At 46.0% G+C, this 138,307-nt stretch overlaps 13 protein-coding genes and 1 long non-coding RNA gene across 20 annotated transcripts in view; 8 read left to right on the top strand and 6 right to left on the bottom strand.

The window, feature by feature from the left end:
* Window positions 1-4,909, bottom strand: part of LOC135237094 (uncharacterized) — a 39,904-nt gene extending 34,995 nt beyond the window's left edge. The window contains exon 1 of the long non-coding RNA XR_010324752.1: window positions 4,701-4,909. This is a non-coding gene — a long non-coding RNA (uncharacterized LOC135237094). The remainder of the gene's footprint in view (window positions 1-4,700) is intronic.
* LOC135237088 (von Willebrand factor A domain-containing protein 1-like) lies at window positions 4,055-20,040 on the top strand. Of its 2 annotated transcripts, none has more exons than XM_064303818.1 (6): window positions 4,055-4,256; window positions 13,563-14,120; window positions 16,072-16,395; window positions 17,179-17,454; window positions 17,657-17,929; window positions 19,218-20,040. In XM_064303818.1, the coding sequence occupies exons 2-6, from the start codon at window positions 13,640-13,642 to the stop codon at window positions 19,256-19,258; spliced, it is 1,395 nt and encodes a 464-aa protein (XP_064159888.1). In that variant the 5' UTR covers window positions 4,055-4,256; window positions 13,563-13,639; the 3' UTR covers window positions 19,259-20,040. The 2 variants fall into 2 exon arrangements, with proteins under 2 accessions (XP_064159888.1, XP_064159887.1); XM_064303817.1 differs by having other exon boundaries at window positions 4,056-4,709.
* A 780-nt stretch (window positions 20,041-20,820) lies between these two features.
* On the top strand, window positions 20,821-25,965 carry LOC135237090 (cyclin-L2-like). Of its 2 annotated transcripts, XM_064303820.1 has the most exons (10): window positions 20,821-21,143; window positions 21,354-21,428; window positions 21,606-21,715; window positions 21,828-21,948; window positions 23,149-23,213; window positions 23,875-23,974; window positions 24,147-24,405; window positions 24,573-24,663; window positions 24,802-24,843; window positions 25,325-25,965. In XM_064303820.1, the coding sequence occupies exons 1-10, from the start codon at window positions 20,823-20,825 to the stop codon at window positions 25,515-25,517; spliced, it is 1,377 nt and encodes a 458-aa protein (XP_064159890.1). In that variant the 5' UTR covers window positions 20,821-20,822; the 3' UTR covers window positions 25,518-25,965. The 2 variants fall into 2 exon arrangements, with proteins under 2 accessions (XP_064159890.1, XP_064159889.1); XM_064303819.1 differs by lacking the exons at window positions 24,802-24,843; window positions 25,325-25,965 and having other exon boundaries at window positions 20,823-21,143; window positions 24,573-24,741.
* Window positions 25,628-30,742, top strand: LOC135237092 (olfactory receptor class A-like protein 4). Of its 2 annotated transcripts, XM_064303826.1 has the most exons (6): window positions 25,629-25,645; window positions 26,412-26,491; window positions 26,650-27,389; window positions 28,048-28,311; window positions 28,549-28,803; window positions 29,134-30,742. In XM_064303826.1, the coding sequence occupies exons 3-6, from the start codon at window positions 27,123-27,125 to the stop codon at window positions 29,344-29,346; spliced, it is 999 nt and encodes a 332-aa protein (XP_064159896.1). In that variant the 5' UTR covers window positions 25,629-25,645; window positions 26,412-26,491; window positions 26,650-27,122; the 3' UTR covers window positions 29,347-30,742. The 2 variants fall into 2 exon arrangements, with proteins under 2 accessions (XP_064159897.1, XP_064159896.1); XM_064303827.1 differs by lacking the exon at window positions 26,412-26,491 and having other exon boundaries at window positions 25,628-25,645.
* Window positions 30,570-38,141, bottom strand: LOC135237091 (olfactory receptor class A-like protein 4). 4 transcript variants are annotated; one of them, XM_064303825.1, is made up of 8 exons: window positions 34,783-34,946; window positions 33,595-33,910; window positions 33,344-33,492; window positions 32,978-33,090; window positions 32,524-32,646; window positions 32,172-32,310; window positions 31,942-32,085; window positions 30,570-31,280 (listed from the first exon to the last, which is right to left on the bottom strand). In XM_064303825.1, the coding sequence occupies exons 2-8, from the start codon at window positions 33,798-33,800 to the stop codon at window positions 31,114-31,116; spliced, it is 1,041 nt and encodes a 346-aa protein (XP_064159895.1). In that variant the 5' UTR covers window positions 33,801-33,910; window positions 34,783-34,946; the 3' UTR covers window positions 30,570-31,113. The 4 variants fall into 4 exon arrangements, with proteins under 4 accessions (XP_064159895.1, XP_064159894.1, XP_064159891.1 ...); XM_064303824.1 differs by having other exon boundaries at window positions 30,570-31,284; window positions 31,904-32,085; window positions 34,783-34,945; XM_064303821.1 differs by lacking the exons at window positions 30,570-31,280; window positions 31,942-32,085; window positions 32,172-32,310; ... (1 more) ...; window positions 32,978-33,090; window positions 33,344-33,492 and adding an exon at window positions 37,755-38,141 and having other exon boundaries at window positions 33,645-33,910; window positions 34,783-36,187.
* A 2,079-nt stretch (window positions 38,142-40,220) lies between these two features.
* On the top strand, window positions 40,221-43,040 carry fndc10 (fibronectin type III domain containing 10). Its single transcript, XM_064305846.1, has 2 exons — window positions 40,221-40,636; window positions 40,879-43,040. Exon 2 carries the CDS (start codon window positions 41,134-41,136, stop codon window positions 42,277-42,279), a length of 1,146 nt encoding a protein of 381 aa, XP_064161916.1. The 5' UTR covers window positions 40,221-40,636; window positions 40,879-41,133; the 3' UTR covers window positions 42,280-43,040.
* A 2,491-nt stretch (window positions 43,041-45,531) lies between these two features.
* ssu72 (SSU72 homolog, RNA polymerase II CTD phosphatase) lies at window positions 45,532-56,175 on the top strand. The gene is made up of 5 exons (XM_064306782.1): window positions 45,532-45,824; window positions 46,906-47,049; window positions 52,800-52,939; window positions 53,459-53,577; window positions 54,692-56,175. The coding sequence occupies exons 1-5, from the start codon at window positions 45,745-45,747 to the stop codon at window positions 54,791-54,793; spliced, it is 585 nt and encodes a 194-aa protein (XP_064162852.1). The 5' UTR covers window positions 45,532-45,744; the 3' UTR covers window positions 54,794-56,175.
* Window positions 56,176-59,016: 2,841 nt separating this feature from the next.
* On the top strand, window positions 59,017-74,975 carry tmem240b (transmembrane protein 240b). Its single transcript, XM_064304823.1, has 4 exons — window positions 59,017-60,438; window positions 60,828-60,934; window positions 66,170-66,378; window positions 72,519-74,975. The coding sequence occupies exons 1-4, from the start codon at window positions 60,382-60,384 to the stop codon at window positions 72,671-72,673; spliced, it is 528 nt and encodes a 175-aa protein (XP_064160893.1). The 5' UTR covers window positions 59,017-60,381; the 3' UTR covers window positions 72,674-74,975.
* A 1,425-nt stretch (window positions 74,976-76,400) lies between these two features.
* atad3 (ATPase family AAA domain containing 3) lies at window positions 76,401-87,109 on the bottom strand. Its single transcript, XM_064304822.1, has 16 exons — window positions 86,759-87,109; window positions 86,152-86,228; window positions 85,468-85,569; window positions 85,295-85,354; window positions 85,044-85,113; window positions 84,073-84,238; window positions 83,693-83,762; window positions 83,386-83,541; window positions 83,118-83,174; window positions 82,723-82,848; window positions 82,048-82,172; window positions 81,688-81,739; window positions 81,251-81,321; window positions 79,720-79,887; window positions 78,662-78,770; window positions 76,401-77,949 (listed from the first exon to the last, which is right to left on the bottom strand). Exons 1-16 carry the CDS (start codon window positions 86,949-86,951, stop codon window positions 77,404-77,406), a joined length of 2,148 nt encoding a protein of 715 aa, XP_064160892.1. The 5' UTR covers window positions 86,952-87,109; the 3' UTR covers window positions 76,401-77,403.
* Window positions 87,110-88,020: 911 nt separating this feature from the next.
* Window positions 88,021-89,854, bottom strand: mrpl20 (mitochondrial ribosomal protein L20). Its single transcript, XM_064304641.1, has 4 exons — window positions 89,711-89,854; window positions 89,325-89,435; window positions 89,089-89,166; window positions 88,021-88,660 (listed from the first exon to the last, which is right to left on the bottom strand). Exons 1-4 carry the CDS (start codon window positions 89,795-89,797, stop codon window positions 88,487-88,489), a joined length of 450 nt encoding a protein of 149 aa, XP_064160711.1. The 5' UTR covers window positions 89,798-89,854; the 3' UTR covers window positions 88,021-88,486.
* A 77-nt stretch (window positions 89,855-89,931) lies between these two features.
* sdhb (succinate dehydrogenase complex, subunit B, iron sulfur (Ip)) lies at window positions 89,932-94,921 on the top strand. Its single transcript, XM_064304639.1, has 8 exons — window positions 89,932-90,065; window positions 91,068-91,201; window positions 92,868-92,953; window positions 93,169-93,305; window positions 93,432-93,548; window positions 93,808-93,910; window positions 94,100-94,221; window positions 94,444-94,921. Exons 1-8 carry the CDS (start codon window positions 89,955-89,957, stop codon window positions 94,522-94,524), a joined length of 891 nt encoding a protein of 296 aa, XP_064160709.1. The 5' UTR covers window positions 89,932-89,954; the 3' UTR covers window positions 94,525-94,921.
* Window positions 94,922-95,577: 656 nt separating this feature from the next.
* On the bottom strand, window positions 95,578-99,106 carry LOC135237482 (aquaporin-4-like). The gene is made up of 5 exons (XM_064304638.1): window positions 98,881-99,106; window positions 97,528-97,945; window positions 97,097-97,261; window positions 96,882-96,962; window positions 95,578-96,326 (listed from the first exon to the last, which is right to left on the bottom strand). Exons 1-5 carry the CDS (start codon window positions 98,886-98,888, stop codon window positions 96,018-96,020), a joined length of 981 nt encoding a protein of 326 aa, XP_064160708.1. The 5' UTR covers window positions 98,889-99,106; the 3' UTR covers window positions 95,578-96,017.
* Window positions 99,107-99,913: 807 nt separating this feature from the next.
* Window positions 99,914-107,574, top strand: mfap2 (microfibril associated protein 2). Its single transcript, XM_064304640.1, has 9 exons — window positions 99,914-100,063; window positions 102,761-102,833; window positions 103,249-103,311; window positions 104,321-104,344; window positions 104,625-104,696; window positions 105,470-105,511; window positions 105,705-105,792; window positions 105,932-106,005; window positions 106,417-107,574. The coding sequence occupies exons 2-9, from the start codon at window positions 102,797-102,799 to the stop codon at window positions 106,518-106,520; spliced, it is 504 nt and encodes a 167-aa protein (XP_064160710.1). The 5' UTR covers window positions 99,914-100,063; window positions 102,761-102,796; the 3' UTR covers window positions 106,521-107,574.
* Window positions 107,575-108,082: 508 nt separating this feature from the next.
* On the bottom strand, window positions 108,083-137,248 carry LOC135237923 (rootletin-like). The gene is given in 38 exon segments (XM_064305482.1): window positions 108,083-109,647; window positions 109,876-110,049; window positions 111,834-111,875; window positions 113,336-113,467; window positions 113,927-114,127; window positions 114,621-114,770; window positions 115,057-115,281; window positions 115,379-115,594; window positions 118,490-118,653; window positions 118,865-118,985; window positions 121,110-121,285; window positions 121,841-122,270; window positions 122,863-123,030; window positions 123,281-123,440; window positions 123,899-124,137; window positions 124,566-124,709; window positions 124,907-125,055; window positions 125,497-125,653; window positions 126,018-126,187; window positions 126,524-126,651; window positions 126,830-127,023; window positions 127,407-127,637; window positions 127,758-127,904; window positions 128,241-128,385; window positions 128,510-128,689; window positions 129,177-129,343; window positions 130,007-130,240; window positions 130,350-130,436; window positions 130,649-130,739; window positions 131,041-131,268; window positions 131,615-131,721; window positions 131,855-132,020; window positions 132,207-132,304; window positions 132,650-132,733; window positions 133,743-133,934; window positions 135,450-135,595; window positions 135,894-136,020; window positions 136,881-137,248. Coding segments are annotated over 38 exon segments (6,111 nt in total). The 5' UTR covers window positions 136,935-137,248; the 3' UTR covers window positions 108,083-109,560.
* Window positions 137,249-138,307: the final 1,059 nt, after the last annotated feature.

The following is a 138,307-nucleotide window of genomic DNA, read 5'->3' as shown; positions in this document are numbered from 1 at the left end:
AGAAAAGAGAATGGAACTGCCAAAGCTCCAGAGATGACATAAGTGTTTCAATGGCTTCAACAACAGCCCTTTCTCTCCTTCTGCTCCACTGTTGCCCCCTCTGGTACCAAACTGCAATTAAAGGATAGAGGGGAAAAGAGCAGAGAGAAATACAGCATTTCCAATTCTCAACACAATCAGGACATTTAATACATATTTGACCATTTCTAATTAGACATTTGATGTAAGTGTGTAATATATGATGCAAAACACGAATATAGGTATATTCATACGTGTAGTCTACTAAAAAACATACACTGCATGTACAGTTTTTCTTATCCAGTTTATGTGAACAGCAGCCTAAAACCCATTGTAATCCACACGCAGTAAAGTTTATCCACCAAGTTATTTTAAACATTCCTGGATTACATTTTCCCGAGAGGTTTCCATTGGAAGTGCTCAAAAGCATGCGATGACCTCACATGCCAACGCATATATGTGTAAAGATCACAAGCCTAACAAAAGGTGCACTCACCGTCTATGCGCAATACAGCAGGCACAGTACCACACGAAGCACACGCTGTTTGCACGACACAACACAATCATATGCAAACTGAATGTACATTCATGGACATATTCCATCACGAAGACTGACACATTAGAGATTAGCTGCCTTGGTATGCTCACACAGACACATACATAGAAACCAAGTGGGAATTTCCAATGGACTTCCATGATGTTATGTAATCTCAGTATGGGGGGGTGGGGGGTGGCGGTGGGGGGGTTGGCTGGAGGCTGGGCAGGGACACGTCCTGACAGGTATGGCGAGACAGGAAAAGGGGGCAGAAGCTGCCAGTCACAGCCACAGAAAAGCAAGAGTTGTTCGGTGCCCTTTCAATAACAGCTGCGTGAAAGGCTTTGATAACCACAAGGACGGAGCACACCTGTCCTGCCTCTAAAGCTTGAGTTTGAGGCATGAGGAGGAAAACAATATCAATAGCACTGATCTCTTTTTAACTCAGATAAGTAACATTGCCATCTCTGTGACACTGACCATATCTAGCCCTATAATCACATCCATAACATTCAGTGTTAGTCATTGGTGGTGGCAGTATAATGGGTAAGGAACTGGTCTTGTAACCTAAAGGTCACAGGTTCGATTCCTGGTTAGGACACTGCCGCTGTTCCCTTGAGCAACGTACTTAACCTGCATTTGCTTCAGTATATATCCAGCTGTATAAATGGATGTAATATGTAAAAAGTTGTGTAAGTCGCTCTGGATAAGAGTGTCTGCTAAATGTCTGTAATGGCTATGCTGTGAATAACTAAACAACAAAATGCACACAAAATGGCGGTTGATAACGTTCAAATAACATGCACCTTCTGCAGCAGCAAAGACTTCACTCAAGGGGTTTCTCCTATGTAGCAGGATGAAAGCACCAACTCAACAGGCAACAAGCGTATTGATTTAAAGGACACGCCCAGTTTTATTCAGTGAGTCACGTTAATTGTCGTGCAACACCAGCGTGAATCACAGTGGGTCACTGTGAAGTAAAGGAATCATTCCAAAACAGCAGCGTCAAATTTAATATCAATCAGACCCAGTAATAATTTACTAATTGATAAAACTCCTTCCATTTTAGTAAATATGGATTTTTCCAAATGACTGCTGAATTTTTTAAATGGCAGCATTCAGCCTATGTTGTATGGCTTAATAAGCAGAATACTAAACAGCGAGAAGGAGACAGACATGCTTCGGTTAAAGCATAAAGAAGCACATCCAAAATGCATTTTTTTTCCCCCATTAATATTCCCACCGCTTGGTGAAGGCGGTCATGAAGTTAGAGAGCCCAGAGCTACAGCCATAAAGCTCATAAAATCTCAGGGCGGTGGCGAACGGCTCAATGCTATGAGCATTCAGCACTGCCGCAGTCAGGGAGTCCTGTTGCATTAACTCAGACGCAGCCAGAAAAACCCCTGCTTTGCAGCGGACAAAGGCAGTCTACTCAAATTCAATTCAGTCAAGTCCCATTGTCGGCTGTTTTCTCTGCAGTGTGAATGTAGTTGACCTATTAACCTCTGTGTAGCATGTACCGTTTATCCATGGAAATTCACTGAGAAATGTGGTTAATCATACTACAAAAATAAAAATAAAAAGATGTATAGGGCTGGGTTGCCAGACAAGGATCAAGCCTAATTAAGACTAGTCCAAGACTGAGTTTTCATTTCCAGTGGATATCGCCATTGGGGAAATGTATTAGTCCAAGACTAGGGGTAATCCTTGTCTGGGAAAGCGGTCCATACGAGCTGGTCTTTGCTGAGTATCGCCATCGCCAAACATACACAGCAAGTACTCGTGATTACTGAGCAATGCCACATTCTCCACTCATTCACTGGGAGAGAGAGTGCGGATGCACGAGCTTATCCACACATGGATATTGGTACCTTGCATGGCAGCCTTTCACCGTTGGCGTGTGAGTGTGTGTGTGTGTGTGAATGGGTGAATGAGAGGCATCAATTGTAAAGCGCTTTGGATAAAAGCGCTATATAAATGCAGTCCATTTACCATGGGCAACAGGGCAACAGGGCAACAGGGGCAACAGGGGCAACGGGGGCAGCAAAATCTTTAATTTAATTACTCCATAGCCCACCCCCATGCGGGTTTTGCAAACTCTCGAACAACACGGTCACACTTTCTGACGTCTGGTGCTGCGGTAAAGTTAATCTACATAACGTCCCAGATGGCAGTCGAGCGCTGGCCCACACTTACCACTTCCATCGGTCCACATACCGCCATGGAACGATGGCGATTAATTATGAACCCAGCAAGGAATCTGGCCGCCAGAATGCAGCCACAGCCTTGACAGATGTGATACGTATTTTGGGGCCACGCATGGCCCATAATCCAAATGCCAAGATAACCCTTAAATGTGGCTGGTTGCAGCTGGGCCCCCTTTTGGCCCAAAATCGAAATGCCACACAAACCTTACGTGCTGCTGGTTGGACTCTGGCCACTTTTGGCCCACAATACACTTGCCATTGCCACAACTGACCCTTAAGTGCCTAAACGCAACCGCATCTGGCCTGAAATCGCCTGCTATGTGAAGTGGAATTATGGCATTTGAAGATGAATATGTTGTCAACACGCATGGTTTTATTTTGCAGGCCGAAGCTAAGATAAACCGACGGTAAGATATGTCTGAACTAGGAAAAGTAAATCAGTCAGTCGGTCAGTCTGTCTCTCAACTTGAAACTTGATATTCATAGCTGTGCTAGGCCAGGGAAACTCAAATATCTTTCCATCAGATCCCTGGCACTACTGCACTCTGACAGAAGGCAAAACTATACCATTATTTGTTGTTAAGATAAAAATGAAAACAAATTAAGGCAGCTCCTTTCTTGGAGTTGCAAAGATTGCAGTTTTTTTCCTCCATCGTTCTGTGAAGACAGCAGATAATGAGGAGCAGATGAGGACAGAAGTGGAACCTTTGACCTCTCACATAGTAAACCGGATTCAGGCACGCACAGTAAACAATGCACTCGCTGACCGACACAGTAGCAATATGGTCATCCTACTGTGCACTGTTTCCTTGGACTGCCTTTTGATGTGTCCATATAGGCTACTGTACAGTTATAAAGGCACTTATTAGGACCAGAGCCAAACATTTTGTTTTGCGAAAGGCCCTCGAAGCCATGAATACAGAAAAAATGAGGCAATTAGAGAATTATTGAAGAGAATAGCGAGTTCTGTCAGTCTCTATCCATCTCACAACGAACCGGAGACTTATTCAGGCATGGCGACATTCGCTCACACCTGTATCGTAAATAGCGCCATAAATAACCATACGATTGTCGTTAGGGCAATTGAGAAGATATAATGTGTATAAAATGATATGGTTTATAACTCGAATAGGCAAGATCGTACGTTTGGAAAGTGTATGAGAAGCCTATTATGGGGGGGGGAATGCACACACGCACACACAAATAATAGGAAATGCATCGGGCGCAGATCCAGAAATTCTGACGCCTCAACTACTGAGACATTTGGAAGAAGCGTGGAGAAGGGGGGTGAGAGAAGGAAAGGGAGGGAACGGCCTAAGGAGGAGAGGGGGGGAATCGGTAGCACAGGAGACGGGGAAAGCACAGAAGCTCCGTTGTTAGCTTTGTTCCGCATCGAAGAGGCTATTCCGATTCTGAACAAAACGAAGAGACTCCAAAGACACTGACACAGTGCACGAAGCAGAGGAGAGAGGAGTTCGCGAGTCGTCCAGTAGAGGGTACAGGTGTTTTTGAACTTCTTCGCGTAAAAGGGGGATCAATAACCATATAGCAGAACAAAGTGAAAAAGAAAAAAACTAATTTCCAGCGAGTCGGATCAAAAAAGCAAACCTGGAGTGTAAACGTACCTGTGTGCCGGCTATTTCGCCAGGTGATTTAAAAGAAAAACAAAACTCTAAATCTTCCTGTTGGTGCAGACTGCCGTGAAGACGCGGATCCCTAGGGAATGTGGGGGGAGCGTACTGTGCCGGAGAGAAGATACGGACAATGAAATGGACACCGACTAGCACTATTTAGCCTACACCGTACATTGATCACTTTTTACAACTTAAACAACAATTTCAGAAGTACATCACTAATGCTTTTAATGGAGGGGTGGATTACACTCATCGTTGTTTTAGGCGGTGTGATATTGAGGCCGACCAGCACTCAAAACGCCATACCTGAAACAGGTGAGTTCCGAGGGGATGCGGGGACCAGAGTTCAGGGATAAACGAGTGAAGATAATCTGGAGATTTGTATCAATTTCCTGTTTATGTCTAAGTTCCGGGGTGTTAGGTCGAGTCTGTCCCGACTTACCGAGTTAATCATTAACTAAGCTTTTTGTACGTTCGTAATACATAATTGCACACAGTATTTAAACAATTATGTTGTCCCTGGTTTTACGACAAAAATAATTTTCGACTAAAAATAAATGTGTGTGTGTATATATATATATACAATATAATAATAATCATAATAATAATAATAATAATAATGACAGGTACAACAATAATAACAACAACAGTAATAATAATAATAATAATTATTATTATTATTATTATTACTATTATTAGTGTTTTAACCTTACTTCTGTTGTCACGCGAAGGGTACGCTGTTTTATTTTTTTTAGATCAAATGGCAATTACAGCCTGTACAGTTTTTGCCACAGGTAGCCTATTCATTCTTTACAAAGCGAAAATGGAGAAATCTCGTAAATGAAGGAAACCACAAGCCCTTTCTCCGGCGGCCTTTGTCAATAAAAAGCGACCTGTGAGTAATACGACGACCTGTGAGTAATACGGCGAATTTCTCAAGTAAAGAGCTCTGTGTTGTTGTGCGTGCGTGCGCGTGTTGGGATGGGAAGGGACATCATAAAAGAATATCGGAGGAGAGATGACTAAACTGAACCCGTCGTGGCCTGGAATGACTCAGTGGCCTTCTCTGATTTGAGGCTGACCTCACCCGCAGAGATTGTAACATTACTGTACACTGTTGAGAAATTGTCCTGTAGAAGGGATGGTACAGAATGGTAACTGAATGGCTGCTGAGTTGGTAGTAGGCCACTATTTAGTTTTATTGTATTTTCAGTGTCAGGGCAAAGCTGTCCATTAGTACCAAATAAATTACTGGTATAATTTTTTAAAAAACATTATATTACAGATATTAGTTCTCACTGTATTTGACGTACACAGCAGACCACTGTGATTTGGACTAGAATCTGTTCCTGCTGAAGTGAATGTACACCTATTATATTATTTAACTGACACAAAAAGCATTAAATAGTCTCCCGTTTACAGGTTTGTGTGTGTGTGTGTGTGTGTGTGTGCGTGTACTTTGTGTGTTATGAGAAGCAAACACATCACTGAATAACTTTAGCAGGTTATTCAGTGATGTGTTCGTGTAACAGTTGGCTGAAACACGGACTATAGGCAGAGGAATTGACTTTACTTGTAGAGCAAATAACACCGCTTATATATTGGAGAGAAGACATGGATGTACACATGATTTTCCACTCTTCATATATGGAGCCAAAAGCAGATCTCTGAACCCTGCAAGCAGAAAAGGGTAATCTCATGGTACAGATGCACAAAGGAGTACGGAGTGATACACTAACAGTTTATGATCGTAAAAATGAAATTCAGTATGATTTTAATGTCCTCCAGCTTCCTGCTTCTTCATGGTTTTCCCACTTTGTAGTATAATATACAGCACTGTAAAAATATAAACTGTGAGAAACTACAGTAGCCCAGGGTATTGCATTGTGTACTTCTATTTCTAACAGTGTGCTGTGGAGCTATTCCACAAAGAGTACTCCTCCGTCTTGTATTTTGCTAATCTGATCTTATAGTATGTGATAGGGGTCTGTTTTCTATGGGTGACATCTGATCCCAAAGAACAAAGTCTAATTATGACCAATTCACAGACGGTCGCTTGATCAGATATGCAAAATTGGCCAGCAATTCCATACTGTTCATTCATTCATTGCTGTCCAAATGTTTTTTTCAGTAAAACTGGTCTCAAACCATTTTCCGGTTCGTATGGCACTGTTCGATCCTTTAAATAAGCCCAAGTCGTTTTCAGCCAGTACAGTTCCAAAGAAAACAACCCATAAATCATTGCCATTGGTTTTTCAGGTTGACTAAACTTGAATTAAATATTAACTGCACATTTTTGATCCATGGTGGCCCCAGAACTTAGAAGATGCCTGAATCTCTCCCTATGGATTTAAGCCAGAAACCTTTATCTGATTTTATAAAACACAGAAGGCAAAAAAAAAACAAAAAAAATCTCTCAGCCGAAGTAGATGTCTGTTGAAAATTCTTGCAAGACGCTGCCTGTTGCTGTGGAACAATTGCTCCACGGATTTGATGAAACCTTCACAAGGACTTTTCAGTGGCAGAGTACCAGCAGTCCTCATGTACAGGGCCTAAAACGGACAACAGTGTAGGAGGCTACAGCATAGCAAAGCACAGCGCCTTGCGCACCTTATCTCTTGGTAGCACATTATCACCATTTGCTGCACCTGAAAACCACTCATACGTTTATACTGTATATTCGCTGGATAGATTCAGGTTACATGTCTTGTAACATCAAATCAAAGGTGCCAAATTGTGAACCCACATGTTTAGTGGGACATCAAGCACAGGCCTACCTGCTCTGTGTTGGGGGTGATCTTGCTGAAGCTGGGCAAGGCCGCAGCGATATGTCCCTGAGTCCAGCACTCTGCAGGCAGTACCCAAGAGTTCTGGATTGGGGAAGTAGGGCTGTCAAAAACCACCACATCTTTTGTTGTTACCCTTTAATACAAGCTATGTTCCTGGATATTGGTTTCTTGAATAGCATGCTTGCTTTCCTGTGCATCCCCGGTACTGGCGGTTTCAAGACAACAGTGTTTTTTTTTGTTTTGTTTGGTTTTTGTGGTGAGGTCCCGAAGCCCATCTGGGCAGATTTGACACACCTGTCATGTGCGTGTGTGCTCTAGAATATGTTTGTGGTTCACTATTGTGTGTTGCATACCCGTGTCTACCAGAGCATTTGTGTGCACGCATGCATGAGAGTGTGTATGTGTGTTTGTTTGTGTTCATACTGATCAGTATGTACTTTGTGGTCATACTGATCAGTATGTACTTTGTCTTCATACTGATCAGTATGTACTTTGTCTTCGTGCTCATAGGCAGCTTCCAGTTTCTCCTCTCTCGCCTGTTTGTCCCACCCTCCCTCTGATTTTAAGTCCCACACGTACTGTAAAGGAGGCTGCCATGAGCAACACTAACTGCCAAACCCCACCCCCACCCCTGCCCTTCACTCTGCCTGGCCTTTTGCCCCACCCTCCCTCTGATTTTATGTCCCACAAGTACTGTACAGGAGGCTGCAATGAGCAACACTAACTGCCAACCCCCCCCACCCCCCCTGCCCTCCACCCTTATTGGCCTTTGCGAGTTGAGCTCCACCCAGCCTCTGGGCTCTATGGGCTCTCATGTTTTCCAAAGGGAGTTTTCATGTCCCACCCTGGCCTCCCGCCATCCAGTAGTCCATGTTTTTGATCTCTGGGAGAGCTGCGCATTTTCCATGCAGTTGTGTGACTAATGCAGCTTCAGACAGGCTTGGCTGACAGAGGGGAAGTACGGAGGCAGGGCAGAAAATGGGCAGGGGGACAGATACTGTAGCTTGCCACGGGGATGTAGGGACTTGCACCTGCGGTGAAGGCTGCAGACTTCCTCTGTAATTTGGGGCGTGGGAATGGTGATGATGATGATGGTGATTGTGTGTCCGTACATACACGTGGTTGTGCGAGCGTGCACGTGTGAGAGCGCGTGCATGCGTGTGCCTGTACTTGTGTTGTGTCTGACTTTGCTGTTGTTTTATCATAATCAAAGATTGTTCTGGTGAAGACACTTCCTTGGCCGTCTCTCCTATTGCAAATTCGCTTTTTTTTACGGAAACCAAACCTCTAAAAACCTCTCAGGCCTCAATAACAGAGCCATCAGGTGTAAAAAGCGCTCACTGTAACACACAACCCCGAGCAGCTTCCTAATTTAATTTTTCACTCTTGCTCCCATCTGGTTGCAGAAACAGGTCCTGACTCTGCAGAAGGACACACTTTGGCAGAAGCTTTGCTCCCCTCTGCCGTAGGGGCTCTCAACAAGCTTCCTAGCTGAACACTATGTACTGTATGCCTAGATGCATTCATGCAATTGTGTTTGTCCATAAGTCACAGGTGTGGGAATGGAGGAATATCGCTTTATGTCCATGCACTTATATCCCTATGTGTTGTACAAACTGTGTAGACAAATTTCCTCTGGGAGCACAATAAATATAACCTGTCTATCTAAGTTACATTAAGTGAGATATGAAAATAAGCTTGTCAGTGCCTATTTCACTCTTATACTGGATATACAAGGAAGTTATACTTAATTTATTTATTTATTTTCCAGAGTGACTCATATTCCAGTGCTTTCAAGTAAGCTGCCCCTGGTTAGCCAGTGATGTTGCTATGGGTGAAGCATGCAGGTTTTCTTTTTTTAGTTATTTACAAAAGTGTACCCTGTCTTAATAAGTCATTAGTAAGAAAACACGTTTGAGCATTATCATTTTAAAGGTTTACAAAATGCATCGGATATCTATATGTTTGCAGCTTGGATACGATCTCAGAGATGAATTTTTGCTTCTGTGTATTTATGACTAATATGCAATTTTTTTTACCTGCAGCAGGAATTTGTGTGTGTTTGACCTGGAATTGGTTAAAAAAAGGAATTTGTCCCTTCTCTCTTCTAAAGCATTTATGCTCTAGTTCTTAAAATGTTATCTTTAGAGTTGTCTTGTTGGCATTATATCCTGGAATCTGTCTAAGACTGATAGCAGTAGCCCCCCCTCCGCACCTCATGCACAAAGGGTAAGGGTATGTTACATACCAGAACCTGTGGAAAGATTGAGACGATTGTGAGCCTGTTGATACACATGTACATGCATGCATAAAGGAATTTTGCATATCGCTACACGGGCCCATTCACCCACAGCCTAGCCCCACCCCCTCTCCTCCCCTCACATACACACGTACACACAAACACACAAACACATACCATGTGCGCAGTCTACATCCACTTGGACCAAATGTCTGTTTCCCTCACTTTCACCTACAAAGCACTCAAAGATGTGCCCACACACGCACATGAACACCCACAGAGCACCCCTGCCCCCCCCCCGCAAACACATACACACACACATGCATTATCTACCCCCTTGGCCACCCTTCCAAGCACCCCCCCCCCCCATAAACACACACACACACACACACACACTTCTCTGTGGAATGCAGTGAGGGAGAATGCAGCGACTGTACATTCCTCTCCATCTCTCAGACAAAACTACCCGCACACACCTCCCCCTGACTCTCTTCTTGTTTCCCCTCCTTGATCTGTCTCTCTGTCTCTCTTTTTCTATCGCTCTCTCTCTCTCTCTCTCTCTCTTAGTCAGTTGGCAGCAGCCACTGGCCCACACTGCCCCTTCTGTGATCCCCCCTCCCTCTCTCTGTCTGTTTATCTTCACTCCCAGGTCCAATTAAAGAGCTCCTCTGTGAAAGGAGGGTTTTTCACTGCATCTGTGATTCCACTGCCAGCTCGTACTGCATCACTGCAGCTCCCGGGGGCTCTGAGGGCTAGCTGTCCCTCCTCCTCTGGGCCTCTTTCCCCTCTGTCGCTGTTCCGTGTTACTTTTATTGTACTCTTTCTTTCTTTCTCTTTCTCTTTCTCTTTCTCCTGCCCACTCTCATTCTCTTTTCCACTCACTATTTCACTTCACTCGCTGACAGATTTCCTGCATTGTCCATAAAAGTTTAATGGGATGGTGGTGTTCCAAGGAGACAGCAGTGAAGTGGAGGTGTGTGTGTGTGTGCGTGATTCGTGTTTTATTATGGGAAGCATATTTGTGTGTGTGTGTGTATGTGTATGTGCATGCTTGCGCATGTGTGCTTGCTTGCATGTGTGTGCATGCTTGCGTGTGTGTGTGTGTGTGTGTGTGTGTGTGCATGCATGTGTGTATGTGTGTGTGTGTGTGTGTGTGTGTGCGTTGGCCATTTGTCTGTTCATGCCCCTGCCTAGTCATTAGTTCTTGTTCTATCATGAGTAGCAGTGTGGCTTTGGCCATATTACTACGCTGTTCTGTTGTCACAGCGTGTGAATGTGAACAAGTCTGTGAACGTGATGTGCGGCTTTCTCTTAGTAAAATGATCATCCTCTGAGATTTATTTCAGGTACCCACCGTCTAATTTAATAGGTTTTGCTATGTTAAGAATGCAGACATTTTAGGCGTATGTATCAATATTATCGGAGTTCTTGGTTTCGTTGCTTCAGTGGTGGAGTTTCAAATTTTCATAAAGCGAGATTAACCTTCTGGCATAGATGAGTGAAATGAATCAAAAGTGTCCTTTGTTCAGTTGTAAGCTAACCCTTTCATGCTAAGCCCTGAAAATTGTCAGGATAGTATTACCGTATTTACAAGGGTGTTCGTCTCTACATTAAGTTATCTGAAGGTCTAAGTGCTGTACTGGTGGTAATTATAACCTTCATACCAACTTGTGTGGTAAAAGAATCCAGTGTTTCTATAATGCTAATGCCTGTTGCCAAAATGACATGGTTGAGTAGGCTATGAACCATAGCTTTCACATTTGTGAGCTGTATGCTCATTTCTCCTTTCCTACTGTACATTCTGTGACCCCAAAATCAACTAAGACATCAAAAGAGCTTCAAAGGCAATAAATGGTGTCAGTCATTATTGTGTCTGAAAACTCAGAATACCTCTTTTGAGCTCAAAAACTGAATGAAATACCAATTTTGGTGTGTGGAACCAATGATGTAACTAACCAATAGAAACTCACCTGGCTCTAAACTATGAATCCAATTATACATTACTGTGGAGAGCTGACCTGTTTTGAACTGCATAATTTAATGTAATTTAACATTTTTCATTTGAATGTATTGAGGTCTGTCTTTGTTGCCCCATGCATGCAGTTTTGATAGGATTAAAACTAACCCTTGAAATAAACTTCTGTTTCAAACATAGTTTTTTTGTTGGCTTATTGTCCAGCGTGTGCCATTCAGAATTCGTTGATAAGAATTTTTTGTATCAGCAATATTAGTGAAGCAGTTACTATTACACTACATATGTGATAATACCATATGTATATGCCCTCACGTTCATATATATATATATATATATATATATAATGTGTGCTCGTACTTACACATTTCAAATAACTTGGTTCATTTATTCATCACTTCTCTGTGCGTCTTATTAAGTAAACTATGATTTATAACATTAATTTCTTAGAAATGGTTGTTCTCCGATCGTGCTGAGAATCAGACCTCAGTATTTATGTGGTGTTGGCACGCCTGACAAAAAATTTGATGCCAATATTCTAAGAAAGGGTTCAGATATTATGCCCAGAGGAACAGGAAAACTCATTGATATTCTGAATAGAACTGAATGCTGACTAATGCACTACTTTTATGCTACTATGCAGCGAAAGGTGTGCAGTGAAGTAATGGGGGGGGGGGGGGGAGCAGAAGGGTGGGGGAAACCCCTCATTCCTTCATTACTTCCTTCATGAATCTGAAAATCATGGTACATTTTGCCATACATTCTGCTCTGATAACGACATTTCATTGGTGTTTCAAAACTGCAAACCCCACTGAGATTCAGTCAGCTGAGAAGGTGTTTTGAAATGCTTTGAACGTAGGGTGCCAAGACCCTCAGATTAGTGGTAGCTTAATGCCCACCATTTTGTTTTTTTGTTTTTTGAATGGTGTTCGCCTCAGTTTGCCTTTCAGTCTCAGTTTGTTTACTCATCGATCTGTTTATTCTCCGAGGTCAGCTTCTGTCACTCCCTCTGCAGCTTCTGTCCTTTCGGTTCTTTTTGAAATAAATTTGGCGTGCAAAGCTGGGCTGAGCGTGTCCAATTCCCACCCTAATTTGGAATGGACAACTGTGCGACCGCAGCCGCTCTGGATAAGAGCGTCTGCTAAATGCCTGTAATGTAATGCATTCTTTGTCCGAACCCGGGAGAGTGAAGACATCCGCGATTCTCCTGTGAAATATGTGGTGTTGCCAGTCCGCAGACCACAGCTAAGGTTGCTCAGAGTGGAGTCGGAGGAAGACCTTTCATATGCAGCTTTAACATGCAGTTCGCACACATGCCCATTGATGTCAGATAGCGCCCAGTCGACGCTAGGCAGCGATGGAACGCGGACTCCTAACCAAATGAGCCCAATCCTACCCTGGGTGACACATCGCCAATTGCTATGTCAGCTACTGTCCACACAGTCAGCACTGGCTTGGTTCGAGACCTTGGGGCTCGTCCATGCACCACAGCACAGTCCCTTAACCGAACACCCAGCAGCCTGCCTCTCCTCCTTTTACCTCTGACCTCCCTCTCAATGATTCAAACAGGCTTCATTAGCATCAGTGTTGCGAAAGTATCCAAAGACGAACTCCCCCCATGCTAATTTCCACCTTTGCCCTTGCTACCCTGAAAAATATGGAGTTCATTTTGTTAATCCTTTTTTTAATTAGGAAACCTCGGTCAAATTCCCCTTAGTCTACTTTTACTAGACCCAAAGAGATTACATACTTAAGTCTTTCCTCATAACTTTACATTTCATGGAAATTTAGTTGCCCTACTTTGAAATTTTTCCACAGCTTCAAAATCTTGTTGTGTGGTGCCCAGAACTGCACGCAATATTCTAGGTGTGATCTGACAAAGGCTTTGTATAACATCTGTCTATCTTTAATATCTATCTTTATCATTCTGGCTGATTTTGATTTTTGATTGTCATTGTTGAGCATTCGTTCATTTGAATCGGAATGCGTTTTATAATTTTACAGTTATCACTATACTTGATAGTTATAGTTGCTGGTGGGAAAGATTTATCCTCTCTGTACTTCTCTTTTTCTCTTTTCAATGGGGAAATTTGTCAATAAAGTAAAACTTTACAAGGTGTCTTGTAAAGCTAATATTAAAACAGTAATTCTCCCCTTCTCGCCCACAGTGCTGAACTGCTGTGAGGGGGATATTCTGTTCCTCCTGGATTCATCGGGCAGCGTCTCGTCCTACGAGCACTACCACATGATTCAGTTTCTGTCACAACTGCTGCAGCCCTTTTCTCTGGGGCCCGACCAGGTGAGGGTGGCGCTGCTGCAGGTGGGGACTGAGCCGCACCTGGAGTTCGGGTTTGAGGCCCACAGCACCCACCACAGCCTGCAGGGGGCGCTCTCGAGGATTGTGCCGCTCCAGGGCGACACCAACACGGAGGCAGCCCTGAGACTGGCCCGGGAAAAGGTGCTGGTGCCGGGTGGGGTGGGTGGGGCCAGGGCGGGGATCCCCAGGGTGCTGGTTTGGTTGACTGACGGAGTACAGCCTGGTGCTGTGGAGGGGCCCATGGTCCAGCTGAAACAGGAGGGCGTGGCCATTTTAGCAGTCTCCACGGGATACGGGGACTATCAGGTGCTTCAGAAGGTGGTAACCGAGCCTGCCAAGGCTCACCTGTACTTTGTGGACATTGACCATGTGAGCATCATCACCAAGGACCTGCGGGACGCCATCATCGGTGAGTGTGTTAGGGGTGGGAAGCAGAGGAAAGCCTGGAGTGGAGAGGAGAGGAGAGGGGTACACCTGGTGTGAAGACAGTTTTAGCATGTGGTTATGGGCAGAGCAAAAGAAACAGTGATGTGATGGGAGAGTGACTTGGCCATAAGTAGCCTACGTGGTTACTAGTTCCATTGTGATGCTCATCTGATGCATGTGACTCCCCATGCCCACTCACAGATATGGATGGAACATGTGGTATGCTTCTATGGATGCTTCCATGCTTCACTTAGGTGTTCATTTAGATGTCCGATTTGAAAATTTCTTGCGTGCTTCTTCTCCTATCACCAACACCCTCCTGACGAATAACAGGATTCACAAGGCGCCCTGTTACAGAACTGGCATGTCCGTTGGAGCATATGGTTGATCTCTCTTGGGAAATGTGATATCAGTCTAAATGCATACCAGATATTGGAATTGGATATACAAAACATTATAAATTGTGTGTGAACAGACGACAGGATAAATAAAAATGGCCGCACATTATGTATTATCATATAAGTTGAGTTTGTTTTGACATGCTAAACTTGCCATACTGACATATCTTTTCTGAGAGATACACCCCTATGAAGAAAGTCTAATTATCTTGTTAGTCTAACTATCAGAGTGTAACTTTCAGTGATATGATCCTGACTGGTGTACAACTGTATACAAATTATCCATTTTCAAGTAATTCATACAAGTAAACAGAAATCAGATATGGAGACATCCAGTAGGTCAGCTTTATCTGAGTTTTAACAACCACTTATATCAATGGTCACAATGTATGTGGATACTGAATGGGAATGGTCGGGTATTCAGTTTTTATTTCTTTTTCTACTTTAATTTAGCGTGCAGGGAAACATAAATATTGATGTAAGCAACCAATTTAACAATGAGTTTGGGGTGTCTGCATTGCTTTTTATGCGAATGGCTATTGGCTACAGAATGAGTCAATGTTACATCTAGAGACAGTGTTTAGGGCATGGTAAGAATATTTATTCAATACTTTGTCTTAGAAATTGTACTTGTGTACAGCAACAGACAAGAGCAGCAATTGTCTACTGTGAACATGGCCTTGTGGGATAGCAAGAGCCTGCAGATCCAGAGGCCATTGCCTCTAAGGGTGGAAAATTATGGATGAATGGCGAAATGCTTGCAAAAGTTACTAAGGTATGAAATCTAAATATTTGGCAGCCATAATGGGTGTGGCATTTGACCTATAGCAATGAAAAGTCTTTCTCAAAACATCTTGGCACTGTGAGCAGAACAAACCCCAAAATTGGACCCGATAAAGCAGTGAAATTAGTGCAGAAGTTATGTTGTGCAACCGTACGAGGTGCTTTAACAAGCAGTTTGCACGCACACATAAAATCAGTTATATCATAATTACAGTTGTGCTAAATGTGAAATGAGCACGATAAAATGTTAAGTTTCTGGCTTGACATGAAAAATACATTTTATCACTGTGGTGGGTGTAGAAACAGAAGGAATATAACAGGCATAGATGGAAAATAATCCAAAAGTGTAAAATCCAGACACAAGTTACGCAGAAATGTAATTAAGAAAATAACCCTTTCAAAACACAGCATGAGAACTAGCTTCCTTCCTTCCATGCACTGGCTCTTATTAATACACGTGCGCAAGTTGCACAGTTGAGCGACAGACCCCTTGCTTTTTTTTCCCTAATTGCCGCAGCATCATCTCGTGACTGCGGTTTCTATTTTGAGGGATTTCACAGTTTGAGCTGTTCAGTCTCCCGCATACGGCTGTCTGTTAGCCGTTTTTTTTTTTACCCTCCCCATCCCTTGCCCTCACTGGCAGAACATGGCCGCCCGTCTTTGTCCTCTTTGTTTTTTGTTTTCCAATTTCATTCAACGTCTCTCTCCCTCCCTCCCTCCCTCCCTCTCCCCCCGTGGCGATCCCTACGCCAGAGCTGATCCGGGCGGAGCGGCTGCAGGTTCGAGACGTGACCTCCAGCAGCGCGGTGCTGCAGTGGCGTCCCGTCTTGAGCGGGGGCACGGGCTACTACAACATCGTGTTCGGGCCGCTGGGGACGGAGGGGGGCGGAGAGGGGGGTCCCGGCACCAGCACCAGCACCGGCAGCGGCCCGTTCCGCCGGGTGAGCCGCCCGGGCGACTCCACCTGGGCCGAGCTGACGGACCTCCGGGAGGACACCTGGTACCGCGCCACGCTGGAGCCCCAGTCCAACCTGGACTTTCTGAAGCCCCTGTCCGTCAACTTCACCACTCTGCCTGGTGAGAATGATGGAGACACGGGGGGGGCGGGGCGGGGGGGGGGGGGGGGGGGGAGAACAAAACGGATAGATGGGTGGACAGATCAATAGAATTTGGCAGTCCGTGTCAAAAAACATTAATAAATTGAGTCAAGCGCTAACAGCAAAGATTGACGTTGACGTTGACATAACGACACAACAAGCGTAGCAGAACATTGAGTTGAGATATTGAACTGAGGCTAAAGCGAAAATCACAGTGGGAGGTGAGAGTTATTAAGCTTCTGTGTGGCAGGGGGCACAGAGCTTTTATTAAGCGAGTTCTCCTGCACATGGGGGTCCTGTGTCTGTGACCTGAGGGTGGCCTGCAGCGGGGGGTTCTGGGTCATGTGCAGTTTGTATGTGCTTTACCTGTTATGGCTGTGGAGATGAGATTGGATAGGTTGGGAGTAGGAAAACCAATGATTTCAGTTGCTGTGTGTGTGACAGTGAAGAGTTTATTCCTGTTGGAGACTGTTAGCATATTGAAAAGATATATATAAAGGAAGCATCCTGAAGAAGGGGGCCTGGCTAAGCAAATAAATAAAGCTGTTTACTGGAACCGTGGGATCAAAGGCAGCTATAAAATCCCCCGGGCTGTGAGTCTCCAGGACCTGGAACAGCCACGACAGGAATATTTTGTTTGGCTGTTTTTATTTTGGCCAGATGTCCATTTTGTCAACTATAATCACTTCTCTCTCATCCTGTAGCTTCATGCCGTCTCGTTTGTCAGCGTCCCTTTTTTTCCCCCGTCTTTCCTCTTCTCCAGAGGTACTGAGTCCCACCACGGTCACGGTCACGGAGTCGAACACGAGCAGCTTGAAAGTGAGCTGGGGACCCCTGCAGCCGAACTCGGTGCTGAGGTACGAGGTCGAGTATGGCGCCCTCCCGAGGGGGGAGGTCCGCGTTGTCATCGCGGGCCCAGACCAGAGCTCGGCCATCCTCACCCAGCTGCAGCCCAACACTGAGTACCTGGTCACGGTCAGTGCACTGCACTCCACTGGCAGGCAGAGGGCGATGTCTGTCAGAGTGTGCACTCAAGAGGGTGAGCATCAGGGTCTGAAGCTCCCAGACAGGTGTTGCTGATCCTGAATTGATCCTAGATTAGAGAGTACCCAGAGCCCTGAAATCTCTCTCTCTCTCCCCCTCACTCTCTCTCTCTCTCTCTCTCCCCCCCTCACTCTCTCTTTTTCTCTCTCTCTCTCTCTCTCTCTAACCACCCCCCCCCTTTTTCTTCCCTCACCCAGAGCTTCCCGCCTTACAAGATCTGGAGCTGACGACAGTGGGAAGTGACTCAGTCCAAGTCAGTTGGAGAGGTAGTGTGGAGGGGGTACAGGGGTACTGGGTGACTTGGGAAGGGGGCAGTGGCTTCTCTGGCCAAACCTCCTCTCTCTACCTGCCTCCAAACTCCCTCTCCACACTGCTAACCCACCTGCCCCCCGCCACTCGCATCTGTGTCTCACCTGTGTACAGGACAGCCCGTGGAGAGGGACTGTGCTGCACTGCACAGAGTTACTCAGGTGAGGCACTCACACCCGGGCTCAGGTAATACACACACACACACAACTATTTTTACTGTTATGTTGCCACTGTTTTCTGTGTGTTACCGATTTGTTGTTTTGTCTGTTTTATACTTAATTATTGTGGGTCTTTGACATTTCTTTTATATAAAATATCTTATTTTAGCTCTGTTAGCCTTCAAAAAGGCACTAGATAAGGATTATTCATTTATGTTGCCTGATTGGATAAGTCTACATGTAAATACATCATCATACAGTGGAGGAATGCTATATTGGTAGGTATATTCTGGATTAAATCTGAAGGAAAGTTTATTTACACATAATTTACGTGAGTAGAAATAACTGAGATTATTGGTAAAATATTTCAATCTCATCTAACACCTTTTATTATGCTGTGTGTCTGACCATACTGTACTGCATGAGTGAATATAATTGCTGTTGTGAGCAACTTATAAACTGAACATGGCCATGAAGCAGTTTTGCAGTTTTTGGATCTATTTTAAGTTTCACCAGCAGTGGGGAACAGCACACAGAAATAATGGCAATAATATTAATTAATGAAGCTATGAAATAAGAAACACAATTGAGGTATTGAAGTGTGGCCAGAGTATGAATGTCTGTCCAATCCACTAAACAAACAGCTACAACTGCAAAAAAACATATGCACAATAAGCATAAGAAAATATCTGGGCAGTATGAATGAAGCAGTGACATTTGTGGATCTTGGAGTTATGGTAAGCACATAACACGGGGGAATATTAGTATGTAGTGCATGGCACTATATAGCTCTGGAATCTTTGAGTCCTAAGGTGATGTAATATTATACTATCTTACAATTAGCCCCAGTTGATTATAAGGTGGTATAATCAGTTGGGGCTGATCATTTGATGCATCTCCCCATTCTACAGTCCACTTGTGGCATGTGCCAGGTTTATTCTCAGCACACAAGCTTATGATTTTCAAAAATGATAACAGATAACAGATACGCTAGCCTTTACATGGCGTACATTTCATGGTTTTTACACCTTTATATGGCTGCGTAACTATATAAGCGATGTTCTTTCCTGAGGGTACGGCAGAAATTCCCATATCATTGCTCCTGAACCTGGAGCCTACTGGTTACAAACTCGGTCTGGACACTACGGCTGCACACCGCTGCCGCTGCTCGAGTGGCCAGTGAAATTAACCACACTCGTGCCACTGTGTTTACAGACCAGCCTTGTAACCGGTTAATTTTAACAGGTACGTCTCCCTCTCTCTCTCTGCTCTCTCTGTTCATCCGTGTTAGAAGCAGGAACCTGGGGCCACGGGCCATACAGTTCTGCCTGAGCACACAGGAGCCAGACTACAGTGACGCAGTGATCGAGTAACCGGACGTGCCAAAGGGGAGGAGAGGAGACTGAGAAGCCGAAACCTTTGAGAGATCAACCTCATTATTGAAAACAGGCTCTAAAATCACCTTCAGACACGTGCACACACAGACACACACACCCACCATTGCGAGCAAGGAAAGGGGTCAGGAAAATGTATTTCTCAGTTCTTAAAGACGTCAAGGGAAGAAATCATTCACAAGGCACTTAAACTTCCTTTTTTGTCTGACGTGGGGGATAATGCAGGTGACAGAGACTCTGGTTTGAATACTGTACTGTTGCTCCTGGAGGGCAACATCCTGGTGATAGGGGAACCGGTTTTCTCACAGACAACATTGAACCTATCAATAGGTGTCTCATTTCTCATACATTTTGTGACGTATGTTGCACATCAATGTTTTTAACGCTACAGTCTGAAGACAGGCTCTGTTGAAGAGTAATGACCAAAATTGAGAATGACCTTGTGTCTGCTGCCATCCTGTGGTCTCAAGTTCATACAGCAGTTCCATACAGCAGTTTTCTACACATACTTTTCAGAAGTTATTAAACCAGCCAAAAAATCTGGATTAAATTCACTAATATGTAGGTATGGATATGAGTATTAATAGATATATTTATAACAGAACACTAACTATTTGTTTTTTAATCTCCTTTCGGATATAATATTTTGTTTTAGATTTTTATGTTGTTTATTTGTTATTTGGGTGTTTGTAAAGGCAATAAAGAGTTGTGTGAACAATTTGCTGTTGCGAAATGGGAATTATTTCTAAAACTGTATTCTATCGAAACGTCAGCTCTTCTCTTATAAAACCACGGATCTTTATTCTTTTATATTTTTATTCTTCAACTTTTGGTACTACAAAAACATTTATTAGTCGAAGAGATGTTACGCGTTTGATACGGCCCAGAATGTCGATCACGCCCAATGCTACAGGTGGCGCCATATTCACAAACTGGTCAACTGACCCAGTGGGTTTGTGTTGTAGGCACAGTCAACGCAAAGAGAGATCCAGGTAATTTAATGAGGGAATATATTTCTTGCCTAAAGTGTACTTGTCGTGCCATCTGGGTTGACAAAAAAATACGCCTAAAGACAGCAGTCAGTAGCCTACGCTACGATGCTAGGAGTCAATTGTTTCAAAACGGAAGCTTAATTGTCGAAACAAGTCAGTAAAATACATAAGTTCAGACTTAAGTTGGTGATGCCGACAATAAAGCCGTTTCGTTTGCATGGCGCAAAATAAATATTAATAATAATAAATGTAAACTTCTGAGGTCTCACGACAACAGGACTATAAAAAGACTTGACCAAATTCGGCAGACACGTTATTTTTGCGGATTTAAACGAACAAAGAACTATACGGGAAGCACTTCTCAAGTGCAGTTATATCATCTTGAATGTGATCTTTAACTGGTTAAAAACGGGGCGTCTATGTGACGTAAAGCTTTGTCAGGATTGGCTTGGAATGATCTTTTCATAAAACAGCCAATCACAATCGGGTACTTTAAATGGTAACTATCCAATGGAAAAGTGGCACACAGGAAGTAATCGCAGTTACGACGTCTATCCGTTTCCTGGCTGCATGCTGCCGACAGCAGAAGTTATTATTATTATGGCTCCCGGAGAATTAAGGATCCCTACCGAAGCGGAGGATGGTATTCTGATTGGGGATAAGCGTTACTCTGGTGTGGCTTTAACACTGGATAACTGTCTTCTGTCCCCGGAGCGGCTGGAACGAAGTCCCTCGGCAGAGCAGGGACTTCCGCTAGATACGGAGGAGCAGCTCAGGACTCAGGGCTGCGAGTTGATACAGGCCGCGGGGATACTGTTGAGAATGCCGCAGGTCAGTGGACCCATAAAAAAAACTGTTTAGGATGAAGCGACGCACGTGTTAAGAAACATTTAGTATGAGCAATGCTTGTAGAGAAATGGAATGTGCGCAGGAGCAGTTGTGATAGAGTAGCGTGCGCTGTCAAAGAAAGGAAATTGTGGAATAATAGGGAAAGGGAAATCAGTCGCTACATTGTACACCAATTTCTTTATCTCTTTCCAGGTTGCCATGGCAACTGGGCAGATTCTGTTCCAGAGGTTCTTTTATTGCAAGTCCTTCATCAGACATTGTGTGGAGGTGAGGGAACAGATATGTACACACACACACACACACACACACAATGACAGCATTTCAGTCATTGTAGTTTGACTGTATGCCTCTAAAGCTGCTTCAAACCAGCTGTCCTTGTGAATCCTAAACCTCACCCCCCGTCTCTCCACCTGCCCTCACCCTTTGCCTCTTTACCGTTTTAAGACCGTGGCCATGGCCTGCGTCCATCTGGCCTCCAAGATTGAGGAGGAGCCGCGGAGGATCCGGGACGTCCTCAACGTCTTCCACCGCCTGAAACACAACAAGGGGAGCAGGTGAGCTGAGCTGTCCCGCGGGACTGTGTAACCGCTCGACGGTCGACCCTTCCTCCCGTAGCACAGGTTACCGAGCACTGACTCCGCCCTCTCTGCTGTCTATGTCTGCCAGGACGGTCGCGCCCCTCCCGCTGGATGCTAACTACATCAGAATGAAGAGTCAGGTGATCAGCGCCGAGAGAAGGGTCCTGAAGGAGCTGGGCTTCTGTGTGCACGTCAAACACCCGCACAAGGTGAACTCTGCTAACATACCTGAACTCCGCTAACGTACCTGAACTCCACTAACATACCTGAACTCCGCTAACATACCTGAACTCCACTAACATACCTGAACTCCACTAACATACCTGATCTCCACTAACATACCAGATCTCCACTAACATACCTGAACTCCGCTAACATACCTGAATTCCACTAACATACCTGAACTCCACTAACATACCTGAATTCCGCTAACGTACCTGAACTCTGCTAACGTACCTGCCCTTGCCCTTCCTCTGCTTCCTTTTCCTGTCTGTCTTTATAGCTGTGTCTGTAGGGCCCACAATACTTTGCTCTACTTGATATGTCAGTTTGATAATGCCAGTGTAGGGTTATCATGTGCCGGCTAGTCTTACAGTTCAAGATTCCCGGAGAGGAGTGAATGTGTCCTTATGCTAAATGTCAGCATGACAGGGGGGATTAAACTGGTTCATATGACGTTTCATTCTACATAATACACACAATGTTCTTTCACAGTTAGGTGAAATGATCAGAGCCTCAATGTCCAGAGTTCAGCACCGTGTTTAGTTTGCTGATTTTATTTTTAGTTTGCTGATATTGGTGCTTGTCAAAAGGTCCTTGCAACCTACTGTACAAGAGCAATAAAGGAATGTACTACACTTATGAAATGTTTCCAGTGTGAAACATTTGGTTGGCTGGCTTGAATTTTGTTGGTCAATATGAGAGCTATAATTTCATCATCCTGTTAGCTAGCAGAGTTATTATCATTAACAGGTAATACAAAATGTGATGTTGGTTTTATAAAAATTACATGACTTATACTGTATGGAATAACATTTTATCATTTTAAAATGAATGATAAATACTGGTTTAAAATAGTTTGTAATTCTCACACTGCTTCCATGGTGTCACTACAGTAGTGTGACATCATCTCCATACTCCAACAGCCCCTCTGTTAGTTGCTTGGAGACCCCATAAGAAATTAAGCCTTTAGCACATGACTGTTCTAATCAAGGATTCTGACTACGATGCTTTGTGTGGTGTGTAGTTTGACTGTATTTCGGTTCCATCGGTCGCAGTAGCCTGGGAGAGAGAGCATGTAGGGGAAAATGTACAAGTGTTTATGCCAGAGAGGAGCTGCTTCAGCGGTGCTTTCGGCTTTGCTCTTCCCTCCTGCGGCCTCGTTGAGTGACCGTGCCTGCCATTTTCAGATCATTGTGATGTACCTGCAAGTGCTGGAGTGTGAGAAGAACGCTAAGCTGGTGCAGATGGCATGGTGAGATTTTTCTATCGCTCCATTCCTTCGTGTCGCACGTCATTCAGGAAACTTCCGTCTCCCCTTCTCAATAAATAAATCAAATAAAAAATAATATATAAAATATAGGTGGAGTACAGCTTACCAACCGTGTAATGACCTCGTAATGAAAGCAGAAGTGATTGCTGGTGACAGTCGACCTGCCCAATATCAGTGCTCCCCCCCCCCCCACACATTAGTGGTGTGGTGTTATTGGTGTGTTCATCATCTCTAAAAGGAGAATGTACAAGCTTAACATAACTCACTCTGCCTAGAAATGCAGAGCTTCGCTCAGTCCCATAGCTGGCCTAAGGGAAGCTTTGCACTTGTAAGCAGTGACAACATTACACTGCGCTACACTTGCCCATAAACATGCTACCACCCTGGTGGGATTTTAGACGACTGATCAAAATACTTTCTTCACGGTAACTGTAATTAGCATTTTAAATTTATGCAGGTGCGTGGGAAGTCTATTGTTATACCCTTGCTATGCTGCTGAGAGAATTTTATTTATTACTGTCATGTAATTTATTAATTCTGTATAATTATCGTTTTTATGTGCCCCTCTGTAAAACGGATTGCCTGGGTATAAAATAACGTAATGTACTCGCTACTGTATTCTCCCCCCCCCCCCCCTTCCCAGGAATTACATGAATGACAGCCTCCGAACTGATGTGTTCCTGAGGTTCAGCGCAGAGACCGTGGCCTGTGCCTGCATCTACCTGTCTGCCCGCTCCCTCCAGGTAACCCTCCACCTGTGAGACACGCACAGCGGTACTTTCAGGACTCTACACACGCCACACCTGCACACCGCGGTGCCGACGGCGCAGGGCCAGACTGTCAGGGGAGGGATTAGATGCACACGTGGGCCCTCTGTGAAACCCCTCTCTCTGCTTGGGGGCCCCCCCCCCGCAGATCCCGCTGCCTGATCAGCCCCCCTGGTTCTGGCTGTTCGGGGCCACCGAGGAGGAGCTGAGGGAGGTGTGCCACCGCATCCTCAGGCTCTACACCCTGCCCCAGGTGCCCCTGCCCAAACTGCAGCAGCTGGTGGCCGAGTGCCGGCACGTCCTGGACGCCGCCCGCGTGAAGCCCGGACTGGGAGGGGCGCTTCTGTCCATCAACGGCACCCCCACGCTGGACGGCCCCACTAGCTTCTCCCCCACGTCTAAGCCTGGTGAGGATCACCCGAAACCCCCCCCCCCCCCCTAACTCCCCTCGGGTGGCACAATCTCGATGGTCTGCACTGTGCTGACGTTGCAGTCCATCTGGGGCTCCTGATGCTGTTTACATTCATCTGTCCCTCTGTGCCCCCCGCCCCCCCCCCCCCCATTTTTCTCGCAGCGTCTCCGGCAGCCGCCCAGGTGACCCGCACGTCCCCCCTGTCTCAGGTGGCCCTGAAAAAAGCCTGCAGGAAGCTGAGCAACGGGGACGGGTAATACGCCGCCCCCCCAGCGCCAGGGGCCTGTGTTTGGCAGAAGATCTCTTTGAGCAGCACTGCCTCCAGGCTTCATTTTACCAAGTCAAGCCGTTTTAAATCAGTGCCCGTTTCCTTCGTGTCCCCCCAGGCCAGCGGCCGCAGTGACGAGGAAGAGCTGACCGATGCCCGCACACAGCCCGAGCAGGGTGATGGTTACAGTCGCAGTTGAGTGCTGCGGGGTTGTGGGGAGGTTAACGGGCGCGGGGTGGGGGCGAGGGGAGGGTTAACAGGAGCTGAGTGGCTGCGGGGGGAGTCTGGGCGGGAGGGTTAAAGGGCGCAGTGGGGGGAGGGGGGGGTGGGTGCGTGGGCGTGCGGGTGGGCGTGTCTGTCTGACTGATTGACTGCTAGCTGCCGAGTGGCTTGTTTTCCGCTAAAGCACCGTGTCTAGGCGTGCATCTGCCCGCTGATGAACAGTGAATGACCGCAGCGTGCTCTTCCCCTCTCTCTCTTTCCCTCTCTCTCTTTCTGTCTCTCTCTTTCCATCCTCCCCCCTCTCTCTATCTCTCTCTCTGTCTCTCTGTCTCTCTCTTCCCCTCTTTCCCTCTCTCTCTCTCTCTCTCTCTCTCTCTCTCTCTCTTCCTTTCCCTCTCTCTCTCTCTCTCTCTCTCTCTCTCAGGCGCAGTCGCAGCGTCTCCTCTCCCGCTCGCTCCCTCTCTCCCACCCATCGCAGGAAGCAGCCTCCCGTGGGCCGGGAGAGAGAGCGGGAAAAAGAGAGGGAAAGGGAACGACGGCGGGAGAGGGAGCGAGACAGAGAGCGAGAGCGGGACAGAGGGAGGAAAGAGAAATATGCAGCACATAGGAGATTTTAATGATGATGGTGATGGTGATGATGATGACGACGACGATGATGATGATGACGACAACGACAGCGACAAGGACAAAGGAGGAAGCAATCCGAAACTACAGCTGGAAAATATTATGGACCAAACTCCTTCAAGTGAGCCATATCTTGTAGTCCGTTTTATATTGTCATGTTGTCTCAGCTGTTGTGACAGGATAGACTATCACTGGTTACTGGCACAACTGTGAACTGAATAAATATTTTCATTTTTTATGAAATATGTACAATACTGGTCTCCTGGCTACTGGTCGTGAAAGCCACGGATGCCTACTTAAGAAGAGTTTGTTTGGGAGACGGGCCATGGTAGAGCTTTGAACCTTGTTTTTCTTTTTGTATTTTTTTTCTTTTCTTTTTTTTCATTTGGAAAGAAATGTGGGAGTCGGTTTTTTAAAATAAAGAGGATAATTTTTCAATGAGCTGCTTGCTTTACCTTCCTTTTTTCATGTTTGTTTAAGAGTGTGTTATGTGAATGAGAATGAGGTTATTTGGTTATAATGGTTAAGTGCAAACGAGACTGTGAAAGCTCAAAGCTGAGATGGACTGCATCAGGATCCAGCCCCTTTCGCCTGGGTTTGCTTACCTACGGATGAGCCATATCTAGGGTTTCCCAAAACTTAAGGGGTGTCTAGGACATGGGTAGCCAACCCTGGTCCTGGTGAGCCACAGGGTCTGCTGGCTTTTGTTTTCAGCTTGAACACAACAACTACTTAGACCAAAGAAACCTCCGTGTGATGTCAGCAGTACTGCACACCAACGAGGGGCGTGGGACTCATTTGTGTCTCCTCCTCTCAAATTTAAGAGTGACCCTTCAAATGACCACTCTCTTACGTCCACTTAAAATCTGTTGTCTCTAACCCTTCAGGTGTCTTGTTGGTCCCCTGGAGTCAGAGGATGAAGAAGCAAAGAAATTTTTGTGCAGCAATTAATGGTGCTGCTAACGAGGTGTGTCCCAATTAGGGGAACTAATGAATCCTCTGTGTTCCAGTAATGTGCCTAGTCAGCTCCCAGTAGGGATGTCCTTGGTGCCGTGGCTCAACTAATCCCCTTAACCCTTTCCGTCTCTACTCTGGTGCTGTTTGTCATCCTTTTATTTGTTGTAGGTGAATATGCGGCAGCCACAGTTGATCAGGTGACTATGACGGTATTCCTTATTTTAGCCAATGGTTGGATGGAGCCAATCCAGGAGAGGCCAGATTTGTACCACGGGTGTTGTCATGGGGCTCCTCATCTGTTGTGTGTGATAAATGGGCTCATTTGTGTCTCAAGCACCAAAAAAAAAGTAGGCGTGGCCACTGTTTCTGCCATGGAAAACTGTGGCTATAAAGGGATTTTCACACTGACGGCACTGGCACTCTGTTAACGGGGTTTGGAATGAAGGGGAAGCTGGATGACTTGAGGCTATAGACAAGTGGAGCAAGGAGAAGAGGGAAACGTAAACGGAACTAGCACAAAATGTGGGAGCAATAGCTACGGAGCAAGTGACGAGAGTCACAGTCCAAGTAGGCTCAGGCGGTTGCTTAGCAGTGGGCGCCCATTTTGTTCGTTACTTCAGTGCCGGTAGATCCGAAAAACGATGGATGACGAAATGACAACTTTGGAGGAGATCGGAATGGGGCTGCGAGTGAATATTTCCCCGACGCAGACGACATTCTACGTTATGCTGGTCCTTTTCGGGATCTTGGGAAACGGCATGGTGGTCGGCGTGGTCGGAGAAAGCGTCATCCGCGACAGTGGTAGCGGGAAGGGCTCCGATATCATTCTGGTGAACATGGCACTGTCAAATCTGCTGGTGTCACTGATGAGGAACTCGCTCCTGGTGCTGTCTGACTTAGGATTGGAGGTATGACGGTGAGCTACAGGGGCTGGCAGTTCTGGGTAGATTTGGACCTTCCACTTGCAAAGAGCTACATTGAGCTGTGCCATTGAAGAGTAGACTTTTTGGAATGTTCTTTCAAAATTCTAAGCCAGTGTTCTAGAACTCCATTGCTTTCAATTACCAGTAGTGATTGTTCCATCGGTATTAGAATTTTCTGTTAAGCACATTCTAATCACATATTTGTGATCACCTGATTTTGGTTAGTAGACATGGACTGTAGCTCCTCAGTTCCACAGGAACATTACTTCAAAAAACATTTAGATACTGTCATGCACTAGGCCCTGGCAGTGAAAAGTGACTTAGAAAGGTAATACCCCATTATTCTGTGCTTTTTTTCATAATGTTTGTACATTGTAATAAGTGTCATTTACTTGACAATGGTATTGTTAAATAAATTACATAATATCTTCAGCACAGGAACAATTTCCTACCCAGTACTGCAAACTCTGTTCAACTCCCTCTTCCTCTTGTCCTCCATGAATGTGGTACTGCTGTAAGTTTGTGGCATCCCCTCCTCTTCCTCACAAGCCACTGCCATGAGCCCCAGCAACCCCTTTTACTCTCTCATGCTACAGTGATACAACCCTCCGCTCATCTCCCCCCCCTCTCTCTCTCTCTCCAGTTATACTCATCCAAAGAATGGTGCCAGTTATTGATGTGCACCTGGGTATGGCTTCGGTCCGTCAACGTGTGGTCGACTTTTTTCCTCAGCGCTTTCCACCTGCAGACGCTGCGGCGCGTCGCCCCTTCCGGAGGACATTCGTACGGCCCCCGGGGGCCATCCAAGCCCCTATTGCTGGGTTTGGGTTCTATCTGGGCCATCAACCTCCTGTACTCAATCCCTGCTTTTATGTACTCCACTAGTGGTGACAGGAATAGCACTGAGGTGAGTGTTCATAAAAGGTTTGTGCGCCGCTAAGTGCAGAAGACAGAAGTGTCGTTCACCCGTTTCCACATTAGTCCTCTGTGGACATATATTGGTCCTCACTGCATGAGATTGGGGAATATGTTTGCCAAAACTATAACTTTAAATCTTCTTGATTTAAAAAGAAAAAAAAAAAAAAAAAAAGCTGTTTCTTTATTCTCGTTCTTGATCATTCTCGCCCCAATCTGTCCACATGAGACGTTGATGTTGATCAGCAGTACGACGCGCCCCCTGCTGGGCTGTGTGTGGAACTTCCCCTCACCGTACGGTGGCTTGGCTTACGCCACCATTTCCATGGTGATCCACGAGACCTTGCCCATCATCCTCATGTCCATCACTAACCTGGGCTCCCTGTACACGCTCTACGCTCATGGACGGAAGCGCGGCGCCACCCACGTGACACAGAACGCCCCCGTGATTCGCAGGGTCCCAGCCGAGAGGCGAGCTGCCAAGGTGAGCTAAAAAGGGAGAGCGCCAGGTCACATGATCTCTTCTCCAAACCAATTAGATCTTTGTGACTTCAAGGGACCAGTGTCTCAGACTTTAATATTGAAGTTCAGATGTTCTTTACATGAATGACTATACGTGTATAAATTATTCAAAAGACAAAACAAATAAAATAAAAGTAATTATAATTCATTGAAGTGCTATTGGGATTGCAGAATTTGTGTTTGGCAATCTGCACCATATTGGGGAGCCAGTGACACAATATTTCTTGGTAATTTTTCATAAATATTTAGTTTTACTGTTGAGTATCTTCAATGCATCTCTCCTATTATACAGGTGATTCTGGCTCTAATCATGTTGTTCATTGTATCCTGGGGGACCAGCATCATCTCCGTTAACTACTTCAATTATAACCGTGGATCCTCCGCAGAGTTTCTCCTGGTCGTGGCACGCTTCGCCAACACGGCCTTCATTGCCCTGTCTCCCATGGTGCTGGCGATTGGCCACCGTCGCCTCAGGGCTTTCATCAGGTCTGTCATAGTTCACTGACAGTTGGGCTGTATGACCACAGAGTGGGATAAAAAAATAAAAAAAAAGATCGTTCTGATGACACCCGGTGAGGATCCAATAAAAGCACCGCCAATACTCCCAACTCGAACTGGAGTTTCTGAAAGGGCCAAACTCTCCAAAACGAAATGCATTTACGGTATGATTTCAATACTTGATTTTCTTTTGAACTTTTGGAAGTGCCGAAGTATTTGGAGCGTTTTCAAATGTCCTATATTGTAATGCAGGAGGTATAGGTAAGGGTAGAAGCATGACTGAAAAATCACCCTGGAAAATCAAGCCAAAACATCAACCTTCAGAAATTCTCTTCACAGAAAATATAATATATATATATAATTTAATTTAAAGCATATAAAGAAATATTTAAAAATATCTTGTTCTTTTGCCCTTTTCCCCTCTTCATCAGTTTGATATTCATCACTAAAAAGTCCAGTAACTCTTGACTAAAAAAAACTAATTCCAAAAGGTCAATATGGCTGGCAGCCACTCCTGAACTGGGTTAGCCACATTTGCTAATCCAAGCACGCTGGGAGAAGGGGTGGAATTTACATGCTAGATATCAGAATAGAATAATGGTTTTTAATGGCGTGGTTGTCTTCAAAGCAGCTGATTGAATCTAGTTTATGCAGTTTAAATAAAAGGGCCCTTTGGACAGATCGTAGGGATGTCCTCAGGATGCTGATGTGTCAGTGTGAGGCTAAGACAGACCTTCGGTAACATACCTGTGTGTGTGTGTGTGTGGCTACATACAAGTGATTACCTGCTTTTAATGTCCAAGGACGTACAACCAACCGTGGAGGGCAAAGGAAACAGATCACAACTGGCTGTAATGGATAAGTTTAAATATTATATAGTCTTTTTTGCCAGTGAGTTCAGTTTACATATTTAGCTTGCTTCGGCCTATCTATGTAATCATAAGTTCATTAATTTTGACTTGAATGTAGACATATTCATAAACATCTTATAGTTTTTTTCTGAAGAATAAATGGTTAAATACTTCCACTGACCACTCCAAGTGTGTCTGAAATGCTGAACTTCTCTTAACCAAAGATAGCACAACCTCATTTAAAATACCCTGATCAACAGGCAGATATGAAGCAGCAGAACAGACTATTACTTAAAACTGTAGATATTTCATACAGCCCTGGAATTGGGTAGCTATTTGGCAAATAATAATGTAATACAAAACACAGAAAACAAAAATATTTCACAGCTATAATAATTTATTACTTGGGGAATATCATTAATATCTCATTTAAAAAATATACCTTTTGTCTTTCTGTGCAAATGAAAATTGTCCTGCAGTTTCTGTCCCAAAGCAACATGCAGATTGTTCACCTTCAAAGAGGGAATAACCTCTGAATATTCTTCGCAAAAATCATAGAGAACAGCAGAACACCGCTTTCATTAAATGAAGCTAAAAGCGTCTTCTCCTGGTACTTTATACATTAATGTGCATCCTGTTTTCATACCACATACTTTCCAACAATGAAATCTCAAGGCCAAAGCCCCAGACATTTCAGAGCAAGTGTGTCTGCCTGTGTATGTCTGTCAAACAGCTTGGTGGAAATATTTCACCCTCTTAAACTGAACAGCCGAGGAATCCTGCACATGCATCGCGGAACGTACTCTGTGAATCCCCCGGTCCTGCCCGCACAGGTTTGCAGAAACTCCGTTAGCAGCACAGGCGAGTCCTAACCCAGCCATTTGGCGGCTAGCACTCTGGAATGGCGCATGCTCAGGGCCGCTCTAGATGCTGAGCTTGTTGAAGGCCGGTACCAAATTAACCGGTTCCGACTGGTTCTGGTTCTGGTCCTGTGGAGCCCTGCTCGGCTGGGCCTTCAGTCTTTGCCTTTCCTCTTGCCTCTTCTTCTTCTCCTTCTCCAGCCACAGCGGCTCCTTCCTCTCTTTACCTGCTACCTGGGACAGGAGGAAGACAGTCAATACAAAAATAAAACACTGAAATAAGTGAATCAGTATATGTAAATGTATTAAATTATACAGATTTTACAACTTCTCGTATTTGTGTGTGTGCGTGTATATACATATGTAAGGTGTAATTAACTGTAAGCCTCTAAAAATGAGTGATATTACAACATCAAATTTTTGTCTGACGTCTTTTTATACATTTTCCCTGCCAAGTAGGATGTGAGACTCTTAGATCTCAGCTTAGGTATAAACACAGCTATCAAAATCACCTTATGTTTATATATTAAATGCTTGTTGCTCAATAACAATTAGTTTGTGTCTCATTATTTTTTCCCAGTTTATTTTAATTGATGGTGTTTGACACATAGCAGCCATAAAGTTTTTTTAAATTTTTTTAGTTTAAACCAGTGGCAGCTTGTTTCCTGGAGGGCTGGTGCATATGCAGGGTTTTGCTTCCAGCAATTACCCTGGCTCAATTATCTAATTAGCTACACAGATATACCAGCACTGGTTCACTCCTAGGTTAGACCACAGTAAAAATTGTATTGCAGGCATACAAGAACAGTCCTCAACAGTCCGTAATACGAGCATATCTGAAGTCCATATGTACTTTAGTTCCGTGTGTGGTGCAGTAGTCCGCAGGCTTGCCGTCACTGTAGTCTGTTGATGTGACGGGGCCAAAGATGCGCGTGCCCGTTCCTGACTTCGCCCACAGGGCGGCGCAGGACACAGTCGGCGCCTCAGTTCCCTCCCCCTCCACCGCCCCGAGCTGCCGACTGGTCTCCGCTTGACCTGCAGGAAGCAGCACAGAATTAATAAACGACGCTCTACGACAGTCACGCACACACAGATCCAGGGATGTGGTCAAGGTGCCTGACCAGATGGACTCTGGGACACAAGCCGGTGCAGGATCAAATCCTCGTCATCGGAACGGGTGGGCGGGGAAGCGTTCTGCCTGTACCTCTGCCTGTCTCCTGGCTGCCGGGACGCACACTGACCCCTTGTGTGGCTCAGGTTCTGGGAGATTTTAAATGAAGGGAAAGAAAACAGCGCGACAAACAGTCAGGGCCGTTTGCAGCCAACCACAACTAATATACAAAATCAGTTCAGAAGGTGAGAGAAGAGTTTGTGATAAACCTGGACTTTACGAGTTGGAATAAAAATACTGCAACGTAAAAGTTCTCAAAATGGGGAGAAAAAAAATCAGAAGAGCTCTGAAGACCTCCAAACCTCAATGCGCAGAAGGGCGGGGCTCTCAGAGTTGTCACCAATTGGCCGCACGCTGTCGTAATGGTCACCATAGCGATAGGCAATATGAAGCTCTGGAGCCACAGGTTTATCTGAGCCATTTATCTGAAAGCAGGAGATTGGCAAAAACAAAAGCACATTTGGACCATTCAATGCACATAGCTGGCTTTGATTTCAACCTTACTGTTCTGACTGTAGAGATTATGTACCAGCAAGCCATTCTGGATAGGATTCTGCTAAATTAATATAATGTAAACAAGAGAAAGAATACAGTGTAAACACATAAACTGATCAATGGTATGTTTTCATTGTCGTGATAAAATCTCCTGTCAAGGCAAATATGAAATGCGGAAATGAAAAAAACAACTGACACGGCACGCAAACTGTGACAAATGACGGGAATTGAGAAGAATGGGAAATGCCCGGGCGCAGTCACCTCCCACATGGGCGTGTTGAGCTGGTGGATGATGATGCGCAGCTGGTGTCTGCGAGCGAACGCCACGATCGCATCGTTTCCTGCGAAGGTGCCCGGCTGAGACAGGTTCGACACTGCAGAGAGGGAAACAGGCAGAATGAAAGAAGAAACCTTGAATTCGTTTTTTTTTGCAGCCCCAACCCCATCCCCGTAACTCTCCCTTCTCCTTTCCCCTCTACCTTTCACGCTACCCTCAAAACAGGCCCTTTATTTGAGCTTAAATGGATCCATTTAGTAAATTCTAGAAATGAGAACATCTATACTCTCCTTCCTCTCTCTTATTTTCATCCCTCTCTTTCACCCCCAACCTCCACCCCTCTCCCTTACAGTACTCTGTGAAGGGAATATCATCCTCTACAAAGGGCTCAAAGTCCAGCCGGTGAGCTTGCATGTACTGTACAGTCTCCTGACGCAGCTGCAGGTGTCCCCTGGAGTGGCCTTCCAGTTGATCCCCCAGGGCTCGGAACAGGCAGTTCCTGAGGGTGGACAAAAAGGGGAGAGAGGAGTGTACAATAATAAAGCGTGACACAAGCGCGGGGGGCAGAGCAGAACACTGACACTCTTACTTAACCTCTCACCCGTCTCCGGGCACCTCCCTCAGTTTGAGTCCCAGGGCTTGCAGCTGATTGGTGAGGCTTATGGATTCATCGCCCGTTTCGTCGCCCTGAGGGCGATTCTTCCAGTCGTTAGCCAAAGCACTGCGAGCGGTCTGCTCGTCCCGCTTGCCCTCCACATCGCTCTTCTTCTGCGCCAGCTTTCCCGGCTGCTTCCTGGACATGGACATGCACTGACTGGCTGATTCACTAACAGACCATTTACAAGGAACACAACCCAGTGCACTCACTGACTCACTCACTCACACACACGCTCTTATGATGACTGTAAAGAAAAGACCTGATAGTACAGTGGGTTCAGAGAGAGAAAGAAAGAAAGAGAAGGGATGGACAGTTACACAGACCACAACAGTAAGTGGTAACAGAAACAATGTCAGTCTTCAATATAAAACTATTTAATTAAAATGTGATTATTTGTGGACAAATATACAAGTTCGACTGCCTGCCTAATTAAACTTAGATACATAATGCATGTATTTACATCACACGCATAAGTTAAAAGCCAGTTTCACATTCGCAGTGGGCTCACACGAATCATAAGGATTAATTTATATATGGACGCGAATGTGCGAACCCTAACGTAATCCGAAACCCGGGGACCAGAACACCTTCCTACACCTCACAAAATGAAATAACACTTGCATCCTAGTAACAGCGGACAGAAGATATACTACGGTAGCAATATTCAGTATAATTAAGAGGCGAACAAGCAAAATTACGCTACGTAAAGAACCAGACTAGCCTAGGTGAATTCAAGTCTGCATGATCTAGTTAGAGTTAGACAATATGATAATGAGTAGCCTACCTAACCCTAGGTATAGACTAACACACTTGCCGGCTAATGAGTTGTTGTAAATAGCTAGCAATCGTAAGCTAAACGTTAGCTAGCTCTAACTAAATATATATAATTATGCTAGCTTTTAACAGCAACCGTTAGTAACTACCAACTTCCATACTTTACATGGATTACGGTTAGCTAACTACACATCGTATATTTTGTACTGTAGCTGCAGATAGCTGTTACGTTTGCTAGTTTAACGTAGAGCTAGCTAGCTACTGCAGGTCGTTTGATGTTGCTAAGGTATCAAGGTAGCTAGCAACTCTAATAATCTAACGTTGTGTAAACTTGCCAAGGTAAAGTAGACACAGTACCTTTCTCTTGGTGTCGGTGCTAATGATAGTGGTATTAAAACGGCTAATAATATTACAGAAATCCATAAATAAACTTAGCAACCGAATTCTGATAACCGAGTTTGTTTGTCCATCAGTTTCTCTCAAGTGCTGTCAAAAGCTAGAGCCCGGCACCGCTTCCGGGATACGGCAGCCTACTTCAACCAAAGTTATTTCTCTATTTTATTCAATAAAGTTCACTTATTTTTGTTACCCTTCAAGACATATGTTCACATTTTCCAATATAATGAAAACACAGAGATATTAGAGTTTAATTGATTTAGGTAGAATTTATTCGTTTTAGTTTGAAATCCATATGTAACAGTGCTCATACACACATGCATGTTATTAACTATTTTGCTGCCTTTTCCTCAACTTTTATGATTCTGTCTGCTCCCTTCCCAATCACTGTGTCTTTCTTAAGTCCATCTGTTCTTCCCCGTTTCGACGTCTTGTCATTAGCCTCCGAGACTTTCTTCTCGGAACCTGCTTCCTGAGTCTTCTTCACACGGACCACCCTGAGGATCATGGTGTAAATTTTCCTCCTCAGTTTCCCGTGGCCTAACGCCACCACCAAGGGGCTGAAACCCACAAAAAGGGAGGCAGAGAAGTGGGACACAGTCAGCAGGCCCTCCGCGTGGCGACCCCCGTTGTGATTGTAGTACGTCACCGCTGCCACCTGCAGCACCCAGCAGACCACGAACAGGGAGACGAGGGATATTATCACGTGGCCGGCTTTGCGCTCGCTGGCCACGTGCTTGTCCAGTTCCCCGTGCGTCCCACTGGCCTCGCTGTTGGACGTGACGGCACGGATGTGCTTGCCCAGTGCGTGAAGCGTGACCAGGTTGGTACCCACCATGAGCACCAGAGGAGCCACCTCGTTTAAGGCCAGGGAGGTGGAGGCGAAGGCCGCGCCCTGCTCCACAGTGGGGAACTCCCACACGCAGCCCAGCAAAGGGCGGGTGGTGCAGCTGATCACCATGAGCTCTACCGTGGCGTTGCCGTGAACGTGTGTGGTGTAGACCAGCGCCGGGAGGGAGAATACTAAGTTGGCCCCCCAGACGAACCCCAGGACCACCCAAACGCGATGCCGCTCCCGCTGCTGAGCCAGGGGGCCCATCGCAACGTGCTGCCTCCGCAGGGTGATGCAGTGGAAGGCGCTGAGAGCCAGGGTGACCCAGCAGCCCACTCCGCGCCACCACACCCACAGCAGCATGAAGACGCGGCACCAGCCCGGTGACAGGGTCACCCTCAGGCCCAGGTCCGACACAAAGATGGGCACCGTGCGGAAGAGTGAGGTCAGCAGGTTGGCGAGGCACAAATTCGCCAGGATGGCGTCAGACGGGGGCAGGCGCCGAGAAGGACTTTCCAGAGCTGACTGAAACACCTGGGGGGGGGGGGCACAATGACACAAAGGAGCACAATGACACTCAACTGCAAATGCTTTACACACAGAAGAAGGGTATGGGATGGGGTATTGGTGGGTAGTTAAGAGTTCTCTTCACAGGTAGGACATTCAGCGGAGTAAGACTCCCAGAGAGGGGGTAAGTCAACCCAAAGGGCAGTTACGGACTGAGAAAGATCTGACCATCAAATAAAGGTCAGCAAGCAGAAGGCCATAACAGAGAGTCTGCTTAAATATGCAGCATACAAAATTTTAACAGAACGCACTGTTCCACAAAAATGCCTGTAGCAATGCTTAAAGGCAAAGAAACTGTGTACCCTGTAAATGCTTGTTTTCACCTCTCTCAAGGTGTTTTCATTTCAGGTACTAAACCATGAAATTACATACAATGAGCATCCCACCTTGGAGCATTTCAAGTTATTCCCTAAAATAACCAAAGATTATTCTGGGTGTTGTTTCTTGAGTTAAATTGCCCTTAGCTGAGTGCGAAATAAGAAAACATGTATGTGGCAGATTAGATGGAGAAAACTGGCATAAAGAGATCGAAATGTTTTGGGTCTCTCTGAGTCATTACAGGAAACGTTACAATTGAACAAACAGTTCATAATTTTTCCAATTCAGTTTTGATAAACTCGTTGTTACCCCACATCTTATTGGAGTGGATGGAGAATTTGTAATAGGAAATTCAAGAACTCAGAAGGCACAAAACTTGGTTCAGGCTGTGAAACCAGACTGATATGCTGTAAAAGGAGAAAGGAGTTTTTAAATGTGTTAGGTGGTGTTAAAGACTTCAAGTGTTTTAAGAGTGTTATGTTTTAAATCATAGAAGATATTTGTCTTGGCAAAAAGTCAAATTAGAAAGGGATACATAATACATAAGGGGTACATAAGAAAGGCAGTGCAACATCACAGTAATTAAAGCAAGGGATGGCTAGAGACTTTGAGTATTGTTTATGTAGAATACCTGAGAACATGGACAACTTCTATTTATAATGGCAATTTATAAGCAGGCAGGTAGAGTGAGCCAGTAAGTATGTGCTGAGAGAAGAGAGCGGGGTCTGATCCCTACCGGTCTAACTGAAAGAGAAGAGAATGAAAACTGTGGGTATTCTTCAACTTACAAATAACAAATTGATAAGAGTTGCACTTCATTATGTACATTCTATTTATACTGTAATAATATTATGATATTATTACAGTATATTACACTACGGTATTATCATCAATATCAGTGGGTGTTCCCAAGCGCATTGTACCATCTGTATGTGTTCTGCTGTGTTCCTCCCTTGTTTTACTAGTGGTTTGTGAGTGTGTTTCATGGTTTCAGAAAGTACCAACCAGGTAAATTACATGGCACTTGTGTAGCTCCACATATACTATGAACAGCATGCATATTTATGTAGCATATAAAAATTAAATCATAAATGACATAAACAAAAGGCTATTTTTGTTTTGAGTTTTGATGATATGCACAGAAAATACACCTTGACACAGTTTGGAATTCGGCTACTAATGAAAAGCCTAAATTTTCCATATCTGTAAGTCTTACCGCATGGATGACCAGAATATTTCCCAAAATCCCAGTGAACACCAAGACCCCAAAGAGAATGGCCTCGACAGTCAGGTCTGACATCTCTCAATCCCGCCGGGGTTGCAGCGGGGCCAGGAACGGATCGCTTTTGCCCGCAGGTCATCGTGTGTGTGAACTGTCTCTCGGTCTGTGGATCCACGGCATGGCCCTTCTTGTCAGCCTCTTTATCAGCTTGTCTGCGCACTGAGGTCTCTCTCGCTGTCCTTCCTGTATTGCTCCATTTTATCATCCACCCCCCTCTTTGTGAAGGCATTGCACCCCACTGCTGATTTGCATTCTCTTTAGGTCCATTTCTCCCCGAAATTGGTTACCTGGCAACCCCTCAGCCACTTGTCCAACTATACACTATTTCCGCACTGATGACTGCACAGGGACATTTTGGCTGCCTGGTCGGGGCCACGTTATCAGCTCAGTAAACATTATCATTGCAGCTGCCCTTATTGCCATTTGATATTAATCTTCCATTGAGTTGAATGTAATGACAAAATCAAACCAATAGCCAGCTCCAACTGTCAGCGCCTGAAAAATACTACCAAAGGGTTTTAAATAGGGTAATATCAATATGAACTCAAAAATGGCTTATCACAGTAACAAGTAATTTCCAAAGTACTGTATATTTTTTAAAAATCCCATACGTCTGAATGATTTCTTTAGATGAATGTTAACACATTATTGTTATGTTTCATTATGGACCATCCGCCTCATCAAGCAGAGTGTGAATAAAGAAGAACTATCAATTTATCCTTTATAAGCACGGCCCTGTCCTATCTCCATATATAGCATAGTTGTATTTTAAGTATGAACAGTATTTTCTACACATATGCGTAGATGTATGCTAATTATGGAGGTATATGTTTGGTCAGGGCAGACTGATACTATACCTGTGATATCCCTCCCCTTTCACATCTTTTCCTCTCCTTGTCGGGAGAGTAGAGGACGCCTGTTTTCTCAAACCCTTGTCATTGCCTCTTAAACTCTGCTTCCAGCTGATCGATTCATTATGAATAAGGGAAAGGATGGATCAATGAGGTGCATCAGCAGTCCTGTTAATTAGGATTCCTGAGAGTCTTATTAAATCCTTCCATTAACTCAGCACTTTCTGATAATGACGAAGATATCTGACTAATGTCCGTGTGCTTGTTTGCTGGGTTGTTAACCCGCTGGGAACTATGGTAATCGCAATTTATCTGGGAATGATAGTAGCGTTTAGTCAATAAATAAAAGGATGAAGCCTACGACCGGCTCTGTGCCATATTGTGGGTTTGGCCTGCTTTGTTAATCTTTTTTTTAAATTAACGAAAGCTGAATGAAACATTCATGGCCATACAGTTTGCTCTTTCTTAGTTTTTATGTTTATGTTAATGTGCACTTTAATTTCAGATCTGACATGGATTACTCATCTTGTCTGTTTTGACTTCACAATTTATTTATCAATTATTTGTATTGATCTATCTATCTAGATTATCTATATGAACACATTCATATGGACAGCATCCATTATTTACAATTCACATGGATTTATTCAAAATAAAACAAGAAAAATAAGGGGTCTGAAATAAATAGAAAAAAAATTACTCCAAGCTTGGATGAGGCTTCTGATGAATTAATTCTGATAATAAATAACCAACAATACAAATGCATACACTGTAGATATGATGTATAGTAAATACAAAGTGCTGTAATCACAGTCAATCTACCAGTGGCAGACACACACACACATGTTTGGGCTACATGATATAAATCATTATTCTAATTAGCTTGCTGGGAAGCCAGTTACGGTAACTGCATATGTATACATCATGCTGTGTCATTCCCAGTCTTTCACACATAATTCACAAGCTGGACGATTCAGTCCTGTTTTTCCCCCATACGACTCAAGGAAGCAGCACAATTCAACTGGATGTTCCCAGGACCCCGTACCCTAGGAGGTAGCTTCTGTCATCTGTCATGTTATTTCTCTTTTCAAGGCTTACTACTCTACGCTATGAAAATTTAATGAAATATTGGTGAAATGGTGCTTGGCATAGATTTTGGCCTGCAATCCCTTATTAAAAAGCATTACTCAAATATAAACCCTGCCAAGAGTTGACACAACTGTTCACAGATTAGTCTGTCCAATTTTATTCCAAGAAAATAAGCACTGTCACTACCTCCTCTGTAATGAGTTCATGAAGTTTAACTCAGATATTGAGTTCTTGTTTCAAGTAGCAATTTTATCCTTAGGCCGATGTGATACTTTTTCCCAGCATGTACAATCTGTCAGACTGAGCAAATGTATTGTACATAGCCTGATACATAAACAGGACAATCAAACTGCTGTATTGCCTCTAACACTGGGCCTATAAGGCCTGCATGTTCTGACCCAAATCTACTTCTTTAGGTGTCACTATTTCGCAGTTTTCTCTAAATAGCGCATGACTCATTATGTGCCGACGAGGGAACTGACTGTCGAAATTATACGGCCGTTCTATCAATAGTTGTGCGCACAAGAGTAGAAATCTGTATTCGCCTTTGTTGGACGTGATGAATGTCTTGCAGTCCCATCACACAGAAATGGTCAATAACGGTACTTGAGGAGACTGACGTCATTGTGGCGGCACACAGTTGCAGAGATGAAGGGCAGCACCGCAGGGGAGAAGCGAGGAGACAGCGGAGGGAGAGTGGAGAGGAAAAGCGAGAGGGGAGAAGAGCGGCATGACTCATGTAATTGACTGTTGATGACTTCAAACATTGAGACACTTCATGTACAGATACAGGCACGCATTCTCCCACGACAGCCATCCGAAGCAACCAGGCAGAAAGACGAGCGCTAAAAAAACTCGCGCATCTCCGCGAGACACGTAAGCCGATAAAATGTTATTCTGATTAATTGAGCAATCGTGGAATAGTATTTGTGACGCTTGTCGTATTCGAAGTGTTTTTGTTTTTCTGTTTTGTCTTGAGGATCGTGGTCGAGAAGGGGCTTGCACCATCTGTAATGACTCGATTTGCAGCTGTTCTTGGCTGGACGTGTTGAAAAGTATGGAACCGGGTATTTACAGGATTATGTGGCATTGTTGAAATCTGGTTATTTTTTTCCCAGGTGAGAGTGCTCGGGTACTTGTAAAGGATTTTGTATGTGTCCGATATTGTCGCTGCGAGCCGTTTCGCTGCTGGGGGAGGATGTGTTTCCGGGACTTCTCAGTTATAGCGCTTAACCGTGTAAGGATGTGCTACAGCAGTCACGCTCGTGCCTCTATGTCCGTCTCCCTCCATCCGCATCCCCGGCGACTCTGACGGCGCTGCCTGAATATTTTATACGCTGCATGCGGCCAGTAGGTCGCTAGGAGGTGGCGCAATGCCAGGCCAGCTGCGCACGGCTGTACTCGCATATGCTGCACTGTTTCTGGGCTCGTGTCAGGACTGTGCAGGACTCCACGGCAGGACCCGAGGGGACCACGATGCGCAGTCTTCCTCACTATCATCACCTGGTGGAGTGGGACAGCCTGTAGGAGTGTCCCGAGGCCCCCAAAACTACCGCTCAAATCATAGTAAAGACATTAACGATGACATTAATTCTGGCCCAACTGTGCCAAACTACCAGGGAAACCTCAGCTACCCCAGAGCCACAAACAATAACAACAACACCAGCACCAGCAGCGATGGCTCTGCAACTGTGAAAAGACCAAGCTTCACTGTTAGCGGCGAGGACCAGGGTGCGGACAGTGGGGCAACTCTGGTCTGTGCCTACAGGGTTTTGGAGACCGGAGGCGGGGACAAGCTGTGCTTCCGGGCCACACAGCACAGCTTTGCGTGCCAGAGCGGGGAGTGTCAGAAGGTGAGGTCTCCAGGGGGCCAGCTGGTGGCCAACGTGCTGTCCAACGGCAGCGTGCTAATGCAGTGGGGGCACGGGAAAGGACAGAAACGTGAGCGGGCGCAGGATGGGCCAAGAGGAGGGCGGGTTTCGTGGGCCGCAGAGGAGCAGGCAGGCGTACTGAATGCGCCCGGTACAGAAGCTCCAGGAGAAACGGCGGAGTTTGGGGCAGGCAAGAAGAAGAGCCCTTTTGCTACGGGCAGAGCAGGGCCCAGAGGACGTGTCCAGCAGGGCGGGTTCGGGCTGAGCTGCTGGTGGAATGGCAGCTACACGCAGTTCGAATGCGCCGGCGTGCTTCTGGGGGCCAGCTGCAGGGATTACTTGCTGAGCGAGCTGCACGAGAACGTCCCGTACCGGATCTGTCTGCGTCCCCTTCTGCGTCAGCCCCTCCCTGGCAGCGGTGACCATGGCGACGACCCTGGGGAATGCGTGGAGTTCACCGTCTCGCCCTCGGGGATGCAGGACATTGTGATCGCCATGACGACTGTAGGAGGGGCCATCTGTGTGATGCTGGTCATCATCTGTCTGCTGGTCGCTTATATCACAGAAAATATCATGAGCCCTGCTACACAGCACGCTCACACTGCTCCACGCTCTCAGCTCTCTGCACATACACACTCCCATCTCTGAGAGAGTCATCTCACACACAAACACAGACCACTCAAAACTGTACATCTTCTGAGAAAATAAAGAGCAAAACCACACACCTCAGACATGATTTTACAGACACACACATACTCACACACACACACACCTCCGAGACTACTGTTCTGCCCAGGACTTTATTCTGTGGGTGTGCATATTTGTGTGTGTTTGTTTTTTCACTGTGTTTACATCTCAGTCAAACAGGCTGTTTCCCGATGTTAACTGTAATATGATACTGTGTCAGATATGGTAGATGGACACATTAGAACTTAGATGGAAACATAACTTAGAGTGGCAGAGAAATATATAAGTGTATAGATTTTAATAATGACTTAAAAGAATCTGTGAATATAGACTGATATAGAAGTTGTGCTGATATGTTAGCTAGCACCGTAGGTCAATCTCATAACAGACCCTGTACTTTTATGAGTTTAGTTATGATTAGCTCCCATTGGTTCTGAGAAGTATAGGTAGAGTAGGTTCTTAGGCATTTATTTACACTAGAAGTAGGTCTGGAACAATCCTATACTTTAATATTAGCACCCAAAACTAGACCGTCCAAATAATCTTAAAAGCAGATTAAGACAAGCTGAATGGAAACAGTGTAGGCAAAACCTTACTTTTCATGACAGTTATACTTGTACACTGCTGTATGTATCCTGGTTGGTTTGTAGTCTGTGCAATACTGTTCTATACTTCTGTATACTGAACACCTTTCACACCAAATAAAAGTTACAGAGAAAAAGGTTTTTTTTGTTGTGTGCTGGCACTGCAGCAATATGCTGGAATGTTTGATTTTCACTTTTGTCTCTAGATTGAACACATTTTCATTTTTAACATAACATAACGACGAGAACAGGCCATTCAGCCCAACAATGCTCACCTGACTAAATTGTACCTAGTGCACTGATTACCTACAGGCTAGATAGTATCTAACACCATATCAAGCCTGGTCTTGAAAATCCCCAGAGTTTCTGCCTCTACTACGTGACCTGGCAGGCTATTCCACACATTGACTATTCTCTGCGTAAAAAAATTCTTCCTAATGTCAGAATTTACCTTTTGCTAATTTCTATTTATGTTCCCTTGTTCTACTAACAGAACTCAACCTTAAGAATGTCTTGTAAAATGTAAAGATCACTTGCATTGAGTATAAGAGATTTAAGAGTTAGTGATGACACAATTTAAAAATACAGCACATTTTAGTCAATATTAACAACAAAAACAATTCCTACCAGGTACATTATCCAGACTAAATCCCAATTTTCTAAGTCTTACATTTGTCTTTATGTATAACAGATAGTGTATTTTTTGGGGGGTAATTTGACCACTTGTTCAATACAATAGACCTGAAACAATTGCCATAATTTTCTGTGTTAGCAATGGATGCCATATTATTAACAAATAAAAAATGCAATGAATACATTGCTGACTTAAATTAATAGTTTAGATTTGGATGTTTTTTGTGGATGTTTTTATATTCCATTTTGTTTCAGGATTCACAGCATGATCCAAGGCCTGAATTTATCTGAAGAGAACAGAAACAGCCTTATATTCCCTGTTGCTTTGAGACACAAAGCACAGGCTATGTTGTATAACTGGTAGCATTTACAGCCTACAGCCATGAACAATGATGAGACAGCTGCAGCAATCAGGAGGAAAGAGTGGGAGAACATGCACTGTGCATCTGTCCCACAATCTGAATCAGCTGTAACCAGAAAAATTCATGATACAGGGACAGAACTATGAAACATGGCTGTGTGGGGTCTGTTAAATTGTCAAAAATTGAACAGACTATGCGTTTACAATTGTGAACTATATGAAGACCGTACTTATTGTACATTGCTTTGGATAAAAGCATCTGCCAAATAAATGTAATATAATGTAATGTCATGCACAGAACCTAACAACCATTCTTAGTAAGCATGATTTTCTATTGGGATACTTTGCAGAAGAAAGATGTTTACAAGCAGAAAGTATCTAACTATGAAGGACCATACCCAGCGCTTTCCTTGCTCAAGAGTTGGACTGAGAAACCATGGAACTGAGGACACTGTTATAACTGTGGAAAAAAAAATAGCACTTAGATGTTCACACAGATTCCAGTCTTTCAATTTATTTAGTCCTCTGCCTACCTATGAAGATGGACCAGAAGTGTCCTTTGAACATATAGTGTTAAAATATTAAATACTGGTTCTGTTCACATGATAGAGTACCGCAAACATCACTCATTTTTCTCTGTTTCAGAGCCACTTACAAGTTCCAATGGCAGTGACGTAAGATCCCAGCCCTCAGCCACCCTATGTATGCTGGTTTTCATTTCAACCATTATTACAATTGCATAATTCAAGCAAGATCACATTATGTCAGAAATAGCAAGTGCTATATGTGCTATATAGCAAATGATTTCTTTATAAATTAGTTGCATTAGTTCCTTAGTGTTGATATTTTTTAAACTATATAACATTACAAATTCTGCCATTTTTGTACTTATATTCAGATGAGCAACCTAAAAAGGATTATTATGCTGTAAATATAGCTGCTCTAAAATATGTAAATCCAGTAAAATATCATGTTTGCTTGTCTTCTCTTCTATTTTGTATTGTTATATTCATGTCCTTGATTTTTTGGTCTTAACCAGAGACTCAAGACTCATTTTAGTTTCCGTAAACATATGTGGCTCTGGCTGATAAGTGTGATAAGTTGCATAAGTGTTCACTTTTTTGTATGACTGCAAAAAGTCCATCAAAGCGCAATATACAGGCTTCATAGATAAGATCTATAATAAATAAAATACTGTATACTTCAGTCATGACATAGTATAGCATTCAGAGGATATTTGGCCCGATTTGTATAAATATTGCACATAATTTTGAGTGTAATTGCTTTTAAAAATAGACGTTTCCAAATAATACTCGAGCGCTGACATACAAATGCGCCATTTGAGGAATTTAATGTACTTTGTGACGTGACGTGTATACTGTGGTAAACATGAAAAAGACATGTTTATCCTCACCAGCACCGAATTCCTGGTGAAGCCTGCTGGGCCAATCACCGAATTTTGGTGAAGCTTTGAGCCAATCACAGCCAAACACGTTGAATATATGTGTTATTTTAAAATAAATTAACCAGACAGTAGAGGAAAACAAGAGGCCTTTGCTGGGATTGGTCTTCGTTGTGCTTACATCCCTGCAAAGCCCTGCCCCTCTTTGTGAGCGACGTTTGTCCTTAAATACCTTCCGCCATTTTGAAGAACATTTCTTCTTCCTCGAAGAGGGCAGGGATAGTTCGTCGATCTCGAATTTAACATACATCAAATCATTATATTCGGAACTTTATAGGAAAAAAAGAACATAGCTGTACATTAATTTTTAGGTAGTGTCCGCTTACAACTATTTTCCCCACGCTTTTTTCCTAATTGTAGTTAGATTGTCATTCGGAAGAAACGCTATGCCGAGTCACCCGCTGCGCGTGGCGGTGGTGTGCTCGAGCAACCAGAACCGCAGTATGGAGGCGCACAATATTCTCAGGTAACGGAGCAATACTAATTAGAACAAAGCTACAGGATCGTCCTGGGAACGCCGTCAGATGTTGCGCACAGACTGGCCAGATCTGGTTTGCTAGATAACAAGCGAGATCGATAGCCAGTTAACGCTAGCTAGCTGCGTAGCTGGCTAAACAAGCAAAATGGACTGTTGACAGCTGTTACTCAATTGGATTGTTTATTTGTGCAAAAGTAGTTGCTAACGTTAGGTACTTACGTTATACATATAGCCAGTTATATCTACTAACTAAATCTGCCTGCCGTTTGTACGAACTGGGGGGCAACAAAATCATTCTTTCCGTCGTGTTTGGCCAACTACCCGGAAGCAACGCGACCATGAATCGACGATACTTGGATAATACCCGGAAACCCTCAAATACTCAAATCTACCAACATAACATAACTTACGATAGTTACACTGAACACTCTTTTTTTGTATATACAAGTGTAAGTCACTAAGGAGAGTGTTTTATCTCCCGTTTTTGGGTGATTGATAGCTGGACTAAACGAAACATGCCTAGAAATGGCGAACAGAATATATAGACGTTGTTCCTTGGTGACATTAACGTATCAACTGGAGTACCTATCCACTATCGAGAATAACGTTCTTCAGTTAACCCAGCAAAATCAAGCCAATAGCTAACAATCGATGACATAGCGCAGTCACCTGGCGCTTCATAACTCTGCGAATGGTTTAATCTCGAACTCTTAAAGATTGAGTAAATGTGAAGTTTTGTACTGTCTATGGTTGATTGTTGCTACTGCTTTTTAAAATAAGGTAAGGATATTCACAGTTCGTCATTTAAGTTGGTGTGTGATCAGTATATTAAGCTGAGGAGTTTGGTTGCTGTGACTAGTGACTTGTTTAATAACCTTACCGTCTACCAATGTTTTTTTCTGAGGATAAACAGGGCACTGGAAGCTGTACATCACTGACTTTCTCTCAATCTCTTCTTCCCCTGCTTGTTCTTTGTTCTCGCTATTGATATCTCTTCTCTTCTCTCTGTCCCCCCATCCTCCTTTCCTGTCTTTATCCCTGCATGGTCTGTCCTACCCTCTCACTACAGCAAACGTGGTTTCGAGGTGCGGTCATTCGGGACCGGGACCCACGTGAAGCTACCAGGCCCAGCACCAGACAAGCCCAATGTGTACGACTTCAAAACTACTTATGAGCAGATGTACAACGATTTAGTGCGCAAAGACAAGGAACTGTATCCCCTGCACTTCACACGCTAATCCACACACAGTCAACCTGGCCTACGGCCACGATCAGTGCCATCTTGCCTGTCTCTTTGGAGAAAAGACTTAAGGAAATGGGAGGTATTGAAGGAGGCAGGGCAAGAGGAAGAACATGAGTCAGAAATTAAGGAGGCATTTGTTATTTCCCTCTTGATTTTGGAAAAACGTGTAATTATTACATCAGTCTTCACCATGCACCGGGCAGTATGTTAACTGTTATATCCACATTCAGCATGATTGTATGCTGGGATATGGTGAATCGGGGCAATGGCCATGAAACCTTTTGATTGAAACTATTTTTTTATGATTAGTTTGACTTTTCTGTAGGTATGTTGTGAGGACAGTGTAGTGTTGAGTTTTGACCATGCCAAATCCAGAGAACTATACATGAGGTGTCAAGCACATTTCAAGTTCAAGTTTCTTTTATTACCACATGGCTAAGCTGGTGGAATTAATACCCACTTGGAGTACGACAGAGTGGAGGGTCCTAAACTACAGTATAGGCAGAACTCCTCTGTAACTCAGTTAAAGCAGTGTCATTTTATAAAAAGAAGAAAAACCATAATGTACACTGTCACACACGTGCTGTAATTAAGGGGACATGAAGTTTAGGTAAGTGCTACTACATCGGTCAGGAACCACACCAGTGCTCGCGTCTGACTAAAGTTCAATATATCTTGTATAGTTCCAGGAAAAATAAGAGCCTGGATTGTGGTTACCAAGATGAAGTTTGAAGATTTGGGTTTTTATTCTGTCTGCGAGTGGCCAATGGTGGTATTCTGAAAGGTGTAGGGAGCTCTCTTAATCTATTGGGTGGGCTGGGGGGGGTGGCGACGCTCCAGAGATATGACTGCTGGGTGACTGGAGGCTGCAGAGAGAGGTCAAGCACAAGTTTAGGGTTTCACAAGAGCATTTAAATGAAGGATAGCCGTTCCTGTTGACGCCTGGTAGGCCAGATCCAGCTATAAACGGTATGTAATGGAGAGATGAGCAGTAAATGTGAAATGTGAATAATTTAGTAGGCTGTAGACAATGTTCCTATTAAGCAGTAGATATTTGGGAGTGCAGACAAGGAGGCCAGAAAAGATACCTGTCAAGGCCGGACAAGATAAGGCTCTCAACTTGAAGCAGAATCGATGTGTGAGAAACAGGCAGGTGTTTCAGACGTAGAGAAGAATGAATGCAGCAATGGGCTGCTGACATTAGTGGAGATTATGAATTCCTGGTAACTAGAGCTGGATCTTTCAGAAGTGTGCTGGAAGTGAGGCTTGCAAAATGGAGAGGTAAGATGGAAAAAAATAAGCAAGATAAATTTTAAATGTATTTTTTTTTTTTTTTTAAACAAAATCACTGAATTTCTTTCATAACTTTAAACAACCTCACAGAACTTCTGGTGGGGAAACCCTAACGCATGTGTATCTATTTTTCATTTGGTGTTCGTTTCCAAGCGAGTAACAATAGGAGAAATGAGGCGCGTGCCTTTGCTCTGTGGCCTGGGCACTTCCCTTGTTTGCAAACACCTTCATGAAATCTCATTTTTGTGATTAATAGTGTTCACCACTGGGGGGCAGTGTTGTGTAGGTGTAGGATACCATTTAGAAATGAATTAGAAGATGGCAGATTCAAATCCCTGGTGCGATGCCAGTTCTTTTGATAAAGGTCCTCGTGTTAAATAGTGTGTGCAGTTTCAGTTTTGTAAATGGCTGGGGTGGTTTGATAATTTGCCTTAGCAAATGTAAGAGTGGCAGTATTACTCAACAAACTGCAAGTGAGCACACACGATGTGCGGACCGTGCTGCACTATGAACCTTGCACTACATTTTCTACATGTCACGGCACATTGTACGAGTGTGTGAACAAGCAGTTTCATAAATAGCAAACTGTTTTTAACAGGCCTATTTTAACTAATTGGCTAGCTCCCTGATGAGCTAAATCTTTTTGAGTTTGTTTTTAAACAGTCCCAATTTTCTCTTTGTTTTACAGGATAGAATAAAGAATTGATGGCTTAGAATCAAGTGAAAAATTAAGACATACTGCAAAATGGAACCCTCTAAGCCATATAGCAAGGTACAGGTGTGAGTTATTAATCTAAAATTGCAATATATAAAACCTATTGTCATTGGAGGATTTAAGTGAAATATAAAATAAACATTTCAATTTATCAGCATTACTAACTACAGTTTTTTTTAAATGATTTTGAACTGGCATGAGCAAGTATACCTGTGGAAGTGTGCATGTATTTTGATGGCATGTAAAGTTTTACTGCATAACAGTGCATTCAACTTGCTCTGACACTGCAGAAATGCAGAAAGGCATTCAAACTGCTTTTAGCAGTCAGATCTCCACTTTGCAGCATGGATTTTGAAGGAAATTCAATTGGTCATACAGTGGATAGTGGACCTGATCTCTTAAATCAGGTCCTCAGTTTTATAAAGGGAGGACTGGTGTGGGTGCATGTTTTTGTTCCAAGCAAGCAGTTGCACACCTGATTCTACTAATCGACTACTGGAGTCTTTGCTAAGGACCTTGTTTAGTGGAATCAGGTGTGCTGCTGCTTGGTTGAAACAAAAAGGCAGTACCCACAACCGCCCTTTCTGGATAAGGTTGTGCTCCCCTGCCTTAAACGATTGAAGGCGGTGGTACTGAGACTTTGTTTGCTTGTTTTTGTGCGTGTGCACTTTCTCAGCTGTTGGTCTGGGCAGTGAGCTGACACCCTTTGTTGCTGCATATTTCTGTTTTTTTGGCAAGTGATGCATCTGAATGTGTTCTCACTTTTTGTTACGGCATTTCAGTTATTGCTTGAAATGCACATAGCCTTAGCAGTGTTTGTCATTGTCTTAAAAAAATGCTATGTTGCTGCCCCAGAATGGCATGATTATAATGTGTTCAAAACTGCATACTGTGCCATCTACAGCAAAGGATTGATATATACACAAACAACAGGTATACTGGTTTGTGGATTGGAAAAAAAACGTTTTGCGGTTTAAAATGTAATGTTACTTTTGTAGTATATTCATGATTCTTTAATTCACTTAAAGCCAAGAGAATGAAATAGATTAGCTAAGTTATGCCTTCCTTCATCTGGGAAACATTTGTTTTTATACTTTTCCAAACATTGCTGACGCAGTCGTCATTCACTTGTTACACCCAGAGATGTTGCATCCAAAATTAAAATGGGGGAGGCAGATCTTGTTAATTTTCCAATGTTTGCATGATGGAGAGGTGACTCAGTTGGCACTTTTCTTTAGCTATTCTGGCCCTTCAGCTGTAAAGGGAGCTAAACAGACCAAATGAAATGGACATGTTCCCGAACACCCAACGGTCACAGTACACATTAGTTGTAGCTGGGATGGAACCGTGTTTAATCAGCAGCTCAGTGACATAAGTCGGTGAATAATAAAATACTCCTTTTGGAATTTGCTAAACCTCATGTTCATCTTGTTCTGTTTGAAATGTACGTTGCTTTTCCAATACCGAAGCTCGTTTTCAAGCGGCCTAAATGCAGAACAGTAAGCAGCCCCTGTACATGAATCCCAAAACGTTGTCAATCTCCTTAATTTTATCTATTTAGTCTGAACTGAAGCCACCAGTTCGCATTTACCCCCCCCCCCAATTCTGTGTGGTGTGTGAGAGTGAATGTGGAGGTGTGGGTTAAGAGTGAACACGGGGGCGGTGGCTTAGGAGAGATGGGGGGGGGGGGAGACGGTACAACACTGAAGTAGCCCCCGCACTGACAGCTTGATAAGTTAACCGTGTGCTTCGCTACCCTGAATACAGAATACAGAAAATTGTGGGTGGGCGGATTTATCCTACAGCTTCCTTGGCAAACATAAGAAAGGTGGTTAGGCAGCAGAACACATGACCTGTGCTATCTTTAAATGTGTAAAATGCTGATATGTGTAAAAAAAATCTTGGAAATCTGGGGTGTTTGTTTATGGGAGACATGTCCCGAAGTTATGGAGTCTATGGTCATGTAGGTATAGGCATTAGTGTTTCTGTTGTCAGGGTGTCAGTGCAGGAGAACATGGTGTGGGAAGTAGCAGAGAGAAAATGGGTTTTTAAGATTGCAGAGTGCCTTCGCTGAGCAGCTAAAGAAACTGCCCACGTTTGACTCCTGGAGCAATAACGATGTTACTTAATGGTCTTAATACTCAGTCTTTCACATCCCTCTTAAATCATATACGTAATTGAAGAATTGGATTTATTGGCAAGATATTGACAGTTTAGTAAATTGGTAAATATTAAAATAATTGATAGTGCTCGAATACTGCTGGTCTCAGATAAAAGTTTCGGTTGTTTGTATTTGTAAATGTGAACCCCAGCACAAACATCAGTATTAACTCTAACCACGAAACGTACAATCTAAAATGTGGATAAAAAATTAAAAAATGACTTGGCTAGCAAAATTAAAATTCATATTAATTTGAGACTGGGTACTCTCACATTTTTAGGAGAATGAAGCCTTAAAGACCCAAGAGGTAGTGGTCTGGGTGGTTCCTGCCGTTTCCTTTCTTTGCCAGGCTGTGTCTGAGGCCGAGCTGTGAGGGGTGCATAATTTCGATGGTCAGGTGGGGGAGCTGTTGGATGAGATGTGTGGCAGAAGGGAGTTGTGATTTTGTGCAGAAGGGTGAGGAGGGATTAGTTCACACTGACACAGTGCTACAGTCCCCATGTCAATCACCCCCTCTTAACCAGAGCTCCTGGAATTTTCTAGCTTTTCGGAATCTAGTGTATTTGGAACACCTCTTTCAAAGGATTTAGTTCCTTGGTCTATTTTTAGTTTTTAGAGTGTCGATGCTTTGTTACAGTGATCTTCATTCTTGGTCCTGGTGGGCTGCATAATCAGCTGGTTTTTGTTCTGACTCAGCACTTAATTGATCAATTAAAGCAGTTAATTGCACAGCTGACTCCTCGCCTCCCCTGCTTTCTTGGGTCTGAACTGGTTGCTGATATTACGACAAAAGCAAAAAAAAAAAAACCTGCAGCCTGCCAGGACAAGGAATGAGGATCACCGCTTTACTGTATTTAACCGATCTGAATTCTGCCGTTAATTTTTTATTGTTTGAAAATAAAAGGAGGTTCAAAGTTCTCAAAAGAGCACACCTTGTTGGGTGTGTTGAGCAGGAATGAGATGCAATGAGATGTGGAAACAATGCAGTGAGATGTGGCAGTTCAGTGTGGACAGGAGCCCGTTAGTGACTGGCCTGCTTGTGTATGCGTGGTCCTGCAGTTCGGTTTACCTGTGCAAACAACTGGTGAAGTTAAAAATCAAGCTTTTTTTTAACCCTCCTTAGGGTTGCATAGTATTTTGTAGATGAAGAAAGCAAAAGTATTTGATTTCTTATGTGGAGGCAGTAGACTTTTTCCCCTTGATTTCTGTTGACTGAATTGTAGCGGCATTGCTTTGGGTTACAGTAATGGATGGTCTCATTGTTTTTTCTAGTGTGCTTTTTCGTTCTTCCTAATGATCATCACAGTTATTTGTACAGGTATGTAACTGTTGCTAGTCAGTGCAGTATGCCCTTTTCAGTCCAGTATTTGTATGTATGGTAAAGTGCTAGCACAGTCTTTGGGATCTGTTTTGTTTGTTAAGTTTGTCCAACTGTAGCACCTGGCTTTGTAAATAATTCTTGCGTTCTAGTTTTTTTTGGTCACTGGATTGCATTGCGTGTGCGTGTATTTGGTTTCTCGTTTTGGACTCCTTGACCCGCGCCGGGCTCAGATACACGCAGAACGGCATCCTGCACATGCTGGACCGCAACAAGCGCATTAAGGTGCGGCCCGAGCGCTTCCAGAGCTGCAAGGACCAGTTCGACCTGGTGATCACCTGTGAGGAGCGCGTCTACGACCAGGTGCTGGAGGGTAAGAGAGAGAGAAGTCCGTTACAGCACTCTATTGTCCTTACAGCCCAGAAGCAACATATCCAAAAATGAGATTTACTTGTTCGACAATAAACAACTTCTGAGAGTGGTGGGAACACAAAAAATATGTTATATGATATATGTTCTGTATGCACTGTTTCTTGAGAATGTAATGGAGAAAATGCAAATAAAAACACTGGTTAGTGAAAAAAACATGCAGTGTACTGTGTTCAGAATTCACATTTTTGGAAAACATGACAAGAGCGTGAGCTCTGACTGCAGTCTGTTTCAAACAGACGTCGTCTTTTTGTCTGAGTTTATTCACCATGTTCAAGTCAAATGGGAAGTTAAGTTAACCTGTAGTCAGCCTCCCTGTACCTCCTAGTCATATTCCTGCCTTTTTGTTTTGTTGCATTTTTTGTTCCACTGCATGACTCACACCAGATAACCACATGGATACTGATGCTGCCATCTTGTATACTCCCCTTCCCCTTCCCCCCTGCCCCCTTCCCCCTCCCAGACCTGAGCTCCCGGGAACAGGAGACCTTCCAGCCAGTGCACGTCATCAACGTGGACATTCAGGACAACCACGAGGAGGCCACGCTGGGCGCCTTCCTCATCTGCGAGCTTTGCCAATGCGTGAGTTCTTCTGCTGAGCGTACCCCCCCCAACCCCCCCTGCCCCCTCCCCCCTTTTGGGTTTGGGTTGGGCCTGGCTGGACCTGTGCGGGGCTGGACCTGTGATCTCATGCGTTCACTTCAGTGCACTGCAGCGAGGGCTCCATTGTAACGGACTTTATTCTGTCGGTGGGCACATCGGATTGGAAATGAGGGTCGGTAACGCTGGCCGTTTTTTTAACCTAATTGCCGCATTCATGCGCATTGTGGTGCAAAAACCACACGCCGTGTCATAACACGAGCGTGGCCGCTGACTCACTCAAATTATGCTAATTATGCTAACGAGGTAATTCATTAAGTGTGTGTTTGAAGGCGATTTGATCAAAATGTGTGGCGGCATGCTAATTTAGTAGAGGTTTGTGTACCGATTTCTGACATTCTGGTAGGGACTCACAGCCCAGTTAATCCTGACTATTGCAAAGGATGGTGCAGTGTTAAGCATGTTCGGGGCGGGGGGGGGGGGGGGTTGTTAATGCACTACCCATTGTCCAATGTGCAATACTAAGCAAAAAGCCCTGAAATGACATACAGGAAAGGACTTTATCGTGGGTGTCAAAAAAAAAAGGTCCAGCTTGCGGCAAAGCAGTTGGTCGTACGGCGAGATGAAACGCGGGCCTGCCGAAATGAAATGCTGCGTGATTTTTCTGCGTCCGCTGCCGTCCTGTGCCTAGAAGTGACTTTCCTGGAAGGATTTTTATGGCTTCTTTCTCCCCCCGCCGGTCAATACATTTGTGTGGTTTTTAAGATGGGGCATCCTCTAGATGCTTTATCAAATTAATACGTTTTAGTTGTCATGTGCCAACCTTACCTCAGTGTTCAATTTCAGAGGAGGCTGCCAGAGTGAGTAAGATGTGTTGGGCGGTTGCGTCTGCTTTGTTGGGGTAGAAGGCTGCCTGTGTCTTGGACTGTGTCTCAGTGAGAAGTGGTGGGGAGAAGGTGGATGCTGAATTGATTTATTTATTTTATTTATTTATCTTGTCTCTCACTCTCTCTCTCTCTCTCTCTCTCTCTCCCTCTCCCTCTCTCTCTCTCTCTCCCTCCCCTCCCCTCCCCTCCTCTCCGTCTGTCCCCCTCAGATTCAGCACACCGAGGACATGGAGAACGAGATGGACGAGCTGCTGCAGGAGTTTGAGGAGAAGAGCAGCCGGCCCTTCCTGCACACGGTCTGCTTCTACTGAGGCGCGCAGCGGCCCCCCTCCGCGGCAGGCCCACGCCCACGCGCGGCACGCAGCCCGCACCCGCCGCCTCACACGCACCCCCACCCCCCCCCCCCCAAACCTGCAGAAGCGCCCCTAGCGTCCCGTCGCCTGGCAACCCGGCTTAAAAAGCGCCTGAGCACGGAGAGGTGTGGGGAAACGCTGGGCCTGGCCGTGTGCTCCCTGCAGGGCTGTACAGAGTCCGGCCACATCGCTACGCGGGTTACCCACTCACTCACAGTGAAGCCCCTCATATAAATACACACGCACACACACACACTCATACACACGGTGAAGCCCCTGTTATATATACACATGCACACACACACACTCATACACACGGTGAAGCCCCTGTTATATATACACACACACACACACTCATACACATGGTGAAGTCCCTCTTATATATACACGCACACTCTCTCTCACACAGTGAAGTCCCTCTTATATAATACACACACAGTCAAAGACACACACTCTCTCTCATACACACACACACACACACACACACACACGGTGAAGTCCCTCTTATATACACGCACACACACACACTCTCTCTCACACACACACACACACGCACACACACACGCTCTCTCTCTCTCTCATGCGCACACACACACACAGTGTGTCCACCCTCCCACTCTAGCCGGCCAGGGTTGAGCAGACACAGAGGTGATTGTGTTCTGTCCTTCTCCCTCTGGTTAGTCAGCAGGTCATCCCTCTCTCTCTGTCTCCTTTCCTCATGCTGAGATGGCCCCATCCAACTATTAAAACCACTGACCCATGCACCCTTCCCCTAAAGAAAACTTATCTTCATGACAAAATCAGTGCCCCCCACTCTGGAGCTAAAGTGGGGGGGGTTGGGGGTGGGGGGGTTAGTGATCCCTTGCACAGCTTTCGTGGCAGAGCAACTTGGGTTCCCTTTCACCTTGAAATAATAGATTTGATGACGGTTAATGCTCTGTTTGATTTGTTTACATAATTATTCTTTATTTGGAAAAAAAATCTTTTTTTTTTTTTTGGAGTAGGACAGTAGAGGTGGTGAGGAGTGTGTGCATGTTTGCATCTGCGGAAGTGACTTGAGTGGGGGAAGTGTGTGTGTGTGTGTTGAAATTAACTAATAATGAACAACCTTAAAAACCTCAAGGTTATAATCTCACCTTTATGATTGCTATCATTTTGAATTCTTGCAATTTACTGCTCTTTTCAGGAGATGAGTGTTTTTTTGGGGTTTTCTTTGTTTTGTAAATTTAAAATTGTAGAGAAATTATTGCAAGCAGTGAGGTAAAGTCCAGAGTGCCTGTTCTTCTGTCTGTAAATAATATAAATATTAAATAGGAATAAAAAAAATCTCTTGGAACAAATTCTGAGTTTGTGTTTTTGAGTTGAACATGTTCCCATTTATGGTCTTGGGAGTCATGCAGACTACTGCACTTAATGAACCTTGAATCAAATCCCAGTTTTATTGTCATGTGTTACAAAGACAATTTATACCCATTGCTGCCAGGCTTTCACCCCCACTGGCACTGCGATAATGCCCCACCCCCCCCCCCCCACCCCACCAAGAAAATGCAAATGCAATGCAAATTAGGCTGATCTGCAAAGATAAAAAATATTGAATATGAGGTAGTCCATAGTGAGAGGAAATTCCAACGGCATTGTTAACCCCTACTATTTTAAAAGTGACTTGGGACGTTTAATGATCACGTTGAGTAAGGACCTCTGTTTCACACAGGTGCAGGTCATTATATTCTTGGATGACTTGGGGGAGACTGGTGCTGGTTGGCACAGGGGCTGGTTGGCACACAGCTGTTTTCTGGTCCTTTGTAGGTCACCGACACAAAAATGTAAAATTTAAATGTTTGTTTTCTTGAACTGCAGTCATGTATCGTTAAAACATTTGAAAAAGTACTCACTTTTTTGTGAGGCAAACATTTCATGTTTGTAGTATTGAGAGTAAAAAAATTGCATTCACTCTAAATGAATCATTGAACTATGTTAGATAGAAATATTGGAAATCCATTACTTGCTGTTAGTAGAGATAGAAATTAGCTACATTTTGATATAAGATTTGAAAGTCTATGATGATTGATGTTAGCTGGGTAACATCATATTATCACAGAGTCGCGTCCCAATGTGAGCAGGGTTGGTTGGCACAATTTAAAAATGTTATAGTTCAAAAGAATAAAGCAACTAATAGAAATCAATTTGAACATTTAATTCAAATAAGAACCAGAAAACATGAATATTCAATTGAATAAATATGAAGTGGAGTTGGGTTGGTTGGCACAATTATTTTAGGGCTGTACAAACCAACCCTATATTGTAGTTTCTGTCCCATTAGTCGCACACGCACACACACTCCAAAAGCCTGTGCGCGCACACACAAACAGAAACAGAGAGGGGAAAGAAAGGGACAAAGATAAAAGGAGAAAGTAGTAGGCACATGGCATTTTTATTGATTAACCGGTTAAAAATGTTTGGTTTCAACATGACCTATTTTATAAAATACATGTCATATTTTATAGAATTATTATATTTATTCCATTGATTATTTGTGTTTTCTGGTTCTTATTGGAATTAAATGTTGAAAATAGTTTATTTTGGTTTCTTCATTCTTTGTAACTAGCATTTTAACATTATACCAACCAACCCCATAACATGTGCCAACCAACCCTGGTTCGAGGTTTAATTATTAGTCACCTAATTTTAGAAAACATTTGTGGTCATTAAATCATATTGGAATATTCTATAAATAAATATAAGTTATGCCAGAGAAAAAAACGGCAAAGAGTGAAATGTGTGCCAACCAACCTCGGTCTCCCCTACGTGTACTACCCAGGTATTTCGTTAATTACGCCAATTACGTTTCCTAACTGGCACATACCAATGCCGGTTCACTTGCATAGGCTATTACATTTTAGAGCAATATCTTTTTTGTTTCTTTAGATCTGGAGTCATATTGCCTGTTTATTACACGACTGGACCTAGCGTCCTTCAGCTACGGATGGCTTCCGTTGCCGGGTTTCCCCGCCTCGTGCGAAAGCCACGCCCCCAGCTGCGCACCAAGTGTCGCCTTCCTACCTAATTACTGTGCAGCTCAGCTGGTGGACGGCAGATTGGACAGAAGAAAGGCCTGGCAGCGCGCCCTTTGGAGGACGAAAGCTAGAATCCGCTCTCCTGAATTGATAGATGACTTTGTAGCTACGGGTGCAGGGGCCTTACAAATACGATTGGCAAATTGGGAGAAAAAGAAAGAAAATGACTATTTAATGGGGTTAAACGAAGTCCTTTAAGTGGTTTAGACCTCGAAATCTCTTTTTGGCGAAGGAAGAGAATGACAACATAGAAAAAATACCCCTTGCAACTTTGTTGAACCAAAAAAAAAAGTCAAAATCAGTAATAATAATAAAAAATGATGCCCTACCTGTAATAAAAGAATAGGCTACGTGTAAACCTTACGTGGATATCAACTGGGATATGAAATATGTACCTATTAAATCAGCCAAACAAAGAACATTCATGTGACAGCCTGATACCTTTTTATATATAGCATGTGCTACCTCATTGTATAGGCTTTGAATCTTAGAAGGCTAGGAATATAGGGAACAGGCTCAAGAAGCAAGCAGTTACCGTTGCAATAATGCACCCATCTATTCAGCAAGCTGTAAATGCTTTGAGACACAGACTGTTCCTTAAAAAAGGCATCCCATCAGTCTTTCTTCATCCCGCACCCCTCTCGTAGGAGTGAATAAAACAGGATGCAGCTATCACAAGAATGACGTGGATACTGGGAAATTGCATCGCATTCCTTCACAGCGTATCGACTAACGTGTTACAAGCCGTCATTGGCGACAGTCTGGTGCGGTGGCCGCAAACGAAGCTGACGAGAGAATAAATTATGCAGCTGAAGGGACGTCTTTGACAACTGACGCCGTATTTCTCGCAATAGAATTAGCATCAAAATATCTCAGCCTCTAAGGGCTGTCTTTACCGACGAAAGGGGATTTAAAAAAATTAAAATGGGCTCCGTAAAAAATCGCATAAGGACAATTAAGAAGTCGGGATGCTTTCACACCTTGATGCATTAATACTGTTTGAACGTCAACACTTAATGAAAACGATTTTGTCTAATATATACAGATAATACCGATTTGAGACAATGTCTTAAGCTTGGCTATAAAACAGCGTTATAAACACACCTCACCTCTGTCCTCTCGTATTCATGAGATGGACAGTGTCTGATATTTCCCTACAGGCTACATCTCGCACGAAAATACATCAGTAAACAAATAACGCCGGTTGGGGGAATGTTCCTTCATACAACACACGTCTCCAAGGTTTGGTCCATCTGTCGGTACCCGAAAAGCTCAGTTCATTTTTCTTCCGTGTGTTTGATGGAGCAATCGGCATGTAAGTGAATGGGCTGCTGTCGTATACACACGAAACCCAGCCCTGCTGAGTGGTGCAGCATACAAATCTGAACTGCAATGTCAGAGAGAGAGAGAGGGAGAGAGGGAGGGGGGTGAGAGAGAGAGAGAGAGAGAGAGAGAGAGAGAGAGAGAGACGGTTTACCGGGTCACGCTTATCTGGAGAAGGTGGGATCGCATCAATTTTCGTTTCCCTTTTATTTATTTGTGTATAATATTTTGAAACCTGAAAGAATAAAGCATAGGCTACCGAACGAGCTGCAATGTATAGCCTATCCAACTATGTGACCTTTGATAACTCAAACGCAAATACGCACGCACTGGTATTCGGTTGAAGACGCTCTCGAATGCGATGGCGAGAATATGAAGATGGGCCATGGATATTTGTGTGCCTCACGGCGCTGATGCAGCTGCTGTTGCCTGGTTTTGAGTGGACTGCAGGGAGGGAGGATCCGGTTCCGACTCGATCCAGCTGGCATTTCTGTCTCCACTAGGCTAGAACCGGGGAAAATAACGACAACCAGCTAACCGACACTCTTTCACTAAAAACCAGCGAGGGGAAATGAATAAGAAATTAGCCAATTTTCTTATAAATCGATGAATTGATTGACTAATCAATCAATTTACTAAGCGGGGGTATCACGGACTCCTGGTCCACGGATGGTAGGGGCAGACCGGGACAGAGCCGTGGCAATCCTGCGCTTTTCTCTCTCATTCGCCCTTGCTGAGATTTTTTGAATGGTCTTTGAGCGCAGCGGAATAAATAATCATTACAGTGCTGGTACTGGAGAGAAGGCCACCTTCTCCAACGCGGTTCTGCCGGGATCTGACAAGCAGAACTCGATAGCACACTCGGTGCAGTTCTGTTCATTGGAGTCTAATCGCCGCAGCGCCGGACTGGGATCTCAGGAGAACTGTAAGTGCGTGTGTGATCGAGGGGGAAGAGGGCCACCTCAACCTTATGCCGCCAAGAAGCGAACCCCGAGCTGGCTAGCCCAGGGGGACGGTTAGTCAGGCACAGTGAGGGAGCCTCAATGAGCGTCTTTTCCCTGGACGGAGTGTCAGCTCTGAGCCCAGCAAGATTCTTTGGCTAGGCGAAGAGGGCGAGAAGGAGAAGGAAAGGCGAGTTTGGAAGTTTTGATGCATATGATCTCAACGACCATGATCTTTATGATTCTTGGGGCTTCTGTTGTAATGGTAAGCGGATTTTCTTTTCCTTTTTACATTTCCGTCCCTCTTAACTATACACCCTTATGAACCGCTTACGTTTCATAATTTTCTGAAAAATATTAGAAATTAAATAAATAATTTAGCACATAAAACAGCCACAGGATAAAAACGACAAATAGCCAACATGTATGCTTGGCAGCTGTACCCAGGTGAAACATTAATAGGTTATCAATTATGAATCACTAAAAATAACCCAAGACTAAACTGTTTCAGTGGGGCCACATTTGCCCTGTAAATGTTATGATTGACTACTGATGTTTAATTTTTCTACCACAAACTGCTTTGCGAGGACGTATAGCGGTTGTTGTCGGATTCTCTCCTGTTTTGTCCCAGTTGACACGAATGCTTCTTTTCAGGCGATAGCGTGTTTAATGGACATGAACGCACTACTGGATCGCTTTCACAACTATATCTTACCACATTTACGAGGAGAAGACCGCGTCTGTCATTGCAACTGCGGAAGGTAAACGAAACAAACAAAAACGAGTGAATGTGTTTGCAAAGAAGGCACACAATAAGACAGTATGAATGTTTTATATATGCACACAGAGCCTACGGATACATGTTTGTTTGTGTGGGGGAGTCAAACGCACAACCTGCGAAATATTTATATTGCTGAAGACTTACATACTTCGTATTCCACATAAAGGCGCCCTGTTTGGATTCCAAATATTGTGTTTGCTTATTATTTATTATGTTGCAGCGTCCGTTGGCTTTTACGCGCGATCATATGTAGATGGTTGGAAGCGATACGCCCTAATAAGAAAAGGCTAACGCTTTCGGTTTGTTGTTCTTGGTGTCTACAGCAAGAAAATTCTCCTTGAGCTCTCTGCCTGACTCGAATACATTCCTCCGTATTAAGGTGTGTGTGTGTGTGTGTGTGTGTGAGAGAGAGAGAGAGAGAGAGAGAGAGAGGTGAATCACAGAGAAAAACGCACAAACGCGTGAGATTTAAAGATACCCTGCTTTATAAGAATGTGGTATGCTTGCTGAGATGTAGGGAAAATGACTATGAACTGTGTGGACGGTTACAGAGAACAGGGGTGAATTTCCACTCCCGAGTATCTACACCAAGCTATAGAAGGGCCAGAGAAAAAAGAGATTTGGAGAACAGGCTGCTCACCAGAAGTAGCAATGAGTGACACATATTTTGCACTGAGAAAGAGCACATAGCGCATGTGAGAGCGCGTGTAGGAGAGTGTGAAGGAATGTGTGTATGTCTGATTTTGATCACATAAACTATTGGCTTCCTTCCTTTTATGCAGCGACATTTCTAAATATCTTGACCTAATACTGCCTCCTAAACGTCCCATCTGTTCTCTAATCATTATTTTATTTGTGTGTAGTGTGAAGGCCATGCCAGTGCCTCTGCCACTGCACTCAGGTGTCTACCTGTCACAATGAACCTACAAAACACATGCACGAATAAGGGTATGGAAAATATCCATACCTGAATAAATATATATTTGCAGAACCCATGTGAAAGCAATGTGGGAAGCAAGCAAGGCCTAATTGCCCAATTAGTGCCCAACCTCACTAATGTTCTTCTGGCTGAATGGAAGCAAATCCCTGCAGCAATGCTCCAGCATCTAGTATAAAGCCTTCCCAGAAGAGTGGAGGTTGTTATAGCAGCAAAGGGAGGGCCGACTCCATATTAGTGCCCATCATTTTAGATGAGATGTTGGATGTCAGGTGTCCATATACTTTTGGCCATGTAGTGTATATATCAATGAAGACAAGTGAGTCAGTAATTGTGGCAGCCACACATGCCCAATCCAGAAACACACCCACCACCAGGTTTCACAGATAGGGGCAGCGTAGGGTTTGGATCTAGGGCAGTTCCTTTTTGTTCTCCATACTTTGCTCTTGTCACACTGATACAACTGAATCTTGGTCTCGTCTGTCCTGGCCATCCTGTTTTTTGTGGCAAACTCATGGTTTGAATCTTGCAGTGTAGCCACTGTGGTTCTGTTGATGAAATCTTCTGTGGACGGTAGTCACTGGCGCATTCACACCTGCCTCCTGAAAATAGTTTCTGTCCTGTTCTGACAGGTGTTTGGCGGTTTTTCTTCATTATGCTGAGAACTGTAGAGGTCTTCCTTGGCCTACCAGCCCTTCGCCATCACTGCACTCACCAGTGCTTAATTTTAATGATGTTCCAAACTAGATTTTGGTGAGCTTAATTTTTGGATTGTTATTATTTTAGGGATTACGTTTGCGAGATGTGTTGTTCACCAGATATGCAGTGTAATGAGAAGGGGCGTTTCTTAAAAAAAAAAAAAAAAATACAATTCCCAAAAGGTAATTGATCTCTAGTATGAATTCGCTATTTGCTATGGTTTGCCTAATAGATATTATGTTTACATGCATGATATGTTTTTTAAATGACTTGCTAATCAATGGAGTCAGTTTGGAGACAGATTATGTTTATGTTCTCCTTTGGAAAGAGATTGGATTTTATAGATTGGTTGGTTGGTTGGTTGGTTGTTTGATTGATTTATTGACTGACTGATTGATTGAGTCATAGAGAGAATCACAGTGGAGTCCTGATAGTTGAAAGAGTGGCAGTGTGGTCACTGTAACTGAACACCATCCTGTAGGAAAGAAAGACACAGTAAATAGTAGTTATATCTGCACTCCAGCAACAATCTCAGTATTAGGCAAAGTTATGAAAGGACTTGTGTTGTATATATGAAATTTATTTTGCAATAACATGCCTGATTAAAGGATTTAATTAAATAAATGTGTGTATAGACTCCTGACAAGGCTCAAAGTGCGGTGTAAATTTTGGGGTTTATTCAAAGCACTCCATATTCAGTAACTCTGCACTTAAATGGGTATGGAGCGTATAACCACAGATTGTCACATAAGATTGGTTATTGGATCTGTGGACTCTTCGGTGGTGTATTCAATGTGCATTCCTCACAAAATGTGCTTCAGCTTGTTCCTGTTCATATTATTTCTTCATGCGTACATCCAAAAACACTTTGACTACTTTTATTGACACACATTTGTGCATGTGCTTTGGATAGCACTTGATTGATAATGTGCAGTTATTTGTGAATAGTTCATTTTCATGCTACAGTCATTCTGTAAACAGTTTTGGATCTTGCTTACAGCTCATAAGATTCTCTGCATGATTCTCATGTTATTTAATGTTATTTGTTAAATGTTACCGTTGGAGGAGGCTCACTACGGTGCCTTCAAACACACATGCAAATTTAAACAGTATTTATATATCTACATTTATGTCACTACCGACGCCTTTGACGTCAGATCCTATTCTTCTCATTATGGCTTGCAAAGAGCAATAGTGGTGCTTCTGCCAAGAATACAGTTCTTTTCCTGAAATGAACATTTTAAAGTGCTTCATCTTGGCACAAATTGGGTTAGATTCTCCTTTTTGTGTAAGCTTTCAGTGGCGACATTTGTTCTAGTCACCACACTGTACACAGCGATAAGGCCTGCCCAAGGAGTAGACATTACAGTGGCACTGAAGTTTATAATGGCGAGTGCTTCTCAGGCTTATTGAAGATAACGGCTATATTTGCTGTGAAAGGACTGTGAAGTTTATTTTTCATTTAAAACTCGATTCATTGCAATTTACCGTTTTACGGATTCACAAGTTTTTCTACTACTCCTGCCTGACGTGCAGTTGAAGAAAGTCATGTATTTTTTTCCGCTAAGAAGAAACGGTTGTCTGGGTTTCAACTCCTCATGTGACTTTTATTCCCTTCACATCTCATCCCATTCCTTTCCACTGGCTACTGATGGCAGCCCACATCTGGCACGGGCTTATCGAAGGAGTAGCTCCCATCTACCTGCAAGCCCTTGTGCGGCGCAGGTACCCCAGTTAGGTCCTTGCAGTCATCTAATGGTAAATGGTAAATGGACTGCATTTATATAGCGCTTTTATCCAAAGCGCTTTACAATTGATGCCTCTCATTCGCCAGAGCAGTTAGGGGTTAAGTGTCTTGCTCAAGGACACTTCGACACGCCCAGGGCAGGGTTTGAACCGGCAACCCTCCGACAGCCAGACAATCGGTCTTACCTCCTGAGCTATGTCGCCCCTACCTTTTGATTGCTTGGAGTTCTCACTTCTAGAGGTTGTTCAGTCATGGTCCTTCTCCACCCTGACCCTACAGAGGTGGAACGAGCTTCCTGAACCAGTAAGTGTTGCACGAGGAGGCACGGGACGGAAAAACCGACCTCTTTAGACCAAGACCGTTCCTCACCTCTAAAGCTCAGACTATCCCCGCTCACAGTCACGCAATACAAATAAAATTTTAATGTCTTGTGGAGCTATTTCTGGCTCCAAAATTCTGGCTGTGGTTTTTGCTCCCCGTGAACCCTCGATGCTCGGCAGGGTGACAGGAGTTGCGGCAAAGCAAAAACATTTTTTTAAACGATGGAGCTTCCTCATGACTGGCCCCAGGGTTCGATTCCAAGGGCTTTTGTGATACACACTTGAAGTGTTCAACCAAAACGCTTTCATGGGGTCAGTTTAAAATCTTTGAGACATATTTCATAGGGATTTTTAAAAAAGGTTGCAAGCTGATTACATTTTCTTATTTCCTTGAACCATCCAGTTCACTCTTGGTGTCATAAAAGTAAGTTCTTTCATACCGAGTGCAAAAGATCCCCTAGATCTTGTGCTTGTTCCCAGTGATAAAATCTCCATGTCGTGAGGGGTTGTGTGCAATTCAGAGTTCACGAGTGAGAAGAGAGTGGGCCTGATAGGGAGGCAGTGACAGAACAGACACCTCAACTGCGTCCTCACACTGCTGAGATCTCAGAGCCTCGGAGATATCTGTCATTCTCTCTTGCTCTCTCTCTCTCTCTCTTTCTCTCACTCTCTCACTCTCTCTGTTTTTTCTTCTCTCCATGTTCCTCTGTCTGTTTCGATCATTGTGATCTGAGTTGTGAGCAGTGCCCGCTTACCAGGCCGTGTGATTCAGATTGGTTGGCCCTCCCCCTCCTACTCCCAATGGGAGTTCCAGATGTGAGAGTGATGCACTGCCCCCTTTTCCCCTGAGCTCCAGCTGTTCCTGCACACCCACCCCCTCCCCCAACATACACACACACTCACATGTACACATGCACACACACACACACACACACATGTACACATTCACACACTTGTACACACTGACATACACACACACAAGCACACATACAGTGTTGTTCAAGCTGTTCATGGCCATGCATTAATTTGGTTTTGTCCTCTCCTTGAAAGTATTGTTTGTGTACGTGCGTGTGTGTGTGTACGTGTGTGTTTGTGCGCATGTGCGTGCGTGTGTGTGTGTACGTGTGAGCATGTGTGTGCGTGTGTGTGAGCATGTACGTGCGTGTGAGCATGTGTGTGTGTGTGAGCGTGTGTGTATGTGTGTGTACATGCGTGTGAGCATGTGTGTGAGCGTGTGTGTACGTGTGTGTACGTGCGTGTGAGCATGCGTGTGTGTGAGTGTGTGTGTACGTGCGTGTGAGCATGCGCGTGCGTGTGTGTGAGCGTGCGTGTATGTGCGTGTGAGCGTGTGTGTGTACGTGCGTGTGTGTGTGTACGTTTGATCGTAATTAAACATTTCATTCACCTGCTGCCTTTGTTCTCTCCCTTTCCCGCTCTTTCTCTCTCTCCCGCTTCGGTGTGGTTCTCCTCCTCTCCTCCTCCTCTCCTTCGCCCCGGCCCCACCGGCCCCAGGCACCACGTGCACTACGTGATCCCGTACGACGGGGAGCAGTCTCTGGTGGACTCCTCGGAGAACTACTTTGTGAGCGACAGCGTGACCAAGCAGGAGATGGACCTGATGCTGGGGCTGCTTCTGGGGTTCTGCATCAGCTGGCTGCTCCTGTGGCTGGATGGGGCTCTGCAGTGTGCTGTGCGGGCCTGGAGGGCCAGCCGCCTGTATGGTGAGTAAAGCAGGAGGGGGCGTGGCCAAGGGTGGGGGGAGGGGCTCTGCAGTGTGCTGTGCGGGCCTGGAGGGCCAGCCGCCTGTATGGTGAGTAAAGCAGGAGGGGCGTGGCCAAGGACAGGGGGAGGGGCCAAGGGTGGGGGAGGGGCTCTGCAGTGTGCTGTGAGGGCCTGGAGGGCCAGCCGCCTGTATGGTGAGTAAAGCAGGAGGGGCGTGGCCAAGGACAGGGGGAGGGGCCAAGGGTGGGGGGAGGGGCTCTGCAGTGTGCTGTGAGGGCCTGGAGGGCCAGCCGCCTGTATGGTGAGTAAAGCAGGAGGGGGCGTGGCCAAGGACAGGGGGAGGGGCCAAGGGTGGAGGGAGGGGCTCTGCAGTGTGCTGTGCGGGCCTGGAGGGCCAGCCGCCTGTATGGTGAGTAAAGCAGGAGGGGGGTGGCCAAGGGTGGGGGGAGGGGCTCTGCAGTGCACTGTGGGGGCCTGGAGGGCCAGCCGCCTGTGGTGAGTAAAGCTGGAGGGGGTGTGGCCAAAGGGAGGGGGCATGGCCAAGGGCAGGGGGGGAGGGGCTCTTCAGTACGACGTGAGGGCCTGGGGGTGTGGCCGATGTTAAGAGGGGCTATGAAGCTGCAAGCAGTGGAGAGGTGGGAAATGGCCTGTTAACCTGAGATCGTTTTTTAAGAGGCTTTGCAGAATCTCTGAGGTACCAGAGACTGCAGTCAGGACGCAGGCTCGCAAATTGCTATGTGTGTGATTACCCCAAGGGAATGCTGGGAAAGTTCTCAGGGGGTTCTTTGAATGCACTGTGTGATGTCTGCTTTTATCCAGCACGCATTGTTCTCTAAATTATTCACCTGTTTTAATATATGCTCTTCAAAGATTGCAGTACAGTACGTCTTATACTCCCATGAGTAAGCGTGAAATTGAAACTGAAGTCGACACAGTGTGGCACCAGCCTGCTTTCACTGGGTGTTGACATTACGGTGGTGTGTGCTGGTGAGGATTTTCTATTAAAATGGTTTGTAATCTACAGAAATTTGTGTCTAAATGGGTGAAAGTATTTCCAATAGTTATGTCCCCCTGCTCTGCACGTATAGAGGTAGTGAATGGAAAAATGGAAGAGCAAAGTCAGTTGATAGGATGTTGTGCCACCATGTGTGGCCTGTATTTGCCATGGTATCTATCGTAACACTACATTAAGTTGCGGCTATACCTTTGTAGTTAAATTTGAACCAATTTGGTAGCAAGCGATTATTATTGAGTAACTCCAACATAGGTAACATGGAACAACAGTTAGCAGTATTCTTAATTGCACAATGTGAAGCACTGGCAGCCATCTTATCGTCTGTCCTGCTAAAGGGACACCTTTCCCTGTCATGAAGACACATTGTGAAATTAACAGGCAAGGTCTTTATAACGTGTCATGAAGATACGGTCGATGAAAAAATATAGAAATATTCACGCGCAATTAACAATGCCACTGTTGTAACTGTTGTTCCAGGTCACCTATGTTGGAATTACTCAATAATAATCTCTCATTACCAAATCAATTACTATTTAACTACGCAGGTATAGCTGCATCTTAATGTGAAGTGTTACCGAATGTCTCATCATCTGGAATTCTGCACAAGGAATACAACATCGCTCTGCAGGAAGAAAGCAAATAAAGTCACGAATAGTCTATGAAAGTGGATGGATAAAATTGTCTCAGGGATCATTCCAGATTATCCTCAATCCTAGAATATACTGGAAAATTTTGGAATATTTTCATATGCTGGGATATACTGTGATATACTGGAATATTGTTGTATACTTAGATATCCTGGGATATATTGGAATATTGTCATATACTGGGATATATTGGAATGTTATCATATACTGGGATATTCTGGGATATATTGGAATGTCATCATATACTGGGATATTCTGGGGTATATTGGAATGTTGTCATATACTGGGATATAGTAGGATATATTGGAATGTTGCTTTATAGTGGGATATAGTGGGACATATTGGGATGTTGTCATATACATATATTTTGCTTGGGCTCAGATCTGGTGATGAAGAAGGCCACACTAAATAATTTCAGTGTCATGTTCTGTCTACAGGAAATAAATATTTTAACACTGGGGTCAATAACGGTCCACCATTAAGTACCATTAAGTAATTATTGGCATTGACTTCAATCCATGGCCTGGAATATGTGTCTCATACCATTACAGAATCAAGATTGGGCAATACAAATTTTACTTACAATAAAATGCAAGTGTTGATTACATTTTTCACAGACACGGTTTGGCAAATGTATTAATTGCTAAAATGAATGCGACGAATGCAATTGACACACATTTAATCACAAGTCAGCGTTAAGGGAAAAATATCTTGATTGAATCCGGGCCAAAGTTTAGGACACACAGACTGAAAAAAGTGACCTCTGCCGTTTCTTCTCCCGAAATGATGTGCGGTACGGGGAACGTTGAATCCCGCCGTCTCCCCAGAAGGCGTGGTTTTTGCGAGCCGCTCTAGGTATGGCCTCGTCCTCCTTCGGAAAGCAGAAGCTGAATTGCTCATGTGAGCGCCTGCGTGATTAACAGCTGTGGCTAATGTTAGCCTGTGCCGCGGGGCAGAGAGACGCGCGTGCAGGAGAAAGGGCCTCATTAGAGGCTGGTAATGAGGCTCGTACTGCGTGTAGCCGCGGTTAGCGACACGCGTTTGATCGTAAATACGGCGGCAGGTACAGTTGGGGTGTGGAGCCTCCCGCCTTCGCCCCCCCTCCCCCAGCAACCCCCCTCCCACCCCACCACACCCCCCCTCAGCCCGCAGAGGACGTGCAGTGACGGGCAGCCGGGTGATATAAGTGGCGTGACGCGTAGGCTGTGATTGGAAGGAGGGCCAAGGTGAAGGAGAAGCCCTCTGGAGGTCAGAGGAGCAGACAGCCGTTGAGTAGGAGGGCGTTTCCCAAAGAGAGGGAATCGCTCGTGATGGACTTGGCCAAGGACATTAGTCATGCATTAAGGCTTTGAAAACACCGAGATGACTCCCGTGATTTAGAGTAACATTTTGAGCTACTATTCTGGGTTTCAGCGCGTAGCCAAGATTCTCTTTGTGTCTCGACAAAACTATATTTAGCCTGTATTGGCCATTTACAGCTGAAATAGAGAGAACTCTAGGTTCTGTGTGATTGTACCTCTGCATTAAGCTCATATAGTCATGGGCAGCAAAATATATTGGATTATTATTGGACAAATATTGGTGTAAATGCCTAACTGCCTATTTATTAATATATTTCTAATTTTACGAAAAAAATCAGTGATGGGAATGGGCTATCCTTATTCCGAAGATAAGCCTGTTTTAGTAGATGTTTAAGATCTGATCAGTTGTATTCAAGATGTGCCACAACGTTATAAACAAGGCTTTGCACTGTATGTTCGTGCTTCAGTAATCAGACAAACGTGCACACGTGCTCACGTTTGCTCACACACCTGCTTTTGCACATGCACATGTGAGCTGACAGATGGGACAGGGTATCACATTAATTTCTGCATTCCTTGCTTCCATTGGTTTAACCCTCTCTGCCTCATGCATTTAGTATGGGAAATAGCAGCTATGATTTAGTATGGAAGTGCAGTTCACGTGCATATTAGACTGGACTCTGGTATCTAGCAAAAATAAATGGAGTTTTATTCCTAAATTGAATCCAGCTGAAAAAAAAAGCTGGACAGAACTAGGGTAAATGTTTCAGCTTCATGCTTTCATTGGTGCTTCAATTAAGCAATTAAGGAGTGAACTGATAAGCAGTCATGTGCAGGGAAGGACAAAGTGGGAAGTATAATGGCAGGAGGTGTCTTCTGCCTGACAGAAGAGTGTTTGTGCTGCTCTTTGATACAGAGGCCTCGTGTGTGTTGTATGCTAACAGCTGGGGAACCGTTTCCCTTGAGAGAGAGAGAGAGAGAGAGCGTTCCTCAAAGGGGCTCCTTCACGTTTCGACAGGCTGTCACTTTTCACGTCAGCCGCAGCCCCGCGTCGCGTTTCCCCGAGACTGATGGATGCGCCCTCCTTCCGATTCCGTTTACCTGACTTCGGCGTCGGCGTGAGTCGTTAGCGTTTGAGGTTGCCCGGAGGAACCGAGCGTTGGAAAAGGATGAAGAATGGGTGGCGCTGCGGCACGCTTTGCCATAAACGAGTGCACATGGCATAATGTGCTCGTCTATGTTTTATTTCATGCGTAACGCACATCAATTGGCCTTCTTTGCTGTCGCAGACAGTTTCACAGACGCTGACTTTCGTAGACACGCTCTCTTATTACTCTAATTACTCGTATTTGTTTACGCTTTGTGTGGACGCCCTATTGACTCACACTGCGCCCCGTGAATTGAGAAAACCTGAGCTTGCTTGTGTCTGTCAGCCTGTTCCTTGTTCCTTCACTCATTAACTATCACATGCCCTTAACACTGCAAAAAAAAAATCTGTCTTAATAAGTGTTTTAGTCTTGTAGTGTTGTACTATTATTTTTCTTCTTTCTAGTGGAATACATTAGATTGTTTTTACTGTTACTGTTTGCTTGACAGGTGAAATTTTCTTGCCCCATTGGCAAATCTTTAATTTAATCAAATTCAAAGTCTTACCTCAGTGGCTTTTTGGTTTATTTAGCAAAAAAAGTAGTAGAGATTTTAAGCCTAAATATAAAACTAAAGTACTTGTTGAGATTGACCTATGTTTTGGTTTTTGCAGTGTGCTAGGTCACTCACTTTCACTCCCCTTACCTTTGCTTCCCCTCTCTGTCTCCTCTTCCCCCTATCTCCTTATCCCATCTTTCTGTGTGTTTATATGAATGCTAAACAGGTTTTCCTGGGTCCAGTCAGGAGCGACAGTGATAAAAAAAAAGAAAGCATTGACAATAAAATAGTCAAATCAATATAAATCAATGACAGATCATATATGTGTCCCCCATTTGACAAACACATCCTCTTTTCCTCGTCAATCTCAAATGCAGCACCCCCTCCTCCTCCTCTTCCTCCCCTGCATTTCATTCTCTTCTCACTTCTACATCTGTCAAATTAAAATAGGAAACGAGCTTCATCGACACGGCAGGGTTGTCTCTCCCTCTTCTCGTCTCTTTATCCCTTTCCTCTCCTCTACTCTACTCTTCCCCCTCCTCCCTCATTCTCTCTCCATTCAGTGTGTCCTTACCCTTCAAATCAGTCCTCCCCGGATCACGTATCCATTCACTGCTATAAATAACTCCCCACCTCCAGCAGGGCCAGTCAGAAGTGTGTCTGTTCCATTCCGGGCTCCCTCCCCCCTCCCTCCCTCCCTCCCTCCCCCTACCTCCCTCCCTCTTCTCTCTCCTTCCCTCCCTCCTGTTCTCTCCTGCTGTAGCTGTCCCCTCCCCCACTTTCTCTGATATCAGGCCTTCCCAAGTCACAGTGAGAGCTCAAAAAAAAGAACATTTTGCACAGGATCACAGCTGTGTCGTCTGAAAAAGAAACAGCACTGCGCTCGTTAGGTATGTGACAGTTCAGAGGGAAATACAGAATAAAAGTGCTGTAAATGGCCCTCAGTCAGAAGCACATAGTGAGGGCTCAGACAAATGAGAAAGAGAACGGGGGTCGTGAATGCAGGGCAGGAACGTACACCGTGCTCTGATACACACACACACACACACACACACACACACACACACACACACACATATACACACATGCACGCACACGCACACGTGCACACACACACACGCACATATATACACACATGCACGCACACGCACACTATGCACACACACACACACACACCACGCACGCACACATACACACACACACACATGCGCACACACATACACATGCATGCACCGCACATACACACACACACCACGCACACACACACACACACAGACACACAAACACACACACACACACAAACACAAACACACGCTGTTACAAAGGTATACAAAGCAGCCTTTCGGTATTAGCAATTCTGACATCATCTGGAGAGGCGAGGACAGAGTGAGGGAGAGACTGGAGAAAGCTGTGAATCCCTCTGTGTTTTCCACACCTCGACAGTTTCTGCGCTCTCTCCTTCGCCGCCGCCCGTCTCTCTCTTTCTTCTCTCATCTCCGTTCCTCTCTCCTCTTATTCCTTCAATCTGGCAGATGCCCCCTCCTGGTCGTGGCTCCCGCGGTTCTGCAACCTGCGGGATCTGCGCAGACGCGCGCAGCTGAGGCAGCTGGAGGACTCCAGCGGGAACATGGTGCACATCAAACAGAAGCTGTACCACAACGGCCACCCCAGCCCGCGCCACCTCTGAGACTGTCCTCAGCGGCGACCCCCGTCACTGCAGAGACTCCTGACAGCAGCCGCCCCCACCCCCCCCCCCCAAAAAAAAACTGCCCCCGTCCCACACCGCTGCCCCAGAGACTCTCTGCATCAGCTGCCCTCCTTCCCCGGCGCTCGCTGTCTCGGAGACGCCCCCCCTTCCCCCCAGAGACGCACAAGAATTGCCCACCTGAATCCCTCCAAGAGGAGAAGAAACTGCTAAGTAATTCTTGTTCCCCCCCAAAAACCCTTAACTTTTGTCTGTCGTCCATCTTGCTTGGGGTATTTATTTTTGACACGGGGGGTTTGTGTACAGGGAAATGTTTTGTTTGTGTCTGTTTTTGAAATTTGGCATGCTCATAAAGATCTGGTTAAGAGAGGGGCAGTTCCAGGGGAGAGTGGAGGCTGATGAGTTGTTTTTTTGGGGGTTGGGCAAAAAACGGGGGGGTGGGAGGGTGCATATTTAGAGCTTGGCTGGGTTTGGGGTTTGTGACGGTAGTTATAGATTGCTGCTTATGTAAATAGAGTTATAAATATGGTTTAAAAGGGAAGCAATATGTCAGGATGGGGGTTGTAACAGTGTTGGGGGGGGGGAGGGTCGTTGGGGCCTGGGTCTGTTGGGTTGCATGGACAAAAAAGAAATGATTGAGGGAGAGTGAAAGAGGACAACGAGAGGACAGAGAAATAAAGGAGAACAAAGGAACACAGGTCTGGCTGCAACACAATGCCGATTGATTGGGTTTGTGGTTTAGTTCATTAATTGGATAATGACTGAATTTATTGATTTCAGTGATCTGTGACGGTAGGAGGTGGGGGGGACTGGTGGGAGTGGGGTATGGATTAGGACTGTGTGGTACGCTTAGGGCCTAAGGGCCTATGTTCAGTTCTGCGGTGGAAGCTGGAGGCTGCCAGGTTAGTGTTCTGGTGGAGGAGGACTGAAGGAGTTCAATACCTGGGCCCAGTGTGCTATACCCTGCTGGCCACCTGCTGCACGTAAGCCCACCAGCAGGGGGAGCTCTTATTCCCTTTGTAACTTCTCATGCAAATGAAGCCCAAGAACAGAGCACGTGAGTGATGTAAAAAAAAAAAAAAAGATGGGGTACAAGTGGACTTTATGGGCATGAATGGGAGTGAGGCTGTGTTTCTGCAGTCTGACCAAAGAATGGGCTTCATGGCCAGTTCTGTCTGGCCACCTTTGCTTCACAGTCTTCTTCATCAGCAGTTTGAAAAGACCAAATGAATGTTTCTCAATAACAGTTCTGCGGCCATACTGTCCACAGTTCTGTCTGTTGCTGGAGTGTCACTCCAACTGAACATCTTTGGCATTTAAAGGGGGGGGGGGGGCAATCACTGGGCCACTATAGGAGATAGAATTTTTAAGAAAAGAAAAACTAAAATTGCAATTAAACCTCCATTGGAGAAAACAAGGTACTGATATATAGATCGTTAATAACGTGAAATGTCGACCTTGAAAATGAAATTAATCATGAAAATAAAACAGGGAAGCCACGTGATTTTGTGTGACTTTTTTTTTTGTCATTGGCAACAAAAATGTGGTCGGTCCACAAAAACACAGCCACTTCACCCTTTGAGCTTTCCTGGGGTGTCTATTTTGGGGCAAGGTGCAGGGGTGGGTTGCGGGGGGGGGGGCGGGGTGATGGTGGATCCTTTCTGATCCTGAACATCGTTATGCAGTTGAAAGAGAGGAGAGATGGAGATGTAGAGAAGAAAGACATAGAGGTGTGTTTTGGTCTTCCTGCCTGTCTTATCTTGTCTGCCTGTGTGTGTGCCCATATTGAAGAACCACAAACTAGAAATAAACTGAAATCGTTAAATAGGGGATAACCCCATACTAAATTAAAAAAAAATAGACATAAATATATTTGAAAAGGCACAGGTTAAATAATTTTAAGGTATTTAATAATTGATATGTACAGATATTGAAATCATACCCTTGGTATGATCTGATGCTTCATTATGATCTAGACATAGATACTTGGTTCCTACGTATGGGCGCGAATGTCCATGCATGACTAGCGTGTGTGTGTGTGTCCTGGGGGCCAGAGGCACATTTCGGACCCCAGCAGATGTGTTAATGTTCGTGTCTCCACGTGAAGTGGAGGGGGATTGCATCGGACCCCGACCAGCTTGGACAAGCCCTGTCCCCCCCTCCCTCTTATCTCTGCCCTTCCCCCCCTCCTCCTCGTCCTCCTCCCCCTCCCTGTCCAGACATTGCTGTTGTGAAGATAAAATGTCTGTGTTTTATTAAAAGTGCCATTGGCGTACAACAGTGACTCCCATTTGGATGTGTGTCCTTCCTCAGCTCTCTCTCTCTCTCTCTCTGTCTCTCTCTCTGTCACACACACACACACACACACAGCCACGAAGCATACAGGCAGTAGTTCAGTCACCATGTTCATAGCATTACTTTCTTAAGGGAGAACAATTACAAAGCAAACACTGCAGCTATGAAGAATAGTTGTTCTATTACAAATAAAACATTCTTACATTAATCAAATGGGTAGAAGTTAGACTATGGTTAATGATCAAAAGATTTTGCGAAAACTAAAAAATGAACAAAGCCGAATATTTGTTCTGAAAGCAGTATAGGCACGACAGGGTAAATACAGGAAAACACCATCAAACGATGAAAGCACTGAATCATCTTCAGTCTTCAGTACTGTCATACTTTACAGGGGAATAATACAGTAGATCTTGATGGCAGCTTCGTTCATCGTGTTAAATATCCTCATTCCTGTATAAGGAACCCGGGTGGGAGCTGTATGATCACAGCACCACAGACACACTGTTGAGTAAAGATAACAGGAAATGTGTGATTAGATATTAATAACTCCAGCTACCAAAAAAGCCTTCCAAAATGTGAGTGCTGCAATAATTTAAGAAGGGACAGGGTTTGCACCAACAAACGTCACATTCTACTACCATTATGATAGTATTGTACAGAAAGGCTCCTGCTCATCCACACACACCAGGCAGATATATGCTGGTCATAAGCCTCCAAGTCCACTTGCTCCCGAGCTATACCCTGCTCTTTATTTCCCTCATTGCTGTCTGGGGGAGTACAACCTGAAGTCTCAGATTTTATAGCCTTTCAAACTAATTGGCACCCCTCCATCGTTCCACCCACAAAACTATAATCTGGCAACCTCAACTTTATCCCCATTTCGTGGACGGCTTACTCATGTTGTGTATGTATTTATGTGTGTATATGTATATATACTGTGTGTATATAAAATATTGTGTGTATACATACAATAGGGACCTTGTCTGAGGACACTACCAAGGTGTTTTTGTTATTTATCCTGGTCCTGGTTGTTTTCATTGTGTATCAAAGAATAGTGCAATTGTGATACTCCAATTACACTTCTTATGCAATAATACATTATTCAGAGCGAGGGGAGCTTGTTAGGAAGGCATTTCCACCAGAGTCACCAGACCTGAACCCAACTGAACATCTGTGGGAGCAGCCTAAGAGGGAGAAGGTCAAACATCAAATAACATAAACAGAACATTTCTGGGAAGCGTTGAGAAAGTGTTGGGATGAAATGGAAGATGAGACGTTGCATAGGCTGGTGGAATCGATGCCAGGTGGTAACCAAGGTGAAAGGCAGACACACCGAGTACTAACAAGTTTTGACCTTCAATAAATGTGGAACACTTTTTTGATTTATATTATTAAAAAACAATGTATTCTTCAGTAAGAGGGACAGGGTATCATAATTGTATTGGCCCTTGATAAACAATGAAAACAATCAGACTTTTGGTCCACAGTGGATAATATACACACACAGACACACACTACACATATATGGAAAACACACAGGTAGTTTAAGGCTTTCCATCAATTTGTCAATCACAAATACCTTCAAAAGTTATTTTTAATAAACTTTGAAAAATCCATGTTAATATCTGAACATTTCTTTCAATAGTGTTATCATAAAATAAACTAAATAATATTTACTCAAAATGTCAATCCTCCCTGCAGCCCTGAAAAGGGTACTTAAATGAGAAATTATTACATTTTAAAAACTTGGACATGGCACCTGAAACACTTAGTGCGAATGGGCAGATTGGCAGCACTAGCAGTATTACCAAAACAGTGCTTTTCAGCCACGAGAGACGTGAAAAATGTATATTGTATTGTGCAGTTTTGAGCATGTTTTCAGGTTTATGACAATCTTGTTAGTACGGTTCTTTGGAAGTCAGTGTGGCTCCACTCTATACGAACTACTGTGCTACTGTGAGTGTTTTGACAGCTGGGCCTTGGGGTATACACGGTCACACTGCAGCCTCTTAGAAACTGAAGCAAAATGTTTTATTTAAAACATACGTCTCTCATTTTAAATAATTCTTCTTTCATTCCCTCTCACTCGGTCTCCCAGTATTGGTACTCAAATGTGAATCAGCGCGCATGCACACACACACGCATGCACACACACACGTGCGCACACACGCACGCGCGCGCGCACACACACACACAGATCTTCTCAGTCACTCACAATCCTTTTCTTTCCTTCTCTAAGCTGGAATGTCAGACAGACAGAAACTACTGAGATGGTAACAGGTGCGTAATTTAATCATAATGACTCACTGCAGCGGCCCCCCCCCACCCCCGCCTCAGGCTGTACAGACTCCCCATAACGGGCCGCTCCAGCATAACTTTGACACCGCCCCGCTCACCGTTGTAAGCCCTACTGTGTCTCAGACAGGGGTCCCGTCTTTGGGTGGGACCTCTGCCGTCGTTTTACTCCCAGTATCTGCCCCCCCCTCCTGTGGAGGGGTGGCCCCTGCCCCCTCTTTGCTCTGTTCATCCTCCTTCCTGCCCCCAAGTTCTGCCCCGTCCTCAGCAGGCGGGGGCGTGCTGTCCTGGGGCACCCCCGGGGTGGTTGGCGCAGCGCTCCCCTCCGCAGCCAGGGCGGCGCTCTCCTGAGTGTCCTGGGCCAGTTCGATCACCTCCTGGGCCAGCGGGACCCCCTCCTGGGGCGAGGGGAGCCCCGCACCGCCCCCGCTTTCTGCCCCCGTCAGGGGCGGCACGTCGGCCCCAAGGGCCCGTGGGACGTCCTCCAGGGGCAGGTTGAAGCCCATTTTCCCCATGCCGTCCGGCCCGCCCTCCTGCCCTCCTGCCGTGCCGGGCGTCTCCCTCTGCAGCCAGTCCATCTTCTGGAGGTGCTGGCGGACGGCGTCTTCCACCCGCGCGTCAATCATGGCCTCGGTCAGAACGCCGTCCTCCGAGGAGTACGCCGCGGCCTGCGGGGGGGGGGGCGGGGCGCGTCGGGCAGAAGAGAGGAATTAAATGAAAAGACAAGTACGACTAAAAATATTTACCGAAATTACACTCAGACTGGTTTTTCGTGAAGAATGACATTCGCTTAAAAAGAATTCCACCCTCGTGGAATTCGTGGAGTGCGTTTCGTTTTGTTTTTAAGGAGGAGGTGAAAAGACTGTTTCAGCTCAATGCCTCCTCGGGTGAGCGCTGTTATTCTGCCCGCGGCCCGTATCTCAAACTGTGACCAGAGGTGATGAAACAGAGATTACCAATCAGTGACTCTAATTCAGCGGCGTGACTATCCAGCTCCAAACTGTTATTTCTTTCAGAATTTTTATTTTCACGTGCAAACTCTTCCATGCTCCCCCCCCCCCCCCCCACACATAAAAATCTTGCTAGATCACTGAAAACAGACAAAATCTTGAGGAGAATTAAAACTATTTTTTTAAATAAAAAAATTATACTCAATCTCCTTGACTTACTCCCTCCCTGATACTCCCTCAGGGTTTTGCAAACACAGAGGTCTGGCAGTCCTTTAATATTAACGATCTACAACAAGCAGCTAAGCTATTGGACGATTTCAGTCTCACCCCAATTTGTTCTGGCACACAGACCGTAGCAGAGGCAGGTAAACAGAGGCACTAGAAGTGGAGAACTACACAGAGAGAGGGACAGAGAGTGAGAGGCACACACCTGCCAGGCCACGCCCAGTTTGGAGATCTCTCTTCCCGACATGCCCTCTGCGCGGTGGGCGATCTCCGAGCACTTCTGCCCGTAGTCAAACTGCGCCAGCTTCATCCGCCTGGAGGGGGAAGCAGAGAGCAAGAAGAGCATTTCTCACTGGCGCCTACCGACCTCTCTCTCCATCACAGCGATTCCCAACCTTTTTCCTTCTGCGGCACACTTTCCAAATTTACAGAATCTCATGGCACAGCACGGCGACAGAAAAAAACCGTGAGTGACGGATGGACTGACGTTGATGTGACGTGCCAGCAGCAGGCCTAAATGTTCTTTTGGGGTTTTAATTAAGCGATATGCATTTTAATGACATTTATTTTGGCTTTTGTGAATGGGATTTGTTCATTTAGGTTTTTTAAAATTCATTTGAACATTAACATTTATTTTAAAAGGATTTTTCACACCTCACCTGACGGCACACCAGAGTGCCGCGGCACACCGGTTGGGAAACGCTGCTCTATTACATATATTAATAAACCCTATTACACCCATTTCAGAACACCGCAATTAAACACTATTTTATGAGCATCTGATCCAGTCCTGGGTATTACTAATAAATCCATTTCTTTTTTTTAACAACTAGTTATCACCTTGATGCCTATAAATAGTGCCTGATAAGAAAGAACAAAGCAATTAATTCGCCATGTGTCAAAATGGTGCTGTGCTTATCCTATACGCTGTCACTGCACTGAGTAATTGTGATTCAAAGAGGAAGTACGTTCTCTTTGTCTAAAAAATAAAAATAGATACAACTGCCAGGGTGACAGAGCATTAAAAACTCTGCGGAGAATATTTTGGACGAGGCGCGTGTTGCTCGTTCGAGAGGATTTCACAGCGTTTCGGAGCGGGGCGTAATATGTGGGTCACGCCAGCAGGGAGGGACGAGGACGACCCCGGGAGCCGGGCCTAGTTCCTCGTCTAGTCGTCAACGCCGCCGCGGCGTACCCCCCGGGGCGCTAAAACGTAGCGTGGCCCAGTTTGCGAGCGGCGCGCTGCGGCGAGGCCGAACTCACTGTCGCCCCCCGGTGGCCGGCTGCAGGACGTATCTGTCGAAGTACAGCCGCACCAGCCGCTCCCGCTCCTCCGGCCCCGGCAGCGCGAAGTTCACGATCTCGTCGATCCGGTCGTTTATCGCCCAATCAAACTGCTCCGGCTGATTACTGGCCAGCACCAGCATGAACCTGGGAGGCAAGGAATTACTCTCTTAACACAGACAAAAATAACGCTCCAGCCATTCTCTGAGTACTTCACAAACGAGTACACACATTCAATTTTACTAGAAAATGAGGTCATTAAAAAAAATTTTTTAATAGAAGCAAGAAACCACAGTGCCCGTATCCTATGTGATATACCAGCAATATTTTGTGGCAATGACCCAATTTCACTCTTATGTTACACAATAAGCAATGCATTATATAATGGGACAGACTGCAGGGTAGACTTCAGGCTGTTATTAATGGGGCGACGGCTGCCGTAGCAAGGTGTAGGGGATGCAAAGTTAGAGGTGTAACTGCCGACCGCAGCAAACGAAGAGGGGCCAATTAGGGAGTAGACCCAAGACACCTATGCAGGGAGAGTAACTAGCTGTGCCATTACCTCAATAATAGCCAAGATAAAAATACACAAACCACTGTAGAACAACTGCAAGGTACCAGACTGACTGCAAGCATATTTACTTATGTAACAAAGTGCAGGGCGTCTCAGGGAGGAAGCTGCACTCCCTTGGTCTTGCCACAGCTTTTCTCCGGCAATCCCACAATGCAAAGTATTGTTCACAGTGCGATATTTTGAAATAAGGTCATTGTTTCCAGCTAATGTTTCTGGCACTTAAAGCAAATTGGTATGCAACAGCCAACTGAAAAAGAATGTTGGACTGCCAACCTGCTATTGTGAGGGCTCTCCTCAATATTTTTTTGAACCAATCAGAGCACTGAATCAAGCATATAAGTCAAGTGACTTGTTTCTGTGCCCCAATTGGAGGATTTCCAAAAATATTTTCCACTAAGGGTGCCATTTTCCAATTTTTTTTTTCTTTTTCAGATCTCGGACCAATGACTGGTTGAAACAGTTGCTGGTATATGCACTTGCTCAAATAGTTTCCTTCAAGCAGCACTGTTCTGGGAAATGGTGTCAAAAGAAAAATTTAAGCTCATTCAATGTCTCTTGAGTAACAAAGGTAAGAGACATTGAATGAGCTTACAACATTTTTATTTCAATGTCTCTTACTTTTGTGACTCATCAGCATTTCAAAGAAAAAAGTTATCTTTCATATTTAGGAAACACTCTTGCATATACATCCTGCATAGAAAATGCATTCCATGCTCTTATGTTCATAACCTAGTTTCAAAAATGCCATTCAGAATACATTAATTAAATAATAGTCTACAAGCAAGGCAAGTTTTATGGGAACAGCCAAAGATCGAATGCAAAAGAAAATGTATAAATCACCGATAAAAGCCTTTTCCATATAGAACAGCTGCCACACTGGCAATGACTAGTACAAAGTGTGTAAAAGAGAAGCGTGTGTAAAAGTAAAGGACTGACTTGTTGCTCTGCTCGCCTGTGCGATAGAGGAATGCATTTAAGGTGGCTCTGAGGTCTTCACTGATCCTCTCCTATGAAACAAAACCACACGTCACTAAAAGGCACACACACATGCACACGCACGCACACACACACACACACACACACTCACTCACACACACACACGCGCACACACACACGCACCACGCACATGACACGAACCACACGTGCAGCATGCACGCACACAGCACAACACACACTCCACTCATACATGCCTGCTCAAACACACACAGGCACACAGCTCACTTGCGAAGACACACGCGCTGCACCACAAGAGCACACGCACACACACACGCACGCACACACACACATGCATGCATGCACACACGCGCGCGCGCACGCACACACACACACACACTCCATATAACAAGCTCTGCTCAATACACAGGGAGGCTCACAGTGGCTCTCTTGCGAAGGAATGCGTCGGCTTCGTCTACGAAGAGCAGCAGGCTGTCAGAGAGGAGAACCCAACGTTAGCTCATGTCTTCTTACAAAATGGCCCTACGGTTCCTTATTCATTATTCTGATGAAACATTACACGACAATAATATTAAATCATTGCTACTCACTGAATGCAGTCAGAGAAGGGCACATACAAACATGCTTACATGAAAGAACAATTTGCCTGCAATCAGCTTTCTAAATGATTCATTATTGTCACTGTGGAAACGCATGAAGGAGCACTTAAAGTATAACTCTGTGGAGGAGGCCAGGGGGTTAGGGTTATTAAGGACTGTGCCAGGGTGCGTGTTCAGTACCCGCGGCGACTGGTGTTGGCCCAGTCGAAGACCTTGTGCATGGCAGTCACACCGCCACGTCCCATGGGCGCTACGTCTCCACCCGTCATGATCGCGTAATCCATCCCAGAATGCACCGCCAGCTTCTGCTCAACACACAGGTCACATGCATTTTAACCACAATCAATTCCACAGCGTGCCTTTGAAAAGTTGGATAGAAAATGTGCTACTGTTATTTACCGCGACGTGACATTTTCATAAACCAAACAACGCTACACGGAAAGTGCAGATAACTGGTTATGGCTTTCATCAATTCAGGTCAGTAATCAACAACACAATGTCCCCATTGTGCTTTTGTGAATTTTTATGCCCATTACCCCATCTAGTGGTGCATTCATACATTACAGATATGTCCAAACAAAAAATTAGCTCAGAAATAGGTAGAAGTTCAAGATCGTCTACGGGGCTCAGGTTTCTCATAAAAATACATTAAGAGTCATATTAAACTCTTCTGTAACAGTCATTTTAATGTTATATAGGTCCTGAACTGCTGAAATGATTGTTCTATTCAACCAATCACAAACTTTCAAATCTGTGTCCATTATCTCACAGCAACTCATCTCTTCAAGTTGTATTTGATGTATTCACTGGATATTTTAATGGTGGCGCCAAATGTCTGCCACACAGGTAGCCCACCTTGGCAAAGAGCGTCTTGCCAGTTCCAGGCGGGCCGTACATCAGGATGTTCCGGTACAGCCCGCGGTTCTGACGGGTGTTCCGGGTTGCTATGGCGATGTCACGCACTCGCTCTTCCAATGACGGCTACAGAGTGAGAATAACAGACAGAAACAAACAATAAATATGAATACAGACATTTTACAGAATATTTCTAAAGCGTAAACTGTAGCCCTGTAGTAGTGATCCATTGTGCAGTTTGCAGCTCTAATATCTGCACTGGGTGTTATTAGTCGCTTTGTAAAAGGGTGCTGAAAATTGTGTTGTTGTGACATTGTGTAGCTGTGTTGAAAATTGTGTTGTTGTGACATTGTGTAGCTGTGTTGTGTAGCGTTTTCTATAGAACAGATACTCACACTGAGCACCACTCCCTCCAGGGCATCCTGAGGCTTGCTGGTCAAACGCTTCGTCATCTGAAAGGCCGAGGAAAAGCAGGACCATCATTAGCGTTCAAACACCTGTGGCTGCTGGTGCTAGAGTTACCCAAACACAAGGACACAGTCCTCCCATCCCGAGTTTGAGACTGAGGTATGGGACGAAAGATTCTCACTGCCACGTACGTTATGTGCATACCACCAATAAAGATCACCTGGCCTGACTGAGAGATCCGACACGCTGTCCTACCTTGACTGGGTGCTTGATGGCCTCAGCCACGGTGATCCTGGACGTCTCCCTGACCAGCGACGGCTTTCCCAGCCGAGCCTCGATATAGCGCCCTGCCACGGCCGTGGCGTTCCGCGCGGAGTACACGCCCACAGCCAGCAGGGTCAGCCCAGCAACCTGCGGGAAGCTCATGTCATTACAAAAACCCACAGGATGTGATGGGGGCAGGCATCAACACCATGGTAACGGTAACCAAAACAATAATAATCAGTTAATAATCATGCTCTCAACAGGCTTTCGGGCAGCAGGACTGAGGCCTCTCTCTCACCGTCGCTGTGACTTTGTCCCAGTCCGACACGAAGGCCCGAAACCCCTCCCCGAAAACTGCACCCGCGGTCCTGAGGAAAGAGAAACAATCAGCTCCTCATCCACCCAGTCTGAGCCCTTTCTCCGCCCGCAGCTCACACGACTGACTGAACACAAGAGCATTACACCAGGGCTGCCCAACCCTGCTCCAGGAGATCTACTGCCCTGTAGGTTTTTACTCCATTAGGGGTGGAAAATATAACCTACAGGATGGTAGACCACCAGGAACGTGGGTATGCAATGTAAGGTACAGCCAGACACACTCAGCCTCACTCTCACAGAGCCAGGCCCACCGCCCCACTACTGCACACCGTGCGGCACCTCCCCCCCCCCACCACTCACCGGATCGTCTCCAGGACCGTCTGCCGGTGCTCGGCCGCTTTGAGGCGGATCTGCTCGCGGATGATGTCGGCGTTCTCCCGCTCGGTGCGCGCGCGGGCCTTGGCCTCCGCCTCCACGCGCAGCAGCTCGTTCTTGTGCCGCAGCTCCATCTCGTGCTCGATGGTCGCTAAGCGGCAGACGGGAGGCAGTTTTGGCGGGTAAACGGAGGCTCGTGTGGCTAATGGGCACCGTGCGCAATCTCACACGTGCGCTTATATTTTAGGCTTCTCCCAAGCAATTTTTCCTACAGTCATTCTTATATGCTGTGAGGCTACAGTGCCCCAATATGGCAGATCAGTTCCAAAATGCAGTTGTGATTGTGTAGATATTAACTGTGTGTTCTCCAAATTGCAGGAGAATTGTATGAACTGAGCACTAAGTACCCTGAAATAGCTCCACCATGTGGCTAGTCAGGCTAATTTTCACCCGGCTCTTTCTGTGCAAGACTGTGCTATCATTGTGCAAAATTATGTCAAAATCAAACCGGGTGGTTTTGCTGTCACTTCCAAAAAATGTTGGGACACAAAATAAAACCAGCAAATACAACAGGGTGCCTCCCACCAGAGGTGCTTGGCCCCTTACTAATGTACCCCAGCCACAATGCAGCCAGAATGAGAGTAACTACAAAGACACTACAGCATTAAACAGTACCATAATCAAATAAGAAGAACGAGAGTGCAGCCAAATTATGAAGAGCAACAACTGCTTGAAACTGCTCAAGTTGCAGGGTTTACAAAAAAGCAACAATTACATTCAACATGGCACCATACTTAAAGTGGCTAAAACGGAACGGACAGAGCTTAAAGTAAACCACACCAGAATTCCCACAAGGACCGAGTGATCCGATTCTGGATATCTTGCAAAAGATGGGTCTGTTTTGAGCACACGTACCCCTACAGAAACCCGACAGCGTCAGCGGGACAGTGCCGTACCTTTCCTCATGGCCTCCTGCTTCAAAACGGATTCCTCTTGTTTGCGCAGATTCTCCTCGTTCAGGGCTTGCTACGGACACAGAAAAGAGGAGTCAGCCAGAGAAATGGCCACACAGACATCATTTCACAATTTTATCCTCTTGATCTTAATGGGAACAGGCCATGCTCTGAAATTACAATGTCACTTTCAGCCTAAAAAGCATCACACACTACATTCACGTTACATTGAATACATAAGAAGTGGAACTCACCTGCTGTCTTAGCTGATCCTCGTACCTCTGTCTGGCCAGCTGGTCCTGGTACTTCGCCCTCTAGGGGTGGCAGAGTGACACAATTATTAACTCCCCTTTACCCAGTCTGAGATGCATCCCTAAGGACACGGCAAGCAGCGAGTTCAGTAAACACTGCTTCATTGGCACCTCACCGATTGATGCTGCTTGGTCTCCTCCACGACCGTTTTCCTCCGCTCCTCACCCTGGATGCGAATTTGGTCACCTTTCAGCTGCTCCAAAGCAGCCTCATACTCCTGTGGGCACACCAGAGGATGAACATGAACGGTGAGGTAAGAAGGGGTAAAAAAAAAAAAAAAAAGCAGTAGGATAAGCAAACCAATGGATTGAAAGAGGCGGGTCATGACACTGACCTGTTCTCTTTTATACTACACACAATATACAACCCCCCCAGCATCATTTATTCTTTTATGGGCCCACTGTCCACCTTAGGTACAGTCCATGGCACAAGAATACAATACAGAAGCACACAGCTGCTTATGATCCGAGTAAGGAGATGGAGTGATGACATGAGTCTGGGGTTGCTTTCGCAAATGACCTCCAGAAGCCAAAGTCATGGCTTCACTGTTACATTACACTGGATAAGAACACTACCAACCAGAGCCAGCCCTAGGGCGTTGGTGCCCCAAAACAAGCAATGTTGTTGTGTCCCCAAAGTGCCCCAACATAAATCACACCCAGCACTTGAACTTGAACTGTGTGTCCCAGGGATGGTTGTGGCTCTAGACATCTGCTTATGCCTCTGCTACGGACTCACATACACACAAAAGCTCAATGAGAGACCGGCAAGCAGAGTCAAGGAGTTTGAGAAGTCCCACCTTGATTTTACTCTGATGTTCCATTTGCACAGACTGCTCCTGCATGCGCGCCAGTTCCAGCGCCTCCTTTGCATGACCTGTAGGGGAACATCAGCCCACCAATTGGGAAAGTCGGTATTCACATTAAGAGTTGAAGTCATATGTCATAATCGCAAATCAACTATTTAACCGAGAAAACAGCTACAATTGGTCCACGGTTCTGATTGATTTAAGCATGAATTTAAAGCCAGATAAGCTTAGGTCCAGCCAGATAAGAGTGGTGTGCTAGTGACAGCTGAGTGTTCTGGAATGACCTTTGAACCGTTCACCTTGGATAACCCGTCGTATCCTACCAACATCACACGTGTGCCCATGCTCACTAGCTAAACAAATAATGCCACACAAGAAAATACACCGGCACGTTCTTCGGCCTAGCATTATGAGATGAATGATATAACTGGCCACGCTCAATCATTCATTCCCCTCCGCTACTCTCAGTCATTCTATCATCACTCCTGAAGGGAGAGACAGCGTAGTTGCGCGGTACAGCATCCATTCCCGAACCTACTTTACTCTTCTCTCATGGTTTCCTTCACATGGTTCAAACCGTTTTTACTTCGGTACTTACGCGATTTATCCAGCTCCTTGGCCGCTTGGGCCGCTCGCTCTAGCCCGGTCGGATCGAAGTTACTCCATTTGTCCTTGGGTTTATCCCCGCCACTTCCCCCCGAACCCCCGGCCGGCGGAGGGGGTGGTGGTGGTACTGGAAGACCCGGGGGCGCATCGGACTGCCCCTTATTCAAGCCGAACAGCCAGGACATATTTTGGCAGTTTAAACGATGTCAGCCTGGTTCGGCGCGGGCGACTGATCCTTGGCTACAACCTGACTATGACAGGGGATTTCTTGCACACACCGCTACCGCCACACTCGTGTCACGTTGCGACCATCTGCGCCTGTGCAACCTTTACCCTTGAATTAAACCTCCTCTTGGTTGGCTATTATAAGAGCCTATATCGCTCCATTGGTTTTTTATGTTTGAATGTAAAATTTAACCACACCCACTACGGAAGTGTGGCGGCCGCACAGGGATAAAAAACCTTTAACGTTTTATAAATGTCGATTAATAACGCTCAACGAAAGTCTTGCAAAATAAAATTGTATAGGTTACATCATATATGGCGGCCAAAGGTGTGGAGGGTTTGTACAAAAAAGCAAAATATAGTATCCCGGATTATTTTTAATAATAATTGTTTATCATGTGCTATCATGTGAATGGACCAGTAGCATCAATCATAATCATAATAACCTGGCACCGGACTAAAACATGCCTATTCAGCCTGCAACTTGGTTGCCAAGGCGCTGACCTACTCTGCGCCTAGCACCCAGTACCTCATCACTCCAAATCATGAATGGAATTGAAAAGGGGTATTGCTGTTATAGATCATTATTAAGCACTACCGTAGGTTCATATGATGTAATGCTGTTCTTATACATTTTTGATAATGTGTTCATATTTGCATGATGTAGTTGTAATAATGATGAACTGTCCTTGTATGTCATATATATAATTTATATTTCATGGATGTCAAAGTATGTTTACAATAGGGGGGGAGGGATTCAGTACAAACACAACCAATGTGTAGCATCCACCCGGCAACCTCAGTGACTAAGGCAAGATTGAGATACCCAGGCTGGATATTCTGCCATGACACCAGGAAACATGTTTAACTGTGACCACAAAACGCACTCTTCCTAAAATCATGAATAATATTCCAATTAAAAAAGACCCCAGTTTTGTTTAAATTTTCCATGGTAATCCTCAATTCACAATATATTATTTCCTAAAATGAGTGATGCTCCTGATTAAATTAAGAGAAAAAACAATGTGATAACAAAAAATTGTTTTATTGATTGCTTCAACATTCTTGAGTTATTCAAGGAAAGCAAGTACACAGGTGTTTATAAGTAATGCAACAACAGAGCACAAAGAATGTCAAAGATCAGACATCACAGGTAAAAAAAAAAAAAAAAAGTCAAACGTCTCCGCCAGTCTACCTATTGACCAGTGGCCATTTTATCTGAATATTGCTGTTCGCTACTGGATGATTGAGAACAGTCTGGGTGCACCTGAGTGGCCAGTGCAGATGGCAGTCAAACTGGAACCTTCTCATCCGTATCCCTGGTTACACGCTGCGGAGATGAAGCCCTGCTGCAGCTGTGCTTAAGTGGCCAGTGTGAGCAGCGACTGAAGGAGCTCAGTACAGCTGGGGAATGAGGTGGGCTCACACTGTGGCCCACTGGCAGAGGACAGGAAGACAACCGCACTCAACCAGTTGGGGCTGAGGGGGGACAGGGTTAGTGAGACTGGACAATGCGGGAAAAGACGCCGGCGGGTTCTTTGCCGTCGCCGAGCGCCGCTCGAAACCCCTCCTCCCGCCGTGCCTTGGCCAGCGCGGCGAGGGAGAGGAACGAGCGCGGCTCAGTTATCGCCAAGTCGCTCAGGATTCGTCGGTTCACCTGCACGTTGGTCTGAGGCAGGAAAAGAGCGGAGAGACCATCAGTATGATTCCACACGGAATTTAACAGTTAGAAGAATGACAGCAGACAGCAGCCTCAAAGAATAGGTGAGGGGAGTGTTACTGTTATGACACAAGGAAGCAAGATCATCACCACTCAACCAGACCACAAGGCCCTTCAGCCCTCTTAAAATAATTATTAGCAACTTAATATGATCTGTTATACTGACTATATTTGTTAAGCAATAAAAGTCAATCATTCAGATTTGGTGTAACCAGAAGTTCCATTTACAATGTGATGTCAGTGTTTACATGAACTGATATTTTTCGTCTATAGGCATCTTTGTGTTAAGTGATATATTTAACTTTTGCACTGAAAATACATCTTATTTACTGAACATTCTGACTTAAACACAAGATCCTGTTAATCGAAGCACATACCTTCACTAGGTTGTGGATGAGTGCTGGATACTTCATACCATGCTCCCGGGAAGCAGCAGCGATGCGGGAAATCCACAGCTGAGAGAGATTAACTATTACTACTGATAGTGATTAACAATAAAATTACTCAATCCGGTTCTCATTTCTACAGCAATAACCTACGAAACCAGCGGATACATTACATTGCAACCACCGCCATGTTGCGATGATAGACAGTTAAATATGACTGGTGGTACCTGTCGCATGTGATGCCGTTTGGCCTTGCGTGCCTTGGTGGCGTACACAAACGCCCTGCGGACCGCTCTCACGGCCAGGCTATAACACCGATTCTTCCTTCCCCGAAAGTGCTGCAGGAGAGAAGGAGAGTATCATGGGACAAACGCCAGTGCAAAGCATTGGGGTCGATGGGTGATGGGAGATAACGTTAGAGATTCAAAGGCAAAGAAAATAACAGAAAGGGCTGTTAACAGTCCCCACCCAGCTTTCACGTTGGCAGTTTGTCATAACTGTCCACTCGCTTGCCATGTTATCGAGGAAGTTGTTCGAGGATGCTGTTTGTGAAGCCACATCAAGAAAAATAAACCAGATGAATAGTTCACGTTATGCATGCCGCTCATCTCACCCGTGCATTCTTCAGGACTTCTTGTACCCTCCAATATCGATCCGGCCCTCGGCTACGAATCCAACAAGATAAAGTAAGAAATACCATGTTTCCGAAACGTCGCCGTTGTTTTTTGTTTTGTATTTATGTACACTGACCTCTATACAACTTGCGCGGAGACACACTACACTACAGACGGTGCCATCGCCATAGAAATGACACGTGATAGTTACGTCAACAGTGTGCGTCAAGGACCGGAGCTCGGATGTGGGAGCGGAAGACTGATGACAGTTTCAGAGAACTCAAGATGTCGGTCGTATGTTTCTCCTTGAGCCGTTGCGGTTCCGTGCCATTATGTTCTCCTGCTGGACTTGTGGTAAGACTGGGCAGTGTGAAATAACGCATGTGATATTACGGGCTAAGAATAAATAAAGCTCATAGGAGCAAGTGACATTGAAGTAAGAGGAAACGAGACACGGGATATTGTGTCTTCGTCATTGAGTTTTTGCTGGCTGCTAGCTAGCTAGTGAGGTTAACTTGGACTACGTTAGCTAACTTGGCACGGTAGTCCAAACTGCTGATTGCTGTCACGGCTGTTGCTGCTCTCACTCTGAGGCTGTCTGAGTGTCCTGCGCAGTTTTACTACTACCTTTTATTACCTATTAAGAATAATAGGTGTGTTGGATTTAGGATCTAATGACTGGCTACGCTGGTTAAATTTCTTTTAAGTTGTGCCTTGACAGAACCGAAGTGATTAAATATTTGTAACCCTCAATATTGGTAAGTTAAGTTAAACGAGATGCCGTTATGCAAGTGTGATGATGTAACTGCTTACTTTTGATAAACAGCTACAGCTAGTCCTTGTAGTGATGTAACGCTGCTGCAGCATAGTCTTTTGTTCAGTAGGTGGTGCGGTTGTGTCAGTTGATGTGCTCATCATAAGAATCTCAGGCATTCGTTGTAAACACTGTTTGCTATTCAAGCAGTTTTATTTAAGTTCAGTTGTTTCAACACAGTTCTGCTTTTGTTAATTTTACCCGAGTATACATTGCTTTGCAAGTCTACGTATTTTCTGCCGTTGTTTTGTTAGTCACTTAGTTATAGCGCTGTGTCCTTCAGCACTATTTGCCTGTATTAAAATCACAGATCTAGGCATGAGGGTCAAAACATGTTTTCTATTTTACTGTGTGCTGTTACCTTGCACACTGATTTGAGTGGCATTTCTGGTGCATTGAAACCCTGAACTTTACCCCCATCCTGTCTGAAGTCCACATTGTAAAGACTGTCTCAGACAGTCATTCTGCTACTGAATCTGTTGATCAAGACGTGATATAGAGTGTGCGATCGGATTGATCAGCAAAGGCTTTCTTTCTTCCAGGCGGTGCGGTTTGCTCAAACAGCAGCCGCCCCCGCACCCCAGCCCAGAATTAAGAAGTTTCAGGTGTACCGCTGGGACCCGGACAGAGTCGGCGACAAACCGCGCATGCAGACCTATGAGGTCAACCTGAACGCGTGAGTGCGGCCGTGGTGACGTCCAGGAGGAATTTTGTTGAGTAGACATTAATTGCTTTCAGTGGAAATGGTTAATGGGTTAGAGCACCAGAAAGTCATGATTTTTCAAAATACGTTAAAATGTTATCTTGGAAAAAAACTGGGCTTGATTTTCATTTATTTAGTTACTAGAGCTATAATTATTTATTCTAGTCATTTTTAGTAATAAGTCACAGTGGATAGGTACGCTACATTTCAAAAAGTATGTGGACACCCCTTGTAATTAGTGGTTTCAGCCTCACACATTGCTAACAGGTGCATCAATTCAAGCATACAGCCAGGCAGGCTCCAGTGAAAAACACTGGCAGCAGAATCGGCCGGCATGTAATTGTCATAGGATGCCACCTTTCCAACAAGTCAGTTCGTCAAATTTTTTGCCCTGCTGGAGCTGCCCCAGTCAACTGTAAGGGCTGGTATTGTGAAGTAGAAATGTGTAACAGAAACAACATCCCAGCCGTGAAGCAGTAGGCCACAGAAGCTCACAGAACAGGAGAAAATGGTTTGCTAAGTTTGGTGGGGAAGAACTTGACTGGTCTACACTAACCCCTGACCTCTACCCCATCAAACACCTTTGGGGTGAATTGGAATGCCAACTGTGAGCCAGGTCTTACACCCCGCATCACTGTCCAACCTCACTGATGCTTTTTTGGCTGAATGGAAGGGAATCCCCACAGCTACGTTCCAAAATCTACTGGAAAACCTTCCCCGCAGAGTGGAGGCTGTTACAGCAGCAAAGGAGGGTATTAATGCCCATGTTTTTGGAATAAGATGTTCAACAAGTACATATGGGTGTGATGTTCAGGTGTCCACATACTTTTGGAAATGTAGTGTATGTCCACTAAGCAAATAAGAAATGTACTTGAACATGGAGTGCCTTCATCCTGAAGAGAAATACACATAGCATGCACATAGAATTAACAGTCAATCATAGCAAAAGTTGACCTTGTGCATCATAGTGTTTACATGGTGCTGAACTCAACCATAAGAGCAACATGAGCTTGCATTATTACTACTCAATGGCAGCATTGAGCATATGCTTTTCAGCAAAAACATTTTGTTGGTGATTTGTTAGCCACCTTTTGTGTGACTGTATGTAGCCCTTTCCTTTTTTAGAGCAGGCCTCTGCTAAAGGAAAGATCACGTTACTGTGTTAGCCAGCGCAAACTCAAAACAGAGTGGCTGCACATCAGGTTACAGAATGCCAATGCCCAAAGCTGGCCTCAGTTCTCTGCCAGATTGTGTTGTAACTGTTAGCCTTGTTTAATAACCAATGGCAAAGGTGCATGTAGTAAATATACTAGTGTGTGCACGTGTGTGTGCACGCATGCTTCTGGGCTGCACATATGCACAAACGGTAACTGCTGACGGGGAACACGCAATGGTTCTTTGAACGTAAACCCGGGGAACACAATTGACTGCCCATGTCAAGTGTTTATCAAACAAAACTAATGGTCATTATGAAGTGTGCTTAAATTGAACTTGACCTCCAGTATTTGAGTGACGTGCCGATGGTAGGATCAAGCGTTGATCTCAAAGTAAACTTCCCTTTTTTCAGAGTTAAACTTGTGTGATTAGCCATTGACGTGTCTGCGCTCTCCATGTCCGACCATGTCTCTCCTCCACCCAGGTGTGGCCCCATGGTGCTGGATGCTCTGATTAAGATAAAGAACGAGATGGACCCCACGCTTACCTTCCGACGGTCCTGCAGAGAGGGTGAGGGACTGGGGAACCATTGTGGGCAGGGGATGATATAAAGATCAGGGGCAGGAAATGGCTACGTGGTTTGTATAACCCATGTGCATACAGCACACCTGTATCGGGTCACTGTGAATTGTGCCGTGTGCTCTGCTTGTTTCCTGCGGGTGGGTTAGGGAATGGCACTGTATGAGACATGCTAATTAAGCCTTCTCCTGGGGGCGGGGTTTCAGGTATCTGTGGCTCCTGTGCAATGAACATCAATGGGGGAAACACGCTGGCCTGCCTCAACAGGATCGACACCAACACCAGCAAAGTGAGCAAGATCTACCCCCTGCCCCACATGTACGTCGTCAAGGACCTGGTGCCGGTGTGTATCTCCTCACTTCTCGTGACTGCGATGCTCTGAATTATTGCGTTTGTGTGTGGTCTCTGTTTATAAGAAGCATGGAGGCAGTCTGTTTAGTTCCCGGTATTCATCCTGCGTGTGTTACAGGACATGAGCAACTTTTACGCACAATACAAGTCCATCGAGCCCTTCCTGAAGAAGAAGGACGAGTCGCAGCAGGGCAAGGCGCAGTACCTGCAGTCGGTGGAGGACAGGCAGAAACTGGTACAGTATTGCGTCTGCACAAGAATAGGCACCCTGTGCAATGCCTGCGCAGTCCTGCAGCAGCTCACCTGCTGCATTGCAGGACCCAAAAGAAGCAACCCGCTGTTTGCGCACACTTTTTAAATGTGCTGGCCATTTTGTGACCCACTATAATTGACAAATTGGGGACAATATTTGTAATGGGTGATTATTTTGGGTTATTATAGATAAAATCTGAATTTTTCTCTCCAACAACAGTCTCTCTCTCTCTCTCTTCCAGGATGGGTTGTATGAGTGTATCCTGTGTGCTTGCTGCAGCACCAGTTGTCCCAGTTACTGGTGGAATGGAGACAAATACTTGGGTCCTGCCGTCCTTATGCAGGGTGTGTGTGTGTGTGTGTGTGTGTGTGTGTGTGTGGTGCCAGTCAGTCTGGGTAGCAAACCTACACAAATGTTAAATATGAACTGTTTGCAAATGGCAGCGTTCTGTGAGATTATTAGAGGTGTATTGCTTTTTCCGCTTGGAGTGAAGTGGTGTGATGCAGGTTTGTGTCTGCCGTCCTCCACCCAGGCTTATCGCTGGATGATCGATTCGCGCGACGAGTTCACAGAGGAGCGACTGGCCAAGCTTCAGGACCCCTTCTCCTTGTACCGCTGTCACACCATCATGAACTGCACCAAGACCTGTCCCAAGGTACCCCTGAGCTTCGCGTTCTGCTAACATCGGCCTTTGCGTTGTTCATAGCGGTGGTGTCGTTGTGTTCTATCTCCACCTCTAAACTGTGTGCACAGCAGTTCTGTCTTCTGCTTAGTAACACACAGGACACACTGGTTCTCCTCCCTCCCTCTCTCTCTCTCTCTCTCCCTCCCTCCCTCCCTCCCTCTCCTTTTCTCCTTTCTCTTACCCTCCCTACAGGGGCTGAACCCTGGCAAGGCGATAGCAGAGATAAAAAAGATGATGGCCATGTACAAGGAGAAGAGAAGTGCTGCAGCCTGAACGCTGACATCATGGCCAAAGACCCCACCACCCCTCCACTTATCAGCCCCGCCTCCATGAAGAAATCTTTACAATAATCTGAGTTCTTAAACAACGTGTAATATGTATTCAGGCACACTCCAGCACAGGTGATGCGGAATGTTGGGAAAGGTCCGCGCGGGATCACATGGATCTGTTATGTGTGTCTGCATGTGTGTGAATGAGAGAGCGAGTGAAAGGCCATGTAAATATTAAGCAGAATATGTGTGTTTTGTGCTTATTTGTAGCCTTGCAGATGTGTGCACTCGTGCAGTCATCAGAACAGGTTCAGATAGATACATGAAACATTACGTTCTTCCATTATATTGATTTTAAGACTTCTTGACGCTAAAATAAAAATAAATAAGGAAAGTTGAAATCCTCAGCTGGTCATTGCTTTCTGGAATTTGCCTGCTATGCTGTTGGGGTAAATCCAGTTGTGATCCACCATTGAAGACATCAGGGCACAGACTCTGTGGGCGGTGGGGGGGATTTGTGCAGGCCTTTTAAAGCAGATGTACAAAAACATTTTTTACTGTTAAAAGAAATGAACCAAAGGCAGCTAGGATCCTGTGGCATTAAATCTGTTTTGGCCCTGTGGCCACTTCCTGTGGTCTTAAGGTGGTTAACACAGTAATAGAGTCTGATCAACCAGTCAGCGGCAGGAATATTTAAAACCCAACTCTTTCCAAATATGGAGTTAATGCTACCCAAACTAGTGCATCAGTAAAATATATAAATACTATTGCACCTGCTCTCACTGAAAATAAAATATTAGGGGGCTTTCTAATACTGATAATTATCAGCGTTATTATTTTACCAAACTGTGTAGGTAACTGAGCATTTGAATGAAGAACCGTACAAGGCTTTCTTCTTACCCAGGCTTCTGTGCAAGTACAGTTTTTTAAGGTGTGAAATCTTCATTTTATCCACTTTTTCCTGTTTGCAGTATTTAGGGTTTCTAATTGTTGGTATGGATATGTATGAGCCAGTTGGGGCATGTTTGTCTGTACAGAGAGAGGCCACTGACCCTAATAACTTGGAACTTGGATTTATTTGTTGCTTCACGAAACCAGGTAATATCACAACACGTCAAAAAACAATGACAAAGTACATGAACATTTACAGCAAAAAATATAACCTAAAAGCAATAGTAAACATTTAAATACAAATTGTATTTTTTATAACTAAGCAACAATATCTTAACTATTTTTAATTGTGAATTTTAGTATTGATTTAAGTGGTGCTATTATCAACACTTTAAGTTTTAATAGATATGCAAGATGTAGAGAATTGTGTTTTGAAAAAGATTACAAATGAGAGCACATGCTATCATAGATCATCATCTGATTTCCACAGCATAACCTCCATACTTAAGTCAAAGACCATGGGACACAAGGAACTGTAACAATTCACTTTCCTAACTAAAACCAATGTTAAATGTGTGTCAGAATCGCCGGTGTCCATTCTTTAAATCATACTGGAGAAAGCGCTTCGTTCTTCTTTCCCGTGCTGAAAAGGTCAGACTCATTGTCTGCGGGGTTCTCAATGTTGATGTCATTTAAAGACTCCAGCCTGTTGCTCTCGTCCACCTCCAGGTCAGCGATGCCGCCGAAAGACTCTGGTTGGTTGCTTTCGTCCATGTTTGTGGCCTGGAGCATGTCCGCTCCCTCCTCCTTCTCAGAAACACCATCCAGCAGGGGCTTCTTCAGGCTCGGGTGGAGGAAATACTTGTGCAGAGCAGCGGCGATGATTGCTCCTAGGATAGGGCCCACCCAGTACACCTGCAATTCATACGTTATATTATTCTTCCTAATAATATCCTACTAGTTTCATGTTTTATTTTCTATTGTGTTCATAGACCTGCTTAAAAAATACAATTACAGTTGAAATAATGCCAATTTTGGCTCAACCACATTGTGATTAAAACCAAGTCAGATAGAAGGCCAAATTTGTCTGATAATAACCTATAACCTTAAAATATGCATTGCCCACCAAAATGAGCTAGCCAATGGACTGTCAGTGGGTTTCCTGCTGGTAGCTGAAGAAGCCGTGCACTACAGTAATATCTCATTTTTCTCAAGCTATACGTTCTACCTAATTTACTCCCACTACATTAAATTACCATCAAATGTATTTAAATGCACTTAACCAGCGACTTCCAAAATGATGTGCAAATGCACATTAAAATGACATAAAAAAACTGCAATAGTACCACAGACTGTAGTGTGTAGTATATGTAGTATAAATGTACATGCAATTATACACACACACACACACACACACACACTTCTCCTCCAGCCAGTGTTGGCAATGGTCCATCTGCGTTTCCATCTTACCCAATGGTCTTCCCAGAATCCGGTGACAATCGCAGGTCCAAGAGAGCGAGCTGGATTCATACTCGCTCCAGTGTAAGGTACCTGATGCAGCACAGAGTACACAAGAGGCAGGGTAGCACATGGTTGCAACAGGATGCAATGGCCAGGGCTTAAATCCATGTGCTGTTTTTGGCAAACTGCAAGACCGGACTGACGGTAATGACCCCTGAACTCACCGCAAACAGGTGCCCGATTGAGATGGACAGGCCGATGTCTACTGCAGCTGAGCCCTTGAGGTGAGTGCTTTTGGGGTCAGAGGTGGCATACACCACAAAGATCATCTGGAATGTGATCAGCAGCTCCACCATGAATGCCTGGAACACTGTCAGACTGGAGCTCACCTGTTGAAAAATACACTAGTGGCACTCAACAATTCACTTCATTTTATCTTCAGCTGAATTTATATATTGGATACAGGCAAATGTAATGCCCATAGAAATGCCAATGGTTTAAGATTGAGTTACCCACTCACATAATGTAAAAAATTAAAATAAAACTATTAAATCATTCTTATTAGAAAAAAACCCATTGTTCGGCTACATCGGATATGCACTGTTAATCAAATACACTGAGACTGCGATCCTTAATTCATTCCAACATGTCTTACCCAGGTCACTCCAAGGTGTCCTCTCACACTTTCCGGCGTCACCACGAACAGGATGGCACTGCCTGCGGTGGCTCCCAGACACTGGGCAACCAGGTAGATGAAGGCCTTGACGATGTTGAGCCTCCGAGTGAACACCATGGCCAAGGTCACAGCAGGGTTAATGTGAGCACCGCTGATGTCACTGAAGCACTTCACCATAACTGCATAACTTAGCCCGAAGGAGATGGAGATCAGGAGCCGGGAAGCAGGCAGCGGCTGATCGTCCACCTCTTCCCAATTTACTGTTGAGCCCACGCTGAACAGGACAAAGATTAGGGTTGCCAGGAACTCCCCAGTGACAGCCCTCAGGGATTTCTTGTTGAGGAATTTCCTGAATGCAATCATTCTTGAGTTTTGGTCACACAATGACAGGCAACCCCTGACAATAAGAATGGATTTTGGTTAATTGTGACCTTATGAAGTTCATCACAGCTCAACACGTACTCATTCATTCACATACAGTAGATGGCAGTACACAAGTTTCTAGGGGAACAACCAGGATACGGTTCATAGCTACAGGAGTTTAAAATAAATCCAATTTGATATTCACTAGTTTACATAATAAATCTTGAATTTTACTGCTAACATCTTCAAAATTTCATAACAGTAAAAACTGATGATATTTCAGCATGAATAAAAATGAAAATTGTTAGGGTATTTTGAATAAAATACATTAACTAAGTAAAAATAAATAATGTGTTAAAGTTAACACCCTAAGTAAACTTAGCTAGCTAATATAACGTTTGTACACATCTTTCCAACTATAAGGTTAGATCACAAGTAGTTATCTTATGCTATCCAGTTAGCTAGCAACGGTTCTTTTTATTCAGTATGGACGGCCAAAGAAGCGCCATCTGTTGACCCGTTCGCTGAACATATTGTAAGAAGTGTTCTTGATAGACAATGACCTAGCAAGATAGCGGACGTTAGGTAGATAATCAGTCGATTTAAGATCGCTTGCTAACATTAACTGCTAAATTGACCAAACCGTTAGGAAATACTTGCGACGCAGCTCTTGCCTCTAGTAATGTATACCCAGTGTCTTTATCTTCCACGGAATCACCTTGTTTTTCCTTGGTCTAAACTACATGCTAGCTAACTAATGTGAATTAGTCCAAATTGCATTGGAAAGGCAGCGGTGATCTGCTCTTGTTGGTGGCTAACAGGTTAACGATAGATAACTTTCCGTTTATCATTAAGACATCCTACTTTCAAATGTCTTAAAATTTTAAGACCAGAGTTTGACGCAATTCAGCCTCGTTTGAAAATAATGAACACAAACAATTTTATGTCCCGTTTTATAATCTCACTCACTCAAACATGTCCACTCGTGTAGAGTTACGGTTTAAATTCACCAACGGACACCTTCAGAACGTTGCAGCTGAATCGAAATTGACAGCGTCACCAACCGACACTTTTAGAATGTTGGTTATTTTGCCTGCCTGCTTGCCCTCTGACCTTGCATCAAGAAAAGAGAGATGTTATGAGGATGTAATAGCCAGTTGCCATGAAAATGATGTTAATCTCCAACACACTTTGGCAGTAAAGCATTTTGCAGTACGATTTATTTTACACACAGCAGGGATGAAGCCACATACAATACATACAGCCCAGTGAGCAAAAGCCTTGCTAGGAGGGGGTAGGTGATGCAATAGTATGTATGCTGTGTTTTCAGTGATGAAACACAAAATAAGAACTCTGAAATAAGTTATATATGATTTAAGAAACAAAATAAAATGTGTATAAATCTCTTTTTTATTATCTTCCTTCAACATGACAGCACCTTATCTTTGTGCACCTCTCCCTTGATCGCTACTCCTGCTCCATGCTCATAATTTTTCTCATCTCTGTCTCCCCTGTGGTACTACATTTCGGTGCTACAGTATAGTGTAGTGTTGCAGAATGAACAGTAGATGTCAGCAGAATTCTTACGTTTCCTGTTACATTTTATAATTCATTCTACTGGGGTGGTAAGGTTCATCTCCTAAGTGAATCTTGTTCAGTCAGACCAGATAGAGAGAGTGACTGTGATGTTCGTAGGGATATTATACATTGAATGTCAGTAGTCTGTTCAAAATATATATGAGGCACATTCCTCTGTGTCTGTGTGGTCATGTGCATGAGCGGGTGCATGTCTTCTGTCCTCATCAAATACTAATTGACAGAGCCATGCTCCTAAAAAGTGAATTAAAAATCTGTACAAAATTCTGGATGTTTACTTGTGTTCTGTTGTCCCTGTTGTCTGAAAAAGATCTGAGCCTTGATATTGGTTATTTGACTGACCTGAAAGAGTTAGTGCTAACGCAATTTCCCCCCCACCAATACCCACACAAGTGTCGGGTTGCAGTTTGTCGGCGCTGGGACCCGCTGGAATACGACTGGAGAGGGGATATGGGGGCAGAGGAGGCGGGGCAATACAGTGTGGCGCTCGATCAATCCGAGCTTCAGACTTGACAGAGCCTCGAGGATCGGCGGGACGAACGAAAGGGAACTAGAGGTAAGAAATGGAGATGGATACCGGCGATACTATAAAGATAGTGGAGCTGTACGTTGGTCTTAAAAATAGCAAACCAGTTTTGCACAACCGACCATGAGTTGTAATTAGAGTTATATGGCCATTGCCGGCTGATTTATTATTAACCCGGAATTTGGAGAGTTAAACGCTTTTGAATATTACTACAGTTGGTGGTCAGCTGTATTATAGCTTGTGTGCGCTACTTGGAGGTTGATGAATAAATTAGCTTTCAGCTGTCTTGCAAAGTTTTTTTAGGGATGTGTGTGCATCTATTTTAAAAATGAATTGCTCGTTATCCTATATAGCCTACAATTATTGCTCGACAATATGCAACTCACGTATAACTGTATCCGTCGTTTCAGACCATTATTCGACTGCATTGTTTTAAACGAGATGATTTGTTGTTCCGATTAATTAATTAAAATTTTCTTTATTTCCCACGGGAAACCAGTTTGAAGTAGCTAGATGAAAAGTTTTCAAGTGTCTTTTAGAGTGTAATGAAGTGCAAGGCGGAGATTGCGTTGCGCGCTAGGGGGTGGGGTTATTGCTTAGGGCAATGGCAATACAATGGAGTGGATGTAGCCAACATAAATAAACAGAGGGGGGCGGGGGGTACTGTAGTGGTGGGATTGGGTTGGGCGGGAGGAAATAAATTCTACATTTGGTTGAACTTCATAGTACAAACAAACCAATTGCTTGTGAGATGAAGAGAAAAAAACTATTCGGGGGGGGGGGGGGGGCCTTTTCATGGTTCCTTTGTTTTAAAGGCAGTGGGGGAGGGGGGTCATTGAGGATTAGAGTGAGGGAAGGGGAGGAGGGTGGGGGGTGGTCAGAGGTTTTAATACTTCCCAGATGTGAGCTGAGAAAGCATATGGTTTCTGAGAGCCACTAGGATGCACACGAGGAATGTGTGCGAACACACACTCTCAATGACATCACAGCGCACATACAGACTCGCATAAAGCAGCTCACACACTGACAGGCTGGCAAGAGATGGGTGGGAGGCCCATGCAGACAGACACAATGTATTAGGAGGCAGCACTGCCATTTCATAGAGAGCAATTCACAGCTGTGTGGCAACGCTTAGGGAACTGGGCTTGTAACTCCAAGGTTGTGTAGGTTAGATTCCCAGCTGGTGGCTGTACTTTTTAAGCAAGACACTTAACCTGCACTAGCTGAGTGCCTGCTAAATAGACTACTGAAATGTGATGTAAAGTGTGATTTTACCGGCAATCAATAAAAAGTATTATCACCAAATTGTGGCAGTTAAACGTATCACATTTGTCAGGTGTCTTTTCGAAGCAAGTCAGTGGTGGCTATATCAATTTCTTTTAAACGTCCATACTGAGATAGGTACAATTATCTAGTAAATTTTTTTCACTTTATATAAACTTCATTTACGATCACAGAGAAAATTACGTACTGGTAATTAATTTCACTTGTGTGGTGAATTTCATCGTATGTCAAAGCAGAGAGCCTGAGAGAGAGAGAAAGTAGAGAATATGGGGTGACATAGCTCAGGAGGTAAGAGTGGTTGTCTGGCAGTCGGAGGGTTGCTGGTTCGATCCCCGCCTGGGCATTTTGAAGTGTCCCTGAGCAAGACACCTAACCCCTAACTGCTCGGGTGAATGAGAGGCATCAATTGTAAAGCGCTTTGGATAAAAACGCTATATAAATGCAGTCCATTTACCATTTAGAGAATCATGTTGGCTTGGACACAGTAAATGTGTTAAAATTCTTTACAGGGTTTTTCCTCATTTACTGCTTCCCGACAGAGGCGTGTGTCTCACGAGCGCATACGCCCCTGTGTGCAGGAATCAAAGTGCATAAGACATAACGGCAAAAACTCAGTGACCCTCGTTTTTACATCACGGGCCACAGCAGTCATCACCAAACTTTTCATCCTTTCCTCAACCTGCAGAAAACACAGCCGCAAATGCGATAGCCCACACACTACACCGTTAGACACTTATGAAAGCGAAACTGTAATTTCCCCACAAATTTAGAAATGAGAATTCTTTTGTGTGTTAGATTTGGTGGCTGTTTGCTTAATGAGGCTGCATGTATGCATCGGTCTGTGTGTGTCTCTTTGACACTGGCCAGAGTTGCTTGGCTGTGGTATACCGGTGCCACTGCTGTGTGGACCGGCTCACCCTGACCAGCCCCCTGTGGTAGAGAGAGAGAGAGAGGGAGAGAGAGAGAGGCATGGCCCGTTCTGAGAGAGAAGGAGCGAGGGAGAGGGGAAGGGGGAGGAGCTTGGTGGTTCCTCTCCTGGAATGTTGCCCGTGGTCCGTCTGTTTTTGTGCATTTAGCAGTGGAGGGGAAGAAGAACAGTGAAACAGGGATTGTTAATGAAGACAGACATGCGGCATTTCTGCTGCCGGAATTCCCCCCTTTTCTCATCTGTGACTGCAGGGCACCATGGGAAGGAGAAGGGGTTCAGACAGGAGGAGGGAAGAATACAGAGAATTAAAGCGAAACTTAGGGAGAGAGAGAGAGAAGTAGAGATACAGTACAGAGAGAGAAGCTATACACAGGAAACAAGGGTCATGTTGGGTAACCTAAAAAATAAAATCAATACACTGCTATGACTGCAATATTATGTAATACTGTATTTATATTAAATTTGTTCTCCCCCCCCTCTCTCTCTTTCTCTCTCTTTCTCTCTCTCTCTCTCAGTATAAGCGCCTGTCTACCTCCCCAGATTGAGTGACCATGAGGGCCAGTTGTCTGCTACTGTTGTCCATGCCTGGTCAGTACAAAATCCCACAGAGGGGCACGCTACATGGGCACATATAACAGTTCTCCTTTGCATACACATGATTATACTGATATACTGTTCATATAATTCAAATTGTATGATACTATAACTCAAAAATGATATGAAAATATGATCATGTATTTCCATTTTGTTCTATGATCATTTTATTCATTAAATAAATATATATTTACAGACATACCCATCCAAACTTAATAGGGATATGAATTCAAGTGTAAGATGGAAAGTGCAATGTTTTACACTAGTACCATTATAAAGCACTAAAGGAGTCTGGGTTGGTTTCTCACTCTCTAGGATGAAAGTCTTTCACACTGTTTCATTGTCAGTCGCTCAGTGGGCTGTCTCTGGTCTTTGTGTCAGCTTGTCTTCCTGAATTCTGTCCCAACAGTCCTTTTAGTTGCCCAGCACTTTGGTGCGACAGATGAAGAATATGACAAGTATATTCCCTCAGGTGAGTTACTAACTACTGGCATGTCTCTTCATATATTTAAGTGTGCAAAAGATTCAGATCAGGTAAATAACTGGGCCAGTCAAGAATTTTCCCGTTTTTGACTGTTGGTTTCGCGGTATGTTTGGAATAATTGACTTGCTGTAGGATGAAGCACCATCCAATGAGTTTGGAGGCATTTGGTCAAACTTGTACAGCTTCTGTACATTACATTACAGGCATTTAGCAGACGCTCTTATCCAGAACAAATTTATTTCTACCACTTTCATTTATACAGCTGGATATATACTTCAATGCAGTTTAAGTAAATATACATATTTCTATATAATTTATATTTGAATATATTTATACAACTCGCAATTCTGACCCATCTTTGGCAAAATTGCAGAAGTTCTCTCAAGTTTGTTGGAGACCATTGATGGACAGCAGTTTGCAAGTCTTGCCACACATTTTCAGTTGGACCGACTACTCAAGACCATTCATTTTCTTCATATGAAGTCAGTCTAGTGTAGCTTAGGGTCCACGTCTTGCTGAAGGGTTCTCTTTGTCCCAGTTCTCCTGTAGACTGAAGCAGGTTTTCCACAAAGATTGGAAAACCTGTGCATTTCTCAACCCATTTCCTCCTCACTCCTGGCAAGATTCCCAGTCTCTGCTGCTGGGAAGTGTTTCCGTAGCATTAGTCTGCCGCCACCGTGGTTCATGGATTGTGGCTCAGTCGGATGCTTTGTTGTGCACTCAATAAGGGATTTGAGATGGGCTTTTATTATTATTTTTTTAGTAATGGCTTCCTTCTTGCTGCTCTCGTAAAAAAAGGGCAGTTTTGTGGAGCGGTGTGGATATTGTCGCCTCTTTTATAGCGTCTGCTGGCCTCATACTGGATTCCATAGCCAGGTTCCTCCTTGTCTGGCTGCTTGGTTTTGAGGGATAGTCTGATCTTTTTTACATACTTGCAGGTTTATCTCCTAAAATTGAGTGTTTAAACACATTTTCTCATTTTCTCTTTGATTCACAGATGATTATGATTACGGGATTCCTGGTAAGACTGTGTTTGTGTTTGTGTGTGCGTGTGCGTGTGTGCCTGTTTGTGTGAGTGTTTGTATTCTCCAAATTGATTTGTGTTGTGTTAGATCCTAAAATAAATCAAGTGGTTACAATTTACCAAACAGCCTCACTCTCATCACTGCAAAAACACTGTTGAGGATAATGGTAAAATTTGGGGTCGGGTGCATTGATTCAGCTCAGAGCATTTGTTAATAAAATAAGTGCCATTAAGAATTGTTTGATATTTTCACTGTCCTTCTTTGCTCTCTGCGCAGGTCTGGATAATACAGTCTCCTCTCCACGACGGCAGGTGCTTTTGGAACGTCCCTTTGGCCCTGGCCAATCCGGTAGGGCCGATTCCACTTTGGATATAATCTGCTGTCATTCCAGTCTCGTTTTTATAACTGTCACTTTGCGCAATACATACGTCAAGGACATAAAACAGGATTTTCATCTTTGATAGTTTGTAAAATATGAAAAAAATGTGAATAAAATAAATGTGAATAAAAAAGAATGGTGTAATATTGAACCAATTTGTGTGCATGAAAGCATCTTCCTTTGTGTGTTTTGGAGTCAGGCCTACTGGAAATGCCTTTCTGAGTTCCGGACATTCCTTTAGTTATGCGTTTATGTGGCCTCTGTGACAGTGAATTTTGCTATCATACCTGCATGAATACCGTCTGGATCATTCCAACATGAAGGCACTCGAATCTCTGTATACCAAATGTGGATTTTGGGACAATATTTGAGTATGGCAGTCTTAGTGTTTATGCAAACCAGAATGGCCATGAGCAGCAGCTCGCTGCAGGAGAATTAGAGCTATAATGTGTGCAAATGTCTGAGAATCACCGCTGCAGTGTCTGCACTTCTTTGTATTTGTGAGAGAATTTCTGCATAAGTGTTTGCGAATATGTCAGTTGTTGTAACATACAGTACACATACACGTGTGAGGTTTAGTGTGTTGGTGTGTATGTATGCAGTAGTCAGTGCCATAATGTCTGTATGCATGTTTGTTTCAGTGTTAGTATATGAGCTACTGTAGCCTTGCCTGCATACATGTACAGTATGTGTGATGGAGACTGCAGTTTGTTTTATGTTTTTTTTATGTTTTGTGTTTCAGAAGCGGAGTTTCAGACTGAACCCACAGAGCCAGGACCTCTCGGTAAGCGACTGGAGCGGGGATGTGTCTGGGTGCGGGTGCGTGTGCGTGTGTGTGTATGCAGGCCTTCACGCCAGAATACGTATACATACAATACATATGTACATGTCTTTGATGTTCTGCATCATTGAGCTCAGGCGTGTCATTGTGTTGTTAATTCAGGCTTCAGGTTAATGTGTATTCCTGTGTCACACAGATTGCCGTGAGGAGCAGTACCCCTGTACGCGGCTCTACTCTGTACACAAGCCCTGCAGGCAGTGTCTGAACAGCCTCTGCTTCTACAGGTATGACTGGCTGCTCGGACGCCATTTCAGTAACCTTATTATTCCCAGGTGGAGAATAATAACTGTGGTGCGGATGGCTTGCTTTCAGTGCATTATTGCACACAGCCACCTGACCTCTCCTCTCTCTACATCTCTGCAGTTTGCGCAGGGTGTACGTGGTGAACAAGGAGGTGTGTGTGAGGACAGTGTGTGCCCACGAGGAGCTGCTGAGAGGTGAGGACTTATAATTAATATCGCTGTGTAAACAATGCTTCACCTGACCCCTGAATGATACAGGGCTATTACAGAACAGGCAATTTAGGGAACGGTACTGCGCAGTTGCTCTTACAAGATAATTCAGGGGTTGGCAGGGGACTGTTGCACCTACAGGATAATTCAGGAGTTGGTAGGGGACTGTTGCTCTTACAGGATAGTTCAGGGGTTGGTAGGGGACTTTTGCTCTTACAGGACAGATAATTCAGGGGTTTGGTAGGAGATTGTTACTCTTCCCTTTCTGTCTCCACATCCCCTCCCATCTTTTTCTCTCCTCCTCACCTGTTTCTACATCTCCCTCTCACCACATCTCCTCCACACGCACCCCACCTTCCCTCCCCTAATCTCCGCCTTTTTCTCTCCGTCCCATAGCGGACATGTGCCGTGACCAGTTCTCGCGGTGTGGCGTGGCGGCGCTGAGTGGCCAGTGTGGGGCTCTAGGGAGCAGCTGTGGGAAGAGCTGCGGTGGATGCTGAGGCAGGGGAGACAGGGAGGGGTGTGCTCACATACTGCCCAAATCCCCACCTCCAAAACCCCCAGCTTTCCCTCCTCCTCCCCCTCCCCCTTTCCTGGGACCAAAGACCCTATTGTCTGCACCTTTGTTCTTCCATTCTTTTATATCTTTTTTTTTTTTTAAGAACTGTTCCTCCACCCCCCCTCCCCCATCCACATTATTTCTTATATATGTGTATAAATACATATACTTTTGTACCCAAATATATATTTTTGACTGTATGATGTCACTGGTGCTATTAAAAGAACTGTACACTGGTGCTATAAAACAGCGGTACGTTGCTCAGATGCACATAAACAGCTATGAAGTTGTCACTCAATATACTGTGTGATTTCTTTTTTTACTGTATCATTTATTTTTTGTAGCTTTTTGTGTATTTGTTTTAAATGTTTTGTTCTTTCTTTGTTACTATGTGTGTTCAGGCAGTGTTAAAAATGATGACAAAAGCAGGTGACATTTTGTATTACCTGCCATCTTAACTAATGTAATTGTATTGCAACTGAACTGCAATTACTGTGCAACTACATGTGATTTTTAAGTAATGCATTTGTCAGGTCTGGTTTCTGGAATGAGTCTGAATGAACCCCTGCAATATGCAACTCAAATCCCCATAACTTTAGTCAAACCCAACCATAATTAATATAACTCTCTTATATAATATAACTGAGTAAACAGCACGAAGAGGGAGCCTCTGCACTTGAGCAAAAAGCAATAATCAATAAGCAATAATCAATAATCAACCGGTTATAGTGCAGCAAGCTCAGACAAGCAGGCGTCCGTCAGACCAGATCAAGTGAACTGCAGACCAAAATAATGAATGTGGTGCTCTTTGACCTTTGCTTTTGTAATTCGGTGAGATGCAGTGAATGGTTGTATTCATACAGTACTCATCAGCATCAGTGGCAAAAGGTGCCTAGTGAAGGCTGCTCACAAACGGTTACTGTACTAGTACTTTAAATTCTTTTTTTTATTTTTATGGCCAAACAAGTAAAAAAAATAAATGTTTTCTGTGGTAACTTGTGTGTGCTGGTTATTAAAACTGGTTACTGTCACTAGTACTTTAAATGTCTTGTATTTTCTATTTTTATGGTCCAGAAGCAGAGTATACAGACCGCCTTACCATAGCTAAGATGTTTTCTGTGTGTAACTTGTGTAGTGCGTAAGTTGACTTTTCCATTAAATTTGATCTAGCTGCCAGTGATATAAATGCAGTCCGTGTATTCTAGTGCTAGTGCGAGGAATGAAAGACCGATGCTCAGACTACTGCCTCTGAGGGCCCAGATTAGCTACGTGGTTACTGGAGTCTTTTCACGTAACTGATCACGGTTAACTTTGATCAACTGTAAAAAGCCACTATTGCCCATAATTTTATACTAGAGTCATTGTGGCCCCAGGGTTTAAATGCAGATCATAACAATGGATTAGAGCAGGGGAGGGAATGAAAACCAGCAGCAGTACAGGCCTCGAGGCCTGGACTTGAATATCCGTGGTCTAGCTGGAGTCCAGATAACTGACACAGTGAACTTTATAGACTGTAAATATCTTTATTAAAAATTAGAGGTCGTGGTGGGGGGATGAAATGAGAAAGAAAATGAGTGTAGAAGACTGGAATGTTAAAACTGCCCAGTGTGGGTTCTACCACAACCCAGCCAGCAAGACCCTTCTGGTGCAGAAGGTCTTCTGGTTCCCGCTCCGACACTGGGCACAGCCGGCCCACATACCCCTTTCCCTGCGGCACAGCTGGAACCAGGCCGGCTACACAGCTGGAACCAGGCCGCCAAAAAGATGACGGAACCGCTGGAGAGACCCGCTGCTTTCCCGCCATGTTACCCGCAACCAGAGCTAACAGTACGTTAGCGTACTCAGCGCTGGCGTTCGTCCAGGCCCCAGACGACTGCCTGCACTTCATCTGCAGTCGGGAGACTGAAGTTTTCCTGGAAGGAAATAACTAGAATCCGCACTGCTTCTCGCCAGCCCTGATTGTTTCCTGCGATCGGCGACGGTGAGCACTCGCTCTGCCAGGGCCCCTCGACAGCGGAGCCAGGAGAAACGGCCCCCTAAACAACGACTGTAAACAACTCCCCATCCACAAGTTTATTTCATTCACGGTCTCTTTTTCGCATTGCTTTCTAACCCCCGGCTTATAGCTCAGTTGCCAATGGAAACGATACAGCGTGCTGTTCCCCTGTATGTAGAGCAACGTTAGTAACTCTAGTGAGCTGAGCTGACAGGGTTAAGAAACACAGCAAACGACCTGGACCCTTGAAGTCTGTGAACCAGCCTAGATCCAGCGTTTGAAAAGAGGGGCAGTTGGCTCAATCACACCATTTAATGGTGAGCGTGCCCAGTGTGCCATGAAGAAACCGGTTAACCACCTACTTATACAAATGCTGGTCCAAAGTTACCCCACCCCATCAGCCCTGACCTCCAATGTCCACTCCCATACAAAGACACGTACAAAAATAATCTTTCTACTTTCAAACCAGACTATGATTTACAAAAACATCATCCGTTAACTCTTTTTCAGTGATTATCAAGTGTTAGTGTGTAAGCACAAACCTAATTAAAATCAGCACATATACACACACACATTTAAATATGGTGGCACGTTGCTGGTGGTCCCTCACTATGTGCTTCATTCCATAGTGTTCAAGATAAAATATTAATCCTGCGACAACAAATAAAAAAAGAATGAAACTCTACATGCAAGGTGCTAACTTATCCGCAGACTACTTCAGTATTCCACACTAAAATATGCAAATGTTTTATTGCAGAGCAAAATATGGCTGAACAGGTCGGTTATTGTGCAGTACAGGCAACTTCCTCGTTTGGATCAGTAGCCAAGTCACCTGATTACTCTTCAGCTCATACTACGCTCTGATTGGACGTGGGCCAGTTTGTTAACCCCCACTGGGGGAGGAGGACGGACGGACTGTGGGTGGCATGGCTCCCTCCAGTGTTCTTGACTTCTCTTCCCCCACCTGACCACCGGGGAGCGCTGTTCAGTTCCCGCTGGACAGCAGGGAGGGGGGCAGCGGGGGCTGCCGACGCTTCATTTCCTGTTGGAGCTGCTCTTTCAGCGTGGACACCTGGCGGAGGAGAGGTCAGCGATCAGCACAGCGCGGTCTCTCAGTGACCCCTCCAGTGAGCGTGGTGGTTCAGCGCACTGGGCCTCCTGCTGCACACCCACCAGCCCCGCCCCGCAGCGACCCCCCTGCCCCAGCCCTACCTGCTCTTCCAGGCCTGTGACGCGGGTCCCCCCCCCCAGCTCTACCTGCTCCTCCAGGCCTTTGACGCGGGTCCCCCCCCAGCCCTACCTGCTCCTCCAGGCCTTTGACGCGGTGCCGGTGCGCCCTCTCCCTGGCCGCCAGCGTGCGCTCGGCGTCCCTCTGCGCGGCCCTCAGCCGGTCCGCCTCCCGCTGCGCCTCGTCCCGCTGCCGGGCCGAGCCCTCGCTGGCGCTGTGCAGCTGCTCCATCTCCGCCAGCTGGGCCTGGAGACGGACAGAGACCGCGGTCACGGGTCACCCCGGCACTGCGCTAATACAGCCTGCGGTCACGGTCACTCAGCACAGTGCTAATACAGCCTGCGGTCACGGTCACTCAGCACAGTGCTAATACAGCGCACGGTCACTCAGCACAGTGCTAATACAGCGCACGGTCACGGTCACTCAGCACAGTGCTAATACAGCCTGCGGTCATGGTCACTACAGCACAGCGCTAATACAGCGCACGGTCACGGTCACTCAGCACAGTGCTAATACAGCGCACGGTCACGGTCACTCAGCACAGCGCTAATGCAGCCTGCGGTCATGGTCACTCAGCACAGTGCTAATACAGCGCACGGTCACGGTCACTCAGCACAGTGCTAATACAGCGCACGGTCACGGTCACTCAGCACAGTGCTAATACAGCGCACGGTCACGGTCACTCAGCACAGTGCTAATACAGCCTGCGGTCACGGTCACTCAGCACAGTGCTAATACAGCCTGCGGTAATGGTCACTCAGCACAGTGCTAATACAGCGCACGGTCACGGTCACGGTCACTCAGCACAGCACGAATACAGCCCGTGGTCACTTACACCCCAGCAACAGCACGGAGTAATCCACAATGTGAGCACACTGCACCATATCAACTAAAGGTTCTTACTTTGTTATTGAGTGACAAAGTAAGAACATCCTTTGTTCAAAACCCTCCAGTCCTGAATGATGCTTTGGCATCATACATAATAAGAGAGATCATTTTCATATTTTTCCATTATCATAATGAACTTTGTTTACATGGTCGTTATCAGGCAGTGACAAGCCTTTTCTCTGAAAGGTGCAAGTTCTCTCCTGTAGTTCTATGCAGGCAATAAGCAGTAAAATAGTCCCAGATGAGTAAATCATGCACGCAGAAATGCATGCATCTCAGCTGTAGTGCTCTTGGTATCCTGAAACACAGTGACACACTGGGAACCTCAGAAACAAAGCTGGCACTTCTTCAAACGGAGGAAAATGCTGAACGCAAGAAAACGGCTGAAAAAGAAGAGATACTCCCGTCTGTACAAGCTGAACATATTTTACGTGAGCATGTCTTGCAATGTAATACATTTTTTTTTCCAAAATTCCACAGGCGACTTTGAGGATATTTCATTTGCTCAACCCCTGAGAGAACAAGCATTCCACGTGTACTGCAGTGATTTATCGGATTCTCTCCAGGGTCAACATGACTGAATCCTACAGACATCTGCTACATAAGCATTAAGCTTCCTACAAACTACAATCCAACCTGCTCCTCATCCTACGAAGCATATACTACCCTAACCTCAAATTACAGCTACTGCTAAGCAAGCACAGACTACTAAGTCTAATTACCCTAATTGACACAACCCCCTCTGTCAGTGATGGAGTCTCAAGACCAGGTCTTGGTCACGGGCACCATTTTATGTCTCAAAATATGTGTGTGGTCTTGGTCAGCATCGCTGAAGAAAAACACATTTTGTTGAATTTTTTTGCATTGAACTTGGTATTAGTTTGACTCAGATTCTGTTAACTATATATGCACAGATTACACATAAAGAGGAGTGATAATGTATAGTAATGGCTTTGGGATGTAATTCTGTATTGCGCACAAGAGGACAGAGATCCAGTCAAAAAGCTCAAAAACATGGACAAAATTGCATGCATTTGGTCACAAATGTGGTCCAAGACTAAGATGTGGACTTGGTCTTGGACATGGTGGTCAATACTCCATCACTACCCTCCCCCTTTCAAAAATCAGTCCATCCCACTCACCAGACACAAAGCTATCTTCTTCCTTATGCTCACCATCTCCTCCTTTTGCACAAGCAACCAATAGAAACACAGAAACCTTAACCATCAGCCAATCTCTTAAGAACTTCAGATAACTTCCTGTACTTTATCTGCAAATAAGTATCAATAATGGTAAAATATTCCTCAAAATCTTCCTCAAAAACACATATTTAAAAAAAAACCTAAAAATGCGCACCATCATTCACCAAACTTAGTACACCTCTCTCTCCCGAGCTAACACCGTAAATCCAAAATGTTTGTAGAGACACGAAGCAGGAAGTCAAGCCTGGATTCTGTGGCAATGTGGCACAGCTGTGTGAACAGGGATGGTATTACACCCGATGGGTTTTCACACCCCGTCCCTTTGAAAGCCGGCGTCAGGAGCTAACGTGCGTTTACGCAGAGCGTTTGCGTGAGGGCGAGAGTAAATTCTTCACGGTGTGATCCTCGACTCCTCCGTCTTTCATCTATGCCTGGGAAACGCACAGGCGACGACAGCTGAGAAAACAAAGCTAGGGAAAGGAGGATATCAAGCCATTAAAACCCCGTTTGGCTAGCCTGACTGCCACTGGCAGCCACACAAGTGTCCCCTTTCCACGAGTACAGCCAATCAGAACCCGAAAGGAGAACTCGGGCTTATAGACCTTTTGCTGAATTACATAAACTTACAGAAAGTTATTTGTGTATATGCGAGTAATTGTAGCCCAACTGTAAAATATTATCATCTACTGTATATAGCGATGTAACCATATACTTGTATTTAGTTCACAAAGACGGTTTCTGCTCTTCGGTATTGCTCAGTAGATTTATCCATTTACCAGGAACCAAATTTATGTTTGGTTTGAGGGAATCCATCTGACATATGTACAGTACGGCAAGCTTTCCAGAATCCTAAACAAGCCATTCGTCATAAAGTTTCCTCTGTTAAGTACAGTTCATTCGCATTAGTGATTTACTGAAACCGCACATACAGCGACTGGTCTGGGAAAAATTTTTTAGTCAGTGCTGCTCACATAAATCAGAATGCACTTATGTTCCCTCGCAATGTAAATCGCTCTGGACAAGCTCGTCTGCTTAATTAATGGAATGTAATGCAATAATGTAGGCTGTGGTGGTTACTTGTTGCAGACCGCGGTAAATGAACACCCACTGTCAGTGTTTCCATCCCTCCTCTGGCTCAGGCCGGCTCAGACCTTTTCCTGTTATGGCTGAATTCCATGTGAACCCAGGCGGGCGGGTAATATAGGTTGTGTAGCCGCCCTTCAGCTTGTTGCCTAGCGACACCACCATCATCATTACTCCAAGGGGCTGCCTGGCCCCACTTGTGACACGCCCATTGTGACATTGTGACTTGGCCACGTGTGTCATTTTATGCAACGTCCCCACACCCCCAAACTTCCCCTCGGTGGCCCCGCCCCTCGGTGACTCCACCCACGATGGCTTCGCCCCCGGGTAGCTCCGCCCCCTGGGGCGCGTGTGCGCACCTGCAGCAGGGAGATCTGCCGCTGAGCGTCCTGCAGCTCCTGCTCTGCTGTGTTGAGTGAGCGGTCCAGACGACCCTTCTCCGCAGAGAGGCGCATGCTGCCCTCCTCCATCTTCAGCTTCTGACGCTCCACCTGGGCACAGTGCCATGGAGCAGGGGGAGTGAGGGAGGGAGAGAGAGAGAGAGAGGGAGGGAGGGGGTCGATGGGGGGGGGACGAAGAGAGAGGGGGAGGGGAGAGGGAGAGAGAACAAACTATAAAATAGTCAGGGCAACATTACCATAAATTCAATTATAGTCAACCAAATTATAGCACAGCACAAACAAAACTACATCACCTATTGGGACATACAAACACAAGCACAAAGTAAAATACATTGCCTTTTGGAACTAAAAAAAGTACATCATGGCTGACAAAAAATGAAGAACTACAATGATGACGCACAGACTCAGTGAGCACAGCTTGGCCATCGATACAGGCCAACATCGGACACACACACACACACACACACACACACACACACACACACGCACGGACACACACACACGCACACACCTGAAGAAAGACACCGGCCCACACGCCGTGCAGCCCACCTTGTCCAGCGTGCTCCTCAGGGCGTTCTTGTCCTTCTCCAGCCGGACGGCCTGCCTCTCCGCGTCCCTCTTCTCCCCCTCCAGCTGGGCCACCGCCCTCTGCAGAGCGCGCAGACGCTCCTCACTGGCTGCGCGCTCCGCCTGCGCAGCCTGCGCGTTGCGCTGGGTGTCGGCCAGGCTGGCCGTGCGCTGCCGCAGGGCCTGGGGTGAGGGGGCCGTGTGAGGGTCATCTGCATTTCCACCACACTCTCCTCTTCTTCACTTTACGCCTCATTTTATGACTCGAGATTATCTCGGTTTTTTTTTTTACACTTTGTATCAGTATTTTGTGTCTCGGACTCCTTTGATTTCGTTTTTGATGGTATGAGAACATTTTCCTTTAAATCCTGTTCATGCCCATACATTTAATTTACTGCTCAATCTTTTTCAATAACCAAACATGCTTAATCTGATCTGTTTTCAATTCCTTGAATACAAGGAAATTCAATTTAATATTACAATCAATTTGCTCAAATGAAAATACTCTCTACAGTATTTAGCAGATTCTTCGTAAAGCACAAGCTCAATTATGGCTGAGACTTACGGCTACTACTAATACAAACACAGTAGTTACTTTGTTAAAACAGTTCTTATCTTTCTTGTTATGTTTGTGTTAGGAAATTCCAGGAGTAGGACAGGGATCGCTCTCTCTCACCTCCTGGGTGTGGGCCAGCTCCGTCTCCAGTTCCCCTTTACGGAGCTCGCTCTGGACCAGCTCTGCCTGCAGCGTCTGCACGCGCTCGGTGAGGGCGGCTATGCTGCGCTTCCCGTCCGAGAGGGACGCCTTCGTCCCATCCACGCGCTCCTAAGGCAACGGCACACACAGCGGTCTCAGCCATCTGGTGATAGCAGCTACAGTTTACACACAGTGATGCAGCTACACGGAGCACAGTTACACGGAGCAGTGTGATGTCATAAAATACACACTGATAGAACATGTACACCTCCACAATATTAGACATGCAGTTTCATTTTGATGCCACATAATACAGATCCGTACCATGATTATGGATACATGGTCTTAAAATGGTATACCAGACATACATGGTAACCCGCGACCCCCCCCCAACCCCCAGACCCCCTCCTCAAACCTGCAGCAGCCTGCGGTCCTGTTCCGCCGCGCCCAGTGTCTTCTGCAGTGCCGCGAGGCGCCCCTGGGTGGCGCTGTGAGCAGCGGTGGTCTCTTGCAGGCTTTGCGCCAGGCCCTGAGCCTTCTCCTTCAGGGCCGCTTCGGTTTCCTGGGCCTTGGCGAGCGCCTGGGTCAGCCTGTCCACCTCCCTCTGCAGGGAGGCCACTCTCCTCTCCCCCTCGGACACCTTCACGCGGGGAGGGGGGGAACACAAAACGGTCACGCGACGAAGGCGTCCAGGCGTCAGCGCTGTAATGATAGGCCAATGGCCGCCGCTCGCGTACCTGTTTGAGGAGGCCGTCCGCACGCTCCTGAGACACCTGGCTCTCGGACTCCCGGTCCCCGAGGCTCAGCTTCAGCCTCTGGAGCTCCCCCTCCTGGCTGCGCCGCGCCAGCTCAAGCCGGGTGCCCCGGGCCTCCGCCGCCTCCAGGGCCTCCCGAAGCTTCTTCCGCTCCGCCTCCAGCCGCGCCTCCCCGGCCCTCATCTTACTCAGCTGCTCCTGCAGGGCGCGGAGGGTCACATGACTGGTCACATGACTAGACAAAGAGCAATGGGAGGGTGTGTGTGTGTGTGTGTGTGTGTATGTCTGTGTCTGGGTTATAACAATGCTTTATTCCAACAACAGTGTTTTATTACAACTCTTTCATGTCTCCCAGACATGAAAGCCCAAAAGTGTTGGAAACTTCCCCTTCCAATCTCTGCAATGTCCTCCATCTATTTGGGACAGCCAGCCACCATTTCTTCTTCACTCTGTAATCCGGCTGGCCTTGAAGGACACTTCCCACTGTCTTCCACTAAGCATTCCCCCCTTTATTGTAGCAGGAAAGTTGCCTGAGTAAATATTCTCTTTTACAGCAATCACCTGGCAAGAGGTTCAGCAGATACAGAGGCAATCGCAAGGCAAGAAAACTCAACTTTGACCAAAACGTAACAAGACCATCACAATGAGAAAGCTTGGGAGCCAAAGATATCAGCACCATTTATATCGGTATTACTTATTCCCAAAGCCAGAACAGTGACACATTTCATTCATGCTGATGATTAGAGCAGAAGAGGTCAGAGAGCTGGACTCAGAAGCTGAAGGTCTGTCTGAAGTTTGTTCAGAAAGTGGTTACCTCAGCTGCTCCCATTGAAGCCCACTGTCTAATGACCCACAGGGGAGCCTGTTAACTCTGTAAGGACCGCTTCTAGGGGAATATTTATGCCAGCCATTGTTTATCCGAGACAGACATTATACTTTAAACAGCATTATTGGAAAGCACTGTCAATATATATATAATTATGTCAAAATATTCATGAAAATATAGTTTTTATAAATTGCAGAACTCTATATAAAAAATATTCCACCTCTTCACATTTTAATATGGTCTTAACGTTAAAACAAATCATGGAAAATGATGTGTGCGTAAGACTGGGAGCAGTGTAACTCATTGGGAGCAGTGTAATTTATCACATTATTTGAAGACTGAAATGAAACGGAAATAATGGGAGCAGTGGAATAACACGCTAGGCATGACTAAACATTTTGTTAAGGACCCGAGCGCGCGGTAGCTGAACGGCTCTTCCATATGTTCCCGCGTCGAGACTCGGCTGGGCGCGCTCAGACGCTCCACAAACACAGCCGCCGCGCGCAGACCAGACATAAACACAGGGGCAGATACACACCTCACAGCTGGCAGGCTCCCCTCTCTCTCCCTCTGGCTCTCGCTCTCCCTCTCTCTCTCTCTGGCTCTGGCTGTGGCTCTCCCTCTCTCTCTCTCTCTCTGTCTCTCTCTCTGCTACAGACAATTCCCTCTCTCTCACTCTCTCTTGCTCTCCCTCTCTCTCTCTCTACTACAGACTATTCTCTCTCTCTCTGGCTCTGGCTGTCCCTCTCCCTGCTATAGACAATTCCCTCTCTCTCTCATTCTCTCCCTCTCTCTCTGCTAGACAATTCCCTCTCTTTCTCTCTCTCCCTCTTTCTCTGCTACAGACAATTCCCTCTCTCCCCCTTTCTCTCTCTCTCCCTCTCTCCCACTGCTACAGAGAACTTCCTCACTCTCTATCTCTTTCTCTCCCTGTTTCTCTCTCTCTGCTACAGACAGTTCTCTCTCTCTCTTGCTCTCTCTCTCTCTCTCCCTCTCTCTGCTACAGACAATTCCCTCTCTTTTCAGCATCCATCCCACAGTCCCCGGCCTGCACTTTCTCAAACTCAAATGCAGATTATAAAATCCCCCCCCCCCACCCCTTGCTCTCTTTTCTACCCAGCCCTCCTCTTGCTCTTTCTCTTGTTTCTCTTTCTCTCGCTCTCTTTCTCCTCCACCTCCCACATTCTTTCCCAGTGCCTGTCTTATTCCCCGCTCGCCACCGTGCAGATGAATAGGCTCTTTATTGCCTTCCGAAAAACCATAATGGCGGTCCTCCCCTCTGCCAGCTGGGCCAGTGCGCAGCGAGGCCGGGCCAGGTCCCGAAAGGCTGACTGCGGCGCTGACTGTGCTGACAGCCCTGCATTCTCACGAGACCTCTTTCAATAAACTAGCAGGAGGAGAAAGTGAACATTTACACAGCTCCTCTGCCTGCTCTCTCTCTCTCTCTCTCTCTACTTCCCTCTCTCTCTCTCTCTCTCTCTCTCCTCTCCCTCTCTCTCTCTCCCTCTCCCCATACGCTTGGCGTGCGGCAGACCTGGCAGCCAGCAGTCAGTACAGTGTGTGTTTTAGCCAGCTGGCTCTGTGCCAGGGAAAGGGGAAAAGGAGAGAGGGAGGAAGAGGGAAAAAGAGACGAGAGAAAGAAAGGATGACAGGGATAGTCGGGGTGACAAAGTGAGTGCATGCAAGCAATATAAAGATGGAAGGGGGCTAGTGTGCCAGATTGTTGATATTTATACCTGAGTGTGACGCTTCTCTGTCTCTGTATCAGAATGAGAGTGTGTGTCAGTTACCTGTGTGTGTCGCCTCTCGGTCTCTGTATCAGAATGAGAGTGTGTGTCAGTTACCTGTGTGTGAGAGTGTGTGTCAGTTACCTGAGTGTGAGAGTGTGTCAGTTACCTGTGTGTGAGAGTGTGTGTCAGTTACCTGTGTGTGAGAGTGTGTGTCAGTTACCTGTGTGTGAGAGTGTGTGTCAGTTACCTGAGTGTGAGAGTGTGTGTCAGTTACCTGAGTGTGAGAGTGTGTGTCAGTACCTGTGGTGAGAGTGGTGTGTCAGTTATTTTTCTGAGATGGTCGTTACTGTGTGTGAGAGTGTGTGTCAGTTACCTGAGTGTGAGAGTGTGTGTCAGTTACCTGTGTGTGAGAGTGTGTGTCAGTTACCTGTGTCTCTGTATCAGAATGAGAGTGTGTGTCAGTTACCTGTGTCTCTGTATCAGAATGAGAGTGTGTGTCAGTTACCTGGCTCTGTCGATGAGGTGTGTGTCAGTTACCTGAGTGTGTCGCCTCTCGGTCTCTGCGCTCTGATTGGCTCTCTCCAGCTCCTTCACCCGGTCGGCCAGCGCCCGCTTCTCCCGCTCCGCCCGCCGCACCGCCTCCTCCTGCTGCTGCAGCGCGGCCTGGGCGGCACTCAAACGCCCGTCCGCCCCACGCTTCCCTGCGGAGCGGCAGCCAATCACAGCGCAGCGTTCAAACGGCATGCGCCTTCACCGCCATAACAGTCAGAGCCGCCATGACAGTAGCTCTGTTGCTCTGCAGAGTCTGCTTTCTGTTGTATGTTACGCAGGTTGGCTGTGTTTGGCAGTGGACTGTGACCGCTAAAGCGGTTGGGGTAGTTGTTTGAGGTTGGGCAGAGGTGTGACACTCACCTTCCTGGCAGTCGGTCAGGGTGGCGTGGAGCTGGGCGAGGCGGGTTTGGACGGCTTCCCTCTCCCCACTGACCTCCTCCAGCTCTCTCTGAACCGCTCCCAACTGACAGCGGGCCTCATCCTACACAACGCAACACAACACAACACAGTCAGAGAGAGAGAGAGAGAGAGAGAGATACACTCCTCTTCATTCCTCCTTCTTTTTCTCCCTTTCTCCTCAAAATCTATCTGCATCATGGCACAGGTTTCCAACGCTGAAATATCTTATACCGCAGGATAGAGTGATCTGAGCTGATTGATAAAACACTGCATGGCAGGGAGACTCTAACCTGACCCTCGGGGCCAGGAGTAACTGCTGCTTTTCATTTCATGCCCACCAATCAGGGACTGATTTCAATCCGAGGCACCGGCTGAGTGTAATTTCCGGCCAATCAGATTGTTGGACCATGGACTACCAGGCAGAAGAGAAAACCAGCAGCACTACTGCATCGCTGCTGTGTGGTACTGTAATAGCTGGCAGCACGTCTCTCCAGGTCAGATCCTTCTGGAAAAAACATTTCATCCAAACCACAGGATGATGGTAAAACAAGATGAGAGTGTGTCCCTCTCTCACCCTGTCTCTCTGTGTGTTTTATGGTGTGTCTCTCCCTCACCCTGTCTCTCTGTGTGTTTTATGGTGTGTCCCTCTCTCACCCTGTCTCTCTGTGTGTTTTATGGTGTGTCCCTCGCTCACCCTGTCTCTCTGTGTTTTATGGTGTGTCCCTCTCTCACCCTGTCTCTCTGTGTGTTTTATGGTGTGGCCCTCTCTCCCCCTGTCTCTCTGTGTGTTTTATGGTGTGTCCCTCTCTCACCCTGTCTCTCTGTGTGTTTTATGGTGTGTACTCTCTCACCCTGTCTCTCTGTGTGTTTTATGGTGTGTACTCTCTCACCCTGTCTCTCTGTGTGTTTTATGGTGTGTCCCTCTCTCACCCTGTCTCTCTGTGTGTTTTATGGTGTGTCTCCTCAACCCTGTCTCTCTGTGTTTTTATGGTGTGTCCCCTCTCCCTGTCTCTCTGTGTGTTTTATGGTGTGTCCCTTCTCACCCTGTCTCTCGCGTGTTTCATGGTGTGTCCTCTCTCACCCTGTCTCTCTGTGTGTTTATGGTGTCCCTCGCTCAACCTGTCTCTCTGTGTGTTTTATGGTGAGTCCCTCTCACCCTGTCTCTCTGTGTGATTTATGGTGTGTCCCTCTCTCACCTGTCTCTGTGTTTTATGTGTGTCCTCTCTCACCCTGTCTCTCTGTGTGTTTTATGGTGTGTCCCTCTCTCACCCTGTCTCTGTGTTTATGGTGTGTCCCTCTCCACCTGCTCTTTGTGTGTTTTATGGTGTGTCCTCTCTCACTCTGTCTCTCTGTGTGTTTATGGTGTGTCCTCTCTCACCCTGTCTCTCTGTGTGTTTATGTGTGTACTCTCTCACCTGTCTCTCTGTGTTTTTATGGTGTGTACTCTCTCACCCTGTCTCTGTGTGTTTTATGGTGTGTCCCTCGCTCACCCTGTCTCTCTGAGTGTTTTATGGTGTGTACTCTCTCACCCTGTCTCTCTGTGTGTTTTATGGTGTGGCCCTCTCTCCCCCTGTCTCTCTGTGTGTTTTATGGTGTGTCCCTCTCTCACCCTGTCTCTCTGTGTGTTTTATGGTGTGTCCCTCTCTCACCCTGTCTCTCTGTGTGTTTTATGGTGTGTCCCTCGCTCACCCTGTCTCTCTGTATGTTTTATGGTGTGTCCCTCTCTCACCCTGTCTCTCTGTGTGTTTTATGGTGTGTCCCTCTCTCACCCTGTCTCTCTGTGTGTTTTATGGTGTGTCCCTCTCTCACCCTGTCTCTCTGTGTGTTTTATGGTGTGTCCCTCTCTCACCCTGTCTCTCTGTGTGTTTTATGGTGTGTCCCTCTCTCACCCTGTCTCTCTGTGTGTTTTATGGTGTGTCCCTCTCTCACCCTGTCTCTCTGTGTGTTTTATGGTGTGTCCCTCTCTCACCCTGTCTCTCTGTGTGTTTTATGGTGTGTCCCTCTCTCACCCTGTCTCTCTGTGTGTTTTATGGTGTGTACTCTCTCACCCTGTCTCTCTGCGTGTTTTATGGTGTCCCTCTCTCACCCTGTCTCTCTGTGTGTTTTATGGTGTGTCCCTCTCTCACCCTGTCTCTCTGTGTGTTTTATGGTGTGTCCCTCTCTCACCCTGTCTCTCTGTGTGTTTTATGGTGTGTCCCTCCCTCACCCTGTCTCTCTGTGTGTCTCTCAGCTCCTGCAGGAAGTCCCTCAGGCCACACCGCAGCGTTTCGGGGTCCAGCTCGGGCAGCGGGAGGGGGAGGGGGGCGTCGCCCCTCTCTGGGGAGACGGGTCGTGAACCTGCGCCCTTCTCTGAGGACCCACTTCCTCCCAAATCTTCCCAACCTGGAGATGAGACACGGGGCAAATTCTGGTTTGTCCATCTCAGAGTGACCGTCTCTGTGAGAATATGAAGAATATTTACACCTTCTAAGACATTCACAAATGTCAAAGTCAGGACCAAACAAGATCAAAATCTGTAGTCATACTAGAGGCTAGCAAATATATCTATGGTGCACTGTACATTGTCAAAACTTCTCAAAGGTAGGAACACTAACATGAAAAATGGGAATGACAAAACTCAAATGCAAATGGTCAAGACTTATCTGAGCTCATCAGAAACCGAAGACCAGTGCCTCATCATGAACACTTTTCATCAAAGAGTAATATTACGTATTAAAAGAGTATTATCATATTATGTGCTGCACGTTTTCACATTTTCTTCACGCAAATGTGCTTGTTCCATTAAAATGAAGGCACTCTGCTTTTATGAATACAGGCTAGGAGGAATAAATTCTGCGATGGATTTCATTCCTGCAAGTGGTTGACAGTGTATTACCAGGGTGACCCCTAGTGGTCAACCTTGGCTACAGCAGTTGCGCCACGCGGTCGCACGATCACCTTTGGAGGGGGAGATCGAGCGGCGCATGGGGGACAGGCTGCGGGGCCGCGAGACGGACAGGGGGCCCGGGGAGGTCCCGGCGGGGCTGCTCCCGCCCCCGCCCCGGCCCCGCCCGCCGGCGCCGATGCCCAGGGTGCGGGTGAGCGCCGACTGCAGGCTGCCCAGGCGGAACTCCAGCTCGCGCCGCTGGGCCTCGGCGCGGGCCAGCTCGGCCTCGGTGGCGGCCAGCTTGCCCTGCGCCTCGCTCAGCCGCAGGCCGGCCTGCGCCGCCTCGTCCTGCGCCGCCCGCGCCCGCAGCGCCAGGTTCCGCGCCTCGTCCTGCAGCTTCTTCTCGCAGCCGCGCGCCTCCTGCAGCTGCGCCGTCAGCTCCCGCTCGCACCCGCGCCAGCCCGACTCCGAGTCCGCCAGCCGCCGCTGCGCCGAGGAGAGCTGGGGAGGGGGGGGAGGGGGGGAGGAGAGAGTGAAGAGTGGGGGGGAGGGGGGGAGAAGAAGAACAGAGGGAGGGAGGAGAAGATAAGTGATGGAGGTTAGGGAGGACAGGAGAAATTCAGCTTCGTAAGCACGCTCCACCCAACGCCCTTCATTTTCTGTTCATAAATAATGTGGAGTCACAGACGAATGACAAAAAAACTAAATTAATAATGTTACTGCAAATGTTTTTATTCAGAAGAATAACAGAACTAGAGCAGAATAGAACAATAAGCTTCATGTCTGAAATACTGTTTTACTTCTCTTGATTCAGTAACTTCTCTGTTCACATCAGCTTTCCTTTCTTTCTAATGCCTCCCCTGCTTCATCCCTCTCTCACTATCACCTCATCTTACCTTCATATATTTCTCCATTTTGTGTTTTTTTGTTTATGGGTATTCCTTTTGGGAAGAGGGGGTTGTTTTTTTTTGTCTGCGTATAGCTATTTGCAAAGCTAGCTTTGTTTTTTCTGGGCTCTGTGAGTTTTCCATGAGGCCTCAGATCATACAGACTCTAGTAAAGGGGCCTTAGAGGTCACTAAAGGTCACCCCACCTCCTTCCTGAGGCTGCTCCTCCCCGTCTCCGCCTCGGCCAGCCTCTGCTTCAGAGCGAAGGCCTCCCTGGCCCGCTCCTCCTCCCTCTGCTCCTCCAGGGAGAGCCGGGCCTGCAGCTCCGCCACCTCCCTGCCCTTCTGCTCCTTCTCTCCCTCCAGCACCTTCAGCTGAGGGAGGAGGACAGGGAGAGAAAGCGCAAAAAACAGGGAAAAAAAGCATGTGATACAAAATGGCGGACATTCCCTTCACTTGTGCATTCCACCTAGTTTTTCCATCAAACCAGTCTGGTCATACATTTTACTGTTCTGTGGCCAGTGTCTCTGTGAACTGAGTATGTGGATTCTGGGATGAATCGTGCCAGGCGTTTCGCTCTGTTTTCTGCTAGTGTGGCCTGTCGTGCAGCTGCTCCTGTCTGACCTGTCTGCGCAGCTCCTGCAGCTCCCTGCGAGCCTCCAGCCGCGACCGCTCCACCTCCCGCAGGCAGCTGCGCAGCTCGGTCACCTCCCTCTGCGCAGACGCCAGGCTCTCCTCCAGCACGGCCAGCTTCTGCTCCTTCTCCTCAGACTGGCGCTTCACGCTGAGATGGAGGGAGGGGGGTAGAGAGAGAGAGAGAGAAAGGGGAGGAGAAAGAAGGGGAGAGAGCCCATTACTACTGTGCCTACTGGATGTGGTTGCTTCTGAACACCCATTCAAAAGTATCAAATGTATCAACTTCATCAAAATTATCAAGGGCAGATTTGTATACAAAAGTCCTCATTACTTAATTATATCCTGGGCAGCAGTGTAGACAATGGGTAAGGAACCGGGCTTGTAACCGAAAGGTCACCGGTTTGATTCCTGGGTAGGACACTGTTGTTGTACCCTTGAGTAAGGTACGTAACCTGAATTGTTTCAGTATATATCCAGTTGTATAAATTGATTCTGTGCTAAACGTTGTGTAAGTCGCTCTGGCTAACAGCGTCTGCTAAATGCCAGTAACGTAATGTGATGTGATGTGATATAATATCCAGATTGGTTCCAGCAGATCTGAACTACCTGATTCTCTCGCTCTCGGCTGCTCTCAGGGCCTCCCTGAGCTGCGTGTTTGATTGGCCGAGGGTCTCCTTCTCCTTGGTGACGTCTCCTAGCGCCCGGCGAAGCTCCAGGCTCTCTCGCCGCAGCCCCTCGCCGGCGTCCCGCGATTGGCACAGGCGCCTCTCCGCCTCCATCAGGTCCCGCCTCAGCGAATCCCGCGCCTCCTCGCTGGCCGAGAGGGCGCCCCTGCACTCCTCCAGCTGGGAGAGGAGGAGGAGCAGAATGAGGGGGGGAGAGGAGGCACAACCTCACACAGAAGACGTACGCAAAGTCATCTGCACTTCAGAGATCCAGCACAATGCAATGCTGCTAATGGCACTATCATATAGTTTCTTATTTACATCTGTTTGTGACATTCGCACATTTCAGATGATCTATTTCATACTGGCATTGTTGTTCTATGTTGCTGTCATACTGATATTTAAAGTACATTATATTCTTGAAAGTGCGAAGTCAGAGTAGCATCTACCTGCTGTTCTTCTATACTGTTTAAAATAGAATTTACGCCCAGTAGTGATGCAATACAAGCTGGTTGTTTGGATAAAGAAGATCGAACAGTATACTGGTATAACAAAATGTTTAAAAATCCTCACTGAAGTCCACTTCCCTCGCTCCCACTCACGCTCACCTCTTTGAGGGCAGTGTCTGCGTGCGTCTGCAGGTCTGCGCAGCTCTCCTGCAGCCGCTGCAGCTCCCGCTGGTATGAGCTCACTGCGTCCTGCAGCTGGGAGCGCAGCTCCTGCAGCTCTGTGTTCAGGTCCCCCACGATGGCCTGGGAGGGGGCGGGGTCGGGGCCAGAGAGGAGAGAGAGAGAGAGAGAGAGAGAGTTCAGTCTGTAGCCCCTATCACACATTGAGCCCATAACAGTGCCCATTCCTCCGCCATGGGTGGAAATAAAGGCCCCTTGCATTCACTAACGGCTGTGGCCAGTAGGGGGAGCCGTGGCGCATTAGCCGCGAGCGTGCTCACCCTCTCCTGCTCCTTGCAGTGCACGGCCTCTCTGCGCAAGCGGTCCAGCTCCAGGGCAGCCGCGCCGAGCTCCGCCTGCAGGGCGGACAGCTTCTCTGCAAGCACCGCCTTCTCCGTCTCCTTCAGAGACAGCGCCTGGGGTGGGGGTGGGGGTGGGGGTGGGGGGTGTGGGGAGACATGACTATGAAACTCCACTCTACAGTAACACATTTATAAACAGGGAAGACTCTACGTAAATGAAGACTGTTGGCGATCTTGTTTCTCTTTTCCTCATGGATACTGCAGTTTAAAGAAGGTATTTTAATACTGAACAGTCAATTTTTCCTTTTTTAGCTCCCCCCCTTCCCTCATTCCTGCTCTACATCCTATTATCCAAATTAGTATCACTTCAATTTTATGTTTTTTTTTTTCCTCAAAGAGGTCCTATGGAACAGAGCTCCAATCATGGGTGTACTGGAGAAATCTGCATGTGGACTGCAAATGCAGACCTGGGGAGATCGAGTTCGCTCCCTCGCTCCTCCTTCCCCCTTCCTGCCTCATTCCTTTCTAAACTCCCTCCCTCCCTCCCTTCCTCCCTGCGCTCGTCCCCTTCCTCGCCTGCAGAGGCATGTCCTCCTCTGCAGCACTCAGCTCCTCCCTCCACTCCTCCCGCTCTTTCTCCGCGGCCAGGTGGGCGTCCTCCGCCTGCAGCCTGAGCCTCCGCAGCGCCTCCTCCTGCTCTGCCTCCAGGCTCCTGCGCACGGCCTCCTGTCCCCGGGGGAAGCGCAGTCAGCACCGGGAGCAGGGGTGCGAAAGGGCGCACACCGCACTCCACTTCACCCCATCCTACCCACTTCAACCCAACTCCAGGCTTAAGCTCCTACCCACTTCAACTCATCTCCGGGTGTAAGCTCCTACACCTCCTAAGCATGACTTCCAACCAATCTCCGGGTGTGAAAGTATTTAGCTCTATCTAGCTCTTTGTTCACACATGTGTTTGTGAGCGAGTGTGTGTGTTTGTGTTTGTGACGGTGTGTGTGTTTGTGTGCGTGAGGGCCTGTGTGTGTGTGTGTGTGTGAGAGAGTGCGTGTGTATGCGTCTGTGTGTGGTTGTTTGTATGACACTTCCCAACCTTCTCAGCAGCCAGCCTCTCTGTCTCCTCCTGGTGGTCGGCGATGGCCTTGCGCAGGGCCTGCTGTGCCTCCTGCTGAGCCAGAGCCAGGGCCTGGGCCAGGGCCCCGCGCTCCCGCTCGCTGTGCGCCACGGCCGCCTCTCCGTCCGCTCGCACCCGCTTCAGCTCGGCTGCACGGGGGCGGAGGGGCAGGGTTAATATGGGGGTGGGGGGTGGGGGGGTGGAGCAGACAATCTACAACCAGCACCCAACATGAAACTAATCAACAAAGAGTACATCACGAGAACAACTAATAAATTACTCCATTTTCACAAGTAGGTAAATGATAATGAAATTATCCAAATTTAATCTCTCTCTGGCACCAGTAACTTGTACTGGATCAGCTAAAAAAAAAACTGAATTTTTAGTCCAAGCATTAGGGGGCTAAAAAAGGTCAGTGGGACCTTTTGGGACAGAGTACCTGCACCCCCCTCTCTGTCCCCCTCCTCCTCGCACCCCACGCTCACCGTTGGCGGTCTCCCTGCTCAGACGCAGGGCCTGGTTCTCAGACTCCAGCTGCTCTCTGCGCGACTCCGTCTGCGCCAGCTGCTGCTGCACCTCAAACAGGCTGGTCTCCAGGGCCTCCCTCTCCGACCTGCAGGGCCCCACCAGGGAAAAAGACTCCTGTTGTATTTGCATTCATTACACCTTATACTTCAAATGACCTTTTCCCAACAACGGATAAGGTCACTTCGGAATTTTTCTTGAAATAACTGTAAAACGTCTTCAAAATTTATCCTGTTTCAAAAAAATATATACGCTTGTCGACTTACCTGAATGCAGCCAGCTCCTCTGTGAGCGTGGCATTGTCCCTCTCAGACGCGGTGAGCTGTACGATAAGCCCCGCCCTCTCCCGGGCCAGCTCCCCCCGACTCCGCCCTGCCTCCTCCAGGGCCACGCCCTGTCGCTGTCCCTCGCCCCGGGCCATGCCCAGCTCCGCCCCCAGAGCGCTCACCTCCCCACACAACTGAGAAGGTCAAGAGTGCAGGTGTACGTAAGTGAGCATTATTACAAAGGGTCAAATAATGGTAGCATACATCACAATAGCACGCAGTTTAAACCTTCAGTTCACAAATACATGATTAGAATGTTCTTAACTGAAGATTCTAATACTGATCACTACTGGTAATAGGAAGCAAGGGAGTCCTAGAACACTGATGTACAATTTTGAAAAAACATTCCCAAAAATTCCCTGCTCTTCAAAGGGTTAACTGCCTGTGATGAGTCTGAGCGAGCCTCAATATTTTCTCAACAAAAGTCTCTCAGGGATACAATACAATAATGTCCATACGGACACTGGGGAGCATCACAGAATGGTCACAGAATGGCACAGAGGAGGCGGGGCTCCACCTGTGTGACTTTGTCCTGCAGCTTGGCCCTGTCCGCCCTGATTGTCTGAAGCTCCGTCTCCAGGCTCGCTCTCCCGAGCTCCGCCTCCTGAAGCGATTGGTGGAGAGCGAGGCGGGCGGAGTCCAGCTCCAGCCTCTCCTGCTCCAGGCGCACCAGCTCATCTCTGACGGTCTGCTTGTCCTGCTCAGCCTCCCTCTTCTGGGCCAGGAGCAGCCCCTTCTCCTCCTCCAGCTGAGAGAGAGAGAGAGAGAGAGAGAGAGAGAGAGAAAATGCCAATGGGAAAAGGCAGGCGTGATAAAAATGTGGACGTGGGTGTCGTGGACGAGCCGTCCCGCGGGTTCTCGTTCCCACCTGGATGATGATGTTGTGCAGGTCGGACTTGTCCTGGGCCAGGCTCTCGTTCAGGCTGCCCATCTTGGCCAGAGAGTCCCGGAGCGCGGCCTCCTCTGAGCGCAGCTTGTTCAGCAGGAGGGAGAGCTCGCTGTTGCTGGACTCGGCCTGCAGGAGGAAGGAGGGAAAAGACGGCACATCTTCAATTACAGTGGCGGCCATTTTGCGTCGTACACCACAGAGGACTAGAAGGACACACAGGGGGAGCAGGAAGAGAAGTTCTGAGCTTAAAATCCATGAAAAATGGAAACAAAACTGTGAAGAAAAAGGTGACGATTCACTATAAAACTCTTTCATGATAACGGAAAGATTGGCAATGAGGAATTAACAGACAGAAGCAGGTAGATTACAAATGAAGCAGAAATCCTGAGACAGACTGATAGACAGAAAGACAGACACAGACGATGGGAAAGTGAAAGAGTCAGTATCCAAAGTTAGAGTTACCCTGGCCAGGGCCTCAGCCAGCTGAGCCTTCTCTCCCTCCAGCACCTGCCTCTCCACCGCCTCCTGGTGGTGAGTCTCCCTCACTGCGGAGAGCTCGCTGCGCTGCGTGGAGGCCCGAGTCTCGCTCTGCTCCCACTGCTTCTGACTGCGCGGGAAAGGCAGGGGGGCAAGGCGGTCAGGAGGGGGCGCTAACGTTTCATTAAAAAGCTTGACTCTCTCTAACCCCCTCAAATCTCTCACCCCGCCCCCCACCGCCCCTCGTACCTTACCGCTCCGTCTCGGCCTTCGCCCGGTCCCTCTCCTGCGCGGCTCCCTCCTTCTCCTCCCGCTCGTGGTCCCGCTCCCTCTGCGCGGCGGCCACCGTCAGCTGCAGCTTCTCGCAGTCCAGCTGCAGCGTCTGCGCCCTCGACTGCGCAGCCTGCACGGCCTTCTCCAGGCCGACCTTCTCACTGGGAGAAGGAGGGAGGAGAAGGAAAGAGGGGAGGGAGAGGGAGAGAACAAAGAAAAAGAAAGAAGAGAACATATATGGAAATTAAAATACTGCGGAAGTTTAATACGAGTTTATGTGTTTGCTGATATGTTATGCGTAACTTAGTGAAAAGAGAAAGAACAGAGAAAACACTGTCCATGACTACACCTATGTTTTTACCTATAAGCAAAACATACGTGGTTTAACCACCTGCGCTAACCACACCCTGTTAAACTGTCTGCAGCCATCTTCGTTTTCTACCATCACAGCTCAGGAGGTTTTTTGTTCACACACGCAGAAGTACTATAACGAGTTGCATTGCCTCCACCTCAAGATGTTGTGCACTCCTATTAGAGGCTCTTCCATGCCTGTGTATAGAGCTTTACAGCCTAAACAGAATGCTCATTACAATGCCCTAAATCCGGCTTGGATTCCTCATGTCACAGCCCTTCCTGTCTCACCGGCACGCTCCCTTCCCTGCCGAGCGGTCTCTCTCCCTCAGCGCCGTCTCCCGCTGCCTCTGCGCATCCTCCCTCTCGCCCTGCAGGTCCTGACCGCGCAGCTCGCTCCGCCGCCCGTCCTCTCGCCTCAGCGCCTCCGCTGCTGCCTACTGCGCAACAGCGCCCCGCATCTCCTGAGGTCGGCAGAGTGACAGGGGTGAGTAAATGGTAAATGGTAAATGGACTGCTTTATATAGCGCTTTTATCCAAGCCCTTTCAATGATGCCTCTCTTCGCCAGAGCAGTTGGGGTAGGTGTCTTGCTCAAGGACATTTGCGCAACCAGGCGGGTTAACGCCCCACGACGGACAACGTCTCCTCTGAGCTAGTCGGCACAGGACTGGGTGGTATTTATGACAGTCTGCTGAACGTGTTTGTTCAACACTGCATGATATTACTTATCTTAGCAGATGCACATGAAACCCTGGTAACCATAGAAACCATAGTATGCCTCACTGGCTGACCGCAGTAAAACATCAGGGGAGAATGGCCATTGGTGTGATTATGAATGGTGCCTTCTTACCTGTGTTTATACCCACATATACAGGCAGGTGTTTTCCATTACTTTTCATTACAATAAATTGGCAGACACTCTTATGCAGAGTGATGAACAGTAGTGGAGAACACCAGTGTTTGTGTGAGCATTTTAAAGTTATGCTGCTAGTTCAGGGAGCCCTAGCGCCTAAGCTAGCTGCCCTGAGGACCTGGCTTCTCTCAGTTCCAGAAAAGCATCACAGCTGTGCTGTTCTGCGCAGTTCTGCGCAGCCAGGCTACGAAACACAGGCAGACGGAGGCCTACCTGCAGCTGCAGCTGCCTGCTGCTCACCACAGCCCTCAGGGCGGACAGGCTGCCGTCCGGCAGGGAGAGGGGCAGCGAGCGGCGGGGGGAGGAGGAGCGGCGCGGGGAGTTCGAGCGGGCGGAGGAGGCGGCGGCCTGGAGCAGGGGCAGCAGGGACGCCCCCGCGCCCTCCTGCTCGCCCTCCGAGGACGAAGAGGGGGCGGCGAGGCCGGAGTCGCCGTCCGCCAGCACGGCCTGTGAGCGGAGAGAGGGGGACGTCAGAGGGTCACATGACTGCCTGACACAGCGAGGCAGAGACAGCCGCTCGCTAAAACAGAAAAGCGTTTTCGAGCGGGTGCGTTACCTGGGCTATGTCCCTGAGCGTGTGCAGAAGGGTCTCGCTGTGCGCTCTGAGAGACTGGAGCTCCGCCTCCCCGTCTCCTGTCTGCTCCTGTGGGTGGAGACAAACCAGTTAATGCATTCAGTGATGTTAATGAATTATTACTGACATTGGCTCACTATAATAACACAACTGAGGTATAAAGGCCAAGCGCTCCCTGGGTCATCCGGCAGGGAGGGGGCTGGAGGCCCCACGAATCTCTGCCCTCAGCTACAGACAGAAGGGAGCAAAGCGGCCAAAGGGGAGCAACCTGAGTCCCTCACCTCCAGTTTCTGGGAGAGAGACGCTGTGATTCTCTCCTTCTCCTCGCTCTGGGACTTCAGCCTCTCGGACTCCCGCACTGCGTCTGCGAGCCTGGAGATACACAGGGACGCAGAGCTGGTGAAGCGACGGGCAGAACGGCTGGGGACGGCGGTGCTTCCTGCAGCCGCGCTACACAGTGCTGCTGCACTCAGGGGCCCCACCAGGGATTTAGGGCCCCGTGAAAAGATCTCACGTTGGGCCCCCTCAACCCCAGACAATCCTGTTCTAGTATTTTTTGAGGGCCCCTGTAGGTCAGGGCCCTTGGAATCGTCCTAACCCCCCCCCCCCCCCCCCACCCCCCTTACGGCGCCCCAGGCTGCGTGTACCCCGTTTTTTTCTCGGGCGTTCTGACCTGGTGGTGAGCTCGGCTCTCTCGGCGTCGTACTTGGCCTGGAGGGCCATCATCTCGCCGACCCGCTCCCGCAGCTGCTGCTCCAGCTGCGCGCGCTGCGCAGACTCCCGCTCCAGCGCCAGGGCCGCGCCCCCCTCCCGGCTGCGCAGGCTGGCGGCCGCGCCCGCGCATGACGACTGCGTGGCGTGGGACACCCGCGCCATTTCGTTGCGCATGTCAGAGAGGTCCCTGAGCGAGGGAAGAGAGAGAGAAACACGCTGATGAGGAGGCAGTTAACATTCAGACCTTCTCCTGCTGAGCACACACACTAGCTGATAGGCTATGGGTAATGTTGGTATAAGGGTAATCACTGACCCTATTATATGGAGATCTATCATGGGCTTTTAAAGACTTTCACAAAGACTGTCGTGTTTGTATTTGCTTTATGCGGATGGGTAGAAAGCACAGAGGATAACAGGGAAGGGATCACAGCTCAGACGGTGGCAGGGGGTCAAGCCCCCACCCGCATGGGGGGAGTTTTATACGGAGCAGGAGTGAGACATGGCGCTGAGGTGACGAAGTTCATAATACTAGCCTCTCGGTGGCGCTCTTGAGCTCACAGACGTGTCTTCTGAAGCCAACCACTTGTCGCCAAAGCGTCAGCAGCCGGCTATGTTCACTGCTGAAGTAACTGTGGAAAGACTAGGGGGGCGAGGGGGAGGGCATTGTGTTAGGATATTGCTGCAAATACAATACATTGTATACAATCACGTCAATCAAAAAAACATCTGAATCTGAATCTGATATGAAGGTGATGTCTAAACCCAAGCCACACCTCCTCCTCTCTCCTCCAGTCAGATTCCCTCTGCTCCAGCTCCTCTCTGGCTTTGGTCCAATCGGCGGTGAGCCTGCGTATGTCCTGGCTGAGCGCCTGGTTGGCTAGCCCCGCCTGCTCCAGCTGCTCCCTCAGCATTGCATTCACAGCAGACAGGCTGCTGCTCCTGGACCAGCAAGAGAAGCAGATTTGAAAAACAACATTCTCACCCTGCAGCCATCTTGGCTCCCAATGGATACGCTTGCTAGCGCTTGCACGCAGGTGAAACCCTAAAATGTGACCAGAACACCAAAGTTCAATCCTGCAATCAAATCATCATCCATTTTAGTTACATGACGTATTTTCCCCTTACCTCTGTTGCTCCTCCTCCAATCGGATCAGTGCGTTCTCCAGGTCGCTACTGGCTTCCTCGTCCTGTTGGAGACTACCGCCAGACACATCACACCTGCCCTACAGAGAGACTCCGGTCCATCAGCATACAACTCAAATGCAGTTTGTGAAAGGTGCAGATAAAGCATGTTACCGTGTAGCAGGTACTACTTCTTGGTCACCCTGTTACTGGTGCTAATACAATTCCCGTACTGCTACTCTCAAAAAATTATTAAAGCCATTTACTTAGACACTTTTGTGGGTAGCATTTAACTCCTGAAACACATATGAAAACAATTAAGATTTCTTTGATAATTATTTGTTAATATTTTCATTATGTTGTGTCAGTTGGACAGTGCAGGCATACAGGCAGTGGTACAGTGGAGTTATGCAGTAAGAGACCTGTTGCTGTGCGCTTGCACTTACACTCAGTTTGTGGTGCTCCAGCTCAGAGGACTTGTCCATCAGACTCTGCTCCAAATCTCCACACTTCTTCTTGTACTGTAGCACCTGTGTATGACCGTGAAAGACAAAGAGAGACAGAAAGAACTACGGCCGGTGGCTAAAATATGGATTGTTGAGATTGGCATTAATGAGTTGTTCGCCCTCCATATTTCCAGCAATAGACAAGGGCGTTTTCCTTTTTCAAGGTTAATCTTTTCCTAAGTATCTCTGCGTGTACTCAAATCTGTCCTATCAAATGGCATGAAAACAAATCAGCAGTGACAGTTTCTGTGCTAACCAATCAGAATTAAGCAGGCTAACCAAACCACATGATGTGTGTTTTAAGTATTTTTTTTAATTCCAGTTTTGGAATGGCAACAGTTGGAGAAGCCAGCTGGGCATTTCCTTAGGGACTGTATACCCCAGTGAAGGTACCTTAGACTGGGCATTTCCTTAGGGACTGCAGACCCCAGTTAAGGTACCTAGACTGGGCATTTCCTTAGGGACTGTATACCCCAGTGAAGGTACCTTAGACTGGGCATTTCCTTAGGGACTGCAGACCCCAGTGAAGGTACCTTAGACTGGGCATTTCCTTAGGGACTGCAGACCCCAGTGAAGGTACCTTAGACTGGGCATTTCCTTAGGGACAGCAGACCCCAGTTAAGGTACCTTAGACTGGGCATTTCCTTAGGGACTGCATACCCCTGTGAAGGTACCGTAGACTGGGCATTTCCTTAGGGACTGCAGCCACCAGTGAAGGTACCTTAGACTGGGCATTTCCTTAGGGACTGCATACCCCAGTGAAGGTACCTTAGACTGGGCATTTCCTTAGGGACTGCATACCCCAGTGAAGGTACCTTAGACTGGGCATTTCCTTAGGGACTGCAGACCCCAGTGAAGGTACCTTAGACTGGGCATTTCCTTAGGGACTGCAGCCCCCAGTGAAGGTACCTTAGACTGGGCATTTCCTTAGGGACTGCATACCCCAGTGAAGGTACCTTAGACTGACTTTCCTTAGGACTGCGCCAGTGAAGTACCTTAGACTGGCATTTCTAGGACTGCATACCATAGGTACCTTAGACTGTAGCTTCTGGACGAGCTGAGCCTGTCTCTGCTGGCCCTCCTGGTAAGCGGTGAGCTTTCGCTTGTAGGCTGCCTGCTCCTCGTCCAGGCGTCTGCGCAGATCCACGTTCTGCTGCGCCAGGCTGCGCGATTCCGGCGAGTCGTGCTCCATCTCTCCTGTCTCCAAGCGCAGCGCCTGCTCCAGCTGCGCAGACATCACCCAACAACGAGAATGTTTACCACGGAATGGTTACCATGAAGAACAATGTGGTGACCAGTCGCTTCTCCAGACATGCCATTTGCATCAAATACTGCGTAAATACACTTTTAAAAACAATTTAGACCCAAATATTTATCTTAATTGACAAGTGATAAGAGGATTCTTATTGTATGAAGACAAAATATTATTGACTGCTAATAATAGCTTCATGCTTTGGGAATATTGAGATGCAAATATCAGGAGTCATGCATATAGTTCGCAATCCTCTGTATAATTTTAAATCCAAAGCATTGTGACCCAGAGGATTAGGTACACCTAGAGTGCTGCAAAGTCTGCACAGAACTCTGCATGAGACTGCAGTGCTGCTCTGCTGAGATCATGGAGCTACAGGTAACGCAGGTGACAAGTGGGTTCTATGCAGCACTGAACCCCTCAAATGGGCCTGCGCAGATTAGCACAATTCAGGGTTACAGTTATAATTGATACTATAAATACAGCAACTATCAGTATTCATCTGGCCATTATTTGATATGTTTCCAAATCAGCTCAGTCAGAACTAATTTCAAACCAAAACCTTTAATCAAAGAGGTTTTACAAAAGGGCATTCATTTAATGGAATGCCTGAAATGGACAGCCCTCCAGGAGGGATCCAAGCCATCTCTATGGTGACTGCCACACTTCCCTGATAAACAAACCTGCTTCTATGGCAACCCCATAAGGACCACAGGAAGGCTGCCCTTTGAAATGCCTGTCAACCATTCACATTCTCCTTAAGGTGACAATATCATGAAATAAAATATTTCCATTTTCATAACACAAATTCAACTAAATTAAAAAACTAAATATATATAATGTTTTTCACTTCTATGTGAAGCTGTACAGATGAAGTCCAAATATAATTCTAGAATTTTACTGTTTAGACATAAGAATAGTACTGTAGGAAAACGGAATTTTCCATAATAAAAAAAAATGTAATCTCTAATGAATTATCAGCTGAACCGCTACATAACCAAGGATAACTCCCCATTTTTCTTTCCGCTAATCCATAGCCTCCCATTTTCCATACAATGTCCCTTCCCCAACCTCAGCGCTCCATTCAAGCTCTTGTTTACGGTCACCAGGGGTGACAACCGCCATAGCAACCTGCCACTTCACTTCATTCTTGCCCCGGTCGTCAAGGAGACCACCCAAACTCTCTCTCTCCAATAAAAGGGAAAGAAAGATACGGGGTAATGTGCATTGGTATTCCTTCAGTCCTTTTCTCAATTATATCCAAAACAACCTTTCTGAATTCCAGTCTCCTTAGTCCTCTATCCAAAGACTACATCCCATGTCTGACACACACAAACACACGCACACACATAAGCGGCCCAATGGCCAGAGCATTTTATCATAATATATAAAAACATTTTATTTTAATAGCTGAATATGCAATAGCCAATTAAATCATTTTAAATATGTCCAGATGAAACGCAGACCCCGCCCCCCCGCGGCTCTCACCCTCTCGCTGATGGCGCTGTACTTGATGGCCAGCTCGTCGCGGTCCGCTCGGCTGTGCGCCAGCAGGTCTTCCAGCCGCGCCAGCTCCCCCTGCAGCACCCTGTTCTCCTCCTGGAGCGACAGGACTGAGGACATGGTGCCTGTGGCTGGGAGAGAGAGAGCGAGAGAGAGAGAGGGATGAGGTGTGTAGGTGTGTGTGTGTGAGTGCGTGTGTGTGTGCCTGTGTACGTGCGTGCATGTGTGTGTGTAGGTAGGTGTGTGTGTGTGTGTGTGTGTGTGTGTGAGTGTGTGCATGCACGCGCATGCGTTTTGTATTTCAGCGTGACAATTGTTTAACAAGGATTTGCTGAATTTCAGAGTGCATAAGTGGTGCCTACAGAAGTGCTGAGTGTGTGCACTGGGCACTCTGAGTTTGATTATGTACACTGTAGCTGAGCCACTCACTGCTGTCACTGAGGTTCTTAGTAACGATCTCTCTGATTCGCGCCGGCAGGCAGGTTGGCGGGCCGTCGTGGGTCGGACTCCTCACCGTCAGTCGCTTCTCCTCCGACAGCACGCTCTCCTCCAACCTCTAGGAGAGGGACAGATGGACAGAGTGACAGGGGGTGAGACAACAGGGTGGAGAGAGGCAGGAGGAGGGCCAGGTGATGCTATTTTAGAAACACACCTAATATCAAGCAAACAGTGAAGCTTCACTTCACTGATGCAATTAGTTCATAAATTTGGATTACACAATATTATCTACGGATTCAACATAACATTCACTGGAATTCTTTCAGCTTATAAAAACAAATGCTATTTTTTTAATGTATCTTTTTCAATAAGCTTTTCGTTTCCAGATGAACCTGAACAATATTTCTCAAGAATGACTTGAATTGACAGAAGAGTCAGGGGAATGTGCCCCATCCTCTCTTTTAAGAATTCTGGATTCTGTGCGATGACAACCACGTTCCTTTTTCAAGCCCTGCCACGCAGTATCTTATACACTCATGCGGTGAGTATAAGATCCCGAGGCCCGTGCGGTTGGAACAGGTGGTGTCTCAGCAGTGACTTGGGTCGGCCGCGGAGATGTACGGTTTTATAACGGAACACAGCCGTGATTTGTACTCAGTCACCCTGGGATGTACCCACAGTGCTGGCACACACGGTGAATCCGACCGCAGAGGTAAACAAACACACACAGAATTTGCACACAGCCACATTTTGAATACATGCAAAATTACAATACACATTAAATAATACCTAAGCTTTAAAGGCAGAATTCCACGGGTGCACTGCACAATTGAACAAACAAACTTGAAGCAAAGCTCAAAGTTTCAGGAAAAAAGTACTGCAGGAAAATGTGAAGAATATTATAGAGCCTATATATTTAATTAAATTCTGTTTTCACATTCTTAGACTATTGATCATAACATTATGTGACTTTATCACCTGTATCACCGCCTCCAGCTTTGATTCCGCGTTAGGATTTTCCAAGTCGCTCATTGAGGACCGAGTTTTAGACCTGAAGCTACTTTTGAAGCTGTATGCTTTTGATTTACTTGCAGAATCCGCTGTTGTCGTGTCGTCTCCCGTCCTCGAAATTGTAACCTCAACTGTTCAAATATCCCTAGCTGTTTAGCTAGATCAGAAAAAATGAACAAATGCAATGAAATCCGGAAACTGTAGCGTGTGAAACGCAAATCCAAGCGCGATTATCTTGCTGGGAGAAAGTATGCGCTTTTGGTAAACGAACAATTTATTACGCGCGAGCCACAGGTGTCCGATTCCCTTCCTTCCCTTGGAAAGAAAGGGAAGGATTGAGGACACGGGATTAAAGACTTTAAATCTCCCCCCGCCCCCCTTCCTCCACTCTCGCTCTGCCCTGCAGACTGCTTGTACACGCATCCCCAGCTACTCTACTCTGCAAGGTCATCTTGCAACAGACGGAAAGTATAATATGCATATAATATGCATAAGCCAATTCATAAATTGTATAATTACAGAGACTGGCTCTTAAAGTTACCTTAAGAAAGTAATGAGATACAAATGGAAGACATTTACGTTTAATTTATTCTGAAACATAAGTGAAAGTGATTACTGGTCCGGTCCCCTTATGGTAATAAGATTTGCAGAACAATTATCCGCACGAACATTAACGAGATGACACTGAACGGCGGATCAGGCTACACATGAGGCAAAATTACGCTGTTGTTCGCTGGCCCACCGCCAGACACTAGCGCACAGTGAAAATGTGCATGTTTGAAGGCTAGCCCCTTTCGGTTCCCCACCGAGCTTGGAATACCACTTCACTGCCTGCGTTGTCACGGTAACTGTCAATTCCAGAGAGCGGTGCAGACTGTCATTATCAGGCCACCTGACGAAACCATTAGCATAACTCAATTTCTCTTCAGTGTGCTCGGTGTACAAATCATAGGCCTACACAATTGTAAAATGTATTTTATCAACATTTTTACCAAGTGTCCTTTATTGTTTACTATTATTATTATTATTATTATTATTATTATCATTATAGCAACTGTTTTAACACAAGCTTTGACTTCGTCTTTGGTAAGGCTGTTGCTGAAGGTGATGAAGACGTATAATGTAGTTTTACAATTGTAGCGCTGAGCTGCCCCCTGCTGGCTTCTCCAAGTTTTTCAATCATGCCGTCTGTAAAAAAGCATTTGTGGAGCTCAACACCCCCTACCCATGCGCAGAATTCATCATGGGCGCAACTTCTAGAGGACGGTGGTGACAGGATCCTGAAAAGAGCTCCGGGAATAGAGTGCAAAGCAAATCCTATGGTGCAGCTGACACAGAGAAACAGACACCCCCAGAATAGTTAATCAACCACATCATACAATGAAGGGCCTCGT

The sequence above is a fragment of the Anguilla rostrata genome, chromosome 13 (genome assembly GCF_018555375.3).
Source record: "Anguilla rostrata isolate EN2019 chromosome 13, ASM1855537v3, whole genome shotgun sequence".
Classification (NCBI taxonomy): Eukaryota; Metazoa; Chordata; class Actinopteri; order Anguilliformes; family Anguillidae; genus Anguilla; species Anguilla rostrata.
This window is presented reverse-complemented; position numbering and strand designations above follow the sequence as displayed.

Bases quoted from the DNA above. Each gene is read 5' to 3' on its own strand.
- LOC135237088 (XM_064303817.1), top strand. From the start codon at position 4,616: ATGCTTTTAATGGAGGGGTGGATTACACTCATCGTTGTTTTAGGCGGT. The intron at 14,121-16,071 runs GTGAGTGTGTTA...TCCCTACGCCAG, and splicing joins CCTGCGGGACGCCATCATCG to AGCTGATCCGGGCGGAGCGG. The intron at 17,455-17,656 runs GTGAGCATCAGG...TCCCTCACCCAG, and splicing joins CAGAGTGTGCACTCAAGAGG to AGCTTCCCGCCTTACAAGAT.
- LOC135237092 (XM_064303827.1), top strand. From the start codon at position 27,123: ATGGATGACGAAATGACAACTTTGGAGGAGATCGGAATGGGGCTGCGA. The intron at 27,390-28,047 runs GTATGACGGTGA...CTCTCTCTCCAG, and splicing joins TGTCTGACTTAGGATTGGAG to TTATACTCATCCAAAGAATG. The intron at 28,312-28,548 runs GTGAGTGTTCAT...TGTCCACATGAG, and splicing joins GTGACAGGAATAGCACTGAG to ACGTTGATGTTGATCAGCAG.
- ssu72 (XM_064306782.1), top strand. From the start codon at position 45,745: ATGCCGAGTCACCCGCTGCGCGTGGCGGTGGTGTGCTCGAGCAACCAG. The intron at 52,940-53,458 runs GTAAGAGAGAGA...TCCCCCTCCCAG, and splicing joins CTACGACCAGGTGCTGGAGG to ACCTGAGCTCCCGGGAACAG. The intron at 53,578-54,691 runs GTGAGTTCTTCT...TGTCCCCCTCAG, and splicing joins TCTGCGAGCTTTGCCAATGC to ATTCAGCACACCGAGGACAT.
- sdhb (XM_064304639.1), top strand. From the start codon at position 89,955: ATGTGGGAGCGGAAGACTGATGACAGTTTCAGAGAACTCAAGATGTCG. The intron at 91,202-92,867 runs GTGAGTGCGGCC...TCCTCCACCCAG, and splicing joins TATGAGGTCAACCTGAACGC to GTGTGGCCCCATGGTGCTGG. The intron at 93,549-93,807 runs GTACAGTATTGC...TCTCTCTTCCAG, and splicing joins TGGAGGACAGGCAGAAACTG to GATGGGTTGTATGAGTGTAT.
- atad3 (XM_064304822.1), bottom strand. From the start codon at position 86,951: ATGTCCTGGCTGTTCGGCTTGAATAAGGGGCAGTCCGATGCGCCCCCG. The intron at 82,173-82,722 runs GTGGGCTACCTG...TGTGTTGAGCAG, and splicing joins GCAAGACGCTCTTTGCCAAG to AAGCTGGCGGTGCATTCTGG. The intron at 79,888-81,250 runs GTCAGTCCTTTA...CTTGCCTCCCAG, and splicing joins ACAGGCGAGCAGAGCAACAA to GTTCATGCTGGTGCTGGCCA.
- LOC135237091 (XM_064303821.1), bottom strand. From the start codon at position 37,838: ATGTCAGACCTGACTGTCGAGGCCATTCTCTTTGGGGTCTTGGTGTTC. The intron at 36,188-37,754 runs GTAAGACTTACA...CCCCCCCCCCAG, and splicing joins ATATTCTGGTCATCCATGCG to GTGTTTCAGTCAGCTCTGGA.
- fndc10 (XM_064305846.1), top strand. From the start codon at position 41,134: ATGCCAGGCCAGCTGCGCACGGCTGTACTCGCATATGCTGCACTGTTT.
- mfap2 (XM_064304640.1), top strand. From the start codon at position 102,797: ATGAGGGCCAGTTGTCTGCTACTGTTGTCCATGCCTG. The intron at 104,345-104,624 runs GTAAGACTGTGT...CTCTCTGCGCAG, and splicing joins TTATGATTACGGGATTCCTG to GTCTGGATAATACAGTCTCC. The intron at 105,512-105,704 runs GTAAGCGACTGG...TGTGTCACACAG, and splicing joins CACAGAGCCAGGACCTCTCG to ATTGCCGTGAGGAGCAGTAC.
- LOC135237090 (XM_064303820.1), top strand. From the start codon at position 20,823: ATGGAAAAGTGGCACACAGGAAGTAATCGCAGTTACGACGTCTATCCG. The intron at 21,949-23,148 runs GTGAACTCTGCT...TGCCATTTTCAG, and splicing joins ACGTCAAACACCCGCACAAG to ATCATTGTGATGTACCTGCA. The intron at 24,664-24,801 runs GTAATACGCCGC...CCCCCAGGCCAG, and splicing joins AAGCTGAGCAACGGGGACGG to CGGCCGCAGTGACGAGGAAG.
- tmem240b (XM_064304823.1), top strand. From the start codon at position 60,382: ATGCATATGATCTCAACGACCATGATCTTTATGATTCTTGGGGCTTCT. The intron at 60,439-60,827 runs GTAAGCGGATTT...GCTTCTTTTCAG, and splicing joins TTGGGGCTTCTGTTGTAATG to GCGATAGCGTGTTTAATGGA. The intron at 60,935-66,169 runs GTAAACGAAACA...CACCGGCCCCAG, and splicing joins TGTCATTGCAACTGCGGAAG to GCACCACGTGCACTACGTGA.
- mrpl20 (XM_064304641.1), bottom strand. From the start codon at position 89,797: ATGGTATTTCTTACTTTATCTTGTTGGATTCGTAGCCGAGGGCCGGAT. The intron at 89,167-89,324 runs GTACCACCAGTC...AATCTCTCTCAG, and splicing joins AACGGCATCACATGCGACAG to CTGTGGATTTCCCGCATCGC. The intron at 88,661-89,088 runs GTATGTGCTTCG...TTCCTGCCTCAG, and splicing joins TCATCCACAACCTAGTGAAG to ACCAACGTGCAGGTGAACCG.
- LOC135237482 (XM_064304638.1), bottom strand. The intron at 97,262-97,527 runs GTAAGACATGTT...ATTTTTCAACAG, and splicing joins GACACCTTGGAGTGACCTGG to GTGAGCTCCAGTCTGACAGT. The intron at 96,327-96,881 runs GTAAGATGGAAA...TATGAATTGCAG, and splicing joins GATTCTGGGAAGACCATTGG to GTGTACTGGGTGGGCCCTAT.